Source organism: Vulpes lagopus, chromosome 8, assembly GCF_018345385.1.
Source record: "Vulpes lagopus strain Blue_001 chromosome 8, ASM1834538v1, whole genome shotgun sequence".
Taxonomy (NCBI): domain Eukaryota; kingdom Metazoa; phylum Chordata; class Mammalia; order Carnivora; family Canidae; genus Vulpes; species Vulpes lagopus.
The window spans coordinates 104,887,785-105,031,289 of NC_054831.1; the positions used below are offsets into that span (position 1 = coordinate 104,887,785).

General features: G+C 48.0%; 1 protein-coding gene across 3 annotated transcripts; it reads right to left on the minus strand.

Annotated features, from left to right (window-relative positions):
- Positions 1–13,611: 13,611 nt before the first annotated feature.
- On the minus strand, positions 13,612–83,431 carry ZNF366 (zinc finger protein 366). 3 transcript variants are annotated; one of them, XM_041766437.1, is made up of 5 exons: positions 83,280–83,429; positions 33,466–34,721; positions 30,132–30,323; positions 20,743–20,917; positions 13,612–17,646 (listed from the first exon to the last, which is right to left on the minus strand). In XM_041766437.1, the coding sequence occupies exons 2-5, from the start codon at positions 34,696–34,698 to the stop codon at positions 17,156–17,158; spliced, it is 2,091 nt and encodes a 696-aa protein (XP_041622371.1). In that variant the 5' UTR covers positions 34,699–34,721; positions 83,280–83,429; the 3' UTR covers positions 13,612–17,155. The 3 variants fall into 3 exon arrangements, with proteins under 3 accessions (XP_041622371.1, XP_041622372.1, XP_041622373.1); XM_041766438.1 differs by lacking the exon at positions 83,280–83,429 and adding an exon at positions 60,260–61,620; XM_041766439.1 differs by lacking the exon at positions 13,612–17,646 and adding an exon at positions 17,666–19,350 and having other exon boundaries at positions 83,280–83,431.
- Between the last annotated feature and the right edge of the window lie 60,074 nt (positions 83,432–143,505).

A 143,505-nucleotide genomic window follows, 5' to 3' on the forward strand; every position in this document is an offset into this window, starting at 1 on the left:
ATTGAGCCCCATTAGAAGTTTACACTGGGGGCCCCCGGGTGGCTCAGTCAATTAAGCATCTGGCTCAGGTCATGATCTCAGGGTCTTGAGATTGTGCCCCATGTTGGGCTCCTTGCTGAGTGTGAGGCCTGCTTAAGATTCTCTCTCTCCATGCCCTTCAGTCCCCCTCACTTGTGTGCACACTCTTTCTCTCTCTCTCTAAAAAAAAAAAAAGAGAGAGAGAGAGAGAGAACTTTACATTGGAACCTGTCATTGGGATGCCCTTTTAATTTCTGAGACATAGTAATCTGGAAATTTGAAACTTGCCTATGATTCAGTTTCCTTTCCTTTCAACTGTCTTTAATGAATTTATGAGATCTGACAGTGGCCAAGCAAGCAGCCACGGATAGCGCCCCGGCTCTGGCACTTACTAATAAGCAAAGTAGTTTTCTGTGGTACTTACACGCGAGGGAAGCTGAGGGCAAAATAACACCTGTTCTAAGAGAATGATAAGTGTCAAACACGGGAAGCCAAGGTCATGGTCCAAGGATTCAAGAACAACAGAAGAGGAGAAAAGGCGGGAAGAAGGAAAGACCATTTTGCCCTGAATAGGGCTGGGAGAACGGAGCATCGACTGAGTCTCTAGGATGTGGGTAGGGCAGCCTGGGTTGAAGGCACTGGACACACTGAATAAGAGCCACTGGTTTTAAAGAAACATCCTTTATTCTTTTAAACTAACAGCCAAGTAAAGATCTAGAGACTCCCTTCTAGAATGTTCCACTCAGTGAGTAGAAGATGAAAAGTCAAAGGGATAGTTTGTCTTACAATGTACCAAACCCAGCAGCCACTCCTGCATGTCTTTGTAGGATGGTCTTAGGAATGAAGACAATGTTGGTAGAAGGGGCTACGAGGCTTTACCTGAAGCTAGATTCAGTCAGATTGCGCATCTATTTTGGGGTAGCACTAAGGTTAATGGAGATGGGGGCTGATGGCCACACAAAGGCCAGAGTCTTCAAACAACTTCTTGGCATTACTTCCTTTCACAATTAAATTAGTTTACTCCACTGGTGACTATTGTGAAAGATGTAGAGAACTGAGGAAAGATGTTTGTAGGAGGCTGTGATGGTGGTGAGTGCAGGACACACAAAGGTACTGCCTGACTCCAATAATTTGACTTATAATGTTGCAGCGGAATACAGTTCAGATTTTCAGGCTATATTCCCATTTTCATCTATGCAAATAGGGCATTGATCTGGGCAATAGAATTTCCAGGAGGTCTCTGGGAGAAGAGAGGCGCTTATTCTGATAGGGCTTAGCGACAGCCCCTCGCCCTTACACTCTTCTCCCTGCCTCACACATGGTAGGCACAGCCGGGCTTCTCAACCGGACACACCCTGCACCAGACTCTGCCTGGCATGTTGACCGCAGCTGACATGTGGACCAAACTCATCAAGGACCATTAGCCAGACGACCCCAATCAGCTGCTCCTTGACCTAAAGGATAATAATGTTTGTTGTTTTAAGCCTTTTTATTTATTTATTCATGAGAGACACAGAGAGAGGCAAAGACCCAGGCAGAGGGAGAAGCAGGCTCCATGCAGGGAACCCAACATGGGACTCGATCCCCAGACTGGTGGGATCATGCCCTGGGCCGAAGGCAGATGCTCCACCGCTGAGCCACCCAGGCGTCCGGCCCTGTTTGTTGTTGTTTTAAGCCGCCAAGCTCTGGGGGCTAATTCATTACAGTAAACAACCAACGTAATCACTTGTGGAATGGAAGGGACGCAGCCAGGTTGGGGCAGAGGGAGCAGCTGAGCTGTGATGGCCTCCGCTGACCCTAAGAGAGGTTTCCAAAGCTCGTATGACCCTTTACAGTCACATGTGTTCTTTTCTTAAACTAGAGGGTTCTTATTCTTTCTGCCCATTGGAGATCATACGTAGCTTCCTTCAAGGTTTCCACAGCTACGTGGTACCTTACCATGTGGACGTAGGGGTCCGGTCTTACTGAGACAATCTCCTCTTGCTGGACATTCAGCTAGTGTTGGTATTTCACAGCCTGCTGGAAGGTACACGTGTACACATCTTTGTGGAAATGCACAAGTGGAAGCACAGAACTCACCCCTGGAGTTGGAATTGGGGGTCCTCAGGCTTCTCGCTCACTGTACAGCACCTATCCCCAGGAGCCGCCTGGCCCTACATGTGTCGTCTACCTCCCTTGTTCCCACCTAAGTGCTGGAAACCGCCTGGAGATCCCACCGCCCTCATCACATAAAGGGCAGGTTATGTGAACTCAGAGAAAATTCCTGGAAACGTTACGGGTGAGTTCTATCAAGACGTGAGCAGAGAACTGTCTCAACAAGTCCGCCACCGTGCCTGGCACCGACTTTTTAGGTTAAACCAATGTTCTCAACCCTCTGTTGTGATAGGACACTGTAAGAAAGTCAAAAGAAGTTAAAGACGTGCTCGTTACTCTCAGGAACTGAAAATCGAGTCTACCCCATTAGCTGAAACCCAGAGGAGCTGAATCCAATCAGCTAGTTTTTCTTCCTCACTGATAGGGCTCCAGTTACCAAGAGGGAGGAACTGCCCTGAGGTCACCGAAGATGGGAAGACATTCTTCAGTAGGCTTTCCCTCTCTCCCACTACTGCCCTTCCTTCTTCTGTCCTTTTCTTCCTCTCCCCTTCCCCCAACACATTTTTTTAAAGATTTATTTTTATTTATTTATGATAGACATAGAGAGAGAGAGAGAGGCAGAGACACAGGCAGAGGGAGAAGCAGGCTCCATGCAGGGAGCCCGACGTGGGACTCGATCCCGGGTCCCCAGGATCACACCCTTGGCTGAAGGCAGCGCTAAACCACTGAGCCACCCGGGCTGCCCTAGAATAGATATTTTCTATTGTAGTCTAGTCCTTTTTGTAGAAATGCTGGTCTTAACCCAATTGACTTCCTGAACCATTAATGGGTTGCAACCTATAGTTTGAAAAACACTGCTGTCTATGCCACACACCACAGGCCTGGGGTAAATTTTAGGTGTCCTTTGCTCCGTGTAATAAAAACCTTAAAAGCCAGTGCTGTCTGCTAGCTAAATTGTTCTTCCTTTAAAAGTTAAAAGTCATCCTCACTAAATGTACTGGAAGCAACATAAATCTGAGACTTTCTCAGAAGTTGGCATTAATGTGCTGTAATTTGGTGCCAGCGCTGGGAGTATCAGTGAGTGCACCTGGCTCCGTCATTCTGCTTGATTGTCTGTCACAGTTGGGGAGGTACTTTCCCTCCAGACTCCCTCTGATGCAGCCTCATGGAGAGAATGCAAATGCTGGCGAGCTCTGGCCAAGAATCCATCTCCCTGTAGCCGATTGGATTACTCTGCAGAGGCGTGTGTTTCTGTCACTGGGAAGAGGGAAGTGTTGTCGGGGAAGCCAGGGGATAGGCCTGCGAGGCCCAGGCAGGGAAAGGAGGACAGGTGTGAGGGACATCGCCCTGACCTTAGGCCATCAGAGCTGACATGCTACCAACGATCCCACACTGTGTTCACGTCCGTCCAGGAGGATGGGGGACAGAAGCTGACAGGGTCTGGAAGGGGCCTGTGTGTCAGGCCCTTGTCCGGGCACATTTCCACATGGTCACTGTAGTGAGGACGTAACACGGGTTGAGGACCTATTTTATTGCAGGCATTTATTTGCATTATCCCGTTTAAATCTCACAATTCTCTGAGGCAGATGCTATATGATTGTCAGTTTTGCAGATGAGAAAACCAAAGCTTAGGGAGGGAGGATAGATTCCTCCAGGTTACGTTGCCAGTGAAAGGGGGAGCCGGGATGGGAGCCCCGATTGCCTGAGCCCGGAGCTCGCGCTCATCTCCACCACCCACAGCATCTCTCTGGCAGGCAGGACACCGACTCAGAAGGGTCGTGCCCAAGGTCACGCAGCTAGCAGGCCGCAGGGCTGGGATTCCCACGGAGTCTGCACCGGAACCGCCCCGCGCTGCTGTGTCGCAAGCCCACGGCACCCTGGAATACTTTGGGGGGGAATGTGGTTCTCCCAGGAATACAAGCCTGGATGGGGTCGGGCAGCAAGACAAGCCCAGGGCCGCCCCGAGGAACACGTGCCCCGGTGTGACTCCCCGCAAGCCTGCCAGGAGCCGAGGGCCAGAGGATGCATGTCTCCGGGAGATCAGCCTGAATCTTCAGCAACGGCGCAAGCTTGCGGACATTGCGCAGTTGCGGAGGATCAGACCTAACTGGGAGGGCTTCGAGAACGTTGTAGCTCAGTAGGAAGACTCAACTCTTCAAATCCCTTCCTATACCGTGCGTCCTATGGAGGCCAAGAGGAAGGTCCCGCACTTCGCTGCTCAAACAGAAACAAATTCCGGGGGGGGGGCAGGAACCGTGCTGCGTGGGACTCAGACTAGTTGGCAGTCAAGTCTTTCTCCACTGTTACCCTCTAAAGCCCCAGAAAAGAAATTTCTAGTGCCAGGGAAAATATTGAAAACTTGGGGAGCAGGGAGGCAGCAGCCCCTACCAACACCACTGACGGCAGGTAAGCAGTGCCTGTTAGAGGTCAGGGTCCTGGTTCACGACAGAAGTAGACCCGGGGAATCATGCTCTCAACTGGGGAGTAATTATTCTGCTTAGAACTTGGACATTCTCTGTAGAGGTGATGTATTGTTGTCACTAAGGAGCTCACACCAAGGGCCTCTACTTACAACGGCCTCACGAGCTTACCTAGAACAGTGACTGTGTCTGTAACGCCCGCTCTGGCGTCCGCAGAGCCTCCCAGCACAGCGCCTGTCACACAGCAGGCGCCCGATACCTACTCCCTCCGTGAGCAGAGTTGTTGGTAGATGCCCCTGCTTGCAGCACCAATGGGAAAATAATGGGCAAGTCCTGCAGGCATATCTTTAACTTAAAAAGTGTCGGGATCCCTGGGGGGCTCAGCGGTTGAGCGTCTGCCTTTGGCTCAGAGTGTGATCCCCGGGGTCCTGGAATCCAGTCCCGCATTGGGCTCCCTGCATGGAGCCTGCTTCTCCCTCTGCCTGGGTCTCTGCCTCTCTCTCTAGGTCTCTCATGGATAAATAAATAAAATCTTTAAAAAAAAAAAAAAGTAAGTGCCAAGGTTTTGGTGAATGAATTCTGTTCCATAGTTTTAGGGGTTAAGTGGAGGTTTTCATCATGAAACAACTCATCTTAGTACAAAATTAGCCATGTTGGTTCTTTCTCTCCACGCAAACAAATGTCTCATAGAGGTTTTTTGTTTTGAGGGGTTTGTTTTTTTGGTGGGGTGGGGGGAGCTTGTACAGTTTTAAAATTTGCGACCTCAGAGAGGGAGACAGTTCCCGGAGGCTTGCATTGTGACCGAAGGTGAGTTGTACTACTAGTGCCACGTGCAGGTGTGTGTCTACCCTCCCACCGCCACCCCCACCCCCACCCCAAACAGAAGATGCATCTCTCCCTGCTGTTTACAGACACGTCCCAGGAAAGACTGCCCTCGATCTTTTTTTTTTTTGGTACAGGTTTTATAAGGGTGACCCAAGGGTACAGCCAGCTTGCTCTAGCTGTTAGGTTACTTGACAATTCAGGGTCAAGGGAAAATAGGGTCGGAGGCCCAAAAAATAAAACAGACTGGTTAGAGATAAAACAACTGGAATAAAGACTTCTTTTTAAAATCCAAGCAGAATCCTTGCCCTTCGAAGAACAGAAGGTACAAAACAATGGCAAGACAACAGGAATAAAAGCCACATAAATCACTGGGCTATTCAGTTTCTCTTTACAAGGAAGAAGCTCCAGTTCATCCTTTATTTTCTGTTTATATTCATGAGCAAAACACAAGGAGCTTATAAAACTAAATATGGATCTCAGCATTAACAGCCGAAGAGATGAAGGGATTTAAATGTGTTGATCTAAAAATTACGATCACAATGAGATGCCACTTCATACCCATTAGAATGGCTGTTACCCAAAAGATGGAAGATTGCAAGGGTTGGAGAGGATGTGGAGAAATTGGAACCTTCGTGCCTTGCTGGTAGGAATGTGAAATGGCGCAGCTCCTGTGGAAAGCAGCGTGGTGGTTCCTCAAAAACTTAGACACAGAGTTACCATAGGACCCAGCAATTCCAGTTTTAGGCACATACCCCAAAGAATTAAAAGTCAGGACTCAGAGACCTTCCTACACTCACGTTCCCGGCAGCATTGTTCACAGCAGCCAAAAGGCAGACACAACACAACTGTTCACCATAAGACAAGAGAGCGGATAAATGGAAGTGTGGTCTGTACATTCAATGGAATATTATTCAGTCTCAGAAAGGAAGGAAGTTTTGATGCCTACTACACTCAACACGGCTGGACCTCGAGAAGGTTATCGCTGGTAACTAAGCCAGGCACAAGGGGAAACCGTGTAATTCCACTTACACCACTTGTTATTTACAAGGAAAGAGCTGCGGTTCATCCTTTATTTGTTGTTTACATTCGTGAGAAAAACACGAGGAGCTGATAAACCTAAAGGCAGATCTCAGTGCTTACAGCTGAACGGATGAAGGTATCAAGAGTAGTCCCATTCATAGGGCCAGAAAGTGAAATACAGGTTACCAGGGGCTACAGGGGCAGGAGGAGATGGGGCGTTAGTGCTTAGTGGGTACAGAGGGTCTGGGGTGAAACAGTTCTGGAAATGCGCAGTGGTGATAGTTCTAGGATGGTATAAATGTACTTAATGCCACTGCATTGCACACCTCAAAATGGTTAAAATGGTCATTTTTATGTTATGTATATTTTATCACAATCAACAAGAATACACCGTACAACGTGTGAATACATTAATTACGTTCCCAGTGTTGGACAAACATCACCCCAGCCGCTACCGCCTCCCCCAGAGCCCAGAGGCAGGGGACACGGGAGGCGCTCTGCTGGCCTTGAATGGCTGGAGGACACGGGAGCTGCCCCTTGGCTTCCAAATCCCCGACACACGGAGGTAGGGAAAGGGGGTGGTACCCCTGCCTGGCCACCCACCCGGAGGCCTGCACGGAGCTGGGGAAACGGGACTTGCCATTTGGCCCTGGAGCTCACTGAGCTAGCCTTGCACGCCTTGCACGACGCGGATCTGGGTGGGTGGGCTGGGTGCAGCCGCGCCTTTCACTTCTACCGACTTTCTGTAGGTTTTGTTGGATAAATATTTCTTAAATTGTTGACCGAAAAGGTTCGGTCAACCTCCAGAGATTTTGTTTGATTGTCTTTGCGAGCTTTCCATAGTTTGATAGATGTCTCCCTGGAGTTGACGTTTCACTGGGATCCTCACTTGACCATCCTGGAAGCTCCTCCTTCTCCGTAGAGTATTACCGACCATAATGGGAAGATGCACGTTCCTGGACAGCAGCACCTTGTGCATGTCCCTCTGCAGGATGTGCCTTGTAAACCCATGCATCAACCCTACACCGCTCTTGCAGTATCCCAAGGAGAAGCGGAGGTCGTGGTCACATCAATCTCAGGTCTGTCGCAAACTTGGAGGTGACATTATGATGGGCAAGCCCTCTACTCAGAGTTAACAGTCTGAATAAGTCAAAGGATTTGATTAGATAAACCTGAGATCAAAAGTAAAGCGTCCCCACAGGAAGGGAAGGGGATTACCAGCCTGGAGGCCTGCAGAGCTTTTGGAAGGACAAGCCCTTTGAAATCCGAAAAATCATCTGTGGCTCAGATAGGGGTTTAGAGTGACTTCTGAGGGGATTAGACCCTGCCGGTGGTGCTACTTCCTAAGATGCATCATTATTCGCTGTGATGTTTACCGAGTGTCCCCCGAGAGGCTGCCATCGTCATTATCTCTTCCGAAGTCTCTGCATAACCTTGCTTTGATTTTTGTCTTTTTCTTTCTTTAAAGACTTGGCCATTGCTAGAGATTTCACGACTCTTTTATGTTCGGCTGGTTTTTAAGGAGAAGAGGCAGTTGACTCCATGCTCTGCGCACACGGTCTTCGCAAAACCACGGCTGAGGATTTTAAATATTAGACCGATTTGGATCACGTGCCACTCTAAGCGGAGCTGTCTTCTTCGCTAGGCTGGCTACTGGTTGGAAGGGAAGCCGTCCTTCAACGATGGCGAATGACACAGCTATTATCTCTGCAAGTCCAGAATGATTAATAGACTTCACCTCATCTGTCCCCTTCTCTGACTCAAGTTGGAGAACAGTTTCATTATTACTACTTTCTGGAAGAACAAACAAAATTATTTGCCAGGATGCTTGAAATGATGAATTGCTAAAAACGAGAGAAGTATCTTTACGATCCTTGTAGATGCCTCTTAACGTACCTCTTCATTTTCCTTCCAAAGGCCATTTGTTTATTAGGATCTTCCCAGCGAAGGCTCCCAATGCATATTTCAAACATCAGTTTAAGATGATTCTTCAGGTGTGATGCCAGAGACTTCAAGAGCGCCCTTCGCAGCACTCCTGTGTTCCCCGGCATGTCCTTCCAAGCTCCCTCCTGTCGCCCAAGTGCCTTCTGAATAACAAAGATTTCTGGCTGGACAATGCTTGGGTCCAGTTCAGAGAGTGTTCTCGTGTTTCTTTCATCATCTAATAAAGATGGGTGTGTGTGTGTGCTGTGGTCAGGAGCAGCACGTCTTAGGGAGGAAGGGTGAACTGAGATCCTTGGATTCAAAGACGGTGACCCCATCACTTTCTCTTACATAAAAATTGTATTCATCCCACACTTCCTACTGCAAATCACTCTGGTACGACGTGACAATGCAGCAGATACCCAAGGACTTTTCCCACATCATACTACAAACATAGCCACTCTCTCTGGGGAGCCTAAGAGAAACTTTGGGGCTTCCACTTCCCCTCCATTTGTTTGAAGGATCAAGAGAACACAGTTCCATTTTCAACAAAAATTAAAAAGGAAAATCATGAAAAGAACCAGCCTCCTCTTTTTTTTTTTTTTCTCTCTTAATATATTGTTGCATCCAGGGAAGAGGAAGCTGTGAGCGCCACTGATACTGGGTCCCCAGGGACCCTACAAGGGTCACTCCCCAGCTATCAAATGAGCATGTCTTCCTCCACCCGCACAGCAAGTTTGTAAGGGGACTGGAAGTTCCTTTTGGCTCCACTCTGCTGTGCAAAGATATGAAATGCCACAGTGCTGTAGGGACTCAGGCTGTGTTCACACCTGGGTTTTCACAGGGAAGACAGTTTTTGGTTTTAAGGCTTTGGAGATTTGAAAAACCATTAGCCATGATCCTGCCAGCCTCACGGGCCTTGCGAGGAACTGTGTGTTCCTCAAGGACAGGAGCAAATTCCTTCCACACGTTTTTGGTTTTCTTATTTCTCCATAAGGCGAAATAAGTGTCACGGGCCAATTCAATTCAGGACATAAAATGTGACAACATCTCATTTATTCTGCATTGTTATAAAACAAGGCGTGCACCAGACAAGAATTTCCAAATGACTGTACTGTCACCCTTTGAAGCTTAAAATGAAAATGGATTTGGAGTGCATCTGGCTAATAAACAGGCAGGTTCATTATTGCCAATGTGCATTATTTTACTGGCTGCATCAGAGATGTAGGGCCTAACTGGGTGACGGGCCCTGAGGAGGGCACGTGATGGGATGAGCCCTGGGTGTTACGCTGTATGTTGGAAAATTGAATTTAAATTTAAAAAATTACCTTTTTAAAAAAAAGGGAGATGTAGGGCCTACAGAGACCAAAGGGACTCTTTGCAGAGCCTCCTTTGTGGTGTCGGACTTCTAGCATCTTTCCTCAGCTTTCTGCTTCCTGACTGTGTACTCGGTTGTCCTTACTTCTGCCGTTCTTTCCCAGGATCTGTGTCTGAGAAGCTTCATTTTCTTCTCTGGTCCTGACTATTTACTTCATCAGCAACTGTAACTCAGAACAAAACTGAGAGAGACCGGATGGGCTTAATTCTATATACATTACCTGGTAAACATGCTCTTTTGCCAACTGAGTAAGGAGCATGGGTTTTATGATAGCTCTGAGATTCTAATTCATCCCTTCTGTCATTATGTGAGGGAATGGCCTTTGTATTAAGCGGCATTTTGTTTTGTACTTAGAAAAATATACACTTTTGTTATTGTGACAATTAGCGCGCAGCAGAACAAATCAACTGGACCCCAAACAGATTTTGAACCACCCGCTTCTAACCCTTCCTTGCTACCTCCTTAATCAAGGCCAATGTCATCATTCACAGACTTTTTTTTTTATTTTTAAATATATATTTTTAAAGATTTTATTTATCCATTCATAGAGATGCAGAGAGAGAGAGGCAGAGACACAGGCAGAGGGAGAAGCAGGCTCCATGCAGAGAGCCCAACGGGGGACTCGATCCAGGGTCTCCAGGATCACGCCCGGGGCTGCAGGCGGTGCTAAACTGCTGCGCCGCCGGGGCTGTCCCATTCATGGACTATTAAAACTGCTTTTTAATGGCCTCCTAATACCATCCTGGCTTTCTTCCAAACTGTCCTCCACACGATAGCCAGAAAGAGCGTTAGAATACGTAAATCTCATCTTTCACCACCACCCACCAAACCTTGCTCAGTGGTTTCCCGTATCAGCTTCACTGTACATCACTCTCCTGCTCCCGCCGAGTGCCGCCACACCGTCCCCGCTCCTGGGCCACGTTCCCTCTCCCACAGCCTTTGGCATATACTTTCTGCTCTGTCTGGCATGCTCTTCCCCTGGTTTTCTTCATGGATGGCTCCTTAGATCTTTAAGTTCTCAAATTAAATGTCACTTTTTTCAGAGAGACAATTCCTGACCACGCCAATTCACTATCATTCTCTGCTTAGGGTGGAAGGACATATGAGAGTGAACACAAGTATGGAAAATCTTTGTATCACATGTCAACATCCACCATGTAGCAGGCACCATGGAGAGTCGTTAAAAAATCAGGCAATGACCTTGCCAGTTGACTTCAGTCCTTTACCAATAGCCACCCTGGTGCTAAGACAAAAAACAAACAAACAAAACCATATGAATGAAGTAGCCATAGTGATACATATGGAGGCTACCCATGTGCCCAACAGCATAACGTACATCTACCAAGGCCGATCTAACTCCTGTCACTGCCGAATATCCAACACCCCAGCAGCCAAGGCTGATGCTGAGCTTCCAATATGGCACCGTTGCTCAGGAAGATCAATCAATCACTTGGCGAGAAGTTGACCATGTTGAATCCTTTTCATCTTGAAGAGCCAGTGTTTTTTTTTTTTTTCTTTTTGTCATAGGAACAGACCCACATTTGCCAGGATAGAGACTGGAGTGGCCCCACTTGTCAACACCCACAGTAACACACCGTTCTACTGCTCACTCCTGTAACTCTGAGTCCTACAGTGTTAGAAATTTTCCTCCTCAAAAAGGGATACGCTTTCACCTGGGGATATAGCAAGGGTACCACTGAATCATAAGCTACAGCTGCCATCTGGGCATCTTTTGTTCCTTGTCTCCAGGGACCAGCACAAGGGATGGGGTCACCATTTTGGCAGAGGGAATCCACTCAGTCATCAGGAGGGAAAAGGCTGCTGTTACAAAATGGGTCAGAGAGGAGTACACGTGGAACCCAGGTAACCCATTCGGGTTTCTTTTGGTATTTCCTTTCCCACTTGTGACTATAAATGAACAAGTATAGCAACCTCATTCTGAAAAGAGGATGTGTCTTAGTCTACGCGGGCTGCTATAACGAACCATCACAGACTGAGTAGCTTAAGCAATAAACATTTATTTCTCACAGTTTCGGAGCTTGGGAATTTCAAGATCAAGGTGTTGGCAGGTTCTGTATCCAGTGAGGGCCTGCCTCCTGGTTTGCCTTCTTGCCGTGTCCTCTGGTGGTAGAGAAAGAGAGAGCTCTGGTTTTCTCTTCTTCCTGTGAGGACACTAATCCCATCATGGAGGAAGCTCCATGTTCATGATTTCATCTAAACCTAATTACCTCCCAAAGGCCTTATGTCCAAATACCATCACACTAGGGGTAAGGGCTACTAATTTAGGGTGGGAGGACCCAAACTTGTAATCCTGAGCAACATGGTGGTCAAGACTCAGACCCCTTGGGGATGAGAACGTGGGTCACACTACCTGAAAAGCCACTAAGACCGGCAGAGGTAGTATCTGATGGAGACAGGGACCCAGACAGGTAATGGAGGAAGGAGAAGAGGAGTACTGGCTGCGTCTCCTAGACCAATTACAGCCGTGGGGGCTAAAGTTTATCCCACTCATCTTCCACTTCTAAGTTTTCTTTCAGAAAGATGGGCCCACTGGTATCTTGGGGGAGATGCTCCATGGGTGTACATGAATAGGTGGACCGGAGGAATGCAAGGGGGGGGGGCTGTAGTAGACACTGGGGAGAGTCAAGCCATGTCTCTTCAAGGAAGGATGTGTACGGAGCTGTCAATCAGTAGACAGCCTCTAGCCATTGGCTCCCTCGGGGTGTGTCCCTGTTTACAGAGTCACACCTTCTTGAGGTCATTCCCTTTCCAGGGCAGCCCATACCTGGTGACTGAGCAAGAGGGGTGTGCACAGGCCTGGGCATCTCTGCCCAACGTGGCACAACTCTGATGGGCAATCGTTGCCCAGAGCCACCTGCCATGCTGGGTGAGGCTCGGTCAGGCCTGCATCAGTTTGTCCCCTCTCTTTACTCGAACTTCTCTCCCCCCCTTTCTTTTCACTGGTGCTAATCCTTATTAAGCATCTTGCACCCAGATTTGTCTCATTGTCTACTTCCAAAGAAACCAACGTAGTACATGCTTTGGTGGCAAATAAGGAACTTGCTAGCTAGGTCGTTTGGAGCAAATTATTTCACTCTGAGGAACCTCCATTTCTTTGGCAGTAAAATGGAAATAACATTTACCTCTCAGGGTTGGGCTGTGTGAGGTGTGGAGAAAATCAGGTGTGTGTCACCTGGTCCAGCGTACAGCATAGAACAGTGTATGATGTTTGACAAGGAAGCCCTCTCAGAAATGATGACTTCCCATGCCGACCCGGCTTTGTGAGCTCTCTGCTGGGAAGGGAGAGCTGAGTGTTCTGTTTTCTGGCCGCTTTGTTCCTAATAATAACGGCGAGTTCTTGAACAGCATGCACCACCAACCAGGCACTTTGCAGGTGTCTTGCATATATTAACTCATTTAACCTGCAAACAACTTGGTGAGGAAGGTTCCTAATCCCATTTGACAGGTGAGGAAACAGAGGCACAGGGAGGTCCACAAACTGGCCACAGGTTCCAAAAATGGCAAGTAGGAGAGTTGGGCTTTGAACCCCGGAACCTGACACCAGAATGTGTGCTCATTCCCAGTATAAGTATATGGCCTCTTGGTTAAACTTTACCGTACAAAGAAGTTGACATGGAATAAGGCAGTCTTGCTGCTAACTTCCCACTTCTTCATGACACCCTTCCAGAACTAGTTTTTCTAAATGGGAAAGTGAAAAAGAGGCTGAGGAAGATGTCACCTGCCTGCGGATGGTGTGAGGTTCAGGAATCCTTCCCGAAGCCCTGAGGCAGGGAGAAGTCAACATCTGTACCTCCCTGGGGTCGAAGCCCCGGGGGAACCACTCTAGCAGAAGGTCTGAGGGCACGAGCTCGACGTTGGCAATGGTCGCTTCCTTGCAAAATTTCAGATATTTGCAAATAATTAACTCAGCATTTTCGACATGTCTTTATTTGCTTAAATTAACAAAATATAGGTTACATGCTATTTTCAGGTAAACTGCTTTTTCCACTGAAGCAGAAAGCAATATTCACAACTTGGGTGACTACACACTTGGAGTTTTAGTATTTAAATAGCAAGCCAGAATTCTGTACAAAATCAACATTTGGTGTAATGCTGTCCAAATATGCGAAGGTTTTTAAATGTTAGCTCTGTTACATTTTGTTCCAGCAAAGCAGACAGAGATCATGATTCAAAATTCGATGTTAATATTTTATTAAATTCCTTTAGGGCTTAATAAATACAGTATGCGTATTGGGCTTCCTCACGCAGCGACTCATATACAAATATACCAGTTACCCCTGCGGGGTTACGAAAGGTCAGCCTCAGTCTCATGGCCAGCGGGGATTCAATTTTTTAAAAAGAGAGGATGAAAGAGGAATTAGAAGGCAAAAAAGAGGGGCGTAATCATAGGCCTGAATAAAAAGGATAAAAGAAAAATATGCCACTTGGCTGATGAGTTGGCTGCTTCAGAGCGACAGTGGTCAAAAGCCTGGGAAGCACGTGGTAGTGACCTACTCTCAGAGTGCCACAAGAAGGTGGGTGCCACGCTGCCCTGACCCTTAGACTGCTGATAACCTTGGGTGCTTTTACCCCTTAATTCTCTTGGGGTGATCCCCATAAGTCTGTCCTTCAGGTTTGCGTTCTAGTTAATTAGCTCAATAGCAAGTTGGCCCACCCTTCCCCTAGCTCAGCACTCCTACAGAGGGTGTCCATATAATTTATTACCCAAACTGGGACTCTTTTGAGAGTTGACGTGATACTCTTAGTAATTATCCTGGGGCAGAGGTATAAACCAGGGTTGCTCCAGGCACACCAGGACGTTGGTCACTCATCAGCACATAAAACCAAGCTTTTAGCCTTAGTTCTCACAAAATCGGTATCTATTTACCATCAGGCTAGACTTGATTGAGTCTCTCATACCCAAAGTCAGGAACTAAAAACAGGCTTTATAATACACTTCCTAACACTTTTTAAATTACTTTCCTTAGACCTTTTTTTTTTCCTCCCTCAAAATGAAATTTTACTTGGAAGGCTCACATGAAAAACAGATGAAATGTGAGCCCCGTGGAGTGAAGTGGGCATGAGAGCTGAGTTTCTCCTTTTCCCCTCCCAGCTTTGTAGGGGCCTAAGAGGGACCTCTGGCTCCTTGCTCCACAACTTGGAAACCACCCTTCTAGACCGTACTCTCTCCATCTCAACATGAACTTGATCCTCAAACATTTCCACATGATTCATTGGTTGGAAGACACTAGAGGTTGCCATTCTGGATTCCCTGGCTGGATTCCCTGGCCCAGCGAGGCATACCCAGAACGAGCTGGAAGTCTGAAGCCCCGACAGCAGGTCTACAAGTGCTCTAGACTACTGAGAGAATGACCTTGTAAGAGAACCCAAGAGCTGGAGGGTCACAGAGCATGCCGCCGGCCTCCTTGTGATGTTATCAGGGGCACTAATGAGCTATATTCATAAGGAATGGAAGGCAAGTTGCCCCTTGGAGGACCTGGGATGGTTTCCTGGCACAGAGTTGTGCTTGTACCCACAACAACCCACTCTATTGCCGTCAGCATCCCCTTTGCAGGAGCTTGACCTCAGAACAGGGGTGGCAGTAGGAAACCCAAACAGCTTTGGCACTTTGCGGTGGTGGTGAGGCTGGAAAAGAAAAAAGAGCTTTAGGCGAGGTAGCAGGAGAAACGTGTCAGGGATCCACGAAGCCCGTGGGCAGATGATTAGAAGTAGATGCGACTCCGGGGGAAGAGAAAAAGCCGGCATCCAGCCGTCAGAGACGACGGGCCAGGCCCTCCAGAGAGATGTCCTGGCAACATTAGGAGGAGAGAAAGCCAAATCACAAACAGTACCTAGCTCTACAAATAAGAGTTGAAACTACCACCCAAGAGGCAGTTTTTACATAAACACAGACACAGTACCAGAGGGTTAGTCACAGGTGGGCGACCCCCGGGGAGGCGGCTCTACCCGGCGCCTGGCCTGGGGAACCCTGCCCGCCCGTTAGAGTCGTCACCACTCACTAGCATCATGATTCAAGAGTCTCGGAGGAAATAATTAGTCACTGCGGGCTGGCTGGGTGTGTTTTAAGTGTATTAAGTGACCATAAACATCACAGGCATCATCTTCTAGAACAAAAAGCGTGTGTTTATACAGTGTGTGTGCAGGTGTGCCTGTGAGTGCACACATGCGTGCGTGTTTGTGTCCTGATGAGGCTCTTACACGACAGATAAGAAGCCCCGAGTCAGCGGTATGACTTCAGAGTCTCCTACTCTATATTTTAATGAGTCTGAAGCCAGAAACATGTATTTACGGAGTTCCTGGGACGGGTCTTGGGAGCCACCATGTTAGCCCGCTCAGTCTTTCTCAATCCTGGCTGCACAGGAGAATCATCTGGAGCAACCTTTTAAAAAAAAAAAAAAAAGCACAGGAGTTGGCGCTCCACTCCAGACCAAATGAAATCAGAATCTCAAAGGCTGAGGCCTCAGCATTGGTTACTTTTTTTTTTTTAAGTTCCCCTAGATGATTCTAATGTGCAGGCAGCATTGAGAACGAGTCCTGAATCCCCCTTTATCAGTAAGTGGCTGATGGTTATTCTAATATTTTAGATAAGCAACACTTGGATGGCAGGAATCCCTCCCCGCACGCCCAGCTCCGGCCCTGGGGAGAAATCCAGGGCCTGCAAACTCTTGGTTGTGCAGCTGCTTGGTGGGCCGCAGGCCCCAGAGCAAGGCCTCCAGGAGGGAGCTCTGTTCAGGCCACGGAGGGTGAGCCTGCAGACGCTGAGCACTCTGGGGCCACCTGGGGAGAGGCTCCACGCGTCCCGCCTGAGGCAGGGAGCAGTCGCAGATCAAGACAGACAGGCAGGCATCTGAGTTCTGCTGGGTTTTCACCTCTTTACAGGCATTCACATTTTCTTGAAATTCTATCTTGTATCTGCAGCAACTATTGAGAGCATCCTCGTCAATACCTCACTCTCCTTGTCCTTTCTGGTATGTCAGATTATTTAATGACAGTGATTTATATATATATCTATGTATAGATATATACACACAACTACTAATGTTTTCACCTATCTGGAAAAATATTGTGAGTTCCACCCATTCAACTAAATCATCATTAATAAGGTAACGTGTCAAGCACCATATTTTTGCAACTAAAAAGAAATTTACCATGTATTGCGTATTAGTCAAAGGAAGACAGAATTTCTAAAAGCACCTCAGAGTCAGCATCCAGTTCGGCCCGGCGAGCACATACAACATACTGTCCGGCAGGAGCACGCGGTAGCACCGGGGAGGCCGGCGTGTGTGCCGGAAATCGGGGCCCTGGCGTGGCCTGCGAGGGAAGCATTTATGTGGCAGGGGACAGTCCCCGCTGGTGCGGCCCAAGGCCCTGGCTGCGGCAGGTGACAGCTCACGCAGAAGGCGCTCCTGGCACGGCCTCGCTCCCATTGTCCAGATGTGATTTGAAGACCGTGCACTTAGATCCCTAAAAGCACCGCTTGTTTTTCCATCTTCCTCTCCAGTAATTCCTTTAAACTCTCATCTCTGTGCTTGAAGTACAAGTAATCGGGGAAGGGGGGACCCCGCCGGGCACCGAGCAGAGCCCGCGGGCGGAGGCGCTCCTCTCCGCGGGCTCGGTCCCGGTCCCTCTCCCTCTCGGGGCCGCCCTCCGGCCCCGCGCTGTCCTGGCCCCGGGCCTTGGCCTCTGCGCCTGCCTCGTCCTCGGCCTGGCCCGCTGCGCAGGGGGGCTGCTGGGGGTGCTGCGGGCCCGGGCTGTGTCGCCAGGGCTCACGGTGGGGGTCGTCCTCCTCCTGCTGGGGGCGGCAGCTGGCCCGGGAGCCCTCCCCAGCGGGCTGCAGCTGGGGCACCCCGGGCCCACGCTTCTGGGACAGGTCGAAGGGCTCCTCCTGCTCCAGCCCCCCAAGGGCCGCGGCCGCCGGCGCCAGGGCGAGCCTCCCCCGGCCGAAACCTGCGGGAGCAGAGCGGAACTCAGGCTGGGGCGCAGGGAACCAGCCCGCCCGCACCAGGCCCCAGGACAGCTGGGTCTGCACCCCAGAAGCAAGCAAAGCCCCGGTTAAGCATCTGCTCCCCAACCCCAGCCCAGGTCTTAACCTCAGGGTGCTAAGCTCAAGTCCCGCAGGGAGCTCTGGGCTGGGTGTGCGGAGCCCAGCCAGAAAAAGTTAAATGAGGTTAAAATTAAAAGTAAAATATATATTGGCAAATTGAACTCCAATTAAAAAAAAAAAGCTGGTATTAAAAAAATAAAAATAAAATAAAATATGCTCCCAGTAAAGCTGTAGAGAGACGGGCCTTGTCACGGATGTCGTGGGCATCAGGAGGGCTCCTTTATGGTAAATTTGGCAACAGGCGCCAAAAGCTTATAATAAGCAGCTTCTGACTTAGCAGTTATACCGCTGAGAGCTTAAACTATGGAAATAGTCAAGTGCACAAAATGTGGAAGGACGCTCCTCTACCACATTTTTTTTTATAGTGAAACTGAAAGGATAGAGGTTTTAGATAAATGATACAATGAACACATGTAGATGTAGAGACCGACTAAGGGTCGTAAAAAGCTAGTCTATATATTTTAAGTAAAAAAAACCTATATTTATCATATATATTTATAGTGTAGGCCCCATCTTATCTGTCTTCATCAAAAAATATCTGGATGAATTTATGTCAAAATCTCACAAATTAGGTGATTCTGACATTTTTCTTTTCATTTTTTTAAAAAAGATTTTATGTATTTATTCATGAGACACAGACAGAGGCAGAGACACGGACAGAGGGAGAAGCAGGCTCCATGCAGGGAGCTCCATATGGGACTGGGTCCCAGGACCCCGGGGTCACGCCCTGGGCTGAAGGCAGACGCTCCACTGTGGAGCCACCCAGGGATCTCTCTTCTCACTTCTAAGATATTCCTTATTCTATTATTTTCAGTGAGCATTTTACCATAAGAAAAAAAAAGCATAGCAAAGGTATTATCATCTTGAAAAATACATGTGTCTACCACTTGGAGCCAAGAAGGCCACCCCATAACGGGGTCCCCGAGCACGGCGGAGGGAAGAGGGCCTGAAGAGACCCAGAGCCCCCGTGTGCACCCCAAGGATCCATGCTGCTGAACTCTGCGGTGCCAAAGGGCCTCCCTCTCAGCCTGGGGTTGAGGGCCCTCTGAGGGGGGGACCTTGCCAGAGCCCAGGGACACAGGCCTGTACCCCTCACCCCAGGTGTGATCCCAGGGAGCCAGCAGTCAGGGCCCAGGCGAAGGCGGGGGCGCCTACAGGAGCCGACGTCCAGCCCAGGCTGCCTTGTGATGTCAGGCAGCGAAGCCGCCTGCAGGTTTAATCATACAAGGCGCGTGGGGAGGATCTTTTTAATCCGATTCAGGATTTTTTGGGGCCGTTTCAAACACTGGATTGCAAAAGTGCTCACACCGTTTGTAGATGAAAACATTACAAATTGTTGAAAGTCTGTTAACTTTCAAAGCATCTCTCTGATACGTAGTGACACTCTTTATTTTTCCACAAGAATGACAGGCTCGTCAGGTGCCTTTTAGGATCCGAGCCCCCCGTACGGGGTAAGTCACGGTCACCAGGTTGGGCTTTCCAGCGGAGGGCCCTCTCCTCATTGCCTTCTGTTCCCAGCCCCAGCAACTGGACAAACTTCACCAATTCTGGAAAAACCCAGGTCTAGGTTAGAAGTTGGCTCAGGCAAGGAGAGATGCAGAGAATACTTCGGGAGAAAACCAGTCTCCGCAGGGTGGGGTGGGGGGGTGGGGTGGGGACTGCTTTTGTTTTTTAACTGGAATTTTTTCAGGGCTTTTGCATGAACTCTAGGCTTTGCTCTGTGATGCCCACAGCTCCCGTCACTCAGTTATCAGCTCCTGTCACTCAGTTATCAACACGGATGAAAACTGCCTTCATTCTGTTTCACACTGTGGGGGGAACATGTGTGTCCTATTTACGCATATGTGCGCCCACTGGCCACCCCCCCGGGGAGGGTGGGACAAGGGGCAAACGTGAGCCCGTCACCCCGCGAGCACTGGCTTAGTGCAGCAGGTCCTGATTGAGCCCCGGGTCCAGGGCCGCACAGTCCACGATGCCGCTGGGCCTCAGTACGGCCTAGGCTGTGGAGTGGGAATCACCCAGGCCAGTCTGGGGGGCGCTGGGCACCCCTGGGGCGTCTCCGGAGTACGGAGCACTGTGCAGGGAACAGCAGGGCACCGTGGGGTCTGCAGCCGCGAGCATTGTCCGCTGTCCCCGTGCACACACCCGCTGCTGTCGCCTCCCTGGTCCCCGGCAGCCGCACCTGCCGCCCATTCGTGGCACGACCGCCCAAGGGGGGCAGCCCGCCCAGTGGGTGCGCGAGCCACATAAGGCCACCTCGGCTCGGCCCGGGAGCGGAGCGGGAGGGAGAGGGGTCCCCGCACAGTCCAGGGAGGGCTCCGCGGGGACCTGAGCGCCGTGCCCTGCGCACGGGCCACTCAGCTGACCCAGCGGGGAAAGCATGCCTGGGCGCCCCGCTGTTTTGGAAAGGGGAGAAAGATCCCTCGCCCTTTAACGGCAGCGTGATGGAAAGGATCTACCCAAGGCGTTAGTTCAGGGTCAGGCAGCTCTGCGTTCGAGTCTTGGCCCTGCCGCTTTTCAGGGAGGTGGCTTTGGGCAAACCAGTATCCTGCGGCCTCAGTCACCCCATCTTACAAAGCTGGGGCTGGGAGACATTCCTCTAGCCTTGCGCTGTTGAAAGATTAAAGGGGACGGGACACCCAACGTGGCATCTGGAGCAGAACCTTGTCCCAGTCCTGGGTGACATCATCATGACACTGTGAGGCTTCCCTGTGACCCCTTTCATGCACCACCTTCCAACAGCAGCATTGCATGTGCTGTGGTAACGTCAAGAGCCTGCTCCTCCGCCCCTGCTGTGGCCTTGACAGTTGTGACCCCTTTTAACAAGAGGAATAACCCATCCCCCCCCACGGAAAGTAAAGCCCCCTAAGTGCAAGCTCAGCTCCCCGGTGGTACCCGCTGGCCTCAGCGGGCTGGGCACCTCCCAGAGGAATGCTTACCTTGAGAATGGAGGCCCCGCTCCATGACCCCATGCTTGACTTTCATGTGGCGTGTCAGGTTCCCCTTTAGGGTGAATTTGCTCGGACAGTAGAGACACTTGAAGGGTTTGCTGTCGGAGTGCAGGTGCATGTGGCCCATTAGGTTGTGCATCCGGTTGAACTCCTTCCCACACAGCTGTCGGGGGCGATGGGGAGGACGAGACAGGTTATTCACGGCGTGGGCTCCCCCCCCACCCAGACGAACCCGCACCCAGGCCTGCATGGGGCTGCATGCACTGCTGCTGTGTGGGGGTCTCGGCACGGTAAGCGGCCCCCAAGGGAGGTGTCCCCAGTGAAGCCGGGGATGGCCTGCACCGGGCCCAGGCTCTGACGCGGAGCCAGTAGGAATGGAGTCATGAGACCGTGGTCCTGCCACCCGGTGAATTTGAACACGAGGCAAAACCCTGCAAACCTACTACAGCTTCTTTTGCATGCAGGCCGCACAGAAACAGAAAAGCCGACCTGAAAAGTGATTGCTCAGAGTGGGCTCTGAGCAACGGCGCATACACGAGTACGGGCTTCCATTTGCACGGCGTTCGTAATGCGGAAGGTCCTGTGCTAAGCCTGCCATGGACTGTCACCTTTAGTTCCCCCACCAGTCCCAGGAGAAGGCTGCGGTTATCGCCCCCAGTTCACAGATGGACAAGCGGAGAGATTAAGGCACCCGGGCCAAGACACACAGCTAATGGGTGCCCGAGCTGCGACAGCAACCCCAGAGGCCATGTGGCCAACCACCACCCCGTCCTGCGCCCCCTCGACACCACTCTTCTGCTAGACTGTGTCATGCAACGCGTTTCTAATCTTCTTACTGCTCTTGGGGATGGACGGCAACACTAGAAGGGACAGAGAGACCTCAAGCAAGGCACGTGTCTTCTCTGCGGGCCGGGCTTTGAAAACACGATCTCAGCTTTACCAAAGGCAGACGTGTGCTGTTGTTCTTTCCTTTCTTTTTTGGTCGTGCTGTTGTCTCTGTTTCCCACAAAGTGCAGACGCACCATGGACCGCGACCGTGGTTCTCCCACTGCTTTTGAAAGAACAGAACCGCCTTTTCTGAAGGCAATCTATGCAGACGCCCAGGGTGCACAACAGAGCCCGCTGCTTTAGGGTGTTCCTTCTTCCCCTTGTTCCCCAAGCCCTGGCGCAGCAGGGTTCCAAGGATCCAGCCCTTCCTCGGCCGTGTGCGGAAGAACACGGAGGAGGGTTTTCTGTGCGTGTGAAGAAGGCCAGGGTGCTAAGGAAGGAGCACATTCCCTCCCCCCCAACCCCAAAGGCCCGTGTCACCCGGGCAGCCATATGGAGCGAGAGACGACACGGAGGGAGGACTCGGGCCACAGTGGCCCCTGAGGCTGACACCAGTTTTCCTCTCTCGCTGAGAGATATTTTCAGGGACAGTGTTGGGGATCCTGGGTTGAATGTTTATTAACCAAGGAACTGTTTTCCTCAAGCGGCCTTGGAGAGAAGAGTTAAGCTGGCCCTAGAAGAATGGGTCGGCGCAACAAACAGTGGCCTTGGGAGACCCGCCGGAAAGGATGCTGGGTGGCATGACAGGGGGCCGGCTGGGGGTGACGGCTCTGTCACAGAAAATCCATGCATGGATAATGAATAACGGGTTCTGTATTTTTTTGATGATTCATATTTGGGGATTTTAAGTCCTTTTTCTCTTCCCTCTTTACTTCCTTGCTGGCAAGGATGAATTTGGCACACCAGTGTCCCACGCTCGGGATTCCGAGCACCTGCACACCACGTTCCTTTGGAAACAGTGGCCCAGGAGGGAAAAGATTGAGAGTGCTGGTTGGTCTAATTTTAATGTCCTGGGGAGAAGCCCCGCGTGTGGGATGGGGACTTGCTTTCTTTTACTCTCAACAGGGGACTAGTTAGTGAGATGAATCAGTCTGTGACTCAGCTTTTCACATGTGCGGATGTTCTGGGAGACTTCTATTTATTACCTTCATCATCCAATTCTCCATCCTGGCTACAGGGGATAAAAAGCTTTGAATCTAGAGAGCCTTTGTTAGGTATTTCCACTCACGAGTCATTTTAGGGAGAAAAAAAAAAGTACATCTCATTTGGTTCGTGGGATGGTTCCTGATTATTTGGAGCGAGGCGGCCACCAAAGATCTGAAAACAGCACAAGCCCTGGGCTGTTAAGCACAAGATACATGGGAGCAGAGGAGCCGGAGGCTGCAAGATTATATACTACTGCACTAGTCCAAGCGCATACAGGTCTCAGGGTTGTTCAAGCCAGACAGAATGGAAGGCACGGTGCCTTCTGTACCCGGCTACTATGAAGGGGAGCTTCTACTTTATCATCTCTAATTGCTAAGGTATCAGCAGCCGGACTAGTCTGAAAAGGTTTTTATAAAGGGGATGGAATTTCAGCCTAACCTTGAAGAATGTATAGGGCGCCATTTGTTTTTGTTTTGCTGCAGAATAAAGTCTCTTCAAGTATTTTCAGGCACTTTATTCAACCTTGAACGGTGATTGCAGTGGTGCTAACGACCGCCTGTTTGTTGTTTCCCCAGCCGCTGCACCTTGGAGGTCAGAGGGACTATGCATTTCACCTGCTCCGTGGTCCCCTCTCCCTGTCCCTTTCCCCGCCCCACTCCCACCCCAACACACAGAGCTGTGCACACGTCACAACGGCTACTGGTAAGCACTTTCCACATTCTTCCTTAGCTCTAGACAAGCCATGGTGTATGATCCTGTAACACAGGATCATGTGTCTACTATAGCGTTATTCTGACTCAATCAGTTCACTCTTGAACATTGTGGGGGCATTTTTAGTGGCACGTGAGTATATCAGGACATTAAAATGATATGGTCCCCTGAAGTCAAAGAATGTGGCTTTGGGGAGGGTCCCCTGTAGGACATGACTGCTCAGCTACATTATCTGAGGGTGATTGACAGAGGAGACTTTTGTGCTGTTGGCAAAATTTATTTCGTGCATATCAGAGTTATCCTTCATGGTTGATGGTAGCCTATTGGGCCAACTGATGGAAAGCTTTTGCAGGGTTGGATTGAAGGTGTCTCAACTCTGAAAGAGGTCTGGGCACTACAAGGAGCCCTAGGTTATCTTCCAAAATGCAAGGGTGACCTTCCTTTCCTATGTGGCCAACCTCAGTATCAAGCACAGGGCTATGCACACAGTAACATTTAATAAATCTCTAAGTATTTAGTTGGGAGACCAAACAAGTCAGGAAAATATCCCTACCCTGTGCAAAAATTCCAAAAAGCAGCCATCACATCTCTTCCTTTCCCCTACTAAAATGTCTATAACCCCATACACACTAGTTTGGAAACCAAAATCCTTCACGGCAGGAGGACAGGGACAATTACTCAGGCCCCGAGGCACCTGGACACCAGTCACATCTCCGTAGTGGGCACGCTTAGCTTCTTCCTTTCAGCTCTTGACCCTTCCGCAAAACCCTTCGGTCCTTATTCGGAATACCCAGCCTCTTCATCTTTCGCAGAAGGCCATCCTCACATGACAACAGATGAGTGTAGAAGATACTTTACGTCTATGAGATCCAGAGAAAAAAGACCCCTCAGCCACTGTTAGTAAAGAGAAGCCAGAGAGAGTGAACTGGGTAAATCAAAGATGGCACCCTTGGGTGGGGTTTCAACATGTGAGCCCCAAGAAGAATCCTTATAGGAGCGAAGGGGAAGGAGACCAGAAGGAAGAAGGAGAGTGATCTGGGAGGGATCACCAAAATGCTAGTTTCTTCTCCTGGGGAAAGCAGTGTGTGTCAAGGCCCCCTGTAATCATGAGGTGTGAGGTCAAGAGCTTGCCCAAGTCAAGACTTGCTGAACCATCTCCTGCCAAGGTCTGCGTGAATTAAATCAGGGCGGCTGTTGTTGATACAGGGAGCTCCTGGAGTGGAGAAGTCCCAGATTTCATGGTGCAGGTGGTCATCTTTCAACCAGTCTCCCCTCCTGAACTCTCAGTTGCTCTAATGAGGGGTACGAGTGTGCCTCTGACTCAGCCTTTCCATCAATACCAACTCTAATGCTTACTTTTTAAACAGAGGGGGAAACCTCCACATTTAACAGAACGTTGGAACAACTGTTTTTGAACTGTGCTTTGCAAATGGGCTGCATGGATCATAGGGCTTTGAGATAGCAGCTCAGAGAGGTGATGGCGAGACCCTGGAAGGATGGAGAACTCGCTCCATTTTCTCTTCTGTAAAACGTCAGTGATAATAATAGTTTCTTATGAAGGTTGTTGTAAGGATCAAATGAGATAATTCATGTAAAGGGCTTGCCAAGTAGTAAGAGCTCAATAAATATTAGCTCTTATGATTATCATGTACATAGTAGACTCTTATACATTCCGGAAAGAGACAGATCTGTAAAGGTAAGAGTGCTTTTTAGGCCAAGTTATTTGGAGGAAGTATTACAGGGAGGCCAAAGCGAGGGATCCTTCGGGTAAATACTTGCCGGGTCGCTGGAGGCTGCAGAGGCAGTCGTGCCCGACCCAGCGCGGAGAAGTGTGGTCGGAAGGAGAAGCTGCACCCTGGCCCTGGGTTGCAGCCTTTGGGATAGCCCCTCATGTGGCTCCTGGATCCCCAGCCCTTTAAGCAGCCGGCAGATGCCGTTCCCTGAGGCAGATCCAGGCCTCCCCGGGCCCCTTCGCGCCGGTCCAGGGCCCGGAGGCACCTCAGGCCACTTGTCATGGGCCGCGGCGACAGCGTGGACAGCCAGTGACACTGTGTGCAGGGGCGGGGTGAGGGTGGCGGCGGCCCCGGGGGAGGCCCGCAGAGCCAGGAGGCCGGGGTGCACCCGGGGGCCTGGGGATGCAGGTCCCGGGAGAGCAGGTCGGGGCGCCGGAGCCTGTGGCCCAGGGGCAGGGCCCTGCTAAGCCGCCCTTGCCTAGGCCTCCTCTCGTGCTCTCTCTCTTTTAATAAGAAGGGTGTTCCTTTCCTCAAAGGGCGAGGGAGGGAGGGAGGGAGGGAGAGAGAGACTGTAAACTGTCCAAAAGGACCGTGAGAAAACAGGAAGCTCTGAGAAGTACAAGAGAAAGCAAGATGAAATCTGGTCGCAGGCGGCCCCCGGGGACTCGGAGGCATTGTTAGGCAGGCGGTCCGAGCAGCTATATCCTTCCTTCTCGAGGAGGGCTTGGCTGCCGAAAGGCTGCTATCTGGTCACTGCCTTAACCCCCTCCACGCCAGCCCCAGGGCCCTGGCCCAAAGGCCCGGCCCCCGAGCCCCCCCGCGGCGTGCCCCCCACGGGGCGCCAGGGCCCAGGCGGGGAGCGAAGCCGCGCGGCAAAGGCAGTGGGGCCCCGGCCAAGGAGGCCTCGGCCCTCGGCCCGCGCTGCCCTCTGCCCGCGGGCCCCCGCCCTCGCCGAGGCTGCGGATGACCTGGTGATTCATAACTCAGGCAGCTCCCGGCTTCACCCATCATCTCAAAGGAGAATTTGTCCCGGAAATTCTGGATGGCTGCTTTTCCTGGACAGGTTTCCCAAAGACGGCAGCTGGCTCTTCGCTATTATGGAGCGCGGCTGCCACAGGGATGGCATCCAAATCAACCCCTGCGCGCTTACGCAGAATCTGGGAAGCATATTTCTGAACCGTGGCTCAAGTCTACAGGCACGGGTCTCTGGAGGCACTCCAGCTGGCTCCAAGAAGCAGGGAGGCCAGAAGTGGAGCCAACAGCAAAGGAGTCCAGAAGGGCAGTAATGGGTTTTTTTTTTATACAAGAAAAATATATATAGAGAGAATGGAAACCTTTCCTCTCCTCTAATTTTCCATCCTATTGTGAATGCTTAATCTCACCGTGAGCGCATGTTGCTGCTCGCTGAGGACAGCTGTTGCCACTGAGCTCGGGGCCAGAGCGAGCCAGGTCACGCTGCAGCAGGGGGAGGGCTTTACGTCAGGAGGACTTTTAGCAGGGAGAAACCCAAGAGATTAGGCCCTGTTCCTTCAACACTCTCTCCCTTTCTACAAGCTTTTGGGCAAAGCGGACAGATCTAACTCCTGGGGTATGACTGTGGCAAGGTCTGCCTTTTTTTGTTTGTTTGTTTCCAGCCACGTCAATTCTGTGACGCGACTATCTCTTCCCTGTTACCCACGATAAAGCTTTTGGGTTTAGTTTTCTGGGCCTCTCCTCCAGCATCACTATGCAGTCAGCCAGCCACTCATCTGGGATTGGCTATGGTTTTCGTGGTGATGAGCAAATGGCCCTCCGTTCTGTACCCAATGCCCAAAGTTCCACGGACATCCACTGAGGGCCAGGTCTCCAAGAATCCACAGCAACACTGGTGGCGAGCAAAGCACATAGGACACCGTCTGGAGACAGCCTGTGCTGCAGGGGGATCAGGGGCCGGCTGACAAACATGGAGCCGGGGTACATACTCTGTAAACTCAGACATGCTCTGAAGCCCCTTTGAAGTGAAGAAGGGTGATGAGACCAGGAGGACACCAAGCAGGGGGGCACTTTGCAGGGACATGGGGACAGAGACAAAGACCTTGGCAGGGCTTCTGGCACTTCCCAGGAGGCAGAGGGCTCTTCGGTGAGGCAGCTGACACCTGCCCTCATTTCAGAAATGTCTAAGAATGGAGAAGGCCCGCCCATTTGACAAAAATACCCTTCAACACCCACTTATTTTTAATCCAATGACAGATACACTGTCCTAGGCAGCCTCCTGACCCGTAGTGTGGTCTCCTGGGAAAACCTCCCCACGAGGGAAAGGTGGCCTTTGCAGACGACGCAGCCAATTCCCCCACCAGGCCCATCTGCCACTGAAGAGTATAAACTGTGCATCATCTCAGAGCTGGATTTCAGTCCTCAAGCCTCTCTCATGGAATCTGGTGGTGTTAGGATACATCCCAAGCCTAATCCACCCTCAAAGAGAGATCAGAGTGAGTTTCTAAACCACAGAGTGGATCCTCAGGCACCCGCTGCACCATGTATGGTGCGCTATCATGGGGGTGGGTGGAAGAGGGGGGCAGGCATAAGGTATCAAGCAAGGTTGGCTCATTGAGCACTGGGCCCCGCTCACACCACGTCATGCAGTCTTCTATGCACTGGTACCCGAGAGAATCTTCTCAGTCCTCAGGTACCACCTGGTCCAAGAAATCCTCCAGACCCCTCTGTGTCCCCAGATCAAACCCAGCCTGCAAGCCCTTTTTCTGCATCGGCTCTGCTCCCTGACGAATCCTCTGTTTCAGAGATGCTCTCTGCCTGGTCTGACCACAGGTCCTGCTGCACCTGATGTGATGAAGGAGGTGGCAGTTGGCTGGACCGCACAGGTGTGGAAGGGACGGTAAGCAGGGCTCCCTTCACGTTTTAACAACGTACGTGTCCTGCCGCCGGCCGGTGAGATGCAAACACACAGTTCATGCTCGAAGCCCAAGAGTGAACCGAGCACAATGAAGGAAGAGTGGCCAGCAGCTCCCATTTGCACCTCCGCTGTAGGGGAAAGCAACCCCCCGGCCGCAGGACAGCTGTGCTGAAAGCAAAGGGCTCAAGTGGGAAGCGGAGAGGAAATCAAAGTGCCTAACGAGAGAGAGAGAGAAGGGGTGTTATACGGAGTCCCCAGGTTCCCGAGGCCACGGCTGGCTTCCTGGGCCTGTGTGCAATGCGGTCACAGAGGCCCCAACCCAGAAGGGTCCTCCTGAGTTGGTTCTAATGCTCTACTTTCACCGCCCTGAAATTCTTAATATAACGCCTAACGAGGGGCCTCACATTTTCATTTTGCACCAGGCACTAGGAATGGTGCAGCCTCATCTGCACGCAGCTTCCTCCCCCTTCGGCTCAAGATGACTCAAGACGCACAGGAGTCAACTTTCAAACCACCGGGAGCTTGAAGGAAAGGAGGGGAAACACGAGTGGGTGGCAGGAAAGGGCTGGAGGGAGAAGCCTCCCTCCCCCGCCTCCAGAGAATGCCCATTCGGGTCTAGGGAAGCTCTGGTTCCTGACCCCTCTCACCCTGTCCAGGAGTGGCCGACACAGGAAAGCTGCTGGCTTCACAGGGGGTTCCTTCAAGTGGGGAGGGGGTACGGGGACATGCTGCAGAGGGAGCAAGGCAGGAAGAGCCCCTCTGATGGGCAGCGCATGGCATCTGGGCCCCATCAGACACGCAGTAGCACAGAAGGCAAACGTCCACTGCAGACACAAAGGCTCCAACGGTAGCCAAAGGCGTGATTCCCCTCTGCTTCCCCCAGCCCTGTCTTCACCGTGGGCCACCGCGCGTCTGAACCCCCCGATCCCCAGCCGATTCCCTCTCACAGGGCGAGTGAAGAAGGGAAACGGCACCAGGGAGGGGTGGGAGGACGGGGAACAGCCTGGGAGGCCCAAGCGTCTCTAAGCAGTACCTGTCACTCCTGGAGTTTTACTAATCTCCAGCTCCTACGTGATCTCAGCTACACTATCCTTTTTTTTTTTTTTTTAAAGATTTTATTTATTTATTCATGATAGTCAGAGAGAGAGAGAGAGAGAGAGAGGCAGAGACACAGGCAGAGGGAGAAGCAGGCTCCATGCACCGGGAGCCTGACGTGGGATTCGATCCCGGGTCTCCAGGATCGCGCCCTGGGCCAAAGGCAGGCGCCAAACTGCTGCGCCACCCAGGGATCCCTCAGCTACACTATCCTTAAGCCTACCCCTAACCCTACCCCTACCCCTACCCCTACCCCTAACCCTACCCCTAAGCCTAAGCCTAAGCCTAAGCCTAACCAGCTGCTGAGATAAAAGTGAGATGAGGTAACACTCCAGCCAGCGAGGCAGATGCAGGCATTCCCACGGCAACGCTGCACGCCTGCTCTGTACGGGACTTGGGCACCGATGGGAACTGCTTCGGACGGCGGCACTCACGGCCAGGCCTCGACCCCAACAAGCACTTCTAAGGGTGCTGGAGGCCCCAACCTCTGCCTCCCTCCCACCTGGCCTGGGAGACCCGGCCTCACGTCACGCAGCTCCATCCTGGTGTCCGGAGGGTGGGGGAGTGGGGTGCCGCAGCCTCTCGGGCTCCCTTCCGAGGTCCACCCGTCAGCTTGTGGGGGGAAGAGGCCTAGAGGCTGTTGCTCCCTCCCGGGATGGGCCGCTCCACTTCGCCTTCATCCTTTAGCCACCTCATGCCCCCGGTGGGCCTTCCGCCCTCCTTCCTCCCCTGTGTGCTGATCCCACTGTACGACCCACAGGGCCAGCTTCCTAGGGACCAGCTAAGGGCTGGTGCAAGCACAGGTGTGGTGCGCAGAGGAACAGAGCCATGGACGGGCCTGGGGTTGGCCACAGCAGCCCCTCGGACGAAACACAGTAGGACGTTTCCTGGAGATCCTCCTCTACTGGCCATTGGCACAACCCTCTACATCCTTCAGGTGTGCACCGCCCCCCCACCCCGGGCCCGCTGCCCACCTTGCATTTGAAAGGCTTCACGTCGGAGTGGACGATCATGTGTGCTTTGAGGGTCTGTTTCTGCACAAAACTCTTGTAGCAGAGGTGACACTGGTAGGCGCGGATGTTGGTATGGATGAGCACGTGTCTCTTCATGTTGGCCAGCAGAGTGAACTCCCGCCCGCAGATCCCACATTTGTGCTCCTTCACACCCTGGAGAGAAGCAAGATTCAAAACACGCTGTGGTTAGCAGGTGACACGCATTCATCAGAATTAGAATCTTCACTTCTCTCTTTGCCTCGCGAGTCCACGAAGAGCCTGGTGACAGATGCTGAGTTCCAAAGGGCGTGGCTTTGGCCTTGCTAATTGCCGTTTTCCTGAAAAGTGTTAGTCACATAATCTTTTCTGTTTTCTGAAAACCATGAGCTAAGCCAAACCTTTAGGGAAAAAGAAAGCTACTGCTCCCATTGCTCCTGCTGCTACAGGGGTTAATTCTATAGTAACAGTTCTGGGGATTAATAGGATTTGGGAAAGAGCCCTGTGGAGTGATATGTAAAATGAGACTACAATCTATCTTTGGGGAAAACAAACAAACAAACAAACAAACAAAAAAACCCCAAAAACCAAAAAACCAAAACCTCCTCAAGTGATGATAGCATTTCTCAAACGAAGAACCATTGTTTTCTTGAGTTTTCCTTAATGGACTTGACAATCCCAGAAGAACAAGTGATATGCCCGCTTGAATAAACTGCAACTTGATAAGCACCCTCTTGAAATAGTCTCCCGGGCTCCCTCAGCTCATAGTGACCTCTGCGTGATTGGGCCGTGGAGCCTCTGCTCAGCTAGCTTCTGTCCTAGAGAGAAATCTGAAGGCAGCCAGCTTTCTGAATTAGAAAACAGGACAGAAAGAGACTTTGTACCTTCCCCACTATTCATGGAGAGGGGCTGAAGACGTAAGCATCGGTGCCCTCAGTCGAAGCCCCTTCCAGGGACTCACAGTGTGAGCAGAGTAGGAGCGACTGCTGCCTGACCAGTGCTTCCCTGAAAAGGCCTTTGCAAGCCATCCTAGCACAGAATGACTTTTCAGGAGGAACACTTAGAGACCCACGGCGTTAGAACTGAGGCTGGTACAGGATTAGAACGAGCTGCTTAGCTAACCCTTATAAAATACCTATTACCTGATACCCATAGCGACCTAGGGAGAGAGGAGGTCTAAGTGTAGCTCTGAGTCCTTTCTTCAAGGTGCGACATGATAAGGACGTACCGCTCCTCAGTTTTGGTGAGCCCACGGCCCCCAGGGGCGGGTCCAGGTCTCTGCCCAGCCATTTAGGGGCTGTGCAACTTCAGGCGAGTCTCATGTTGTTGGGTCCCTCCTCTCAAGATGCAGCCGTAGTTCATGAGAACCAGGGACTCTTTCCAGCTCAAATACCTCTTGAGTCTGGATGACTGTCGGTGAGTAGGAGTTCATGCTCACCAAGAGACGGGAACTGTAATGCCCTCCGGAGAGGGTGAATTTTAACAGTATGTTGTGTATTCAAGTAGGGAGTTTAAAATTCTGAAAGTCATGAAAGTTATATTCTTGATGGGTCTCAAGCATTACCTCAGCATCTTTCTTCTCAAGATCGCCTCCCCACTTGTCTAGGATTGTGCTGTCCTGCGACCGAGAGTGCCTACTTATCACTAAAGAGAATTCTGTGTCCTAAGTAAAATTCACATAGAGGCTGGCCTAGAACTCGTGAATGGAAGCCTGGACAAACTCTGGGAACCGAGGCAGCGACTGTGTCACTAATAGGATCAGTGAAATCACAGAGAGGGAGCCCATGTTAGGAGGGAGGGAGAGAGGGAGGGAGGGAGTAGAGAAGGGGAACACTTGACAATAGCGTTCAAGGGTTCAGGTGCCAGAGTCCGAGGGTCTGGGGGACAGCCCCCTGCCTCGGTGGTGTGCACATCTGCAGATCTGGAGTAGTGATACCTGCAGGGAGCTCTTAGAGTTGTTGAGGCCCTCTACAGGGCTCTTACCCAAATCCTAAATGAGAAGGAGAGCGCCTGGTCTGCAGCAAGTGTTCAACAAACACTACCTCTCACTGTTGGCTGACACTGGGAATTAAAACACATTTTGTTTCCTAATTCAAACGAGACATTTTGGGCACCAGGCTGTTTTGTCCATTTTTTTATTTCATTTTCTACTTTCTTAAGAGAATTTCTGTATGTTCTAAAATTCATCTTTGATTCCTTTTCCACATATGTAGAAGCCCCTGCAACCCGCATAGGGCTTTAAATCTCAGGCCAGCTTCTTTGTGGATGGTTCCTGCGCTTGGCAGGTGCCTCCTCCCTGGGTGGTATCCTCAGGTGCCTTTCATAGGGCAGGAGCTGTTTGGCTCTGCGTCTCCACTGCGGAGCCCCAAAATGCCCACATTGTGTCCTAACCTATCAAACGAAACCCCTTATGGCAGGGTAGAGAGGCTATCCTGGCTGGGCAAAGTCCTCCACTGGCCTTTCTAAAGAGTGTATTACAGACTCTGGCTTACTAGACGTCTCTCCTGCCAAGGAAACTACTTGAGGTCCAAAGCGTGAGGGCAGAGATCGTTGGGGCAAACCTCCCCTCTCAGAAGCTCACAGCAGCCCCAAGTTGGCTTAGCTGGCTAAGATTTCAGGGACACCAATAGGACCTCGCCTTTGTTCATCCCGAATGACTCCAGGGCTCTGGCTGCAAAGTAGGCTGGACTCGGGCCCTTGGGCCTGTATTTGTCCTTAAAGATCTGAGCCTAGGCAAGGTCAAACCAAACCCAACAGAAGGGTGTGCTCTCACTCCTCCCACCAAAGAAACCACAGGACACTGCACCCAGCTGGGCAGGGGCTCCACGACCCGGAGCGCAGGCCTGGCTGGACCCAGAGCCACATGTGCACGAGGCAGTTCTCACAGCTGCGTGAGAAAACCACCCAAAAGGCAGCCACTGCGTCAGCAGCAAAGGACCAAGGGAAGTGTCTAGAAGGCAGCTCTGGTTAGTAACTCCCAGGCACAGAGCTGGTCTTGGTTCCTGAGAGTGTCCTGAGACACACTCCTGCTGATGCCCCAGATGACGTTTTGGGAAACAGGGCTTCAGGGCTCAAAGGGGGCTTGGGAGCAACAGCACGAGGCCCAGGGGGCTCCCTCTGGCCTTGCTCACTCTGCTCTTTGCTCTGTGCACATTACTTACCCCGGGGCCCACCCGAGACCCGGGAAGGCTGGCTGGCAAGGGGCTGCAGGCCTGGTGGGCCTCCGGGCCAGGTCCGGGGTGGTGAGGCCGGGAGGGGAGGACCCGGCGAGGGTCCGCCCCCCCCCCCCCCGCCAGGTGCCCCCCCAAGGCCCTCCTACCTTGTGGGTGAGCGAGTGCTGCTTGAGGTGGTGCGGCTGCACGAACTCCATGCCGCACTCGGAGCAGATGTAGGGCCGGATGTCCTTGTGCTTCATCATGTGGTTCTGCAGCTGGCTCGGGTACTGGAAGGTCTTGTCGCACTCGGAGCAGCTGTACTGCACGGGGCCCCGGTGCGCCGTCAGGTGCCTCTTGAGCTGCGCCAGCGTGGGGAAGTCGAGGCCGCACTCCACGCAGATGTTCTCGCGGCCGCTCGCGTGCTTGGCCTCGTGGGCCTTGAGCTCGCTGGGGTAGGCGAAGCCGCGGCCGCACACGCGGCAGTTGTGCGGCTTCACGTCGCTGTGCTGCATCATGTGGCGCTTCAGGTGGCTGGTCTGCGTGAAGGCCTTGTGGCACACCTGGCACTTGTGCGGCCGCGTGCCCTGGTGCGTGAGCATGTGGGTGTGCAGGTGGCTGAGCTGCTTGAAGAGCTTCCCGCAGCGGCCGCACGCGTGGGGCTTGATGCCGCTGTGGCCCAGGATGTGCGTGACCAGGTTGTACTTGGACGTGTAGGACTTGTCGCAGCTGGGGCACTGCCAGCGCTTCTGCGCGCCGCCCACGTCCACCAGGTAGCTGTCGTCCACGCGCACGTTCACGTCCACGCGGTCGGCGCGCGGCGGGGCCTCGGGCCTGCGCGGGGGCGGGGGCGGCGGCGGGGGCGGCGGGGGCGGCAGGAAGCCGTGGCGGCCGAAGGGGAAGGCGGGCGCGGGCACGAAGAGCGGCAGCACCAGGCCGGGCGGCCCCTTGGGCAGGTAGGCGTAGGGCGCGGGCAGGAGCGCGGCGGGCCACGGCCGCTCGGGGGGCTCGGGGGGCTCGGGGGGCTCGGGGGGCCGGCCCGGCTGCAGCCCCACGTGGCAGTGGCTCAGGTCGATCATGCGCGAGGCGCACGCGGGGCGCGGCGGGGGCGGCGGGGGGCCCGGGGGCGCGTCCTCGGCGGGGGGCCGGCAGGGCACCTTGCTGGGCACGCTCTTGCGCCTCCGCGAGCCCCCGCCCTCGAAGGCCCCCGGGAACCCGTCCAGGTGGCCCGCGGGCGGCTCATACCGGAACTGCGAAAAGGGGCCCCGGAGGGCCTCCGGGAAGAGGTGTCCCTGCGGGGCCTTGCCTCGGGAGACCCCCGGCTGCAGGCAGTGCGGGAAGGACGGGGCTCGCTTCAGCCCCAGCTGCAAGGGCACGACCTCGTCCTTGATCGCCTTCATCTCCCTCGCGTCCTGGGCCGCGCCTTCAAAGAGAGAGAAATGCACTGTTTTTTACGAGAGAAAAAAGGGTTCCTCGGCCCCCACGGGCGGCGGCGGGCATCAGGGCCAACTCAGGGGGACTGACCCTCTCGGCCCAGGGCGGGTTCCCGTCGCTGCGGTGCAAAGCCCCGGCCTGCTGCACGGGGACCCCAGGGCGCCCACAGAACCAGAGCGGTGGGCCGGGTGTCAGGGTGCTTTGGGAAGACACCTGAGACCTCAGCCAGCTTCGGGGTCCCCCCTAGGATGAGGGTGGCGGTAGCAAAGATGCAACCCGTGAAATGACCTGCATAGTGGGGGAGTCAGAACTGGGGTGCAGGGGATCCCTGGATGGCTTGGCAGTTTGGGGCCTGCCTTTGGCCCAGGGCACAACCCCAGGGTCCTGGGATCAAGTCCTGCAGGAACCCTGCTTCTCCCTCTGCCTGTGTCTCTGCCTCTGTCTCTGTGTGTGTGTGTCTCATGAACAAATAAAATCTTTATAAAAAAAAAAAAGAACTGGGGTGCACTCTGACATGGGTTTTCAGCCTGAGATGGCCTTGTGTCTGCCAGTGGGACTTCCATGTGTATTCGGGGTCACTCCTGGTCTCAAGGAACCAACCTCCCTGCCCGTCCGGGTCTTGAGGGCCTTGGCTGCTGGAGGATGGGGAGCATTCAGGTCCACACAGGTGCAGAGATTTGCCTGCTGAACTCGGACGTCAGATTTCCCGAGTTACCCACTCCAAGCCAGGTGTGCTGCCGGGCGTACCGAGCGGATGGGGTCAATGTGATGAAGGAAAGCGGATCAGACAATGTCACCAAGTCATCTTGGTGGCAACTTAAGCCTTTTCATCTTCCCTGTGAAGCGTCCACAGGTGAAAAATACCAGGATTGTGAATCTCTGAAACCGCACTTGCATCTCCTCCTTCCCAGAGGTTTCGGGATAAAGCTCGGCCTTCGCTGACTCGACTCCCGAGGCAGGTGACCTTTCTTTCCTTGCTGGGCTTGCATCAGGCATGTGTGGGAGAGGGTGTGGGCTGGACTCTAAGCCAAGGGCTCTGCGTCCTTTCACGCGGCTCCCTGCCACGTTTCTGCGCCCCTCGTGTGGATGGTAGTAGAGAGAACCGGGTGGCCGACTCCACATTTCCAGGGGGGGGCCCTTTATGCCCTAACCCTCTGAGCTTGAAGGGGATCCTTAGGGCCCTGGGCTTGGGGATGGCTACGTGCTGAGCACTGTAGGGTGAGGCTCCTCAGTATGAGAGGCCCAACAGTTTCTGGTGGTTTTCTTCAGTCCTTGATGGAGCAAATGTAATTTTTGCAAGTACCTGGGTATTAACAAAACTGCTCGTGTGTCTTCATGAGAGGTTTGAGAACTGCAGCACCGTTAAAACGAAAATGGGCCTTTTTAGGTTGGATTACCAATTCCATGCACAGAGCATTCAACGGAGAGAAAAACTATGTGCCTTTATGATACGAATATTTGGTTGTTACTTAAAACCGTTACAGAAAATCATCAGAAAACTAAAGAATAATGTGTATTGATCTTTGCTTTGTATTTATGTGGTGGGGAGTTAGCTCTGGTTTGTCTTCTTTCCGTGGATTTGGGGTTTAGTAATTAAGAGCGAGAGCTTGTTTAGCAGAAGGAAAGCTCAGCCCTATCTATGTCCCATCCCCCTTCTCCTTCCTAAAATTGTTTACCAAAATGCCAGGTCTTCCCCCACTGCTAACCCGAGGACCAGGCACCTGGGGAAGATGAGGAGAGCGGCAGCAGAATGAGTACCTAGCCTGTGAGCTTGGGGACGGCCGCTGGGTGCTGGTAGGTAGGCCCCGGGCGGGGACGGAATGGTTTCCATGGTCACTGGGTCTGGCCTTGAGCGGCAGCAAGTCCTGGCCCCTGAATTCGCGTGCGGGTCTAGAGGGGCTGGTGGACCCTGATCTGGCACCCTGTTACTTCTATAAAAATATGTGGCTTCCAGACAAGGTCAGTGTGTCCTCTTGAAATAGAGGGAGGAGGAAACAATGGCAGCTCCTTTCTCTGGATTTTGTTTTGGCCACGGTTGGTTGTATTCCCTCGGTGGCGAGAAGGTTCTATTTGCAAAAAAAAGGCTTTTCACACTGGAAACAACTATGCCAGGCCACACATGACCATGGCAGACCACAGCGGAGCCCATCCAAGCGCACACTGGTCCTTTTTTATTCTGATTATCTGATTTAGAGAGCTTGATTGAAGAATTAGTTTAAAACAAAAACAAAAACAAAAACAGACCTACCAGAGCGTGGGCCAGAATTTATTAGTTCGTTGAATATTTTATTGCTAAGGTATTAGAAAACGCATGGCTAATGATGTTTGACGTCTTTATACCGTGTGTGATATCTTATTACTAGAAACCTACCTACGTGGAAACGAATGTTTTCGCTCATTTTTAAAACAAAAGGTGTTTCATTATTGTCTTTGTGCGGCGTGTCTGTTTCTAGTTGTGACACGGTCTACTAATTGGGTCCCTTTACTGCGTTAGGAGCGACGTTTTTAATACAATACTAATTTCAAAAGCATATTTACGTTCTGTGTTTGCGTCTTAATTTTGTCGCCGTCGACCTAGTCAGGTAAAGACCTATTATTGAACACAGATGACGTGATTTCTTTTAATATCAACGTCAGAATTGTGTCCCCCAAATGTAGAGATTTTCCGTATGTTCATGTTAATCTCCTCCCTGTGTTGACTTGATGACGATCTCCCCCAGTGTCTGACTCCACCCCTAAAAACAGTCATGTGCCTGTTCGAGAATAAAATCATCAATTCAGGAGCTTTAAAAAGGCATGGGGATCCCTGCATGGACGTTTTCCCAGAGCTTTCAAACGGCGGAGCCCTCTGCACACCTATCGGGGGCGCCCTCCCCCGCCCGGCAGGCCCGGAGGAGGCATGTGCCCCGGCCCTCCCAGGAGGAATGGCTGTCGCTGCTGCTGACCCCCAACAGCACAGGTGCCGAGGGGAAGGAGCCCAAGGAGTGTGTGGGGGGGGAGGATCCAGGAAGGGTGGCTCCCTCGGGGCATTAATCTTGGGGTCGGTGAACTTAGGAGGCTGAGCGACCTCTGCGACACACCAACGGCCCCGTGTGCCCCACGGCGGGTTCCCTCGGAGCAGGTCCCCCTGCGTGTGGCACATGGGGGTTCCCATCGGGGCCTGGCCGGAGCCTGTGGCCCCTCCTGGGACGCAACCCGTCGGAAGCCGGTTCCTCGCCAGGAGGAGCAGGACCTCGTGCACCACGGCACTGGCACTGTGAAAGCAGCCCCCTGCGCCGTGGTTGGAGCCCTGCGCTGCAGGCGGGATCTGGGTTTGACCTGTGTCAGCAGCTGTGAGACACTGAGCCTGGGGGCTCAGGCCATGGGCCTGGGGACCTGGACGAAGGCTTGCACTGGGCCCCTGCTTAGCGGGGAGCCTGCTTTGCCGGCTGCTCCCCCCCCCCCACGCCCGCCCTGGGTTCTCTCCCCACCCCTGCGGTCTTCTCCCTCTCTCTCTCTCTCTCACACAAAGAAATAAAATCTTAAAGAAAGAAAGAAAGAAAGAAGAAAAAAGAAAGAAGGAAAGGAAGGAACCTAAGCAAGTTAATTTGGGGGCTTGGCTTTCTTGTCCATGACCTGGGGGTTGGGGTATTGCCTGCGGGGTGTTGAAACCTTAGAGCACATAGGGAAAGCGTGTTAAGCCCTAGACGGTGTGGTGCCCTGGAGGAGTGGGGGTGCAGTGCCCTGGAGGGGGTGGGGGGTGCGGTGCCCTGAAGGGGGTTGGAGGTGCGGTGATGCCGGCTGACAAGGTCCCTTTCCCAAGCGAAGGCTCGTGGTCGGCATCTGGGTGTCTGCTCTGCTGCTCAAAACCAAGACTTTGCTCATTTGCTCTGAGTTGCTCTTGTTGCAACAGCAGATGTGACTCCCCACAAATGAGTATTCATTCAGTGTGGACATGGACCTCCGGGTTCGAGAATAGTCCCCACCCCTTGTCCATGGCTCGCTTTCCTATCCGGGCGTCTATTCTGAGGCTGCCTTAATCACCAGCGGCTTTGGTGAGTGGGAACTAGAGGGCTAGGTGGTCTGCTAAGCCATTTCAGCTGAAGGATTGTCCCCGTCTGGTGGCACCAGTCACCTTCCCAGAGAGAAGAGCACCTGTCAAAGCTCCAGTGTCAGATACTTAAGATGGTGCTGAGCCAGCAGAGGCTAAAAGACTCCTGGAATTCCCTCTAGGCCGCGGGGCCTGCTCGCAGCGGCACGTCCAGTGCCCACTTGGTGCTTGATGCCGAGCAAGGGCTCCGGAAGCTGCTGTGGGATGAGAGGAGGGATGGAAAGGTCTTGTTTTTAAAGTCTCCACGTGGAACTTTCATTTTATTTATTTATTTTTTTAAGATCTTATGTATTTGTTCATGAAAAAGGGAGAAAGGCAGGCTCCCTACAGGGAGCCTGATGCGGGACTCGATCCCAGGACCTGGGGATCACACCCTGAGCCAAAGGCAGACTCTCAGCTGCTGAGCCACCCAGGCGCCCCTCCATGTGGAACTTTTAAATGTATAACCTTGTCTTTATTTAGACCGCAGGTGGCTTTTGGAGACCTCCCTAATCAGATCATGAGCACACTCCAAAACCGTCGTCAGGTAGTTATTGCCCAAAGAACTTGCATGTCCTATTGCTCATCCCCCTCGGTTTCCAAGGCCTACATTCTCTGACCTGATCCTCAAACCAGGGTGCGCCCTACATCCTGGCTATTTCCAGGATGCAAAGGACACAGAAATTAACACTTTGAGGGGCCATCCTCAAAGTGCCACAAGGTTCTCAGTCGTGACAAGGCCAACGGGCAGTCGTGAGTAGAAGGGCAGACCCTTGGGGGCACCTGGAGGGCTTGGTCGGTTAAGCATCGGACTCTTGATCCCAGCTCAGGCCTCCATCTCAGCAGTGTGAGTTCAAGCCCTGCATGGAGCCTACTTTAAAAAGGTGGGGTGGGGAGGGGCCCTGAATTAAGAATGTGAAACACAGACCAAGATGAAGGAGTCACCCGGCACCCTTCCACCCCAAGGAGATGCTTGGAAAGCTAGTAGCGGTCCACCTTTTGTACTAGGAGGTAAGGGTGGAAGCTTAGAAGAATCATGTATTTTCTTTGCCGCCGTCAGAGAATGTCCCTGACTTTCTTCCCTATCTGCTCAGTCACCACAGCAAATAGGCTAAGTCAGGAAGCAGATAGTTTCAGGAGGAAAATATTGGGTGGATCTGTGTTAGAAGAATCTGGAACTCAAGATGTCTTCTTTCATAAGAAGTATGACCCTCAAGAGTTAGTGATAAGGAAATGGGGAGTGAAAGGATTTTAAAAGCAAAAATCTCCTTTTGAACCATAAGGACCAATTAAAAATGCAAGGCCTAAGATGAAACTATATTTAGTTTGGGGGAAAAATTTTTTCTTTTTTTTTTCCTCTTTTTTTTTCTAATAATGCCCTTTAATCAGGAATTCACCTACTGCACCAAAATGTAAATATCCCCCAGATAAAATTACTGGTATTTTGTGGTTCTCACATGAATCGAAGGTCATTCCAGTAAACGCTCTCAGAGGAGTCATGGTGAGTCAGCAATGCCAAGAGGCAGATTTACTTATCTTGACTCTGTAACACTGATTTTTGTTCATCCTGAAATTCATGAGAGAATATTCCATCACGTTTTTTTCATTCCTTGAAGATGTCCACATTGCACTGGAAAAGGGTACGTCTCGCTCTTGGAGACAGTGGCTTCTTCTCTTTTCATTGAAGAGAGTAGCACTTTTTTACGTGGTCTGCCCTGGAGCTCTGCCCTCAACGAAGATGAAAGCAGGGAGGAGGTGGGAGTTGGGGAGACGTTTAAGAATAAGGAACAGAGCTAAGAGGACCGAAGTAACAGGAGGGCAGCATGGGAGATACGTGGACTTATTACTAACCGCTCTGGCAAGAAGACCTTGTTTTAACGTTCCTCCAAAGTGGGATTTTATTGGGTCACCTGCTTCTTTGTGAAGTTTTGATAGCAAGAAGAGACTTTGAATCTGAGGCTTAAACATCGTGATGATTCCACATCATTGTCTTAACACGTCTGTCGCTGTATTGCTACAGTCACATATCATGATTGGCAGGAATGGAAGGATCTCTGTGTGCAGCTGGCAGATGGGCCAGTATGTTCCAGAGGAAGGCATGACCCTCCTTGTCACTCCCTGGGCTAGTGGTATACCTAAGACGGGGTCACTAGGCCCCAGGTAGGCCTTTCCGGATGCTCTTGTGGCCCTAACTTAATAAACCCAAATCCCTCCCATTTTGTTATAAAAAGTAACCTGTCAGCCCACAGCTTGGTGGTCAGAAGGTATTCATTGGTGATGAGACCTATTTACCTGTGAAATAGTCCATCGAACTCATATAATTTATTTTTTTTAAGTTCCTAAATATCACCAAGATACATACGGCATAGTTGAAGTAAAATTTAGTTTTTCATCGTTCAGTTGTCCACACACACACACACACACCCCATGTATGTATCATAGGCCTTACTAAAACAACAGCAAATTTGGTTACTAAGCTGCACAGATTAAATAGATGTGGGGAAAAAAATAAATAAATAGATGTGGGTTTCATTTAGGAAAGTGCTGGATGCCTAGGTCAAGTTTCTGGAAAGCAGGAGTGAATATAATTGCTTGAGCCCTGGAACAGCTGCTGGGGTGTTGGGGTTATCTCTACCCTCGTGACCCATTTAAAGGAAGGAAATGAATTGGAGATGTGACTTAGCAGTTTTCTTTCCCAACTCTCAGAGCTAATATATCTTTTGTGGATGGAGCTGTAACTGGAATGTTAGCACGTTTCTCCTACTTTCTTTTGGGGGAAAATGTCCTTAGGATATATATCAGGTTTTTTTCTTTTTTTCTTTGTTTTTTTTTTTTTTTTTGGTTTTATGCTCTTAGGTGAAGTAAACTTGATGTACCCCCTCCTAGCAAAGCAAATAGACACATGCATGTTAGAAAGTTTCATTTTGTCTATCTCTGGAAGTGATAGCATAAATTGTTAGGTAAGCCTTCGAATGGGTAGCTGATGCCAGAAAATATGACCCTCTGGCAAGCAAGAATGGTTAAGAACGAACACATAATAAATGAGGACGGCCATCTGTGGAAGGAACCTATCTTCAACATGTAACTCAAGGCGGTATTTTTGGGAGAGAGGTGTCGAGAACTGTTTTGTACTCAACGGGGGTGGTGGTCACACAACTTTGTCGAAACTCCTAGAATGCAAATGAATTTTACTGTACGTAAATTAAAAATAAGTCTGAAAATGTAAAAGAGACATACCCCAAAATTCTACTCTGTGCATTATTGTAAAGATAGTAACTGAGGATACTTGGGAAATAGTCAAGGTGAGCAGATTGTTAGAATGCTCCCAGTAATGATATATGAAGTCTTCTCTTTAGAAGGCACCTGTCCATATGGTATATGAAGAGGGGCTCTCAGTTACAAGTTTTTGATGATCTTAATTATTGGTCTTTCCAAAGGGGAGACTTTGAATATGGCAGATAGACCTGCTTTTTTGTTTGTTTTGTTTTGTATGTTTTCTATTCCGTGTAAATATTATGGGGACAGGGATGATGCCTTAAATTATCCTCCAAGGTCTAATTTTTGGCCCCGATTGCATATTCAGTAAATAATCTTCCATTATTTCTCCAACATTTTTGTGATGTACATCTAGCACCAGTGGACAAAATCCTTCTGGTCGTTAGGAAATCTGTTACTACCCCTTGTCAATCAGTAGGTTGGTATTGACATGCAGGTCAACAGATGACTCTTGTGAATACATCATTTCCTCTAAAAGTGGTTGACTGAGTACTTTTATGGAATGGAGCACATGAATGTCCAAACCCACAGCCTAAATCCAGAGTTGTGGCAGCTCCGGCAGGTGCTGCTGGCCCATGGAGTCCCCCTGAGCAGTCAGCACCTTCTTTCTCCGATACCTGTCACTGGATGTATTCACCAGTCCGTCCCCAGACTGTACCAGGCAGGAGGTAGAGAGAACCTCACCTGCTGGAGGCTTTTCTGGAGACACTCAGGTGAAACTTTCCTTTCTATCAGAGCTGGAACAAAACTGCCCACGTCTCTGATGCTTATCACATTTGCCTGTTGAACTCATTGACTGGCTGCTGTGCCGCTAGTCACCTCTCTGTGTGGGTAGGAATCTCGTATTTCTAACAATCTGGTTAGAAAGTCAGAAACTTGGCTGGTGACTGATCTATTCTTGGGACCCAACACCTGTGTGGGAATTTATTTAACAAGCCCATGTTCTAGCTTGCTCTTGCTCCCTGATCCCTACTCCGACCCGAAAGGAGGAGCTGCTGGTTGACTTGGCCTGTTCCAGTCCATCCAAGCCCAACTTCACATCGGTAAACCACCAAGAGCAACTCTGATGAGGCAGGTGATTTAGCTAAGGTGTGGAAAGACTAGGGTTTTGCTTTTCAGGAAGCATGGCCCCTTCTTCTTCATGCGGGTTTGGGTTCCTTAGCCAGTATATCCCATATTCCTTTGGCCTGAAAGGTGGAATTCAGTCCTGTTGCACTGAAATAATGTGAATGAATGTGAGCGGGCTCTGCAAATGCCCAGTGATCAAATGCCACTGAGCCTCTGAGGGAGTGTAGAACATGCCCATGTTCTAGCAAACAATATCCCAGGAAGGCAGGCCACCACAGTTTCTCTCAGTTTCTCCAGAGCTGCAAGTTCCCCCATGATCTGCTGGGCAAATGCCCATTAGTTTTGTAGAAGTGCCCATCCTAATGGGTAGATGGATCTGTGACCTGGATCTTTTTATTTTTATGTAGAAAAAAAAATTCCGGCTCTATTTCTGTCTTCTGATGCTTATCACTTTTCATCCTGGATACCAGTCCCCCCCACACACACTTTTTAGTTGAAGATTAACCTGCTTCCTGTTGATTTTTCTATGGGCTCTGCCACCAAAAAAAATCTGGGAAAATATCTATACATATAGATCTATTTATTTCCTCATGTACTTGTACCCCTTGCCTGTCTCTTGGAAGGAAGTATAAGAATCTGGTAATACTGGTTACCTCTAAGGAGGAAGACTGTATGGCTGGTGGAAGAAGGCTTGGGAGTCCCAAAGTTGAGTTACCGGTTCAGGATGGACCATTGCCATCATGGTCTTAAGGTCTCCTGTGACCATATATATAGGAAGATGCCCTGTGGGTGAAGAGTTCCCTGGGTGGAGAGGAAACTTTTAATTGTATAACCCCTTCAACTTAGTACTTTTGCACGCTCTGACTTAGCTATTCAGATACTTGCATTAAAAAAGTAAAAATTCATAATGGCTTTCAAACAGCAAACATTCAGATAAAATTAAACCTGGGATCCCCTTCCTTTTGAGTGCTGAATTCTCTTGAAGCATTTCTTTGGACTCCTCTCAAGTGTTCTTCTCCCCAAGGTCTTTTGATGCCCCTGGCAGAGTTAATCCTGGCTTATACTTTGGGCGTGCAGCCTTATGACCCAGGGAGCTAAATGTAAGCGACCACGAAGACTCAGGCATGGAGAAGCCTCCCCCAAGCATTCCCTCGGAAAACCACTCTCTGTGTGGGAGCAAGAGGACAATGGCTGATAAGCCAAATTCTAACTTCAAGGAACTCATTATCTGGGAGAAGAAACTGATGAACAGTTGTGGGGAAACTACTTGAGGATCTACGGGAGGGGATTCTTGACCTGGCAGGTTGATGTGCTGGATGGATATCAAAGAGCAAGAAGCAGAATGACGTTTCTTTGACTTAAAATATTTTCTTTCAATATATGCCTTTATCTCCTTTTTGTATCATTGAAACTTCGATTAGAATAACAAGAAACAGATGAAGGGGTATCAGTGGTTGTGAGAGAAGCCAGGAAAACTTCTCCTTTCCCCAACCAGTGCCCCAGCCTTCACTACCCACATTTCCTACACAACAGAGGAAGACTTTGGTGGCTTGAAAAGTGGGCTGACCTTTGCTTAAGTGCATTAAGAAAACCAGGGTGTATAAGACAAAAATAAATGACATTCAGCCTTGCAAGCGCAGGTTAACATGAGTCTGATGTGAAGATTCACAGTAAACAGAGAGTCACACGCTGCAGATATGACTAATGCAGTTTCTCCATCCTACCCATCCCTGAGCTTTTCCTTGGCTCCCTCCCCAGTGCTGGAAAGGGACTTTGGGATGCTAAGGATGACACCCTTGGATGTTGGGCAGTGTCAGTTTTTCCCCCAGAACCCCCTATAGTAATGCAGTTGCTTACAAGCTTCTTCCAGAGTAAAAGTCCAATCCTATTCCTGCCACTGCAGAATCATCAAACGTCACAGCCCAGGCACAGTCCAGCCCGCAGACAGAAGGAGTCCCCCGTTTCTCTTGGGTCCCCCAATGTGTGCCCACACCCGTCATGGAGACTCCTCCTGGCACACTTCCCCACACCACTGTGATCCCCTTGAGGTCCACCACTGTGATCCCCTTGAATGAAAAAAAATGCATTCCTAAATTTTTTCCAAGTCTTCACTGCCTTATGCAATGACTGATACTAATGTTTTTAAGCGATAGATACATTTCCAAATTGCAGTAATTTTCTAGTCATTAAACGATCTTGCTGTGTTCGTGAGTGCTAACCAGTAGATAAAACTACAAAAAGAGTCTGTGGAGTCTTGTATTCTTTCCTTCCAACAAATAGACCGTGCTTTGTGGTTGTCATTTAGGGTTAGTCATCAAAAGGAATGTAATTTGTCTTCAGATGTGGTTCATCTCGCTTATCAATCACAAACGTATTTTATATTCTAATCTGTTCTAATGACCTGCTATGTGCTGTGTGTAGACAATGGCCCTGAAAAGCAAAGCCCACATTCCCAACAATGGGCACATTCGTCTTAGAATCCGTTAACTTCCAATCTAACCCATCTCTCTTCCATACCTCAGGTGCTTATTACATTAAAATGTAATAATACTCTAAGATTTGTAACTGCCTCAACATGTCTCATTCTGGGATTTTTTTCTTTGTCAACTTCTCCCTTCATTAGGCCCCACATACTAACTTTGACAAATACCCACCATTTGTTTTGACGTGAATGGAACTGGAGGGTATTATGCTGAGTGAAGTAAGTCAATCGGAGAAGGACAAACATTATACGGTCTCATTCATTTGGGGAATATAAATAATAGTGAAAGGAAATAGAGGGGAAGGGAGAAGAAATGGGTAGGAAATATCAGAAAGGAAGACAGAATATGGAAGACTCCTAACTCTGGGAAACGAACTAGGGGTGGTGGAAGGGGAGGAGGGCGGGGTTGGGGGTGACTGGGTGGCAGGCACTGAGCAGGGCACTTGATGGGATGAGCACTGGGTGTTATTCTGTATGTTGGCAAATTGAACACCAATAAAAAATAAATTATTAAAAAAAAAACTTTGTCTAAAAAACAAAGAAAGAAGGAAGAAAGGGAGGGAGGGAGAGAACCAAGCAGTCAGCTTGCCAACACCTTCCTCATGGACCATGCGTCCATGCGTTGTTGGATGGTTGTTAGAAAATCTTGCTCACCGTTTCTTAGAAATGACTATTAGCTTCTCTCTTTGTTTCCACCCCCAGATCTAGGACGGTAGCCTGGGTGCCCGCTTCACTCCTCCAACACTATACCGTGTAGATATTGCTATATTCATAGTGCGTAGGGCTTGCTACTTGCAGCTCCAGTGTCCAGCCCTCCTCCTCCCTTTAGAAATGGAGCTGATTTTGCTTGTGGTGACGATATGCCCGGCCAGTGCCCTAGCTCTTCAGATGTACCTTCAGGTGGGGGTTGCCTTGAGCCATAGTTCTGGCCAGTGACGTGTAAGTAGCGGGGGGCTAGCGATTTCTGAGAAAGCTCTTGTAGTCATAACACAGAAACCACCCGCTTTATCTTTTCCCCTTTGAAATCTTTCTGCCTAGAATATGGATCTACGGTTGGGGGCAGAGCAGTCATGTTGCAGCCATGAAACAAGGTTAATGACAGCGTTCCCCCCAAGGTACAGTAGAGGGGAGGACAGAAATTGTCAGTATGAAACCCCTGGTACCTTCTTGGTGCTGGTCGCTTTGTCATTTGACAAAGCGAATCCTGTACTTTGTTAAGAAAATGTACTCGGTGCTGTATGGCTTATCACCACAGTCCCCAACTGATGCACAGGGCGATGTAAACTCCTCCCCCGGACGTTCACGTCCAACTGAAAACCTCTCAACCCCAGTGACACCAGGCTTCCACGATTCTCGCCAAATGGAACAAACTGAGTTCTATCTCCTGGCCTATGTTTACACCGGTCAGCCGTCCAAGAATATTCTTTCCATTGATCCATCCCATCGTTCCAGGCTTCCTCCTGGAAACCTTTCCACCTTACCCTTATGCCCAGTTATCTTTCCCTTCTTTCTTTCTTTCTTTCTTTCTTTCTTTCTTTCTTTCTTTCTTTCTTTCTTTTTCTTTTCTTTTCTTTTCTTTTCTTTTCTTTTTTCTTTTTTGATTTATTTATTTATTTTAGAGAGAGAGTGTGTGTTGGCAGGCATGGGGGAGGGGCAGAAAGAGAGAAGGAGAGAGAGAGAGAGAGAGAGAGAATCTCAAGCAGACTCCCGCTGAGCACCGAGCCCTACCAGGGACTTGATCTCTCGACCCTGAGATCATGACCTGAGCCAAGAGCTAGAGTCAGATACTTAGCCAGCTGAGCCACCTGGGCCCCTCCCTGCTTCCAAATCCTTGTACCAATCCCCCAAGCCCTGGGTTAAACACTTTTTTTTCCCTTACTGCTCTCTGGATCTTTCATGCTTAGGTGTTGTTTTCCCAAAAGCTCCTTTCAGCCTGGGACTCATACTCTCCTGTCTCCCATTGTGCGGTGCACAGTACTAGTTACCAAGTTGCTCAGCACAGAGCTGTTGCCTGGTTAGGATTCTCTTACTCTGCACCGCTATTAAAATGCATTTGTTTGTGGCCTTTAAAAGGACATGTGACTTTAGATTCTATTTCGGTCTAGTAAGTTAATATTACCATGTTGCCAGTTGAGGTTCAGTATGCATTTGCCAGGTGGAGAAGTTGGCAGGCAGCAAGCATTGTCATTGTGGGTTATTAGTTGCTATGAGCATGATGTTGAAGGGACACGTTGTCGATAGAGCATTAGCTGACGCTACACATTAACCTTAAATCTGGGTTTTCAGCCTCAAGAGAACATGAGATTATGACTCTTTGGAGCCTGTTTCTGTCTGTCTCTGAAGTACTACAAAGGCCAGTTAATCAACTTAGCTTGGGTGAAGGGCCACAGATATGATGTCAGGCTTCTGTGCCAAGCGGGACTGGGCTACCACAGTGGGTGGGACCGCTCAGTACTCTCCTCAAAGGGTGCCTTCCTCTTGTTTGGCTGAATGCAAGGAAAGCAAGGAGGGAGTAGAGGGGAAAACGCTACCTTTTATTAAACCTCTGGAGGTTTAGTTACTCTTCTATGAAATGGAGATAATCACTGGACTTACATGGTGGACAATTTTGTGTTCTTCCTTAGACATGTCAACTGTGAAAAACAAAAAGGACATCAGAGCAAGGAGGGGGTTCCAAATTCAGAAATGAAGGTTATTGTAATTTCCCAATTTTCTTTTTTTTCCTTAGAGATTGTATTTCTTTATTTTAGAGAGCATGGGGGTGGCGAGGGGCAGAGGGAGAGGCAGAGAGAGTCCCAAGCAGACTCCACATTGAGCTTGGAGCCCGATGTGGGGCTCCATCACACGACCCTGAGATCATGACCCAGGCTGAAACCAAGAGTCAGACATTCAAGAAACCAAGAGTCAGTCACTCAACTGGCTGTGCCACCTAGGTGCCCCTAATTTCTCAATTTTCTATGTTAATTTAGCTTCAAGGATATATATATACCACATTAATACCCTTGCTTTCTTCCTCTCTGCCTCAAACACACATATTTGCATGCGTACCCCCACAAGCCATGTAAAGCTATCTTTATCTAATTTGTTACATTATTTATGCCTGTTATATCAATAGATGTGGCCATTATGGAAAACAGTAGGAGGTTCCTCAAGAAATTAAAAATAGAACTACCATATGATTAGCAATCTTGCTTCTGGGTATATATCCAAAGGAAATGAAACTATTATTTGAAGAGATATCTGCCCTCCCATGATTACTGCTGCATTATTCACAACAGCCAAGAGGTAGAAACAACTCAGATGTCTGTCAAGGGATGAATGAATCAAAAAATATATATAATGGAATATTATTCAGCCTTAAAAAAGAAGGAATCCTGGCATTTGTGACAACATGAATGGACCTTGAGGGCATTGTGCTAAGTGAAATAAACCAGGCAGAGAAAGAGAAATACTGCATGCTATCACTTATATGTGGAATCTAAAAAAAGAAAAAAAAAAAGTGACCTCATTGAAACAGAGTGTAGAGAAGTAGTTGCCAGAGGCTTGGGTGTGGGGGAAATAGAGGGAGTCTGGTAAAATGGTATACAATTTTAGTTATAAAATGAAAAATCTCAGCTCTAATGTAAAACATGGTGTCTATGGTTGATAACATTGTACTCTTTATTTGAAATTTGCTAAAAGAGTAGAACTTAAATGTTCTCACAAAAAAATTTTTTAAAGGGTGAGAGATGTATCAATTAACTAGTTGGGGGAGATCCTTTCACAATGTGTATGTGTATCAAGTCATCACGGTGTTTAAATATCTTACAATTTAATTTGCCAATTATACCTTAATAAGCTGGGAAAAAAAGGGGGGAAGTCTCTTCATAGATATGTCCTTCTACTACCTTAAAATATCAGCCAAAATATCTTATTGAATAACATTCCCTAGTCTAAGAAATTGCAATGACTTTGTCATTTGGTATATTCATCTCTTTTTTAAAAAAAACAACAACAATATTTAATTAGCAAAGCAAACAAAAATGATGGGGAACATGAAAAATCATTTCTTTTGGGACAGGCCTTGGGGAAAATACCCACAGGATGCATTTATAAATGTCTGTGAGTTGCTTGGGGGCACTCTGGGGAGTCGGTGCTGCTTGGGAAAACCCCACCGGGCAGTCTTGACAGAAAAGAACAGAGTCCAAGCTTATGAGCAGCAACACTGAGGCTTGCAGGATTCAAAGGATTCCTTGGGGCCTCAAGGGCTCAAGAGTGATGCTGCCTCCACGAACTGACCTCTGATGCAGTTATTGCTCACCTCAGGCCAGTCACGTGGGGGTGAGGAGAGAAGGGATGCTCCTGCAAAGATGTGTAAGATGCATTGCCTTTCCTCAGGTAGCTTGCCAGCTCGTGGAGGAAACAAGCTAGAGATTGTAGGGTCACAGATTGTCGGAGTTGGAGGGGACCTACAAGGTCTAAAATATAAGCCACATTCTAAGTCTTTTAACCATTCAGGGTCTTGTTTTCCACATTTATGAAACAGAGCTGATAGTGCCTGCCCTAGTAGTGAAGTTCACTGAGATACTGTATCGTGTAGAGTGCCTGCGCGTAGTAAGTGTAGTTCAATCTGCCTTTAGTATCAGGTTATCACAAGTCAGCAAATTATGGTCATTAGTGATGCTGATGATAGAACATTGCTTTCACGTGGGGCAAGAGGGAGGGGCATGCTCTGTGGGGCCGATTCTGGTTTCAGTGATTGGCCTGGGCTTTCCAGGAGGGCTCTCCCATAGTGCTTCACTCTATAGAAACAGGGGACACAGCGACACTAATTGTCCTGAACAAGAAGCAGGCATCTAACCACAGCCCTGTCACTAGCCTTGGGCACTAACAGAGCTTTCTGCAAGCCAAGAAGCCAAGTGTGAGCCCACAGTGATGATGCCCTGACCTTTCGAAAGTTATATAATCTCCCATCCTCCAGCTCTTTCACAGCCCCAAGCTTTATTCTCCAGTGGCAGTCAGAAAAATATCTTTACTGCTCATTTATTCGTTCAAAAAAAATCTTTACCACTCATTTGTTTGTTCTGCCTTGACCTACTAGACCACAGTCTCCATGAGGCCAGGTCCTCACCTGTTCTATTCACCGTTGGACCACCTAGCAGAGTACCCTACCCACAGTAGGTTAGCGCATTGGAATCACTCGGGAACTTCTCAATGGACAATACCCACTCACTCCCACACCTAAAAACAATGCCAGGCCTAGACCCTTCCCCAGATCTAAATTATATCAGGAGCTCTGGGGATGGGGACCAGATACAGGTGTAATGTGAGAGTTCTGTAGGTGATTCTCACTGCAACCCAAGAACTACTTCGGGGGGCGTGTGATAAAGCTTTGTTGTGTATAAATGTTAGAACCTCTACAATAAGGGAAAGGGGAGTGGACCTAGGGTGGTAGAGGAAGGACTCTGATGGAAGAAGCCCTGTGACATGCAGTCATCCTTCCCTTTCTGCGACACAATCAGGCTACGAGGAATGCAGTGTAGGGGTGATAAAATTCTTCTCTATGACAAGGCTGAGTTGATGAGGCACAGCCCATGCCATGGCCATTTTGGGGGTACAGGTAAGCCACAAAGGAAGCATGCTGGGCAGGTCTTGCTGGACCTGGTGGTGATGGGGGTACCACGGGTGCATCATTTGAGTGCATAGGAGTCTCAGACTAGAGAAGCTTCCCCACCCCTTTTTCTCCTCCCAAGCACCAACCTATCTCCCAAGGCCCTGCCTAGCCACCTGCTGAGAAGCTGGGCTGCAGATCTGGTTCCCCATAGGGATGGCTCCTCTAACCTGCAGAGCTTGACAATGCGGAAGAGAGTACAAGAAGGTTTTCTCCTGGCATGACTGATACTTGTGAAAGGTTGAGCTGTGGGATTTTTTTTTCTCACTTCTCTCTTGGAAATCACCTCCATATGCTGATTGGACTGTAGGAAAAGACTTCTTCTTTACATTGAGAAAGCATTTCCCATTATATTTAGGAAGCGAAGTGGAGTTGCTGTTTTTTCAGCTTCCTTAGTGGCTTTTAATGCCATTTGTCAAGCTTGATTGTCTTTTGAAGAAAAAAAAATCTTTTCACTTTTGAACAATAAGTGACTAAAGGAAAAATCTTCTCTTGTACTTTGGTTGATAGTTCGCACCTTTTAGAATACGTTGCTCATATTTTTAGAAAGAAACGGCTGGTGCTATTGACATTTAATTCCATTACAATGCCTCATCCAATTCCTCCTCTCCCAGATAGGATATGCAGACTATTGGAAAATATTCAATGACACTAATCCAAATGTTCTATTAAGTGTGGAGGAAAGGTAGAGTGTGCTTTTAATATCCTGGAAGCTGAGCTAATGGCATTGAAATGGCTGATCTTAAGAAAGCCATTATGGCAGGAAGAGACGACTCTTAGGTGCTATTGATATCTGCAGTGAGTTAGAGGGCTTTGAAACTGGGGTTGAACGAACAGGTTTTCCTGGATCAGGATGAGTTTTATAAAAGGGACGTTGCTATAAATCAGTGTTGTTAGTAGTAACATAATAGCCGTCATTAAGCAAGGACTCACCACATGCAAGGCTTTTACATGGATTGTCTCATTCAATCACTACTATCACTATCCCTATTTTCCAGAAACGGAATTTCAGGCACAATAAGTATAAATTATTTGTCTAGGGTCACGTGGCCTGCAAGTAGCAGCTCTTAGCCAGGCATTGGTAAACTTCTACTTAAAGGGTCAAAGAGTAAATATTTTTGGCTTTGTGAGACCTACAGTCTCTGTTGGGACAATTCCTCCCTGTTGTAATGAAAGCAGCTGTAGTGGCCATGCAAACAAATGGGAGTGGCTGTGTTCCAACAAAGCCTTTTATACACAACCAGGTGGTGGGCTAGATCTGGCCTTGGGGCCGTAGTTTGTTGACTCCTGCTCTTAGCCATGACACTGAGCTCTCTCTTGAGGGCCTGTTGCTGGACTCTCTTTTTCATAACCCTCTTTCAAGATTTTTACATTTACCTACGGGCTATTGCAAACACTCATCAAGCCTATTTGTACAGTGGCCTACTGGGCAAACAATTCAGTTTTTTGATGAGTTGTAATCCTCAGTGCTAGCAGCACTCCAAATGTTGTGATAGGAAAGAGCTTTTAGATGAGGGGAGTCGTAACCACACAAGGACTCTTCAGAGGGAAGCATCTTAGCTCTCAGCAGTTTGTAGGCTGGCGCAGTGGAAGAGAAGTTAGGTGCTTGCGGCACCCACTCCTTGCCAGGCATTTGCAGGGGCTGTTCACGCTCTGCCTTCGTCAAGAGGGTCTTTGCGTACTACTCCTTCCAAGTTTCAAGGTGACACTTGAAAACATACACCACCACCAAGATAAAAGAACTGAAGAAGGTGGAGCATTATATAACTTACTCCTCATATCCACCCCGCAAGACCATTGTCCCACATTTTATAGATGAGAAATAGCAGCTCAGAGGGAGGTCATTTGCCTGAGGCCAAAGAGCAAATAACTGGCTGGCTGCGTTGGCCTTTCATCGCAGATACGCCCACTGTCTTGACCTGTACCCCTTCTGTCGGGCCACGCTGCCCCTTCGTAGTGGATGGCACACCTCACCTTGCTCCATAACTCAATCACAAACTCACCTGGGTTTGGAAAGCCAGTTAAATTTGATATTCTGTTTACTTCTAGTCTGTAGAAAGACTAGGAAACCTTGGTGAGCCCTACTTGCTTCACACAGCTGCTGTAATAATCAAACAAGGTAGAGCATCTAAAGGATACTTGGAAAGGGCGAAACCCTCTCTAGATGTGCGGTGGTGGCATCTGTCAGGGAACTGGTTGGAGCTGTGGTGAGGCAGGCCTCTTCACCTCTTCACCACCTTGCTGGCCACCGAAAGCATTCCCCTGCACCCAGAGGACCCTGGCCACTGAATCATTCAAATGGCCCAAGTCTGCGAAGGAATTGGCCCCTAAAAATCCCCTGAAATCAACCCAAAGCTTAGGAACTTGGAAAAGGTTACAAAACAGTCATCCAGCTCCTAGTCACAGAAGTGTCCTTTCTATCCCTCCTCTCACTGCATTCGTCCTACTTCTATTCCTCTAGTTTCAAGATGGCTTTTTCTTCTCCTCAGGATGAGTGTAAATCCAACCATATCTTCCAGACTGATCCCCTCCTCGTTCTTTCAACAACGTGCTAGGGAAAGATTATACCAGCTTCATTCAAAGACTGAAACTCCCAACTCATTGTGCGGAGAGGGCTTTCATGTGTCTTTGCTTAAAACTGTGACCTTTTAAAGCCCTTGGGGGGAGGGAGTTTGAATAGTTTGATTATATATAAGGAAGAAAAAATCCTGTGTATCAAAAATCGCATAAAATTAAAAAGGAAATGGCAGACTGGAAAAATAATTGCATAATTGCAGCATATGACAGAGAAACAGTATCATTTGATATCTAAGAGCTTCCACAAATCAGTCACAAATGTGACTACTTAACGTGGAAAATTGGGCAAAAACCATCTAAAGGGAACACACATGAACAGTTCTAAAGACAGATTTAAAAAAAAATTTTTTTTGACTAGTCTCAAGTAACACCAGACACCTAATTTTCATGGAATCACCAGTATTGGAAATGTTTTCACAAAACATAGAGGATCATATCTGCCACTCGTAAGTTCTGTGTCTGTACATGGGCGTGTGTAATCTCTGAATAAATTCACACCTGCGTGAGGCCATTCAGGTGACGGAAGAGAATGGTACCAGAGACAAGGATTAGACCGAGTTTCAGATTTAAAATCTATGAAGACACCGTATACCAATAGAGCCAAGATTTCAAGTTTGAGATTCTGGACAAAGGAAGAAAGAAATACATCGATATTTAGGGAGGAAGATGGAAGCAGCCTCCCAAACTCTTGTCCTGCAACAATATCTGGAATGAAAAGCACAAGGCCCCAGGTTCATCTAAGGCCACGATCACACGGGGAGAAAATCCATTCATGGAACTAAATCGTCCTAATGCAGATGACATTTCATGAGGCAAGACTACAACCAAAGTGTGAAGGACATCCTCCCAATCAGTGTAAAAGTGTGAGGAAATAGCTGGATCGAAGTTGAGTAAGAATTGTGCAACAAATGGATGAGGTGGTGAGGAAAAGCCAATTAACACTGACAGCCTTACTCTGAGAGTCTGAATCTGGAAGATTCTGGATAAAGACTATTTCTTCGGAAGGGCTAGCCAAGGGAAGAATTCTCAGTGGTGCTTCACCGTAGCTGATTGTCTGTTCCTTGGAGCTTTTTGACTCTGAGGGTTGGGAACAACTCGGTCTCAGTAGATCAGTCAGTCTGTCTCTCCCCGTCCCCCTCTCTCCGTGATCTCTGGTACCATTCTCTTCCGTCACCTGAATGGCCTCACGCAGGTGTGCTTATTAAAAAAAAAGAGGGCACATTTGATAGACAGCATCATTCAGTAGAGTTTTGGGGAAATAACCCTTTCAGGTTTTCATCTTCATTCGTGCTGACTGAAGAAATGCTGGAGCAAATTTAAGATGGAACTATCCGATTGAGCGAATAATGTGGTGAGTAAATAACAAAACACCTTGTACTCACCCTCTGGTAAGAGGTAACTCCTGTGAATTCCTAACTTGAAAACAAAATATGAACAAATTCAACCTAGAGTTTAGGGAATTGCCTATAATTTCTGAAACCTTTGTTTTTTCAGAGGAAAAGCCTACTCTGTAGGGATTAATGGGAAATTCGACATGAGTGGAGATGCCTCTGCCTGAGATTTTTTTTTTTTTTTTGCAACTTGAGAATCATCTCAGTGTAAGTTACCACAATATCACAAACTAGTTCTCTCCGTAAGCCTGGAATTATTTTTCATTTTAATAATGGGGGCTAGGGAGAGAGAGTACTGAGGAAGGGGAAAGGAAGCGGGAGAAAGAGAATCTCCGGCAGGCTCTACACCCAGCACGGAGCCCGACACAGGCTCGATCCTGCAACCCCAAGATAATGACCTGAGCTTACAGCAGGAGCCCGACGCTCCTCCAGCTGAGCCACCCAGGTGCCTCTCTGCCTGAGAACTTTTTTAGGGAGAATCAAGCAAGCCACACTTTAAGAGTGTCGCTTGGTAGATCTTATTCTAAAAGAAATGAGCCCTGGGCCAATTCATATCTCGTGAACCTCGTGTGAAGAAAGAGTATGTGGGATATTCAAGGAAAGAAAGAGCTTCCCGTGTGGACACTAAGACTGACAGGTGAACCCTGGGTGTTATCTAGGCTGCTGGCAGAGCACAGGCATGATGTAAAGCCCACAGAATGCTGTGGTTCACTGAAGAACAAGAAGAAAGGCATGGAAGTAGTTGAGATAAGCTGGCTGTTGGTCAAGATGAATTAAAGGACAGGATGAGTTAGTTCCAGAACTAGATGAAGGTGGGAAGCTCTACACAATTTATTTTTAAAGACCTTTAAGTAATATGAATTCATTACCCTCATAAAACTTAACACTGAAATGTTTAAAGAAGAAAATGGAAATAATACTATCACCACCACCACCACCCCCCAAGAGTAACTGTTAATATTTTGGTTTGTTTCTTTCAAATATGTTTGCTTTTCCGACACGGACTATTTACTATATGTCTCAATACAATACACAAATAGCACTGCAGTGGATGACTTTATACATAAATCTTGTATGAGTTGAGTCTCTGTCATTTCCTTAGATCAGATTCTCTAGAAATAGAATTACTGAGTCAAAGGATATGAATTTTCAGGTCTTAGTATGTGTTGTTAAATTGATTCCTGGGAAGATGGCTCAAATTCATACGTAAACCACTCACTCATTTCCTTCAGTGCATCTTTTTACCTCCTGTGGATCCTTTCATTTTCCACCTGAAATTAAATAAGTTCCTAAACTTGACCCAACATTTTTGTAATAGAAATGAAAAATAATTCCAGGCTTATAGTGAGAGCTAGTTTGTGATATTGTGGTAACTTACACTGAGATGACTCTCAAGTTGCAAAAAAACCCTCTTTCATACCCATCATTACATTTAGTTCCTATGAAAACCCCATGAGATGGAGAGATTTAATTGTAGAATGTTTGAAGCATGGGAGAGGATTTCAGGCGTCACCTTGTTCAGATTGTATTAGTGTTTCCATGTGACAGAGACAGAGGGCGGAGAGGAGATTTTCAAAGTCTAGAGGCCAAGTGTCTAGAATCTCAGTTCATGTATTACTTGGCTCCTATACGACTTTTATCATTCCCCACTTCCTCCTCTCCTGTACCTTATTACCAATCCATTGGGAATTATACCACTCAGCCTCTCCCTGTCGTAGGGATTTGCGAATAATTGGAAATTAAGACTCAGACTCCTAAGCAGAGACAAAGCAATCTGGAAACAAGCGTCTTATCTGTGACGTGTATGAACACTTAGAAAAAAAGAAGCAAAGGGATGAAAACGAGCCAGTGGCATTGAGGTAGTCAGGGCTGAGTTTGGAGTGAACTTGATAAACCAAAGTTCATCAAGGGCAGTTTATCAAAGTTTATCAAGTCAAGGGAAACTTAGTAAGAACAAGTCAAGGGCTCCGGGCTCAGCTCCAGGTTTCACTACCAGACGGTTCTGGCCACGAGGACCGCTGAATGCCAGTGTGTGCTGACACAGGGGGAGTCATTTCCATGGATAATTCTCACCTGCTTGTGTGACTTAGGTGGCACAGGTGAGTTCTGTCAACGGACAGGGGGAAGCTTCAGTGAACACTGTCAAGGCTTCTTCTGCCCCAAAGATTTGGACACTCTTTGTGTGTTATCATCTGGTTAATGCACTACAGGATCATAGTATATTGGGTAGATGTTAAAGCAGCAGTCTGCTGATGTTTGGCAGACCGGCGTCCACCATGGCCTCTGGTCAGCTGTTGCCTTTATTTAGAAGCATCTCAGTAGTATTTCCATTTTTGGAGGGGGTGTAATTTTAATTCAAAGAGACCATTTCTTAAAATGCTTGACATTTAAGATAATCTGGCACTGTATTGCCACCACCGAAGCCAAGTATCACATGTGTAGAGAGTGGCATGGCTTAGCGTATTGCGTGCGCCAAATTTTCCTTAAAATTAACATTCGTGCCATATGTTGGTACCCTAAACTCGATACTCCTTCGGCTGATGAAAATGCAAAGGGAAAACATTCTCCGACTAAGTCCCATCCTCTTTCTTTGTATATCCTTTCGTGTGTAGACACCAGCAGTGATATCCCTCGGGGAGTGAAAATGAGGACCTGCTCCTAAACCCTTGGTGAGAGGTCAGGCACCTGAAGGCTTGAAGGCAGGAAGACCCGGGCTTGGCAGGCAAGGAGCCTGAAGGCAGTGAATCTGCAAGGCAGCCCTATGTTCAGGGTTTATCGTTCGGCTCCTCACAATGTCTCAGGCAAGAACTTAGACTCCAGGCTCCTCACTCCCATCACAATGTTCCAGAGGGCTGAGTGGGCAGGAGGTAGCCACAAATCTCTCATGGAATTTAGAGAGAGCGTTACACCAGAACTTGACCAAATGCCCAGGAAATCTGAGGACACGTGACCTATACTCGTACACCCCCCTGGGTGGGTCTTAGGTACTAGATCTCCTGGCCTTGGAGGCTACGCCCCCTCTGAGTCACCTCCTCTGCTCCTACCTCTCCCTGTCACACACACGTGGCCTCCGTGGTGCAAGGAAGAGGTGATAGTCTTTATGCCTGTGGGCCAGCGGTCTGCGCCACTCTGGGTCTGCAGCGTACTCTGTCTATACCATTAATCACTCTACTCCCCAAACCCCTGGGTGCCTCAGGCCGAGTCTGCAGCTCTCCTTGGCGCAGGGGGCACAGGCTTTGCTTGTAAATATTGATCCTAAGCCTATAGCAAAGAGTAGGATGAACGAGTAAAGTCATGTTACCACTAAAAACACCAGAGATTTAAACTACGATGGGAATTTGGGGCCCATTAAATATATGGCTTTGTTCCACTGCAGTATTAAATAAGAATTGTGTGTTCTCGGTGCTTAGGTAGGCTTTGGCATCAGTACCATGAAGCATGCACAGTATTTAAGGGGCATTTTTGAAAATCCTACCTGTACTAGAACCTAAGAAAGCATGGAAATCTACCTTCAGGGGGAAAATAAAGGTTATTACATAAGTATTTAAACTATAAAAGTAGAGAGTATAATACAGTGAATCCCCATGTGAATCTCACACCTCGTTTCAATTATGGCAAATCTTATTTCTTCTAAACCCCATCATCCTAATCAGGATGATTTTGAAGTAGATCCACAACATCAGTTTATTCCATCTATAAATATATTTTAGGATGTATCTCTTAAACATAAAGATTTTTTTTTTCCTAAAACACAGCCAAAACATCATTAGTTTCCTTAATCATTAAATATCCAGTTAGGATTCCAACCTCCCAAGAAAATCCAGCTCTTTTTGGGCTCAGAATGAAGAACCAGAATGAAAACCATTGGGCTCAGAATGAAGAACCAGAATGAAAAGCATTATTGGAATTTTGTTCATTTGCTATTGAAGTAGCCACTTTCCCACCATCAGATCCCTTCAGATCATAGAAGAATTTAGAAGTTTGGAAGGAAAGATTTCTTTGGGAAATGATAATGAAAATAAAAAGGAGGAAAACCTATTTGGATTTCCTTAACCGGGAGGCAGTGATTGTTAAGACTGAAAAGGTTGACACGTATCACGCTCCCCGCTGCAGTTCCTCTCTGTGCACCGAGGCTTGGAAAAGACCAATTTCCTCGAATTCACCCACTTAGTCAATCACAAATTAGTCGATTTTGAAATTTAAGCTCTGCTTAAAGTATTATATACCTTTTTAAATTACTATAGAAGGACCTATATTGAAGTGTTTCGTACCTGGATTTATTGTGGCTGCTTTAATGGTTTAGAGCCACGTTGTCCAGCTCAGTACTCACTGCCATGTGTGGCTTTTGAGCGCACGGAAATATGGCTGATCCAAATTCAGGCATGCTGTACGTGTAGAAAGCACACTGGATTTTTAAAATTTAGTAAAAAAAAAAAAGTATAGTACCTCACTAATAATTATTCTTTTGATTACATGTTTCAATTTTTTTTGATTTGGGTTAAATAGAATAAGTTGTTCAAATTAATTTTATCTGTTTTTTTTTTTTTTTTTAAATATAGCTTCTGACCAGGGTAAAGTTACATTTGTGGCTTGCATCACATCATGTTTCTATGGGACAACTCTGGTTTAGAGATTGTGTTTTTGATGCAGGACTCCATCAAGTCGGGAGGTGGGGGGGGGGCTGGGGCCAGTCATCTGTCTCATCCTCTCTTTCTGGTAAGCCTGGGCATGAAACCGTCCTGTAGCAAATGTTATTTTTTTTAAATCTATTTATAGAAAAACTGATTTTCCAACTTACCCTGTGGCTTGATCTACTACAAGTAGGTGAGTTCTATAAATAGGAGAGTCTTACATCCACTGGTACAAGTATTTTAAACAAAGAACTGGGAATATACCTCGTGGCTCATCCAAACCTAGGTCTACTTTCTAAGTAGCTCCTAAATCTTGACCTTTCTTCTCATCATGACCTCCCAGCTCTCTCCGGGATCCACACCAGCACCGAGCACCGACTCACCTGAGCTGCTGCCTTTGTCTCATACTTGGCCTTCCACATCCCTCTTGCTCCACTCAGCAAGCATGGATACCATCATTCCCTTGCTTCAAGGCCTCCAGCTGCTCCCCAATGATTTCAGCGCGAGGTTCAAAATCTGAGCATGGCCAACAAGCCCAGCAGTCTGACCCTGTCCATTTCTCCAGCTGCATTTTGCTCACATTCCCCAAGCTCTCTGCATTTTACTCACATTGACCTTCTCTCAGTTCCTCATCCATACTGTGCTCCCCCTCCCTTCAGAACCTCTGTACGTGCAATTTCCATTGCCTAGGACACTCTTCCCCTGCCTCTGCCATCTTTGTCTGCTTGGCACTTATTTATTCAGGCGCAGCTCAAGGGTGCTTTCTTTAGCACCTCCTGACCAGGGCAGATACACCGATGTTGACGCTCAGCATTTGTCACAGTGGTCATTTTACATTTGTGGCTGTGATTATCCACTTAACACCTGACTCTCTTGGTAAACCATTTGCTCTATAAGGGCAGGCATCCTATTAGTTCACACGCACTGCTGCATCCCAACGAAATGCCTGGCACATAACAGTCCCTCAGTTAACATGAAGGAACAGGGATGAAAGGCAAGATGGTTGAACCAACAAGAATCCTGCCTCTTCTTCCATTACTGGAAGCGAAGACGGCATACCCCCCGTAACCATTCCTCCAGGGCTCAATAACAGAGTCCTAGGCAGGCCTCCTGAGCACTCAGGTATGGATTACCAATTCCCTAGGTTCTGTTTTTATTGTCCATGCAGAATCCAACCATTCCTCCCCACCTGCACTGCCCCTACCCTGGCCCCATGCCACAGTAGGCTTCTTCCAGGAACTTTGGCCTTTTTTTTTTTTTTCCTTTTTTGGTAAAGATTTATTTATTTGTTTTTAGAGAGAGAGGATAGGGGAAGGGGCAGAGGGAGAGAGAGAAAGAGAATCCCAAGCAGAATCTCCGTTGAGTTCAAGTCTGATGTAGGCAGGATCTAATGACTCTGAGATCAAGATCTATATCAAGAGTCAGACTCTTAACTGACTAAGCCACGCAGATACTCCAGGAACTTAGGCTTTTGCCCTAAAGTCACTTCCTAATGGCCTCCTAGTTCTTCTCCTCACTTCTAGCCTTTGGATCTCTTTAGCCGTACTTTCAACGCAGTAGTCAAATTGATTCTATTAAAATGTAAGTCAGATCTTGTCACTCCCCCACATAAAATTCTCCCACCATCTTTTATTATAGGGCCAAAGTAGGGATGCCTGGGTGGTTCAGTCAGTAAAGTGTCTGCCATCGGCACAGGTCAGGTCCTGGGATCGAGCCCCATGTCATGCTCCCTGCTCAGCAGGGAGTCTGCTTCTCCCTCTCCCTCTGTACTCCCTCTCTCTCTCTCTCAAATAAATAATTTTTTTTAAAGAATAAAAGCCAAAGTGCACCCAGTGGCCTCCAAGACTATCCATGATGCAGTTACCCCCCTCACCTCATACCCTACCATACACCCTCCGTTGCTTGCTCCGCTCCAACCCCACTGGCCTTTGGTTGTTTCCCATACACAGAAAGCAGTCTCTCACCTCTGGACCTTTGCATTTGCTTCTCTTTCTGCTTGGACAGCTCTTCCCCAAATACCCACATGGCTCTCTCTTTCACTTTCTTCAAGTTTTTGCTCATTACCACCTTTTCATTGAGGCCACCCTAACCCTGCCCCGCTCAACACTTATACACCCTATTTGCTCTCCTTTCCTCCTTTACCATTATCCGTACTTTCTAACGTAGCATTTATTTTATTCAGTGTCCATTTCCCTCCAGTAGAATGCAAGCTCCATAAGCACAGAGATGTTTGTCTTTCATTTCCTAATATACCCTCAGTGCCCCCAACAGGGCCTGCTAGAACAGGTTGTTGCCAGATAAATGTTTGTTGCATGAAAAACTGAGACTCAGCCCATGCACTAGAGAAATAGGCAGGCTTGAATTCAGCTCTCTAGTGTGAACATGCAGGCCTGGCCTTGTTGTCAGCGGGCTGATTGGCTCTACCTAGGAGCTGGTTCAGGAACCTTGGAGGCTCCCTAAGCCCAGATCAGCTGCCCAGTTTCCCAGCGTCATTCTGGTGACTGTCTATGAGGCCTAAGGAAATGGTTTGGTTCCAGAGAGCATCTAAATGTCTCCTCCCAACATCCTCTCCTCCTCCCCCTCCTTCATCACACACAAATATACCACACAACCCTCTCACTTTCCAAGGACACAATTCAGGCTATTTCCCAAACCGCGATTCTAATCCAAAACAGTAGCTTAGTGCATCTCCGTGTGCACAGGAAGACACAGAAGACCTCTGAGCAATTTCCTGGTCCTATATTTTTCCATTCCAGTAAATGAGGCCTCCTTTAGCTCAGGAATCTCTCTCTGAACCAAGCCAATGCCTTCACAGTGTCTGCCATTTGTCACTGCCTGGGGCTTGTTTCTTTGTTCTTTTATTTTCTATTTTAAGTGATCAGTGCCTAGGTCCCTTATGTCAAAGAATTTTTGATGTCCAGCTCTACCCAGTGTTGCCTACTAGTTAGGGCACATATAATGCTACTGGAGGGTTCCCTTCCTAAATAGGCATTTTGTTCAATAATACAGAATACTTCAGTTGCACTCTCTGTCTTCAAAGAGTTTTGCAGACTCCATACTCTGCTAGGCTGAGGAGCACTTTGCGTTCATGCTTTATGGCTCAGAAACCTTCAAGGTTAAATAATTTGCTTAGACTCTGGCTAGCTGTGCTTCAGACAAAGCACTTTGCTTTTTTAACAGATAAGGAAAATATAACCAACTGAAAATGTTATTCTTTAACAACTGTCTTAAAAAGCTTTCAGTTCTTTTCATGTGATTTTTTTAAACCGTATTTGTCACTTGCTGCCTCAGCTGTGCTGGCTTCTCCTTGTCTCTAGATATCATTTCATGGCCTCTTTGCCCTTCTCCCCTATCGCTCTTCTTCCAACTTTTTTGTTTTTTAAAAAATATTTATTAGAGAGAGAGAGTGTGAGGGGGGGAGGTGAAGGGGAAGAGGGGGAGGGGGAGGGGAGGGACAGAGGGAGAGGGATCCTGGCTGAGCAGGGAGCCCGACTTGGGGCTCAACATGGACCCTGAGATCGTGACCTGAGCTGAAGGCAGATGCTTAACCGACTGAGCCATCAGGCGCCTCCGTGCTCTCTCCTCCTTTTTCTCACTTCCATCCTCTCCTGGTTTCTGGGGTTACTCTAACTGCCAAGGGAAACCCCCATATCCCCAACCTAAAAGTCATCCTTATTCCTGTCCCTCTGGGGCCCATTTTCAGGTGCTAAGCAAATTGTTATTTATGGGTAGGGAAAGCTTGAGGAGAGGTCCCTAGCAAGTGGTGAAAATCAATAAGTTTTCCTGCCCTGTTAATTTTATGTAGTAGTGAGTGATTTAAAAACATTTTAAATGCAAATAAACGTGGGCACCCAGGACCCATTACAGTCTGAAGCAGCACCTGTGGCCCACCACTTAGGATTGCTTTTCTCTCCCCTTCGCGGTACCTGGATTAGAAAAGTCTGAGAAAACTAATGCAGCCTAGCATTTCCTCTGGAGTCCAGGGAAATGGAATACTGGGATTGATTTTCTAAGGGCTGATAGAATCAGTCTTGTTATTTTGTTTCTTTGAGCAAGATTTTTTTTTTTTTTTCCTGGAGGTTGTCTTGAAAGTAATAGTGGGAATCTGGGACAGCCTTTTCCCCAGACCTTGAACACCTACCAGGCAGCAGCCTTACCCAACTACGGGCAAAGTGGCCCTTTTCTCGTTATACAGCAAATAAAGGCAATAAGCAAGAAAACCTGTTGCCCTTGAAACTATGGTTAAAAAGAAAGATATGGCATGTGTTCAGAGATGAAACTTGTATTACATAATGACTTCACGCCAGGTGTGTTGAAGACCTTACAGAGAGGAGAAATTGGTCCAATAAAGTAAGGATCGAGCCACATTAGCTTTGATTTGACTGACCTGTTCCTCCCAGGTGCACGTGCGTACCTCCCTCTAAAGCCCCAAGGACACTTTATTTGGAGAGAAGGTACAGCAGCACGTACGTACCAACATGCTCACAGGACGCACCTGCTGTAGGAGGGCAGAGACCCCAAGAGACCAAGTCAGAGAACCCAGTGTTAAGTGCCAACTCCACCACCTACAGACTTTCCTAAGCATCCATATTCTCAGTTATCGTAATACTTTATTCATCAAATGTTCCTAGCTCTCCTTCTGTGCCTCTAGTTGGGTTGCATTTCTCTCTATTCCCTTTATTTGGAGGCATGGCCTTGAGACTTGCTTTGGCCAACAAAATGTGTCATTTCCTTGTGGAGTCTTTGAGACTCATGATTTTGCATAATTCTCTCTCCCCCTGCCACAGCAACCTGAAACATTTCCGGTAATAGCTGTTCCGTCAGCCTGGGGCCTAAAGTTAGGATGACCTGAAACAAAGCTAGAGTTGATCCATGTAATGGAAATAAGATAAAAATCCTTGTTTCCTTTCTTCCCTTTTTCCTTTTTTTTTTTTTTTCTTTTTTAAGTCATGACAGTTTGAAGGCTGTTACTAGAGCATAATATAGTAGATGCCCTGACTACTACGCTCCTTCATGGATCTGGGAAGAGATTAGAATGTGATATGTGATAGGTAGTATGCTAGCACATAGCAGGTGCTGAGTAGGTGTTAGTTCTATCCACCCTCACTATATTCCTGATGATCCTTCTCAGCCCTTCCTTATCAGCCCTGAGCTATTGTACTCTGCAGAGAGTGATTTTCAATTAACAAAGAATGAAAATGAACGTTAAGACTTTTTAAACAACTCCCCAATACCCTTTAAAAAGTGAGAGAGCCCGGGTGGAGCAGAGTGGGGAATTCCCAGGATGAGAAGAGAACCTCATCTTTGAAATTTATGAAAAAGAAAGGAGCTAACGGTCTTATCAAAGAAATCAGCCAGAAAGTAAAACCAAAGAACTTTGAAAATGTCCAGTCGCATATACTCTCCACCCTACAGCTCCTGCTACTATCCTGGAGCTGGAATTAGGGCACAGACATGTCATGGGATTCCAGTTCTGACTCCCCTTGAACAGGGTACCTGTCCTGGAGTGAAGTAGAGTCCTTGATCTACATGGTACCAGCTTTCCTGACATGTCCTTACAGTGAGATTAATGAAACTGGTCAGACCTCAAGCTTTCAGCATTTTCCTCGCTGGTTTCTTAAGGGACCTCTCCCTTCCTCCACCCAATCCAGACTTGTAGCTTCATGGGCCTGAGAGGGGAAGCCAGCGAGGGCCACGGATGCTGCCTGGGTCAAAACCACATCACTTAGAGTTAATCACTGCACAATCCATTCATTTAGGCTGCCAACCTAATACCTTTCTAGGGTGTTTAAGTCCACTTTAAAGGGAAAAAAATGTCTACCTAAAATTACTCTAGAAAGCCATGTCTTTGAGCTTTACTAAAAGGGTAATTCATAACTGATCAAGTTTAGAAGGCATTCATAAGGGCTGTGGGTCTCCAAATTGTTAAAAATTTTGAAAAAGAGGGGAAGGAAAGGGGATTGGAATATAGATGAGAGAGCTCTATAAGGCCTCCAGAAATTAGAATTAGAGGCAAGCTGAACAACTCTCAGAAAGTCTGGTAGGAGAAGCGAGATGCAGAAAATGGGAAGGGGAACAAAGTGGAACATTCATTCACAGGATTTGTATTAAGCATCTACAGAGGGACAGGCACTGTGCTGGGCATGGGATAGTGGCAAGAAGACAGTCATGGCCCTGGCCTTCTCGAAGGGAATGTACATTATTGCTGTTTTGCATGGATTTACTGCAGCCCTTTACCATCCCTGCACATCCCCAACCACTAGATGCCAAAGGTTGGCCCCTACTCATTCTGATAACCAGGAGTATCCTCCTTGTTTTCAGATGTCTCAGCAGGGGACTGGATTGCCTCCAATTGAGAATTTCTAGACTTGAGTAATGGTAGTTGCTGAAGGTGACAGGACCGAGCACTCAACGGTGCATAAGGGACCCCAGTGAGGGTAGAAGGAGAGGGAAGTCCATCCTGACCCCTTTCCTCTCCCTGCATGGCACTTGCTGTCAACATATTTCCCTAAGGAAGACAAAGGATGATAGGAGAAAAGGACACACATTTATTGAGCACCCAAGATGGCCAGGCAAAGTACAAAGAATGTTCAAGTGTGTTATGTCACAGAGAGGCTGAGTGATATATGGCAAGAAGCGTAAACTTGGAAGTCAGGGAGCCCAGGGTTTGAATCCTCGGTCTTCCATTTAACATCTGTGACAAGCTACTTAATCCCTGAGTCCCAGCTTCCTCAGTTGGAAAATGGTGATTAAAAAATAAATAGGGATGACTGGGTGGCTCAGTGGTGAGTGTCTGCCCTCGGCTCAGGTCGTGACCCCGGGGTCCCGGGATAGAGTCCCACGTTGGGCTCCCCGCAGGGAGCCTGCTTCTCCCTCTGCCTGTGTCTCTGCCTGTCTCTGTCTCTGTGTGTCTTATGAATGAATAAATAAAATCTTTGTAAATAAGTAAATAGCCCACCTCACAGGGTTATTATGAGATTTCATAAAACAAGAAATACAAACCACTTGATAACAAAGAAAAGGCATTCAGTAAATAGTAACTACCGTTTACTGGTACTTGAGCTTCCTAAGAATGCTGGTAGGAAGATATTCTCATAGTCGTAAAGAGGAAGGAAGAAGACCTAAAAGAAGATTAGAGCTGGGAGCTAGAAAAATAATAAGGCAAACAAGTAATTCTCATTTCAAGGTCCTTGCTTTTGCCTCCAGGATCCTTCATTTGGACCTTCTAGAAGAAAATCCCAGCAGTTGCTTTGGCCCTAAAATGGGCCTCCAGGAGCCCAGTGTGTTGGTCACTGAGCCAGACCACCGGCATGGGGGAAGGGGACATTCTGGGTCAAACATGATGGACGGGGACAAATTAGAGTTTGCTGAGGTGCACAACCTGCTGCTGGGGAGGCCTGGAGCTTCACCTCATTGAGGGGGCTGAAGGGACCTGCGGGATCTGAAGGAGGTGCATTGGAGGCCTGGGGGCTGACATTTACATACTTCAGAGAGCCAACCCTTGGAAGCCTGGATTTTTTCTGTGCGGCCCCAGTGGGCAGAAACAGGGCCAGTGCACGGGGGTGACAGGGAAGCACTCATCTCCATTCATTACAACCATTAATTTACTGGCAGCTTCTGAAAGGCTCCACCTGGATTTTATCTACTTTAGTGTCCATAGTACCAGCCCAGATCCTCACCCACACAGGGTGGCCATGGAGTCCTAGCTGCTAGGATTGCTACTGGCTGCTCTTTACGAAAAGCAGCCAGTTCTGAAAAGCTGATAGTCTCTTCACTGGCCCATCAGCCTGAGACTTGAACACTATGTCAGGGCACCTGATAGGCTCCGTCAGTTAAGCACCCAACTCTTGGTTTCGGCTCTGTTCATGATCTCAGGGTTGTGAGAGGGAGCCCCGCTTTGGGCTCCACTCTGGGCATGGGACTTGCTTAATATTCTCTCTTTCTCTTTCTTCCTCTGCCTCTCCCCACCTCCTCTACAAAAAAAAAAAAAAAAGGAAGAAAGAAAGAAAAGAAAAGAAAAAAAGCTATGTGTCAGGAGGACAGTCTGTCTTCCAAAGTCTAGCAACAGGTGCTTTATGCCTACCTTTAACACTTCACTTTGCAAACACCAACACAAAAACAAAACCCTCTTTCTGTTAGGCTCAGAGATTGTTTATGTAATAAAGCCAAGTAATTATCCATGGGATCATCTGGAAGTGAAATTTTAAGCTAGATAAACACTGAGCCCTGCTATGAGAGTTCATTCTAACTTCCTTTGACCCTCTTGTAACTGTGGTCCTCAGCATTTTGGTTTGTGGTAAGAAAGCATTGCTTCTCTCCTATCTGGGTCTCCTGGTCCTGTTTCCTCTTCCAGTTTTTAAAGAGGAATGTGGCCTGTACCTCAGTGCTCAGCCCGGCTCGTTTTGCACGGTCCCTTGCATACGTGTCTTGATGCCTCTGATGCATCAAGTCAAGAGACTCGTGAAGTCTGCAGAAGCAGCAGATGCAGGAGCACCCCCAGGCACCCTAGCTTGAGCTCAGCAGCAGGTGCAGAAGCACCCCCAGGGCACCCTAGCCTGAGCTCAGCAGAGGGAAAGCTCCCCAGCAGAGCGTCGGCACCGGATCCGTGCCCACCGCCCACCCACCTGTGACGAGGGAGATGCACACGAGGAGTCGCATATCCAGAATCACCGCTCCTTCGATTTCGCGTTTTCAGTTACTCATTGTTCATCCCAAAAATGTCTATCGGGTCCCAAAACAGTGGCAAGTGTTGCCTGCCACAACCCGAGCATTTGCTGAGTGTTTCCATGTGTCCAGAGTGCGTGAACAACATCACACGCGTTGACTCATGTGACTATTCCGGCATCGCATCAGGTGGGCACTGCCCGCCCCCCACCGTCGGGCCCGTGAGGAAACTAAGACACATATGGGTTGAGCAAATTGCCCGAAGTCACATGGATTAAAAAGAAAGGAACCAGGAACTTTTTAAAAAAGATGATTGTTAAGTGAAGAAATTAAACAGTAGTGATGCCCACTTCCTGACACTCGACTTCCAGCCACTGTGCACACTGACCCTCCGGTAGCAGGTTAAGCATGGGGAGGCTCACTGCCACCAAAGACCTCGATTATTCCAAGTACCTCCCTGCATTTTCTCAGTGAACCCTGGTTTGGCCTCCTGCAACGTCTCTTTCGCAGGCTTCTCAGCCTGAGGGCTCCCACTGCAAATCACAAAAATAAACCCATTTTCTGAATCCCCAGTAAATTATAAAAAATATAAAATAACCCACAGCTCTTTGAATTCAGTGACCTCTCCAAATCAATTTATATTTTATTGATTACCCGAGCGTACTTGGACTCCAAGAGCCGAGGGACACACACAGCCATCCGCGGCATCCTGCAGCCCGCATGCAAGTGTTAGGCGCTCAACGTGTAAGTGCAGGCCCTCCCTCGCCTCCTTCAGCTGGGCGCCCAGGCCACCTGACACCCACGGAGCTGTGTCACTTCAGCCAGTTGTCTCTTGCCTCTGAGCCTCGGTTTTCTCATCTCTAAAGTGGGAATAATACGAGCATGTGCATGGGAGCCCAGGGAGAATTAACGTGAGGCCAGCAGGGGTAGGACGGCGGGACAGGACAGCGGGACAGCTCGTGGTCCTGGGTGCCTGAAGGCTGCCGCCGCCGTGAGAGCAGAGCCCCCGAGAAAGTCAGAGCTGGGCCGCTCCCGAAAGCCCCCCGTGCCTCCCGTGACCCACTTCTGGACTGTGACCTGACAACTCGGGTCACCCCACGCGGGAAACCCCAAGCGCGGGAAAGCCGTCGCTCTGTGGCTGCCTCGGGGTCGGGCCGCACTCCCTCCGTGGCTGGGACGGGCGACATTGCGGGAACTCCAGGTCTAGGGGCTTAGAGACCTCTGTTGTGAAGCTGAGGTCGAGAGCATGCCGTGGGGATGGAGCTGTTTACTCCCGTTGGCCTCCAAGCTGCGACTCCATCCATGGACCGGCTGCCAGGGCCAGGGGGCTGCGCGGTGGCCCTGCTGGTAATATGTGCCGGTGGTTCTTGGTTCATTCCAGATGGAACTTAAGCACCTTTGTCAAGCAGACTCGAACTTGTTCTTCAGCCTAAGGGTCCCAGGCCTCCCCGCCCCCCAGCCCGACAGCACAATCCAGGATTTTGCACTCGCGTGCATCACATGCATCACGCAGTCAGGATACGACCGACGCCAAGGATGACATCTTAGATGTTTCCCTCAGTGACACTGGCCGAGGGAGCAGCAGAAATCACTCCACCGGCTCCATTGGGGTTGTTGGATTAAGGAAACAAGCCACTCTGTCCCCCACAGCCTCCCAGCTCATGGCATTAGCGGGGGCACAGCCTGGTACCCAGGAGAGAGGGTCCCGTGGGCAGTGGGTCCGGAGGAGTAATTGGGGGCTACGTCCGTGACCATGGCCTCGAGGTGGGCGGCGCACTTAGCAGGTGTGGGGGTGACCGTCCTAACGGCCCCGGAGGGTGATGCTGGCCTACACCTGCCGGTGGGAGGGCCGGATTGCGGGACATTGGTACAGCAGGACAGCAGGACGGCGGGGCCCTGGCTGCAGGCGGGATGGCGGGACAGTGGGACGGTGGGGCCCTGGCAGGACAGCCCACCTGGCAGGTGGGATGGCAGGACAGCAGGACAGCGGGACAGCAGGACAGTGGGATGGCGGGGCCCTGGCTGCAGACAGGATGGCAGGACAGCAGGACAGCGGGACGCCGGGGCCCTGGCTGCAGGGCGTCTTGCTGCTGTGCCCTGCATGCTGCCCGCCCCGTCGCCCCCACGTGACGGCTGGAGGTTCCCCGGTGCCCAGCCGGTGGGCACCTGGTACCCGGACAGGCCCCCGAGCCCGAGGGGCAAAGCCTTGGGTGGTGGCCTTGTGCGCGGTGCTTGGTGGCGCACTGGCAGGGGACGAGCGACCTGAGCGTAGGCACGTGCGAGATGCCCGGCACCCGGGGGATGCCCAGAGTCTGGGACCTGCAGGGACGGGCGTCCCGGGACAGCGACTGCCCAGCCCCTCGTCTGCCGCAGGTGGAGCGGCGGCCGGCGCCGGCCTGGAGCCTCGGGTCTGGGTGCAGGCCCCACGCTCCCTCCGCCGCAGCCGCCCCTCTTCCTACCCAGCCATCCCACTCCCAGGCCTGAAGGCTAATTCTTTTTTTTTTTTTTTAATTTAAATTCACTGATTGGTTTATTTAAATTCTATTTAATTAATATATGGTGTATCACTGGCTTCCGAGGTAGAGGCCACGGCTCATCAGCTGCAGGGAACACCCGGGGCTCAGTCGGTCCGTGCCCGTACCCTGCCCCACCACCCCCAGCCCCGCATGTCTCCCCTCCAGCGGCCCTCGGCTGGTTCCCTCGAGGTCGGGGTCCCTATGGTCCAGCCCCCTCTCCACTTTCCTCTCGTTTTGTTTTTCCTTCCCTTCCCCATGTTCATCTGTTTTGTTCCCAAAGGCAAATAAATTGTCTTAGCAGGTTTATTATACCCCTTTAGAGATAGTCCCTGTGTGCCCCAAACATACTTCTGTTCCTTTTCTTTCTTTTTCAAAGATTTTATTTATTCATGAGAAACACGGAGAGAGAGGCAGAGACCCAGGCAGAGGGAGAAGCGGGCTCCCCGCAGGAGCCCGATGTGGGACTTGATCCCGGGACCCCGGGGTCCCGACCTGAGCCGAAGGCAGACGCTCAACCGCGGAGCCACCGGGTGCCCCTGTTTTGTTCTGCTCTTTACACGAAAACGGTCGCTCATGGACACTGGCACAATCTTAGTTTTCTTAGCTATGCAGGTTGGAGGTTGCTCCACTGTCACAATGTACACAACTTCCTCACTTTTTTTTCCTTTCAAAATTTTAATAGCTTTATTGAGATACAATTTACATAATATAAAACCCATATACTTTTTAAGTGTCAATGTGATGAGTCTCAGAAAATTTATATAGTTGTACAATCATCACCAAAACCCGCTTTGGAATGATCCCGACTCCCCGGAAGTCCCAGGATGCTCACCCGCAGTCCTCTCCAGCTCCGGCTTCTGGCCCCAGACAACCCCCCGGCGACTTAGTATCTCGGGAGTTTATCCGGTTCTCGAGAAGTGAAATAATTCGGTATGTGTTACATCCCTGGCCCCTTAAATGACACGGGGTCTAGCCCCTTCGGCCTGGCGGGCTGCTCTTGAGATTCATGCGACACCGCCGCACAGAACAGCAGCTCCTTTCCATCGCTGGGTCCCCCGCTGGGCAGACGCACCACCTTCTCCCTCCTCACCACTTGATTGACCTTTGAGTGATTTCCACTTTGGGGCACTTACAAGGAACGATGCTGCGAACGTCTGCGTTCAAGTCTTTTATAGGGGACATCTGATTTCATTATTAGGGGGTAGCTACCCGGAGGTAGAAGTGCTATATATTTAACTATTTAAGAAACTGCCAAGCGGTTCTCCACAGCAGCAGTGCTCCAGAACATTCCCCACGGCAGTGCACGAGAGCTCTGGTTTCTGCGCATCCCCAGAAACATTTGGTGTGTTCAGACTTTTTTGGTTTGGGGGACTTTGCTGGATGTGCAGGTCTGTCTCATCATGGTTTTAATTTGCATCCTCATTATTGATATTGCATACCTTTTCATGTGCTTAGTTCCCGTTGGTATATCTTCTGTGGTTAAGTATCTATTTAGAACCTTTGACCAGCTTTTATTTTTATTTTTTATTATTTTTTTTCTTTTACAAGCTTTTAATTGGGTTGTTTGTCCTATCCTGGAGTTGTTAAGAGTTCTTTATGTATTCTGGGAACAGGTGCTTTCTCAGCTCTGTTTTGCAAAGATTTTCTCCTAATTTATGGCTTCTCTTTCTCTTTTTCTTTCTTTTATTCTTTAAGATTTTATTTATTTATTCATGAGAGACACAGAGAGAGAGACAGAGACACAGGCAGAGGGAGAAGCAGGCTCCATGCAGGGAACCCGACGCAGGACTCGATCCCAGGACCCCGGGGTCATGCCCTGGGCTGAAGGCAGGTGCTAGAGTGCTGAGCCACCCAGGGATCCCCTCTTTTTATTTTTCTAATGGTTTCCTATCTTTGAACAGTGAAAGTTTTTAATTTTGACAAAGTCCAATTTATCAATTTTTTTCACATATGATTTGTGCATTTTGTGTCATAACTAAGAAATCATTGGCTAACCATGGTTACAAAGATTCTCTCCTACATTTTCTTTTTAAAATTTTATAATTTTGGGGATCCCTGGGTGGCTCAGTGATTTGGCACCTGCCTTTGGCCCAGGGCGCGAACCTGGAGTCCCCGGGATCAAGTCCCACGTCGGGCTCCTGGCATGGAGCCTGCTTCTCCCTCTGCCTGTGTCTCTGCCCCCTTCTCTCTCTGTCTATCATGAATAAATAAATAAAATCTTTAAAAAAAATAAATAAAATAAAATTTTATAATTTTAACTCTTACATTTAAGTCTATGACCTACTCTAAGTTAATGTATGTATATGGTAAGAAGTAAGAGCCTAAGGTCATGTTTTCTTTTGCGTATAGATATTCAGTTATTCTAGTGCCATTTGTTTCAAAGATTGTCTTTCCCTCACTGTATTATCTTTACACCTTTGTCATAGTTGAGCATATACCTAGAATCTATTCTTGGACTTTATTCATTCTTTTTTAGGGCTGCATAATATTCGTATAGCTGTACTATGCTTAATCAATCCCTTACTGATGGACAGTTATTCTATTAATAAGCTTTTTTTTAATTTCAAATATTGTTGTGGCAATCTTGCTTTGTAGGAATGTTTTTTTGCATCTTATGTGTATATTGTAAGATTAACTCCAAGAGAAGTCAATTTTACATTTTCGTAGACACTAACAAATTCCTCCCTGCAGTAAGTTTTGCTAATTCACTATTTACCAGGTGCATGACAATACTCTCCTGATGCCCAGAAACAGGTATGCTAACAAATGCTTCACCTTTTGTTTCATCCAGTAAAAAAAATAGTATTTCATAGTTTTAATTATTATGAAGTAGGATGAGTGTCTTTCTTTATAAATTTTAAAGCCAACTATATGTCATTTTATGTGAAATAACACTTCATGTCATTTGCCCATTTCTTGTCATATTAGGTTCCTTGTGATATACATTACGTATATTTCCCCTAGTTTTGTGTTTGTCTTTTGACCTTCTTAATTGAGTTTTGGCCCTGTAAAAGCTTTTTATTGTAAGTGATAAAATGTATGATAAATGTTAAGGCTCCTGGGTAAAACCAGAAAGATTTTTCCCTACTCTGAGATTCAAAAAAATGAATCCCTCATTTTTTCTTATTTTTTAACATTCTTATGTTTAATATTTTAAACTTTTATTTATCTAGAATTTATTTTAATGTAAGAAATAAAGTAGGGATGTAAGTTTTTCTTCTTCAAATGGCTACCTAATGACCCTAACATCATTAATTATATAATCCAACATTCTGCTCTGATATGCAATGCTGCTTTTTGTCATATACTAAATTTCCATACGCATTCGCGTTTACTTATCTGCCATCTATTCATGTGTTAATCAGCACACTGAACCCTCTGTTCTCTGACTCCTTCTGTCCCGTATTTTCAAAATGACAGTGAATGAAAACCTTTATGAATTGCTTGTAACAACACTTAAGTCCTTTCTCACCTTCTATCCTGCTGTCACTAGCTAACAAAATTCAAAATGCTAACAAATTCTTTTTTAACATCCCCAAGGAAAATAGAATTAGGATAGTGAGTCTGGAATTACAGGCGAGTAATAATTGGGCACTATATTTTTGAGTCAACTAAGTAACTTGGTGCTAATCCATGCTTTCCTTTTTTTTTTTTAAAGATTTATTTACTTATTTATGATAGGCATAGAGAGACAGAGAGAGAGAGAGAGAGAGGCAGAGACACAGGCAGAGGGAGAAGCAGGCCCCATGCAGGGAGCCCGACACAGGACTCGATCCCAGGACTCCAGGATTGCGCCCTGGGCCAAAGGCAGGCACTAAACCGCTGAGCCACCCAGGGATTCCCTAATCCTTGCTTTCCTTCTAGAACAGCCAATGATTTGGGGTAGGCTGTGTCTCTGTGTGCGTGTGTGCATGTTTATACACATCTGTGCAATGCTCAGGTGCCATCAACAGCAGAAATAGCACTTTAGTAAGGAAACCAGATCCCCTTTCCCCCAAATCCATAGTGGTTGAAAGACAAATGAGTCTGGCACTTCATGTCCTAATCATTCTGGGTGGGATGTGCTCATGGTTCAAAGTCCTTCCCAGCTTCATGTGTTAAATATGTGATGCCAACATTCCTCACTTAGGAGGGTCGGAAGGAGCACAAAGGAGCCAGTGTAAGCCATTGGAAAGAGTGGGATGTCCGAGCACTTAGAGGTTGTGAAGACGCACTAAATAGGATTGCCTTCTTCAAAATGGTGTAGTATTGGGCTGTGTACCTTCTCTTCCTAAAACCGAGCTCTCCACTCCTTCTCCAACATACCTATTCAGACCTGGGGCCCAGGCTGCAGCCAGGGGATAAGAACTCTATCCCTGGGGACCTAGACAGAGCCAGAGGTGGGCCCCTGTGCTCAGGTGGGACTGGGTGGCAGGAGCGCTGTGGAGATGCTTCCTGAGTGCCAAGGAAGATGAGGCTCCTTACCCACCTCTCTAAAAAAACCTGGTAGGTGAAGGGATCCTGCATATATCTGTGAGTAACTGTGGAGCTTTCTGAACGTTCCCCACCCTAAAAGCTCAAGGTCTAGTGTTTCAGGAACCGCATCTTGATGGATTAAGTACAGTTCCCCTTAGCACCTTAAAAGTGTTCAACGTGTATATGAATATTTTTAGGAGAATGCTACAAGATCTCTCTTTGTCTTTCTTTTTTTGATTGGAAGAGACCTGTGTATAGGGTGTGGGATGGGTGGGGGGCCAGGGGAGGGAGGACCCGCTATTCTGAGGGGGAAGAAAGCTGCCTGAACTGGAAAAACAGCGAGAAACAAAGTGGTGGTGTGTCGCAGTGGGTGTTCCATAAAGCGGAGTTGAAAACGTGAAGTTCTTCGTCTCCCTGTACTTCCTGTGGAAGAAGGCCAGAGGGCCGTGATTAAGGGGGAGAAGCCACCATCTCCATCCAGGCAGAGGCCTGGATGAAGCAAACCAGAGGCGATTCCGGTCCTCTCCCTCGCTCTCTTCCGGCCCTGCTTCCTTTCCCCACCCCGCCAACAATACCCCCTCTTGATTTCTGTTCTAGGACAGAACGGTGAGTCCCGATGAAAAGGAAACTTTAAGGATTCTTTCCACGGAGTTTTCTAACTGGGAGGAGTGAGGCGTGTGTGCTGGCATCTGCTCCTTGGCAGTGATGCTGGAGACCCCCAAGGGCCCCCCCACCCCACCCTGAGGCCGACTCAAGGCAGGTAGCAGGGTCTCTTGTCCCCCATTCTCCAGCGTTCAAAGGAAGCAGCTGATAGAGTACCTCTTCTTCCTGGAAGGACTCTGAGGTTACTCTCTCTGGTGTGGTTGCCTTAAATTTTTTTCAAGCTGCTGAAAAGCTGAGTGCCTTCTGGGGCTGATGTCACCCTCAATACTTGTCACTCCCCCTGCTGGGACTTCCTTTCCCTGAAGCTAGCAGCTTGTGAAATAGGCAGATGCTAGGCCCCCTCCCCAGCTTCACTAGAAGGGCTAGGGATCTGCCCCCAGATGATTCTGATGTCTGGTGCTCAGAACACACTTGAAAGACAATACCCCAGACCTTTCCTCTCTGAGATTATCAGGTCCCTTGGTGCGAGTCCACCTGCTTGGTGAGATCACAGAAATCATGCGTAAAAAAAAAAAAAAAGAAAGAAAGAAATCATGCTTCATGTGGCTCAGAGCCCAATAAACTCCAGACTTGTCCGATAACCACCACAGTCACTCTCCAAGAGGGAGTTACACGGTCTTGGATAAGGTCAAGGTCAGCAAATGGCTTTGTAAGTCTTTTGAACAGGGATCGACATTCTGAATTCACTCTGTATACAGTAGGTCAAAACCCTAAGGTAGTGCTGCCCAAACTTGAATTTGTACCTTAATCACATGGAGATCACGTTGAGATACTGAGTCTGACTCAGGAGGTCTGGGGCGGGGGTGGGGGTGGGGGGTCTGGGGGCGGGGAGCTGGGAGTTCGCTTCCCTCACAAACTCCCAGGTGATGCTGTGCTGCTGACTCTTGGGCTACATGCAAGGAGCTTGAGGGATATTTAAGTCTTGAAAAATATTATTAGCTGCAGATAACATTTTCTCCTTCATGAGAAACCCAGCACAAGCAACATCAATTTAGTGACCTTACGTGAATCACGTACTTTGTCTAGTTAATCTGTTAAACGAGGTGGCTGTCTTTCTTCATTTCTGAAATGAGAGCAAGAAAGCGCTTACTTCCGCAAAGGGGAAGCTGGAGTGGAATGATGTACGGTTCTGAGCAGGCCCCAAACTTGGAAGCGGCTCCCCCATGAATGTTGCCGGTGGGGGGCGGTGCCCATTGTCCCATTCAGTGCCCATGGCCATCACAGAACAAGGTACAGGTGAGGCCACAGCAGAGCACAGAGAAATAGGAGGCTGGGTCAGAATTGCCTTTTGTGCTCTGGTGTGTGGCTTTATCAATGCACAGAAAGAGCTTTTTCATTTTCTTCTACAAATAACAGAAGCCTGAGACCCGTGGGCCCCTTGTTGTTATTATATTTATATTATATTTACCACCTTCAGTTGGCCGAATAAGTGCAGACCTGCCTCAAAGCATGTTTGTTCATTTGATTGTCACCACTGCCTACTTACATAAAGGAAAGGGTATTGTGCACACGAGGAGATCACATTTCCCTCCCTGAATTCACCCTGCTGTGTTTGTGTGAACTCAGCCCCAGTGGCATCCCTTGACGTGAATTTACAAGCCTGCCTATAAAAAACAGAGAGCACTGAGCACTGCCCTCAAGGCTGACTTTCGGCTCCCAGCTCCTTTAGGCAAGGAAAAGCAAATGACCTCTCCCCTTCTCTCCCTCCCCTGCTGTCACTCTCTGTCCCTCCCAGCTGCTCTCCTTCTCTCTCCCTCTCTACCCCACCCCCACCCCTGCCTCTCTCCAAAAAGAATTTGCTAACCCATCATCTGCCCAGAGAACAAACGGAAAATAAAATGCAACCAACAGCCTTCTTTGTGGATCTGATAAATGTTCATCTCCCACGAGCGAGTAGATGGGGTCCTTGCCAAGATGACACATTAATATACATAAATGCAGCAGCCCCACGCGCATGCTGGGGGAATAAGCCATAATCACAGGCAACCCAGGCAGCGAATAACTATGTCAGGCTGGCGGTTTGCCATTGTCTAGACCCTAAAAAAGTTTGACTCTTTTTACTTACTAATGACTGCATTTAGCTTTATATAAAGATGGCAATCTCACTCTATTGCCCCATTACGTATTATCTATTCAGCAAGTATTTATTGTGCGTCTACTATATGGCATGTGCTATTCTAGGCCCTGAGCACATGGCAGTGAACAAATGAGGGCCCTGTCCTCATGGCGCCTATTTTCTAGTGAACTCATCTGTTAACGCATATCTCCTGATGAAGACGTGTTCTTATCCTTTTATCTAAATGCCTTGGTTTTTATCTAAAAGTATTTGGTATTTGAATAGTCAAAAAAGAGCAGCCATTATTAGACTAGCTGTTTCCAGGAGCGCACATCAAAATACTTGTCTCTCTGTTCCTCTCGGATGGAGACCTGCATCCATTGCTGCTCTACTTAATTCAGTATAAACATATGAGAAGAAAATTCACTGATTTAGGTAGAAACAAACTCAGGGAAATCAGAACAACTTTTTCTTTAAGTTGCAGATTTTTCTTATAATTAAAGCAGATGGAACATGGCTCATTGAGTGCTGGTTTTTCAAACACCATTGTCAGTCTTTTGCCTTTCCATGTCACCATTAATTTAGGGACAAGGATCTAAATGTCTTTAGACATTTAGAGCCTATTTTAATAGGCTCAGCAAGCATACACTGTAGAAGTATAAAAACAAAAACCTTATGAGATTAGCAATAATTTTTAAAACTCGAATAGAAAAAGTTGGCATCTGTTTTTCTTTTTTTTTAAGATTTTATTTATTTACCTGAGAGAGAAAGAGGGCATGAACGAGGGGAAGGGCAGAGGGAGAAGCAGACTCCCCGCTGAGCAGAGAGCCCGATGGAGGGCTCGATTGCACAACCCTGAGATCATGACCCAAGCTGAAGGCAGACGCTTAACCGAACGAGCCACCCAGGTGCCCTAGTACCTGTTTTTCTTGACTAAATAAACAATGCATGCTCACTATAAGATAAAAAAATATAGAAATGCATAAAATCAAAAAGTGCTATGCATGCAGCATTACGGTATTGATGTGCCTAAGTAATTGCTCTTTTTATGATTTATGTATGGTTATAGAACACGGACGAGTATCATCAGATTGCTTGACTGGCTAGCGTATTTCTTACTTTAGAATACTAAGAGCTTCTAGAATAATGATTGATAAATTCAAAACTGATTTCTACAGAGAATATCCAACGCTGAATAGAAATTCCACTTAAAAGCATGGTCTTTACATTTTTATTTAATGTCAGTGCCATCCTGAGGGAAACAGAACAGGACGCTTACCCCTTGTTTTAGAGGATCATAGGATGTCAGTATCTGGATCTCATAGGTCATCCGGGGCAGAGGGGAGGGGAGGGTACACAAGCTCCCAGGTGAATTTTGATGCGCACCGAACACACAGAGACCACCCTGAGAATTACCAATTTGGTCTGACTCTCTATCCTTTTGTGGACAAGAAATCTGGAATCCAAGCAAGTGAAGAAACCTTTCAGGTCACGTGTGTAGGGGATGGAAGAGGTCAGACGAGAAGAGAGCACGGAGTCCTAGCCTGCTCTTTGTCCTACTGCACTAAAGCCACGTTAGAAGACACCTTTCACACATTAGTGTAGAACAACCCAACTTCAACGTGGTCTCCAAAGATTAGGTTGTTCTAACAAGCCTTTATTGTGTTAGAAACTCTGATTCCAACAAAAGAACCTCAGAGTCTCGCGTTATTAGTGACAGACTTCTGGTCGTTGTTGCGGTTGTACGTTTTCTTCGGGAAAGTAGAGAGGGAAGCTTAACCAAGATCTAGGCTGAAGTATCATTATTACTTGACGGATTAATCAGGACGTACATTGTAAAGTTTAGGGAGAGAAAAACAGCAGTTGGAGGAGCCACACCCCCACCCACCCACCTCCAGCCACACACACACCCCGGTGATAATGACGTTCTTATTATCCTTGTGAAGCCAAGTGGCTCTTTACGAAAATGTTCAGGGAGAGACATCACGGAGTACACTGCCCTCGGTAGGGAGACAGCGTGTCATTTCAAGCCCTTTCTGTGTGGCTGAGTCACGGAATTGCCACGATGGTCTCCAGAGAACGTGTCTCCGGCCCTCCACGGCCAGGGGAAAGGTCACCAACGACACAGAGCGCAACAGTTTGGGGAAGTAGGTGAGAGGGAGAGGGAAACATCTACAGTGGAATTGCAGCCTCTTCGAACACGGACCGAGGCTGAAAACTTTTATTCCAAGGCAACCTTTCCCCTGCGCTGAGCTCGGGGGACACAGCTGGCATTTTAATGAGGCTGAACCTGATGTTTCTGCCATAAGCGGAGATGAACGTCAAAACATTCAACTCTGCCTTCCTTGATTTTACAAGAATTTGGGGTTCAGGATACCTTCACTCAACGTGTGCCCGATTTTCAAGCCCCAAGGAACGGTTTTGCTCTGATAGACCATTGACACAGTATCGACCGAATATAATGACACGCATTGCGGAAGGTGTACTCTCTTCTGGACGATAAGTGCCCTTAAGTGACGTACGACTTAAAAAAAATTACAGCCGACACTGATTGACTCCTGCCCCTTGCCATGCATTGTCCGCATTGCCCGTAAGCGCCCTGGTTGGTGGCATTACATAACATAATCCTACTGAAGCCTCCCCGGTCTGTGACGTGGGTGCAGGTTTATGCTTGAGGAAGATGCGGCTTAGGAGGGTGAACAAGCCGTCCCAAGCCCCGTAGTCAGCAAGTGACAAAGCTGGAATCAAACCCAAATTCGTAGGACAACAAAGTCTACACATTCGATGCTCTGCTTACTCTCATTCGATTCGCATCCCAGCACAAAGACCTACAGGACACGTCCTAATATAATTTAACATTTACTCGACAAATTTGTGGATTAGACGCACAGTCTGGGCACGCATTAATGAAAACCTCTGCATCAAATTTTGAATCATTCCAAGCTGGAGTTCCCCTGATGATATCACAAAAGAGCCTCGGATGACCCCGAAGAAGAGTCACACAGTGGAAGTTTCCACAAATGCCAACTCCTTGGAGTTGAGTGGAGACAGATTGGTAGCAACTAGACTAAATGAATCAATGGCTTTTTTCTTTAGGTGGCTGAAGTGTTTCGCCTCGGCATCAAACAAATACTCTCATTGCAAATGCTTAACAACTCAAGGGGAAATAATATATATTTTTTTCTTTTAAAGAAGAGAACATATCCTAGGCTCCTTAATCTCAGACCACAGTGAACACGCGTGCTAGAAGTGTGGCTGGTTGCTGCACCATTGTCATCATACCCGCCTTTTGTCCTGCTCGTCTTTAGACCGTGTGACCCTGTTGTCATTTTTTGTCATACTGTATTGCATCTGACGATTTTGTTCAATAACCAAAACCACAAAGCATTCTATGCTGTTGCTTTAATCGAGCACAAAATCAAATATGTTGTCAAGAAAAAAATGAAACCGAAAGAAGCAAGTCAAGATCGCAACCCAGAGTTTTCTACCGTTGTCACAGTTGCTGATAAAAGATGCAAAATGCCTAAGTGGGTCAGTCCTGGCTACCTTTTGACCTGAAGATCCGTGAAACGAGGTGGCTAGGATAAGAGATGGGAGTGCTGGAGAGTACTTCCAAACCTTACTAGAATAATTTCATATCCTCAAGGAGGCAAATGCTTAATCACGTCTCTCTTACAATGCTCATTTTACAGTGCTCATTAGGAAAGCCTCTTGAAAAAAAGAAGACGAAAGAAGAAGTCTGACTAAAGAAACAAAACTGACATTACAACCTGCCTGTAGCATATTTTCTCAGTCTTATTAAGATGATGGCTCAGTTTTGAGTAAAGACTAATTACTTGATTGTGGTTAATAGGCAGTCTGGCCAAATTAATTTATAAAATAGAGACTGGTTGCTTGTTTTTTTTTGTTTGTTTGTTTGTTTGTTTGTTTTTATCATACTACTCACTTCCCAGGTTCCTTGTCTCCCTAAATGTCATAGAAATGAATACTTTAAAAGCTGCATGATCCGTGTCTTTCACCCATTCAACACCTCCCTGAATTAAGTGCTTGCTATTAGTAAATATACACACTCTTTCCGAGTGGCCTCGCTGGCCTAGCTTTGACAACATACCCTTGCTCCCTGGTGGCTTGCCACGATGGGTTCTTGGTAACATCATCCTTTCTGACAAATTCAACTAAAGCAAGTCCGACTTTTAAAAACTAGCTGTGTGTGTAAGCTTGACCAGTCTGCCGTGTTCTATTTGGTGCTTGGAAAACCAGGTGCCGGGTGCGCACTTCTCAATTGCGTCGGTAGCTTAGTTTCTCGCTCCTACTGTCAGAAGAGATCTGTTTTAATCCTATTCCAGTCACGTGTTCTTTCCCAAAACTAACGCTCTAAGCCCCCAAATCTTTGCCTTCTGTTTGTAGGGCAGATGACATCTTCCACTGACAGTGGGTACTACATCCACACTCCATCCACGTGTGGCCCCTGAACACAGAAGCACCCCCGTGCAGTACGATTCGCACTGACGTTCTTTTCCTTCTCCTCCAGCCTCAGTGATGCAGAATAAGTTATAAATCAACATTCTTTTTCTGGGGGTAGAGGTGGCCTTGAATGGAAAGAAAAGAACAAGAGAAGGCCACCCTCAATCTAGATAACACGTAACAAAAGCCCTAGAGCAAACCACAGTTCTTAGCAGACACCCTCCTAAGTTTCCCAGGACCCAGCACTGAGGAAGCCTGAGTCCTCCAGCAAGACGCATCGCACACTTCAGTGGCTTCTGGTCCACCCAGCCACGTTATCTGCACCAAAAAATCACATTTAACGACCTGTCCTCCTTAGCCCCCAGTGCAATTTTATTTCCAGTTCTCTCAGCATCAGCTCTGCAAAGCAACAGTATTCTCTTAAAAAAAAAAAAAAGTATAAGCTTAAATTCTGGGCCATCCATCAGTCCTCCCCTTTGATTAAGTATCACACCCGGCCAGGTGTTTTCTGCTGGAGGCGCCCACGGCGGTATCCATCCCAGGGACATTGAAATGGAAGGACAAACGATTGCATGGGTGACTTACCAGCTCCTGAGTTTGAATGGCTGCAGCCCCAGTGCTTTACCTGATCCCTGGCTCTCTGTCTCTCTCCCTCTCTCTCTCTCCCTCTTTCTCTCGTGTACAGATTGCAGGGAACTTAAAGAACTCGCGGGGACAATGTTTCAAATGACTTAAGAAGGAGAACAGGAACAATACTTCGTTCTCTTTTTCTCAGATGAGTACCTTCGGGAAGAAGGAAGGAAGGGAGGGGAGAGGGAGGAAGTCAACAACCCTTTGCTTTCCTGAAAAAAAATAAGGAAACAGAAGATAGACATCTCATTTTCTCTTAAACAAAATGTTGGAAGGGGCAAAGAAAAAAAAATCTTTGAAAAAAAGGAATTCCTCAAATATGCTCCCCCCCCCCCCCCCCCCCCCGCAAGAGGTTTACAGAGATGAAAAGCCCTACTGGCCCGGCCTGTCCAAACAAATGGTGAAATGGTGTTCCAGAAAGGCTGGCTCTCCTGAGCCTGCAGCCTCTGGTATCTGGTTTGCAGAACTGACTTGGCCAAAGGGGAACAAAGCATGTCATGCTGCCTGCGAGCCAAGGCCCCGTCGTCTGTCGTGCCAGGCGAAGTGGCCCTCCCTTGGGGGCCGTGCACTGCGGACCCGGGTCCCAGGGCTCTGCGGGGACACAGCTCCACACTGGCCACCCAGCCCCAGGCCCAGGGCTGCGCCGGCCTCCCACCTCTGCCGATGTTTCCAGAAAGGGGAGGAAAACCCGAACAGCCCCTGGCCACTCTGCCGTCGGGCCGGTCACCTCGGGCCGGACTTAGTCTCTCCTGGAGAAAGCGGACCAGCGATTTCTCCCTCGTTCTCAAAATGCTGGGAAGCAGCCGGGGTGGGCCAGGCCCACCAGCCTCTGGGGGGGGGGGGCGACGGGGGGCTCCACCCACGGCAGGTGCGGCCGCTGAGGGCGCCTGGCCTGCAGCCCCCCCCAAGCCCGGGCCTCGTGGCCTCCGTTCATCTGCCTAAGGCTGCGGTCACCGCAAACAGGAACCAGCAGTAGCACAGACCCTCGCGGCGGCCCAAGGAAAACCAGCCTGAAGGTGCTTCCTTCTTTCACTCGCGGAGGACGGACAGGGAGCAGGGAGCACCTGCCACCTCGGGGAGCAGGGAGCATCTGCCACTTCGACCAGCAGCAGCAGTGAAAGTAGTTCAGGGACAGCGACCTTGAGATTGGGTCTCCCTGACAGACTTCTGTTGGGCTCTCTGCTGAACAGCATTACTGTTTTATACGCCCCCCCCCCATTTATCTGTCCGTCCGTCCGTCCATCCGAGTGTGCGTGCCTCCAGCAGTGAGGCGGGACGGACGGTTATCACAGGCGGGCAAGAGCCGGGGCAGCCTCTTCCTTGCGTCCCTGTGGCACTGCCTCTGGCACAATATTTGGGTTTCTGGGGGGTCACCCAGCCCCATGTGCAGATGAGGAAATTCGCACCCAGGGACGAGTCTGTCCCACCTGCCCGGGTCACATGCCTCCCTGGGGAAACCCAACCTGCTGCCCTCTGCCCCCTGATGGCCTTTCCCTCTCCCCGGATCTGTGGGCCTGGGGAGGAGCACCCCAGCGGGAGTCTAAGGAGCAGGAGAAGGGTGGGAGAGAGTGGAGCCCAGGAGGAATAGGAATGAGGGTGTCCTGGGGAGCCGCAGTACCGGGGATCAGGGATGACGGTCGAGTGCTCCTGAGGGTCAGGACGCCCCCTGCGGGGATGTGCACCAGATGGTGGGGGTGGGGGTGAGTGGGGAGGAGGAGGGAGCGCGGAGGTGGGGGAGTAGGGTGGAGGAGGAGAGGCAGGGGGAGGGGGGCAAATGGGGAAGAGGGGGTGAGAGCAAGGAGGGGAGCATGGGGTGAGCTGGGAGGAGGGAGTGTGACTGGAGAGGAGGAGGGAGTGGGGAGGAGGAGGAGTGGTGAGGAGGGGGTGAGTGGGCAGGAGGGGTAGTGGGGAGGAGGGGGTGAGTGGGGAGGAGGGAGTGAGGGAGAGGAGGGGGCGTGGGGGGAGCGGGGAGGAGGGGAAGTGGGGAGGAGGAGGGCACGGGGAGGAGGGAGAGTGGGGAGGAGGGGGTGAGCAGGGAGGAGGGTGAGCAGGGAGGAGGGGGGCACAGGGAGGAGGGGGGAACAGGGAGGAGGGTGAGCGGGGAGGAGGGGGTGAGTGGGGAGGAGGGTGAGCAGGGAGGAGGGAGTGTGACTGGGGAGGAGGATGGAGCAGGGAGGAGGGGATTAGTGAGGAGGAGGGGGGTAGCGGGGAGGAGGGGAGCAGGGAGGAAGGGGAGCAGGGAGGAGGGGCAGGGGGCAGTGGCCAGAGCAGAGGGCCCTGGGCTGCAGGAGCGAGGGCGTCCATCCCCAAGGGCCCTGGGCCCCTCCAGCGCAGCTCCCAGCTCCGCGCCCCCCACAACCTCAGGGTCCCCGGGTCCCCGCCCGCCGCCCCCACCATGCTGCAGACTGCAGGGCTCACCGGAGCGGGAGAGGATGCCAGGACCCCGTGACGGGGCCGGAGGAGGAGGAGGCGGGAGACACGGGGGGCGACCCGGCCAGGGCTCCCCCCGCTTCCCGTGGCCCCGGCCTGGCGCTGTCCACTGACCCAGGACGGCCCTGCCCCAGCCGGCGGGTGAGGGCGCCCAGGGGGGCCTGGAGTATGACCCACAGTCAGTGCGGCCGTTCCCTCCCCGGGGTCACACGGGCCTCACACCTGCCCCTCGGTGTAGACGTGAGTGAACTGGCTTTGAACTTGAGGACCGATGTTGCGGGGCTGTGCTGTCCGTTTTGGGTTTCCTTGCCCCGAGGCTGGATGTGTGAGCCCCCTGCCCCCCGGGAGCGCAGGTGGGGGGTCCATCCACCTTGTTTCTCGAGAGTATTTTACCTTGTGACGATGCCCGTATCCACACACGGCCTTCTGACGGTGGGTGCGGGTCGCCTCTGGTCTGGGAGCATGGTCCGCGGCGGCCGGAGTCCCTGTCCCTGCCAGGTGTCTTCTACAAAGTCTGCCTAGGAATCCCCTCTCCAGGACGGTTGTCCATTAGTGGTTGACAACCTTTTTGCTTGATTTGTGTTTTGCTTTGCTTTTGGTGTCTTTGGCATCTGCATCCTCTCGCGTGGCATAGATTCTTTTTTTTTTCTTTAATTCAAGTGAATTCAGTTGGTGGACGTAATGCCATTGGAGAACCTGGGGGTGCTGGGGTGCTGCTCGGAGCCAGGCTCCATGGACTCCCCGTCTCCCTTTCCCATCCTGCAGAGAGCCACTCCGCTCCCCCCACTCCCGGCTTCTGGGGGACCTGCTATTTTGTCGTGTCTGTGCACGTGAAGGGGGGCCGGGTCCTGGGCCTGGGCCTGCTTCCACACCTCCCCACTCTCCATGCCCTCTTCTCTTCGTGTGGCCGAGCCCCAACCTCCTCCAAGTCTCCACTCTCAAAACATGAGAACATTCATTTCTTTCCTCCTTTTTAGGTTTTTTTTTCCAGCATGCAAAAGTGATATGAAGAATTTAAGTTATTAAAGTCTTTTTTTATGGATCTAGTTTCCTCACTTAACAAGGGGGAATAATAACATCATAACACAATACCCAGTTTTCATAGCTTTAGGAATACAGAAGAATAGTCCGTGTCTTTCACATCCTTCGCAGGCACCAGGCACCACCCTAAACATGCGACTCGGTCGTCGCAGTGTCCCAGGCAGTAGGGACTCCTATTGTGGTTTCCCTCCTTTTTTTTTTTTTTTTTTTTTTTTTTTTTTGTGCAGTTAAGGAAACAGACATGGAGAAGTTCTCCTGCTCCCCCAACATCACATTAGTGAAGAGCTTCAGACCCAGGGCATGCTGGCCTAGAACCTCCCATTCTCTCTGCCACCAAGCTAACCCACCCTGCCCTCTAAACAGACACTTCCTGTCACATGGTCAAAGCCCAGCGAAGGCCCCTTCCAATTGGAGAGTACCATGCTTTATAACAGAAAAGGTAAAAACGTGTGGCGCAGAGGCTCCTTCTGCGATCACGTCGTGAGCGTGTCCTTCCCTTCACAGGGAAGACCCTGTGCTAGATGCGCTCCGTGGGCATCTTAATTGGACTCATCCAACAGGCTGAGCGGATTGTACCTGTGTGTAGGTAACGACAGCTGGGGCAGCGCCCCGCAAAAGACATCTAGGAGTTAGGCGAGCCTACGGTCGGTGCTAGATCTGGACGAAAGGTCACGGGAAGCCCCCCTTGGAAAATGCGTAAAAGGCAGGCAGAGCCGGCGAGTGTCCAGCCAGGGTGGGGAGGTGGCAGCTTCTGCGGGGAGCAGCCTGGTAGGCCTGAGTTCAGATTCTCACCTTGATGCTGAGACGGTTGGGAAACCATGGAGGATTGCACAAAGGGGGATGATCTAAACAGATTTGCATTTCAGAAAGCGTAGTTTGGCCACTGTGCACAGAATGGATTTCAGAGGAGCAGGAGCAAAGTCTAGTCTATGCTTGATCACACCATAAAGAGCTTATTGGGAGATGCAGGTGGGCACGTTCATGCCGAGAGAGGCCCCGGGATGGTAACAAGCGAGAGCTGTGCTGATTTGTTGTGGGACAGGAGCGGGCTGGAAAATCAATATCGATGGTGCCTGGCACACAATCAGCTGGCTTATAGAAGGCTCATGTCTCTGAACAGCAGCACCTTCTATCACATCCCCACCCTCATGCTCAATCTGCGGGACCCCCAAAGCCGAGTCCCTACCTGCCTCGCTGCACCCCAGCCTCCTGGTGTGCCTGTCTTGCTGTCACCGTCCTGCCTCAGTTCCTTAACACTCACCCAGCACTTGGCCTCTAGCGCACACCCAGGGCTGTCGCTGAAAAGGCATCAGACCTGGCCCCGGAGTGGAGAGTTGGACGGATGGGAGTTCGAACTGGTGTTGGGGGAAAATGTGCTCTCGGTATTCCACCTTAGAGCCCAGGCTGAAGTTCTCTATGGAAGAATCTGTTATATGTGATAGATTGGCAGCATTGTGAGTTAGCTCCGGCGTGTAATGGGTCTTATGGACTGGCCTGTGGATTTAATCCCCACGGACCATGTGCTTTCTATGGGGAAGTGCGTTCTGGGCTCCAAAAATCTGATACAACGCAAATGGGCATTTTAATTTAAGGAATGGCAGTAGTTGTGTTAAATAGCAAGTGGGCTCCTTGTTTTGCTGGAGGTGGGCAAGCATTCTCCACCAGGACTCATTTCCACAATTCAGTAGAGCTCATCCTTTCAGTCTTCCTCCAGAAGGGTTACAAAGGCCTCCCCCTCACCCCCACCTACGTGTTCTCTCCTAAAATTGTATATGGCTGTGACACACAAGGGACAAGAAATAACTTTCTTTATAATTATAAATTGAATATGATAAAGCTGGCTTAACAGTTCTATATCATTTTTTGTGGCTCTCGGGCCCTTCCTTAGTTTGTAACTCTTAACAGTTCTAGGAAAAACACTGAGACTTGATATATGTGGGCTGATTCGTGGTCCCCTCAGTGGTGCTGGTCGTGCTCGTGGCTCAAGGTCCTCAGTGCCAAATTCTGCATGGGAACATCTGGCAAATATTCCAAGAGCACAGTGACTGATGCCCAAATCTCTGGTTATCCTTGTCGTCTCTACAGCCCTACAAAGGTAAGACCCAAGGTTGCTGCTCCTCTAAGAAAACCTACAACCTTTCTCATTTCCTGATCTTCTGGGGTCTGAATCACACTGGTGGCCAGGCTCTTCCCTCCCTTGACCCCGTTGCCACACATTTCAGCCTCCTTGAACCTAGGCCAATGATAAACCCAAATATTAAATGAACCGCAAACCAGTGCCCCCATGCGTTACACAAGAGGGTGTGGTGGGGAGCATGGCAAATTGAAGGGTCCGTATCTCATCTAAAGTGTTTTGTGACCATGTGAGAACATAGGCCTAACGTGACCAGGTCATCTTATTTTTTAAAACTTAGAAGTCTGAATTTTGATGTGCCAATCTCTTGATTTTAAGATTTTAGAACTCAAAAGATTGTTTTTAAAAGATATCAAGGAATTATTAATTTGGGGGAGAGGCAATAATAGTATGGCTGTTTTACCTTTTATAAACTTATAGGGAAGTATTAGCAGGTGACATGTGATTGGTTTTAAGATTCTACCAAAAAAAAAATAGATTTTATGGGAGAAAGGAACCTAAATTTGATGCATTCAAAATATGTCTACAAGGTCTTTGATATTCCTTGCTTTAAGAGAAGATGGGGCCCAATTTTCTATCCTTTGAGGTGTAATCACTTAGACTTAGTAATTTGTTTCTAAAAATAGAATAAGACAGATGTGCCAGGGAGGAACTTAGGAGACCAGTCACAAAGGCATTACGGTGTCCTCATTCACTCTCTCTTAGATTGCTTGCTCTGGAGGAAGCGGTGCAGCTTCCATGTCATAAGGACACTTAGGTAACCTGTGGAAAGGGCCACATGAAGAGAAACTGAGGCCTTCTCTAACAGCCCTGTGAGTGTACCATTGTCACAGTGCATCACCCAGCCCAGGCAAAGCTTCTGAGCCAAATTCTGGTGATAGTCTCTTGAGAGCTCCTGAGCCAAATTACCCAGCTAAGCTCTTCCTGAATGGCTGACCCATAGAATCTATGAAGTAATAAATATCCGTCCTTCCAAGCCGCTAGGTTTGGGGGAAATTTGTTACACCCTGAAAAATAATCAATACATTAGCACCGGAGAGGCTGCTGGTTTACTTTTGGCCTTAACTTTTCAAACCCAAAACCCCATGTGGGAATATTTGCTGGTGGCAGTCACAGTTTGAGTCAAAGTCAATAAGGCTACTAACTGCTAGACCCACATCCACCCCGCCACCAGACAAAGGGGGGCAACTTTAATGTAGTCACATACTGACTGCACTCGGCCTGGAATAGCTGAGAAGAGAATCTCCTAGTGACCCCTGGTGTGGACGTAACAGACTCCAAGAGCTCAGCTCACCATCTGTACTGTTGATTCATTTCCTTATTTCTCTCCTACATCTGTCACTGAGTGGAGATGATGCTGTCTGGGGCAAGTTCTCCTTTTAGGTGTCTTTTTTGGGGATTGATTTCAAATTGTCAGTAGTTGGAAGACCAGCAGCTAATTTGTCACATGTAGCAGCAAAATCTCCACTTGATGTTGCAAGTGTTTGATGAATATCAGTTGATGCTTTGAAACCTAGATACGGGAAATAGTTTTTTAAAGAAAAAAAAAGAATTAACCACTTTACTAAAAACAATCGTAACTCAGAGACTAGTACAAACAACAGATAACAAATTTCATGGGAACCCAGACTTTGTGAGTTCATTCTTACATCTCCAGCGTCTAGAATTTGCCTGGCACACAGAAATTGCTCAGTAGACATTAGTTCAATGAATGAATGGGTGAACGAATGAATGAGACCAAAGAAAAGCTCCATTGGAAGGGAGAGTGGCGTACCACCCATTAGGAGGCATTCTCCTTCGCCCTTCCTTCCCCTATCCCCTCTTGAGGGTCATCATCGCTGAGGTGCCTTCGAGGAGGCTAAGACTCCTTGAGAAACATGGTTTTAAATGCAAGGACCAAGAAGAACCCCTTGGGACGAGACATGAGGAGACCTGGCTCACCATCCTTCCACTTTCTGGCCACAAGGCCTGGCAAGTAGGCTTCACTGCTCTCCTTTGGTCCTCATTTCTTCTCTCTCTCTCTCTTTAAAGATTTTATTTATTTGAGAGAGAAACACAAACCAGGGTGAGGGACAGGAAGAGAGAGCATCTCTCAAGTGACTCCAACTCCGTACTGAGTGTACTGAGTGCGAAGCCCAGTGCGGGGCTCGATTCCATGACCCCAAGATCGTGACCAGAGCAGAAACCAAGAGTCCAATACTCAACTGACTGAGCCACCCAGGCACCGCAGTCCTAATTTCTTCTTCTGCAAAATGAGATAGAAGCTTCCAGCCTTAATTCCAGAGGTGTCACGAGGTTTTTCCAGGCTTCCCCTTCTTTTAACACTCACCCACGAAGGAGGCAAGTCACCCACTTGTGAGGCACTTTGAAGCTGACAACCCAGAGACCTCCGAGCGATTTGACCAGAGGCGCACAGCTTGGCAGATGACCTGATACGACTGATGTTCAAAGCAGCTGTCAGTGAATAGAAGGCAGCCTGCACAAAGGAGCCAGCCAAAAATAATGAGGGAGGTGAAAAGAAAAAAATAAAAGAAAGAAAGAAAACACAGGCAGGGCAGGGCTTGAGGTCACTGGTGTTTCCTCTGGTCTCACCTCCTCCCTGTCCTCCTCCACCCAGTCCTCAAACAACCCCCTTCTGCCTCCCCCAAAAGAAAAGTTAAAAGCTTTCTTTTGGAAAAAGGGTAGTTTGCTTAGACTGCTGCTGTTTACCTTTGGTAGGACAGCCATTGGTGGTGAGTTCAAACACAGGAAAAGGCCTCTGCTTACAGGAAGAGCTGCAGACAGGCCTGGAAGACTTGCTGCGATGCTGTGATGTTGCACCTTTCCCATCGGTGTGCAGCCCTGGCACCTGACCCTGGCCCGTTGCCTCCACACCGGGCAACCAAACTTCACTTGTTGCTTTGACTGCTCGACTCCTCCCTTCCCTCAGGAATATTGACCCTAAAGCATAAAGATGGTGAGGGAATGACGGGTGGGAGGGAAGGGAAGGGGAAACAAAAAGAGGAAAAGAGGTTTACATCACAAACAAACCATAACCTTATTTCAAGTCTACCATGGAAAACATAATTACAGGCAACAAAATCTGGGTTTACATTGAGGAGTTTTATTTATTTGTTTTCAGTCATTAAAATCTTCCTCTATGAACTTAAGAACTTTTCCCTGGAAAACTGATCTCTCTATAGCTACCTCTAAAACTCAGTGATGTACTGATGAAAGGGAAGGGAAAGGGCAATCTGCCTTCTTACTTTTCAAAGCACTTGCTCAGGAGACCTACCCACCCTGAGAAGGGCTAGACTACAGTGGAAGGGAAGAAAATCACACCGAGGAAACAAAGGCTGGTCAATAATCAAAAACTTCTGGGTCTTCCCTAATTCTAATTCTAATTAATTCTAATTCTAATTCTAAATCAAATTCCAATTCTAATTCTACTTCAGAAATTCTTTCCTCTAATTCTACTTCAGAAATTCCCCTGGCTCAAGAAGCTCTAGACTTTCTGGTCAGGCCGTTCTCAGGCTTACCATAAGGATCTCACTTCTCTCTTCCCTGATTTTAGAATTATTTATGTCAAAATCTCTCTTCCTTCAGTGAGCCTGTATCACCCAGTTCCCCCTGGGAGACTTACCCAACCAAAAGGGAAAAAAAGGGGCTATTGGTGTCCTCTCCAGCCACCCATCTCTATTTTATCTGACTCTCACTGTCAGTGAGCTCCTGACATACCTGATATGCTAAGTAGTGAAAAGCAGCAATGTCTCCAGTGAAAAATTTCTCCAGTACTCCAATTTCATTAAACTTTGGTTGCAATATTTTACTTGGTGTGAAATGAGTTTGTAAAAGTCCTTTGGTTCTTCCAAGATTTTCTCTTCAAATTTCATTTTTAGCAATTTGACACTGATAAACGTATGCTCGTGTGTGTGCATGTGCTTAAATCCATTCTGTGTGGGTTTGCTCTCCTTTCTAAATTTGTAAATTTGAATCTTTCTCCTAATTGGGAGATTCTTCATCTATTACTTTCAAATATTCTTTGCTGCCTTTTTTTTTCTTCTCTTTTCTCCTTCAATGACTCCAATTGCACATATATTAGACCTTTTGATATTGTCCACAGGTCTCTCTCATTTAAAAAAAATCTCTCTTCTCTCTGTTCTTCATTTCTACCATTTTTTGAACTATTTTAAAGTTCACTTATTTTTGTTCTGTTCTCTTTTATTTTACTGTTAAGCCCAACCAGTAAAGTCTTTTTTAATGTTGTAGTTTTCAGTTCTAGAATTTTCATTTGTTTTTTTTTTAAATCATCTTTTAGAATCTCTTCCTGAGCTAGTACTGCACTCATCTGTGAAAGAGTTATATGAAGAATGGTGGGATACTTTTCTTAATCCTATTTTATAACCAAGGAATTGAGAGGTTAAATAGATTTATCAAGATTAGAGAGGCAGCCACAAATAGAGTCAAGATATATAATATATTCTATATAAAATAGTGGAAGAAGATAGAGGAAAGAAAAAAAAACAGGGGAGATTAAGAAGTATGGGAATGAGGTAGAGTTTACAGTTTCAAATAGGATGTCTAAGGAAGGCCTCAGTGAGAAGAGGCACTTCTTGCCTCTCTGAAAGAGGTAAGGGAATGGGTAATACCTTTTATTCAGTGGGACAGTGGGAAGAGCAAGTGCCCTTAGTAGGATATATTAGGTATATATGTTATATATAATGGATCTTCCATTATATTTTTACAAGTTGATGGGGCATAAGTTTATCATACTAAAGTCCAAAGGCCAGAAGTAGTCATGGCTTAAAGATGTCTTATAAACTATTTTGTATCATACCAGATAGGGTTCTTTGAAAGGATGGATTTAATGAGTTCTCTACAATAAATTTTGGTTCTGTAGAATAAATTACATTCTTGGAATATGAAAAGTGCTTTATAGGGACTAACAAAGTGATAAACATAAAGTCAAAATAAAGAACAATGAAAATTTTCCTTTCCTCTGATGACTGAATTATAACTTGTACTCCCAGTAACTGATGGCTGGGAAATTTGGACCAACTCTCCCACTAAAAAAGCCTAAAGAATGAGATGACATATGAAAAACATCTTCTTAAAAGCCTCAAAATGTCTACAAGGTAGTGAGGAATTTAAAAACCAAAATCTAGAAGAGGAGAACACAGAGACTAGGATGGATATTCAAATCTGATTTTTCCCTCTGGGCATTTGTCAATCCTAAAGGAATAGCTGCAAAACTGAAATGTACTTCTGACAAATTCCTGGGGCCAAGGGCAAAAGGAAAGACCTGCAGTCTGCCACAGGTAGGGATTCTTGTCAATCACCTTCACTTTAAACTGAGATCCCAAAGAGTTGCAGGTAAGGTGAATCACGAGTAAGCCAATCCTTGCACACGGTTTCCTTCTGCCTTTCAGTGGAAAGGCAGAAGTGGATGATCCAGGCAACCTTTAACCTTGAACTTGGTTTGAGTTGGATCCAAACTGATAGCACCTCAGGAGTCTGGCTGAAACAAATGAAAATCCTTTTTTGGAAGAAGATATTATCTTGCTAAGCCTCAAATTATTCTCGCAAATAATTTTTAAAATACAGGGCCCAGGGATCCCTGTGTGGCTCAGCAGTTTAGCGCCTGCCTATGGCCCAGGGTTTGATCCTGGAGTCCTGGGATGGAGTCCCGCATCAGGCTTCCTGTGTGGAGCCTGCTTCTCCCTCTGCCTATGTCTCTGCCTCTCTGTGTATGTGTGTCTCTCATGAATAAATAAATAAATAAAAATCTAAACAAAAAAAATATAGGGCCCAACACACTGTCAAAAATTGTCAGTCATTATGGGGAAATAAAGCACATTGAGCAGGAACCAGCCGAAACAATGGACAACTCAAATAGGCCTGTAAAGACTGGAGATAATGTCTGTTGGCATTATCAGCCATAAACTATAAAACCACCTTGCATTGTCTAAAGAATAAACATGTGAAGACTCTCATATGAAGACTATGTTGAAGAAGACAGAGAGCAAAAGGTAGTATCTAAAGATATAATAGCTGAGAGTATTCAGAACTAATGAAAGACATCTTTCCATAGATTCAAGAAGCCTAATACTGTCCACCCAGTATGTTTACACAGCACTCTCACACACATTATAGTAAAACCATGCGATGCAAAAAAAAAAACCCCAAAACCAAAAACCAAAAAGCCCTGAATTGTCTATATGCCATGTATTTAAAGCAGCCATAGAAGAAAGGATGTATTGTCTTCCAAGTTAAATTAACAGCTGACTTCTAAAACCAATAATGGAAGTCAGAAGACAGCAAAATGATAGTCAACATGCTGAAAGAAAATGATTGCCTGCTTAGACTTCTATTCCCAGTGTTTTTACATACATAAAAAACATATATATATATATATGTGTGTGTGTGTGTGTGTGTGTGTATATATATATATATATATATATATATATATATATATATATATAAAACAAAGATGAATGAAGACTTACTTTAAATGAGAGTTTGGGAAATTCTAAAAAAAATGTATTCAGGATAAAGTAAAATGATCCAGATGGCAAACCTGAGATGCAAACAAAACAAAACAAAACAAAACAAAAAAACCCAAACCAATAGAAGTATCTTGTGGAATTTAAAAATTAGATGAAATTTAAAATATTGTCAACAGCAAGAGTTGGGATGTGGGTTAAAGTGGTCTTAGGTTTCTGAATTGTATAGGCCAATAATAAAGGTCAGCATTTATATTAGATTTGAATAAGTTCAACAATGCAAGGTTAAAGACATCATAAATAGCAAAAAAAAAAAAAATTTAAGCTAACCACTAAAAGAAGAGATAATTAATGTAAATAGTAAAAGGGAAAAAATTCCAAAATAGTAAAATGGAAAAATTAATCATAAACAAATCTTAGTCAATCCAAAAGAAATTAGAAAACAACAAAAAAGTATTGAAGAGGTAGGATATGTTTGAAATCATGAAATAAGAGGATAGCTTAAAACTCAACTATGTCAGTAATTACATCAAACGAGATGGACCAGAGTCACTATGGCTTAGCAAGTGCACGTGGGAAGGCTGTGAGGCTTGGGCGTGGGGTGGGCACTGGGCGGAGGGTGGAAGGCCCGGACTCAGGTGCCTGTTTAGCCATCCCCTACCCAGGGAGCCCTGAGCAGCTCTCTGGACCTGAGTGCCCGCAGGAAATGAAGATGTTCGGTTGGATAAAGAGCTTCATTCAGCCCTTATAGACCGAGGCACTGCTCTTACCACCTCCTTTCTGAGAGGTCCCAGTCCCGAGATAGCCTCCGGTTGCTAAGGGCTTGTCACATTCCTGGAAGGAAGCGACGCCCTCTGCTGAGATAAAACTGAATTCTTTCAAGCCTCTCTGTCAGCTGCCAGGCAAGATAGCTGAACCTGCACACGGGAAGGCCTATGTCACAGGTAGAGAGGCCTTAGTCGAAGGTGCCATACATGCCCCTTCAAGTGACTGTTCGTACCCTTGCCAGGAGCTACGCTGACAATTCAGGAATGGAGAATGCACCCCACTGTTCTCTAACAAGGAAGGCACAGAATTTCCAGAGCTATTTATATTCATCCTCCACATAAGAAATTTAGATATACCAACACTTGGTAGACCTCATGGCCCTGACACCCTCACTCAGTCCATATGCAGGATGGTCGCCACTCACCAACAGGGCCCAGGTTACCCTGGGGGAACCTGGGAAGTCCAGGCCGTGAGACGGGGGACCCTTACAATATCATTCCTTCGTTTGGATTTTGGTGTACTGCCACCAAACACAGCTTGTACGTTGCCAACTCATCATTTGGACATTTGGCTTAAAAGGATTCCTGCCCCCCCCAAAAATATATATATATATATTTTACAAACTGAGAGGAATATTAATAGTGCAAACTGAAGCAAAGAACAAGAAAACAGTGTAGCTGACATGTTCTCTATTCCTCCAACCATATTACAAAGCAAAAACAATGATAATGTAATCAGATCCTTCAAAGAAGCCTGCCAGAAATACTAAACACTATCAAGGCGGCTTTTTGAAATACAGATTTATACCCTGTGTCATTAGTGAAAACCACAAGCGATAGCAGCCCATAGCAGCTCATGATAGAAGGGGACCATCATAATTAGTAGGCAACCTTGACATAGGTTTTACTACATTTTTTCCATCCTTTTAAAATTTCTTTTGTGTACATTTTAGGATAAATGAATATTGTTTGTGTGTATAATTAGTAAACAGACATTTAGGATTATATGCTCAAATAGTGGGGCAGGGGTAGGGGAAGCAGGGGCAGGAGAGGAGACTATAGAGACGAAGAAATCTAGAGGCCGCAGCCCTCGTTAAAAACCAGATCCCTGGAATGGACCTTGAGAGAGACACGAATCCTAGGGCTCCTGGGAACCGAGCAGCCTTGGGTCATGGGCTGAGAGGGTTGAGCTGTGCAGTGCTGCGGCCCTGAAGGCAGACGGAGACCCCAGCTCCGGTCTGGGAACCCCATTGCCATTGCTGGGAGGTCCGACACAATGATTTCAGCCCCGGCCCCCGGGCTGGAGGTATTGTCCCAGCACCCTGCTTCACTCAAAGAACCTGGCCCACCGAGGAAGAGAGCTCAGGTGCCCCATTTCCACAGGGACTCTGACGGGACCTAGTTTCCGCAGGCCCCCTAGCTCCAACCTTCCAAACATTTGCCGTTTTTGATTTGAAGATGAGATTTTTCCTTTTGTTTCTGAATATATGTGATTTTGTTATTTACAATAAGAAATACGTATATTTGTTCTTCCTCTATTGTTCCTGACAGTTTCTAAAACCCCTGGAATTTTCTACGTGATGAGAGTTGGAAAGGTGTCCTTTGTTATGTTCACGAGGTGGCTTTGGGACAGCACCTAGGGACAGGAGACTCTGGAACTGACCCTAGGACTAGAGCCTTAGAACTTCCAGCCTCACTCCCACCCCCAGAGAGGAGAGAGGGGCTGGAGTTTGGATCAATAGCTGATGGCCAATGATTTAATTAACCATGAAAAGCCAGAAGGCTTCCAGGTTAGTGACCATGAGACTCAGGGAGAGCGACGCACCTGGAGAGGGCATGGTCGCTCTATCCCTTTGCCCTACGTGCTACCCTGGGCTGCCTTTCCACCTGGCTGTTCCCAAGCTGCATCCTTTTATACTAAATTGGTCACCCAGTGAGGGAACTAGTTTCTTGAGTTCTGTGAGCCACTGTAGGAAATTACCTGGACCTGAGGCTCCCCTGGGGAGTCCCAGGGACCTCTGATCTATAGCAGCTCGCTCAGAAGGATAGGTGACGAGCTGGACTTGTGACTGGTGTCTGACATGGAAAAGGGGTGGCGGTGGCAGGCGTGCCGGGCCCGGTCCTTACCCTCTGGGAACTATCTTCAGGTCAGAGCTGAGTTGAACGGAAGCACAACCTGCTAGCTGATATCCCAAGAATTGCTTGGGGGTATATTATGGAAACACCCCCCTATGCACACACAGTAACACACTGGAATTGGGTCTTGAACTCTTCAGTATGATATCTATTTTTTAATATTTTATATTCCATTTGTGTCACCATTTCTATGTGTTTGTATGAGAGTAGAGAGAGATACTCGTGTGATTGCTTTGCTGTCGCATCTCAAAATCTTTGCATGTTCATTTGAAAGACCGACCACCTGAAGCCCAGATGGGTTAGTGGAACTTACACAGGTGCCAGAGCAAGGTATTATTAACGCCAAGTCTCTTGGCTAAGATACAGTATTCTCTCCACTTCACCACGTCGAGCTGTGGGATTTTATTTGCTTTGTCTTTTGATGGAAAATGATTTATTAAGCTTCAGTAGCCTGGGGATGCACACAGAATAGCATCCCTCTTGTATTTCCGACTAAAGCAGCTTGGTCAGGGTAGTAAGTGTTCAGTGGCCCTGGGCCCTCTCCCTGATTGTCCAAGAATGTCGGGGTTGTTTGGTCCATAAGAGCCATTCCTGCGGGCCTGGTGCTGGCTCTTCTCTCCCCGGCAGATACTCGCTCCAGATCATTCCCAGCCATTCAGTATCCAGTTATGTAGCCAGTGAGTGGTTCAGCATGGACGTTGTGACCCAATTCTGGGCAGTTAAATATGAGAGGAAGGGGAGAGGTGGGATAGGAGAGACTTCTGGGAAAGATTTTCTCACTCCTAATAAGAAAGATAAGACAAGAGTCCTCCTCTTTGTTTCCTCTGGACATTGAAAAAGTCTGGATGGGACTTTTGGGACTTGCACAAATATACATTGATCTTAAACCGAGCCAGATGACAGTAGAGAGGGAAGGTGAGAAGAATGAACCCTGACGACGCCATTGAGCATCATTAGCAACCCTAGCACTTCCCCGCCTCTGTGTTATCTCTCCAAGATAATACATTTCTTTACTACTTATTCCACTTTGGGCTGAGGTTTCTGTTGCCTGAACACTAAGGCATCCTAACTGATAATACCTGCTTTCCAGTGGCTCCAGCAGTGAGAATGGGATCATCTAGACTGGTGTTGTCCAATAGAAATACAATGCAAGCCACAAATGTGGGCCACATATATCATTTAACAATTTTTAGTTGCTGCATTAAAAGGAAATTAATGTTAATAATGTATTTTTAACCTACTCGATGCAAGATACTATCATTTTGACAGGTAGCCAGCATAGAAATTGAGATGTTTTATAATATCCTAACAGAAAATATAACACAAACTGTAAGAGAAAAAGGTTTTAAATCAGACTTCATCAAAATTAAAATTTCAGGTTCTTTGGAACCATTAAAAAAATGAAAAGACAAGTCACAGTCTGGGAGAAAATATTCATGATACATATATCTGATGAAGGATCAGAATAGGGCAGCCCAGGTGGCTCAGTGGTTAAGCGCCTGCCTTCACCTTAGGGTGTGATCCTGGAGTCCTGGGATCGAGTCCCACTTCAGGCTCCCTATATGGAGCCCGCTTCTCCCTCTGCCTCTGTCTCTCGGGAATAAATAAACAAAATCTTTTTAAAAAAAAAAATAAAGAAAGTGAAGCCCACTGAGGTTATAACAAAGCTTAAAAAAAAAAAACCCAGAATATATAAAGAACTTCTACGACTCAATAATAAAACAAGCAATCAATTAAAAATAGTCAGATTTGAGCATTCACTTCACAAAAGAAGACCTATGAATGGCAAATAGCACATGAGAAGATTCTCAAAAATGCAAATTAAAACCATAATGAGATACAACCAGCCTCTAGAACGGCTAAAATGAAGAAGACTGAAAATACTACATATTGGTAAGATTATGGAGCAACCAAACTTCTCACCCATTGTCAGTGGGCATATTTTATTATATGTAACTTATACCCCAGGAAGGCCTTAAAAAAAAAAAAAAAAGAGTTAAGCCAATGAAGTTTCAAAGTAATGGCAAATGATTTATAAGAAAAGCAAAAAAAAAAAAAATTACAAATAAGTAATGGAGCCACTGATAATATTTCAAGAGGTGCTATTTAAATCTTTGCTATATTTATCTCTTGAAAAGAGCCCATGAGGTGGGTATAATTATCATAATTATCTCCATTTTAGAGATTGAAGCTTATAGAGGGCAAACCGGAGCTTCCAGGGATTTAGTGCTCAGGCTGCAGCTAATGACAGTACTAAACTCTTAAACATTAAGCCAAAGAAACTAAAATTAAAATGAAAACTAGATTAAACGTGGTAAAAGAAGATGGCAAGGATGTGGTTTGACAAAACCAGTACAACAGTGGCTTCCAAGTGTGGGTGACCATTCTGGTTTTGTCTCTATAGCTGCGGTGTATCTTCTTCATGTTTTTTCATTTGTAAAAGGAAATAAAATATGTCCTTACAGATTTATGGTCAGGACCAAATAAATTAACGTATGTAGAGTACCTAGCACACAGCATACACTAAGATAGATTTATTTTCTTCTTCTTCCTAACAGAAAGCAATATATTTCGTATTCTGAGAGAAAGTTAACCCTCAGGTCATACTGCAGTCTTGAGTGCAGAACAGACCAAATGGTTTGGATTTTGAGCGTGACTGTAGATGTTCCCATTCATGTTCGTGGCCTACTCCCAAACAAAACCCCATCTCCATGTAAATTGTTCCAAAAGTGAGAAATATTTATTCTAAGTAATCCCTGATGTTTGAGAATAATCAAAACATGCTCATCATTTCAGGGTCTAGGTACAAACATAGGAGGAATCTGGGTCCAGTTGACCCGACGACTCTCCCTTGGAGCGCAGAGGTTGGCGGAAGTTACAAAGAACAGAGCAGAAAGCAGGTTGATTGGATTCTGCAAAAATTCAGACCAAACCCAGGGCCCTTCCCTGGTGCACCTCTAGCTCCAGGAGCTCTGTGCCCTCTGATGGGCAATGCGTGTCCCCCCAGACCTGGCTATCGCGCCCTTCGTGCACCTGCGGAGGAGGGCAAAGCCTTTTTCCACTAAGAGGACTGGCGGCTGGTGCACATATGTGATGGCAAAAGAAAACCAGCCATCAGCTAGTGTCTCTATTTCTCCAAATTCTGAAAAATAAAATGGGGTGTGGAGTTACACCTGACAGCAAGGAGGTACTTAAGTGAGCCAGGAGGAAACTTTCTGATCCTGCCTCTAGGGGTGTGTGTGTGTGTGTGTGTGTGTGTGAGAGAGAGAGAGAGAGAGAGAGAGAGAGAGAGAGAAAGAGAGAGCAAGCATGAGGCCCGGAGAGACGGTTATCACAAGTGGGCAAGAGCTGGACAGCCTCTTCCTTGCGTCCCTGTGGCACCGCCTCTGGTACAACATTTGGGTTTCTGGGGGGTCATCCAGCCCCATGTGCAGATGAGGAAACTCACACCCAGGGACGAGTCTGTCCCACCTGCCCGGGTCACACGCCTCCCTGGGGAAACCCAACCTGCTGCCCTCTGCCCCCTGATGGCCTTCCCCTCTCCCCGGATCTGTGGGCCTGGGGAGGAGCACCCCAGCGGGAGTCTAAGGAGCAGGAGAAGGGTGGGAGAGAGTGGAGCCCAGGAGGAATAGGAATGAGGGTGTCCTGGGGAGCCGCAGTACCGGGGACCAGGGATGACCGTCAAGTGCTCCTGAGGGTCAGGACACTGCCTGTGGGGATGTGCACCAGACAGTGGGGGTGGGGGTGAGTGGGGAGGAGGGGGCTGAGTGGGGAGGAGGGAGCACGGAGGAGGGGGAGTGGGGTGGAGAAGGAGGGGCAGGGGAGCGGGGGTAAGTGGGGAGGAAGGGGGAGGGGAGGAGGGGGGAGCCGGGAGGAGAGGGGAGCAGGGAGGAGGGGGAGCAGGGAGGAGGGGGTGGAGAGGAGGGATGAGCGGGGAGGAGGCGGCAGAGAGGAGGGGAGCCCGCGGAGGAGGGGAACGGGGGCGGGGGAAGGGGAGGGGTGGCGGCTGGAACAGAGGGGCCAGGGGCCAAGGGAGCAAGGGCGTCCATTCTGAGGGCCCTGCACCACCACCCCCACCCCACCCCCCAACATTTGTTGTTTCCTGTCTTGTTAATGTTGCCCATTCTCACTGGTGTGAGGTGGGATCTCATTGTGGTTTTGATGTGTATTTCCCTGATTCCAGGTGATGCGGAGCATCTTCTCCTGTGCTTGTTGGCCATGTCTATGTCTTCCTCTGTGAGATTTCTGTTCATGTCTTTTGCCCATTTCATGATTGGGTTGTCTGCTTCTTTGCTGTTGAGTTTGATAAGTTCTTTATAGATCTTGGATACTGGCCCTTTATCTGATATGTCATTTTGTTTTGCTGAACCTTCTTAAAAAATAGAATTGCATGGGACATACTCTTTTACGTCATTTTTGTTACTCAAACTTGGGTTTGTGATAGCCAACCTGTGATAGCCAACCATGTTGTTGGTAGTTGTGGTTTGTTGACTTGCACTCATTCTTGTAAAGTATTCTGTTGCTTAAACATGCAGGATTTACATATTCCTTCTACCAAACAGGGCATTTGGGTGGTCCAGCCTGCGACCATGTGCATAGTGTTGCCATGAACATTCTAGCACATACCATATCATATTTTATTTTTTAAAATATTTTTGTTTATTTGAGAGAGAGAGAGAGAAAGAGAGAGAGAAAGAGAGCACAAGTGAAGGGAGGGGCAGAGTGAGAGGTAAAGGGTGAGAGGCAGACTCCCCACTGAGCATGGGGCCCAAGGTGAGGCTCAATCGCAGGACCCCAAGATCATGACCTGAGTCAAAGTCAGATGCTTAGCTAAGCCCCCAATTATATCATATTTTAAAATTTTGGTGCAGGACTGCCCACTGTTGCTCTGATCCTTATTATCAGGAAGGTGGTTTGAGTTACCCTATTTTTATTTCATTAGGCACCTACTTACTCCCAAAATGATTGTATGGCATAGATGTTTTTTAAATAAAATTAACCTGGTTTAAAGACACGGCAGTTGTCATCAGCATGTTCTCCCTTCTGTGCGCCCTTAGCAGCTTGTTCTGCACAAAGTAAATAATTACAACATTTATTCAATTGCAATGAATTGTTTGAGAACCACCTCCTCCATATACCCTCCACGATTTCTACCTCTCTTCATCTTCTCAAAACAAAACGCCATCACTCTCTTAACTATAACAACTGTATTCCTTTATTTTGCTTTGCTGCTCAGGGTAAAATATTTCTTGAAAACACATACATAGTCACACAGGCTGGCATCTAAAATCTTTATCATCAGTTTAAATAAATCAAAAAATGGAATTTCTGGAATATTTCTAATATTTTTAAAATATTATTTAAAAATTTTAAATTGTTTAATACTTTAAATTTTGTTTTAGACTTTGAAACTATAAGCTTAGCTCATAAAGTTTACGGAAAATGTCTACCACCTTACGTGTTTCACAAAGCTGTCCTCGTGAAAATCGATTAGCAAATTCAGACTTACTTTCATTCAGATGTGGCTTTCTGCTTCTTATTTCTATCATCTCAAATAAACCTGTTCATACTTATTCCCCGGCAAACATTACATCCAAATTTAAATGCTAAGCTACATGGATGGATGGGTGGGTGAGTGGGTGGTTGGAACCTCACCGTGACCTTTTTCCCTTGGATGAAACAAAGAGCCACACTTTGATATTTCCTCCCAGTACTTTCTTGGCTTTGCTTTAATGTGACTCCCAGAAGGGATGCATTCTTGGGTTGTTTCTTTGGTGCCCAGATGTCTTTTGCACTCCAGATTAATAGTGCTCCACGGTAAGACCCAGGCTGGGTGACAGGTCTGCTTTTCTACTTTGTTCAAGTGATAGAAGGGAAAGGGGAGATGGACAGCTATGCTGTGAGTTTGCTCCACACTTTCTTTCTAAAACCATATGGAGGAGAAAGTGGTGTGTTAAAGATGTTGGGTCACTTTATTTCCTCATGCTATTCAATAGGCCAACCAACCTGTGATGCTTAGCATCACCTTTATGTCAGGTATAAAAGACCCATGGGAATCTGGAAACTAGACAAAGGATAGGTTTTCCAGTCTCTCAAGAAAATGGACTTTACGAGATTTCCTGATAGAATATTTGCTTTTCTGGCATTTGGAATGTTTAAAATTCTCCTTCTGAATTATTCTATTTTGCTTGTTTAGACTGTGTTCAGGTGTTTTCTAGGTGGTTTTTAGAATCAGCACTATCATCAGTTCTTAATTATCTAACAATATGAATTCTGTTTATTACTTGAGGTCAGTTTTTAATTTGGGTTGAGTCTTTCCTGAAATTCAGCACAACAAACCTCTTGGGTCATTTGCCCCCCACAGCTCAACTAGTCTTTGAGCTCATGGAATGCAAACTAGTCTTAAAATAAGCAGGGGGACTCCAAAGGCAAGATTTTTGCTGCCAAATAATAATAATGATGATAATAATAATAATGCATTAAGAGCCAACTGATATTACTCTGACATCTGGCACCTCCTATTCTCCTCAACATATATAAACCTGAAAACATCCCCAGGAGCCTCTGGGAGTGAACACTCTGGAAAGATTCAAACCTTGAAGTTGCAGAAACACAAGGCAACCTGCTCTTCCCCCAGACACCAGAGCATGCCCAGGAGAGCAGGACCTCGAAAGGTCATAAAAGCCAGCCTCGGAGAATCAGGTGGGAGAAAAACAGGAGCAGAGAAAAGTGATGAAAAATAAGAAGCAAGTGGCAAAAAAAGAGAAGCCAGAGTGAAGCCTAAAAATGCAAATGATTCAGGAAGAAATAGACTCCCCACAGAAGAGCAAGAGGGACCTAAGGAAACCCAAAAGACAACCAAGGGAAAGTAGCAGCAGCCTGAAGAGCAGAGCAGATGGGAGGCTTCAGTGTCGGCGCCCCCAACCCCAAACACCTCAGTTTTCTGCGGGCCTCTACACAATATTCAGTAAGAGTCTCTGTTTCGCTTCTGTCTTTTGGGCTTTAAGGACCAAAGGCCCACTGAGGACCCTAGGGAAAAAAAGGAACTTCCTGAAAAAAATCTGTTATCAAAACACAATTTAGAACTGGAAAGCTATCGGGAAGATGCCTTAAGCAATTAGCTAGTCCCTCCTCTTTCTGGTCGCAGGATCCCCTAGACCCTGCTGCTCTCTGTTCCCCATCCCTCAGCCCTTTATCTGCTTCGTCACACTTGCTGCTTCCTCCTAGCCGTGCTTACTTACAGACCGTCGGGGGGTCTTCAGTTCCAGCTTTCATGGCCCTTAGCTTGCCAAGAATCAGCCATGTGTTTCCATAACCCTTTACAGCAGGGGTGCTTTTATCATCATTTTATAATTTAATTCATAGGTAAACTCAAAGCATATGAATAGAAAAAAGTTAATGTTTCCATAAAAGCTAATTTGGATGTTTTGGAAAGACTCATAAAGTTGAATTTCCACACATGCAGAAACCTCACTATCAAATTAGGTGTGATAAAGACCATTCTAAAAGACTCGGGGGGAAAACACCTGAAAAATCTGGAAATATTCGGCACCCAGCCCACTTACAAATTGTCTTTAAGATGTTGATTCACTTGAAAGAAATCAAAACTGGAAATGGTAGCGGATTCTCTACGAGTGTGATTTATTCCAGAAAGACTATACAGAACTTGAGGGAGCCAGTCCATGATCAAGGCAAAGGTCTTTGATTAGCCTTACACGAAAAGATGGCAAGCAAACTGATGCGTACACGTGTTTATATGAACTCGGGTTTACTTACTAATCTACATATATGTGTACAATTAAAATAAAACTTTTCAGGTGATAGTGTTTAAAAAAAATTTTTCCCTCAGTGACTACCAGGCATCAGTGCAGTCAGATTGGGTAGGAGGACTTCTGCGGCCGATTTCATCCATTCTGGCTCTCCCCACTCAGCACCTTGCCTGGCATGGGCTGCATAATAGGCATTAAGAGACCCTTGTTCCTGGACAATCTCAAAGGAGGTGAACGGGCCAAGCAGCGATAACCTAGACCCTACCCCCAAATTATCTTTCTGGCCCAATACTCCCCAAGCACTGAGCCAACTATAAGCAATAATGAACTAAACCCAGTTCCAGGAAATAAAATAATGTGATCTCTTGTTTTGAATTCATTGTTAAAGGACTTGGCATGCCTTTAACATCCCCCCATAGAGCAAGGAACCTGCCCTAAACCATGCCCTATCCCTGGAGGTGTGAGCAGGAAAATGGGAGCAATACAAAATAGAAATCATGTTTGTTTGGTTTTTTTGCAACATCAGCCTGTGCAGTGGGTAAAAGCACAGCTCTAGAGTCTGAAGTTCCTAGGTATTGATTTGCCAGCAAATCTGTTTTCTCTTTTGTAAAATAGGTTTTCATAAGAACTAGACGACGTAATGCATGAATAGCGAGATAAGGTTTTCTTTCCACTCCTCTTTCCTTCTCTTCCTCTACCCACTTATCCACCATAGGGTAGGGGAATGTGGCAAACACGGGGAAGAGAAGAAACACCAACCTTAATGAGGCCTAGAGCCATACACAGAGTGGTTAACAATAAGAGGAAAGAGGAATATTATTCTGGCTGCACTCTGAAAAATTACAAAAGACCTGAAACCTCCTCAGCACCTTGCTGTAAGGCCCACATAGGAGCACCTTGAAACTCTTCTCCATACAATCATTCATCCGTTCAATGAGTACTATTTAAGTAACAGGAATTGCTTCAGGCACAACAGTGACTAAGAACCAAGTTCTCTCTCTCGTGGAGGTTATATGGCATTCCACTTGAAGAGAAACCAGAGACTAAGAGGTTACCTATTAAAGCCATGCACAAAGCCTGTTACAAAGTAAGCACTCAGTAAACACGAGCAATGTTAATTTTTGTTATCAACCCAGCTGAAAAATCTAATTTAGGCTTTAAAAATGTGCTTCTTGACTTCACACCAAATAGAGGTTTTATATTCCCTAAAGCTGGACCCACCATCTGACACTAGCTTCCTCACAAACCAACCTCAGGACCCCAGCACCTGTGTCTATCTCAGCACAGAGCTCCTTGTATTTTATGATCTTTCCCCTCTCCTACCTTTCTACCTCTTTTCAGAAATAACAACCTTTTCCCAGCTCTTCAGAGGTTAGGCATGGAAGCTGGGGAAGTCAGAGCTATAATGTTCTATTAAAAAATGAGGAATTGGTATTTTGATAGGGATTGCATTGAATCTGTAGATTGCTTTGGATAATACAGACATTTTACATCTTCCAATCCATGAGCATGGTATATCTACATTTGTTTGTGTGATCTTCAGCTGTTTTCATCATTGTCTTATAATTATCAGAGTGTAAGTCTTTCATCTCCTTGGTTAAATTTATTTCTAGGTATTTTATCTTTTTCGGTGCCATTGTAAACAGGATTGTTTTCTTAATTTCTGTTCCCCCCAAACCCACTTTGTTGATGGTTTTATCACCAATAGATGTTGTATTTTGTCAAGTTCTTTTTCTGTATCTGTTGATCATATGGTTTTTACCTTTCCCCTTGTTAATATGCTATATCACATTACCTGATATGCATATATTGAACGACCCTTGCATCCTGGAATAAATCCCACTTGATCGTGATGAATCATTTTTTTAATGTATTGTTGTATGCTAATATTTTGTTTATGATTTACAAATACTTTATTTAGGATTTTGCTATTATTTTGTTGAGGATTTTGGCATCTGTGTTCATCATGGATATTGGCCTATGGTTTTCTCTTTTTGTAGTGCCTTTGTCTGGTTTTGGTATCAGGATAATGTTGGCCTATAGAATGAATTTGGAAATTTCCTTCCCCATGTATTTTTCAGAATAGTTTAAATAAAACAGGTATTAGATCTTCTTTAAATGTTTGGTATAATTCATCTGTGAAGGCATCTGGCCTTAGATTTTGTCTGTTGGGGGTTTATTGATTACTGATTCAATTTCAATTTTAGTAATTAGTCAAGATATTGAAGCTCAAAAGTCCATCAATAAAGAATTGATAAAGAAGATATGATATATAGATATAGATACATACACACACACACACACACACACACACCTAGAGAGTATTATGTGAGGTGAAATAAGTTAGAGAAAGATAAATACCATATGATTTCACTTCTATATGGAATCTAAGAAACAAATGAACAAACAAGAAAACCAAACTCTTTTTTTCTTTCTTCAAGTAATCTCCACACCCATCATGGGGCTCAAATCCATGACCCTGAGAGCAAGAGTTGCATGCTCTACTGACTGAGCCAGCCAAAAATCACACTCTTGAGTACAGAGAACAAACTGATGGTTGCTGGAGGAGAGGTAGGAGGAGGGGTGGGTGAAATAAATGAAGGGGACAAAGAAGTACATACTTGCAGCTATAAATTTTATAAATGTTTAAATATGAATAATTTATGGTCTACCTCACATCCTATTCTAGAAGTAAAAGCCTCTCTGCAAAGATCTCTAACTCTGTGCAAATCTGTGAGCGCAAAGAAGTGCTCCTGAGAGGCTGCCCTGGGTCGGAAGCACTGATCTGCATGTGGCCTAATTTCCACCTGGCAGATTTCCATTGTGGGTCCTCGGGGGTGCAGCCTGGAACCCACCACACTTTGATCAACCTCATCCACTTATCTACATGGTTATATCACCTTCTAACATGTGATTCCCTTATTAATGAGGTTCTTTATTTTCTCTTTCCTCCATGAGAATGCAGATTTTTAGGAGGGCAAATAGGTTTGTTCATTAGAACAATGCCTGGCACATATTAGTCACTCAGTAAGTATTTGTGGGGTGAATGAATGAATGAAAGCTTCAGAGGAAAAAGCTCTTTCAATCCCAGACCGGCCTTGGGGCCCTTTTGGGAGGCCACTGAAATGTGAAACCAAGCAAAACTTGGACAACTGAGACTGTATTTCTCTTGCAAACTGGAAAGCAAGGGGAGTGGAGGCGGCAGCTCCAGCCCTTTGGCCCCGCCCCAGCGAGGAGGAGGCCAAGGCACAGAGCCAGTAACCGCCCCTGCGGCCTCCACGTGCTGGTGGGGCCGGGCCTCCTCCTTCCCATCCCTCTACGGCTCTATTCTGGGGTGTGCCCTTGTGGCCTGTTCTCCCTACAGCATGGCTGCTGTGAATAACTACGTGGGGCAGAGATGAGTGCATGCCCGCTCCAGCTTCAATAGCAGGTCCTGGGGACCCGAGACATCGGAGACTGGGCCCGGGGAGCGCCACCTGCGGCTGCCAGGGGAGCGCCCAGGGGAGCCCCCAGGGAGCCCCAGGTACTGCGTGGGCCCAGGGGGGAAGGGGGAGGGGGAAAGAGAGGGGGAGGGGGTGGAGGGAGGGAGAGGGGTGCTGGGAGCCTGCTCGGCCGCCTTCCCTTCTTGGGATCTGCACCTTTCAGGTGCTGCAGTGCCTGGAACACGTCCCACCTTCATCTTGGGACCACGTCTCGGAGTCGCGTTGTGAGACCCGTGAGGAGCCACGGGCGCCCTCCCTGCAGCCTGCTCCTCTGCCGTGCTATGGGCTGCTGTAGCTGTCTTGGCCCTGGGCCCACGGCCAGAACCCCCCACCCCGCGGCGAGGACCCCCACCTAGGGCGAGGACCACCTGCATGGGCGTCGGCTCAGCCAGGCCAAGCGCGGGAGCACCCAGAGGCCGGCACGCGCAGCCCTAGTCGGTTGAATGGCTTCAGAAACACGTGGAGGTCATCGGGGCGCCGGGGGGGTGCTTAGCGGTGGGCTTCTGCCTCTGGCCCAGAGCATCACCCCGGGGGCCTGGGATCGAGTCCCGCATCTGGTCCCTGCAGGAAGCCTGCGTCTCCCTCTGCCTGGGTCTCTGCCGCTCTTTCTGGGTGTCTCATGAATACATAAATAGAATCTTTTTTTAAAAAGGCGTCAGCACATGTTAGGCCGCCGTGAGCCCGGGTCCTTTCCCACGGCTGAACCCTGCAGGAGGAGGAAGCCGAGTGGAAGATACTTCAAGGTCTCCCGGCCGCTCAGTCATCCAGGCGGCCGACTCTTGGTTTCAGCTCAAGTCATGACCCCAGGGTCGTGGGGTGGAGCCCCGGGCCCCCTCTGCCTCTTCCTCTGCCCCTGCTGCCTGCCCTCAAATAATAAATGAACAAATCTTTAAAAAGAAGAGTCGCAGACTCTCCCTGGGCAGCGCGGGGCCCTTCCCCAGGTGCATCCGGAGCACCGGGGCTCAGGGGCCGTGGGGGCAGGCGGACTTCAGTCGTGCCCTTTAATGGCCGGCCTGGGACAAGCTTCAGTCCTCTGATTCTCACTGTCAAACAGGAGGAAGACCTTGAGGTGGTTGAGGAGGAAACTGCGTGTGTCGTCCAGGCTGCGCCGGCCGTGCCCTTGCCCCTGTGCGCGGGCTGTTCACGACCGAGGAGGAGCGAGGGCGACCGCAGTGTCTAGGAAGGCTGCGCACAGGGCTTGGAAGCCGCCACCAGGGTGGCCGCCACCTGGGGAGGCCACTACCCAGGAAGACTGCCCAGGTTACAGTGGCAGATGCTCCCAGGAGGTCCTCCTGCCTCCGCAGCTGTCCCGGGGCCTGCACTGCCGCCCAGAGCAGCACCTCTCGGGGCGCCCCTTGCACGGCCGCATTGCCTCCCCAAGCTCAGCCTTGCACAGCCTCATGGATAGTTCCCTCTGTGGTCGTCTGGTGGAGGGGTCGCCCGGCAGCCCCCCAAAGCCCACCCTCTCTGACCCATTTTCCTCCTCTTGTTTGATTTATTTGACACAGTCGTAGGCCTGTGTCTTAGGCCGATTCTACCCCCGGGCGCAACTCAGCTTCCCAGGCCTTCTCCAGCAGGAGAGCAACACAGCCGTGGAGGGGACCCCAGCTCTCCCTGCAGCCTCCCGCTTCACCCCCTTGCGCCTCACCCCTTCCTGTCCTAAAGCCTTCCGCCGTCTTCGTACCTGGGTCATCCCTGTGTCTAGTCCGAGTCCAGTCCAGTCAGCAGCCGAGCCACCACTTGGATGTCCTTTGAGTCAATAGCCAAACGCCTCCAAGGCCTCAGCCAAGGTCTCTCAGCCCTGGATGCACGTCAGGACGCCGAGGGTGCGGGGGAGCTGGTCCTGGAAGAGCCAACCTACTTGGGTCGCAGTGAGCCCAGCTGTAGGCCTTTTTTTAACGGCTCCCCAGTCTACGGGGGAAGTGTCTTCCAGAATCCCCTCTGGGTTTGGCTTACAACACGGACAGCTGTAAGCAAGGGTACGAATTGAAAGCATCATATCAAACAACAGTGAAAGAGGGAAAAACATCCCCAATCTCTGATGACTGTTGGCCAATGGTAGTTGTTGCGTTACTGTTACGAGGAAGGGAGGCCAGCTGGGCCTCGGGGCCATGTCCACTTCTGGCCTGAAAGCCCTGCAGAGCCCCGAGCTCCCAGGGTGCCTACTAATGACGACTGCAGGGGAGGGAGGGCTCCTCAGGGAACGTGACACCACCACGCCTGGTGGCCTGTCTCCCTGGGCCGAGGGAGGAGCGGCAGGTTCTAGACTCTGCTTCTCCATCACAAGTTTGACTCGTTCAATGCCACGAGTCACCTGATGGCAAAGTGATTGAGGTCAAAATATGGGCAGCCGTGACAACGCCGCGGTGCATGATCCTGCTCCCCGATTGCACATGCCTCCCCTCGGTTTCCCCATCAAGGCACCCTTCCGGGCCGTCGGAGCGGAGAGAGGGGAGCAGCGGGGGAAACACAGGCCTTCCCCGGAGGAGTAGGTAAAATGCGATGGAGTGATGGCGAAGTGTGGAGGGACGGGCAGTGTGACTGCCATTGCGTGGCTGGGTCGCGAGCGTGGTGAGGGCGCGGTGAGCATCAGTACGAGAGCGCCGACATCGCCGCCACCGCCTCGGTGGAAAAAGCCGAGAAGACTCACCCCAAACTGCCCCTTGGGGTACGATCCTGCAGAAGCACAGGACTAAGGAAGGGACAGAAGGAACCCCCCGTCGTGGACACTCGTCTTTCCTTTTGGGCCAACTGTTCGGAGCCCCTGGAGTATGCGTGGGGACCACCCACCTCCTGCCGGAGAAGCTCAGCATGTCAGACACTCACTCGCTGCTGCCCTTGCACGGGATCCAGGCGAAGGCACGTGTGCGGGGGGGCCCCCAGTCACCTCCAGACCCAATCAGAGGCCCAGTGGCTGAGGCCCCAGCGCTGGAGGTGCCCGGTGAGCAGTGGAGGGGCATTGCAGAGCCACTTCTGCACTGGCCCTCAGGCCGCTCAGAGGTTTGATGAGCCGCCCGGTATCTATTGAACAAAAACGTTCCTTCCTCTCAGAGGACCTGCACCGCCGCAGCAGTCGTATGATTGCTGTCCGCCTGTGCCTTGTCCTACTCACCCCTACTGAGTCTGCTCTCAGGGAGGGAGCTAAGATGTGTTTCTGTGAAAATATCCATCACGGCGTAGGGTTTCTCAGCCCGGAACCCCCAGTGGTGTCCCTTCTCACTCAGAGTAAAGGCCAAGGGTGTCCAGCGGCCTGAAAGGCCCTCGGGGGCCCCCTAACCACACGGCCACCACCCTCCCTCCTCACTCAACCTGTGACAGCCACTCAGACACTCCTGCTTTGAGGACTGTTCAGCTGCTGAAATTCTCCCTGGAAAGTTCTTCCCCCAGAAACCCACATGATCCACTCCCTCACTTCCTTCAAGCCTTGGCTGAAATAGTCCCCTACTGGGGCAGTCTTCCCTGACAATGCCATTTAAAACTGCATCCCTTTGTCCCCGGGGACTCCTTACACCCCTTCCCTGAGTTAGTCTCCTCTCTAGAACTTCTCACGAATCTAACATGTTTTATACTTGACCTGCTTGGTTGTGTCAGCCCCTCGGCCACACTGGAGCATAAGCTCCAAAAGGGCAGGGACCTTTGCTGGGTTCGCTGCTGCCTCTCCACCGCCTGGAGAGTGAGCACCTGACCCAGAATAGGTTCTTAGTGAACATCTGCTGAAAGCACGGATGGAAGGATGGCTGGAGAGGATGCTAGTGACCGGTGGCAAGTATTAGCTCACCTGACCCGGGGACAGTGGCTGGAATGGGAAGGTGAGGCTTCGGGCCGCATGCCTCATGGCCTGGCTGCCCTTAGGGCTCCTAGCTGAAAAGTAGTGGGCTGTGAATGCCTCCTCGCAAGGGACAGTCAATAGCAATAAAGAGTCCTCTTTATTTGTTATTATTATTATTATTATTATTTTACTTTTTTTCTTTCTTTTTTTTTTAGGAAGATTTTTTTCTGATAGCTCAACTAAATCTCACAGAGGAATGCTCCAGGTATATCATTGTGTTGGGAGGAGGACACCCATCCGTTGCCCCGTCCTCTGGGGCACTGGAGGACTCTTTATTTTTATTTTATTTTATTTTATTTTATTTTAATTTTATTTTATTTTATTTTTAGGAATTAGGCTGAATTTTGTGAGTTGAGGAGGGCCATAAGGAAGCCAGAACTCAGTCTTGATTGTCAGAAATTCTGACCTGGGAAAGTTGTGCCAATTATCCTGAGCAAGAGTCGGGACAGAACGACAGCAGTGACAGCGATAGCAGCTACAGTTAGGGAGTGTTTACCAAGCACCAGGTACTTCTGTAGAGACTTTACATGGACTCTCTCGTGTTATGTCTGCAGCAGATTTATGAGGTAGGCACTGCTGGCTTTTCCATTTTGCAGATAAGAAAATGAGAGGCTAAACCATTCACTCAAGGCCATACAGCTAGGAAGATTTCATCTAATTGTTTGGTTATGTTTTGAGACGAGACAAGAAAAAAATGTTCAGAGCAATCTGGCTCTCCTGTGCCCCACAAATGACCCTGCCTCAGCGTGGAGGCCGAGTAGGATGGAATAGGATATGGTCAGGCAGGTAGGTGGATCCTGAACATTGGTTCTTCCACTTGATGTGCACGACGTTAGACAAGTTAGTCTCTCTGAGTTGATTCCCTCCTTTGTAAGTTGTGAAATCATGTGCTTCTCGCAGGGTTCTCAAGATGACGTAAAACCGCACATGCAAACACCGATAGATAAACCCGTAGAGATCACTCAATACTAGTTGTTGTTACTGTTTTGCCGCGTCTGCCCTCTTGGCTCCATACCGCGAGGGCCCACAGCTGTGATTTTCAATCATTAGTAGGTACCGTTTAGAATTAGACTGCAATCTGAAAATGCAAACTTCTGAGCTCCACCTCTCAAAATTCCAATTTAGTGTACATGATGGGGCCCAGGAGTCTCACTCGTGGACGGCAAATTGGCCTTCTCTTAAGGAACTCCAGAAAGAGAGAACCTCTCCGCCCTCACACACACTTTCTAAGGTGTCAGCCGAAATCCTTATATGCCCCGACCTCTCAGGCGGGTGTGGTCTGATGGTTAAGACACCAAGTCCTGGAGTCCCACAGCTGCGGGACCCTGGGTAAGCGTTTGCACCTCTGTGCCGGTCTGCATGTATCAAGCTGGGATAACAGTGATTCTTTCTTCTTAGAGACGAAGCAAGGCTTAACCCAAACATGTAGGGTGATTAGAAAGAGCCTGGCCCAGATTAGGTTCAATAAAGATTAACTATTATTGTTCGAATCTACTTCCAATCTTTGGACTTATATTGGTGGAAGGATTTAAAAAATAATAATAAAACAAACAAAAAAAGCAAGTGGATGGGAATCCCTAGGTGGCTCAGTGGTTTAGTGCCTGCCCTGGGTCCAGGGCGTGATCCTGGGGTCCTGGGATCGAGTCCCACGTCAGGCTCCCTGCATGGAGCCTGCTTCTCCCTCTGCCTGTGTCTCTGCCTCTCTCTCTCTCTCTCCCTCTCTCTCTCTGTGTCTTTCATGAATAAATAAATAAAATTTAAAAAAAAAAGCAAGTGGTGATTTTTCCAGTCCCAAACTCTGCAACTCGGTCTCCCTGGTTGGTCTTCACACTGAAGACCTTAGCACCTGTGCTAGGAGGTCAGGCCTGCCCAGGGCACCAGACTCACCCGAGGATCCCTTGGTGGTGCTTGATGTTTGTAAACTTAGTAAGATTTTTTTTTTTAATTTTTAGGATTTTTTTTTTTCCAATAGCTCAACTAAATCTCACAGAGGAACACTCCAGGTATATCAGTGTGTTGGGAGACAGACGTGCATCCGCCGCCCCGACCAGTGGAGTGGGGGGGGACTCCACTGATTCCTGCCATGAGTCTTTCTCACCTGCCGGAGGCCGCAGCTCTTTTCCTCCACCTGGGATCACATCCGCCCCCTTGCCCCAGCTGCATCCCCTTGCCACATGGCATATGCACGTGTACCTGTGCCAAGGGACCTTGTCTCTCAGCCCCTGGTCTGCTCACAGCTCTTATCAAAGACATCATTGCATAACCCATTTCCTGCTGTCCTGTTTCTGGGCTGTGCACCCCGCCCCCACGCACACGTGTCCACAGAAACGCAGGGGTCACGTCTATCTAGTCCCTCCTTTGTCACTGACATCTACCTCAACGCTAGTTCTCAGCACATCGCAGCCCTTAACAAATATTCAATAAACCCTGAATGAATCTAACATCTCGAATCTAAAGAGGCATTCGTTCTGGGCTCTTCTATCTGAAAGAACGGGCAAGCGGCTGGAGCCGAATAAATAGTAAAGGAAAAAAGCATTAGGCACAACCCTTGTAATTCCCCAGAGTGTGGCCATTAGCAAGCTTCATACCCACACTTTTAAAAACATTAAATGACAATTTCTGACCTTCGATGAGAAAACCAGTAGCTACACAGAGGCTGGGAAACTATTGAAGTCATTGGAAAGGATTACGAGTGAAATAAAAAGTTCAGTTCTCTCTCTCTCTCTCTCTCTTTTTTTTTCCCCCGAGAAAAGAGAAAAAAACTTTGATGAGATCTAAAATCTCCTGATCTTTCTGAGAGGAGAGAAGTCAGATCTTTTCTTCTCTTTTTGGACCATTTTTGTCGTTTTGGTTTTGAAACCTAAATTGTTCCCTCGGCTTCCAGTCGGACCACTGTCTGTACCCTGGGTATCCTCATCCCTTCCCCCTCACTATATGAATAAGGTTTGGAGTTGGAGGGACTTAAAAAACCCTGTTAAGTCCTTCCCTTTTGTTAAAGAGGCAGAAGTCCAGGCCCTACTGTGGGAGGGTCTCAGGACCCAGGACTCCTGACTCCCCAGCTAACCGCCCGCACATCCACGTGAAGGTCAGCTCGCTCTGACCTGTCCCCTCTGACACGAGACCCGGTCCACTTTCCAGCCCCAGTACAGAGGTTCAGGAGGCAGCTCATCATATCCCGCCTGCTGAAGATGAGAACAACCCCACAGATGTAAGCCAAGACCTTTCTTTTCCGGCAACACTGAATGAGCCTTCCTCCTCCGACCAGCAGCCCCAGCCAGAATATTGCCAGCCAGGGAGTGGCCCACCCCTGAAGATAGCTTCTTCTCTCCTGAATCTGGCTGGGTTTGCTCCATCAGCCCGGTTGGCAGTGGGAAAGGAAGCGGGACTACCGGATGTCCGTAGTGCACACCCTAATCCCCAGAGAGCCTTGCTTTTCCGCCCTCGAGGCCCCCCAAACCAGAGCATCTGCAGCCCTCTTTTGTCTTATTCCTCCTCCAGAAGGAAAGAGGTCTCCCCATAAACTTGGGTGAAGGAACTACAGGTGTGAGTCTTGACAGGCCGTGTGAGGGTTGAGGAAAGACGATGTCCTCCATCACAGGGTAGGGGCACTGCTCTGGACTCCAAAGGGGTGGGCGACAGAGCTGAGTCCTTTATTCTGCCTTCCCCACTCCTACCTACCTCTACTGCGGAAATAGCAATGTTCCAAGAAATCATTTGCTATGGTCCTTTTCTCCCCAGAAACTCTGTTCACTCAGCAGTAAATCCCATGGGCAGTTCATCTTTTCACATATTTGGTTTTTTTTTAATTTTATTTATTTATTTATTGGTTGGTTGGTTGGTTTTCCCCAAACTTTTTATTTAGCATTCTGTAGTTGCTTAACACACACTTGAATGGTCCTATTGGGGGAGAGGAAAGGGGAGGTTCCTGTAGATTCGCAGGGAAATGTCAGAAAGGTATATTTGGCCAGCATTATCCATTTGCTTTTTTGGATTTACGGGGTGCATGGCACTTTCCTTCCATAAGCATCTGATGTCAGGTTTTTCATTGCTGAGAACATGGAGGTTTCAGTCTGAAGACACTCTGAATGCAGGGCCGGGGGTGGGGAAGCAAGTAGGATTTTGATGATTTTACAACAAAGTGACTCACCTCCCTCTCAGAGAGGCCGGGGCTGGGCGGGGGCACTGGGAACCTGAAGGCAGGTTGATGATGCCCAAACCGCCCACCCAATGTCTTACCCAAAGGCTCCTAGGAGGTGAATGAAATGAAAAGTCCTACCAAATGAATAGAGGTGGCCCCTCTAAGATTCTTATTTCAATAAAATGAAATTGGGAGATGCGTGGGGAGGTAGACAGTGGTCAGTGGGGGTGAATGATGCTGAGCCCAAGAGCAGGCAAAAGGGCCCGTGACTCTAATCATGAGGAAGCCGACCCCGTGGATGGTGACACTGCCCGGCTTAGCGGGTGTGGGGATGCAGGTGAAGGAGGACAGGGAGCCCAGCGGAGCCAAGAGGCCACGGCCTGTAGACACCAAGCGGCCGGACGCCTCGCTGCTGCCTGTTAGCGGCCTTCTCCTGCCGGCCCCCTGCTTTGGGCCCGGCCCCCCACTTTGGGCACGTCTCTGGTGGGGACCACATCCCCTTCAGCTCCAGGTCCCAGGAGAGCGCCTGCCTTCAGGTTCCCAGCGCCCCCGCCCAGCCTCGGCCTCTCTTCCACCCAATGCGAGTCCTCCAAGTGACAGCAGCTTCCCCCTCTGCTAATCTTCGGGGGGAGGGGAGCCTCACTGTCCCTTGTTTAGCTTGTCTTTTTTTTTTTAAGGTTTTATTTATTTATTCACAAGAGACACAGAGAGAGGAGCAGAGATCCAGGCAGAGGGAGAAGCAGGCTCCATGCAGGGAGCCCAATGAGGGACTCGATCCCAGGACCCCGGGATCACGCCCTGGGCCGCAGGCAGGTGCTCACCCGCTGAGCCCCCCAGGCATCCCCCGTGTAGCTTTTCATCCCTTTAATTCCATTTGTAATGAGTTCGCTGTATCCCGTAGTCGTCCCCCCTCCCCCCCACCCAGCGGGCAGGGCCCTGCTGTTCTGCAGGGATCCAGGGATCCCGACTCGTGCAGCAGCGGCTGCATAGCTGAGTCAGACGTGAAAGTCAGTCTGATTCCGGCACCCACGCCCCTGAAGACCGCACTGTGTGGACAGTGGAAAAGCAGATTTCTCAGGTCTTCACCTGCAAACTGAGTGACGTTTCCCCCAGAGTGAGGCTCCCACTCCGCGTTCTCAGGGCTCCCTGTCATGAGGTAGCTTTGTATTGCCACCAAGCCGGAGACAAGGTCAAGCCAGGAGAGATCATTTCTAAGGCCTTCTCTGGCACCACTACGCTTTGCCCTGTTCTGACTCTGCTCCCTGAGCCCTCGGGGCCAATCTAGCCAGAGTGGATTTGCTACTAGCCGAGGGGGTCTCACAGCACTGAACACTCCCCAGTAAGGCAGTTTGAAATCTCAGGCTGCTCGTTAGGCCTGCCACTGCGTGAGAGCAGTACAGTCCCCTCCTAGTGCTCTTGATTCTGGCCCCTCCCTAGGCTTCAACCCTGGGAGACCCTATCCTTTCATGATAATGTATCCTACTTGCACTCTCACGTGCTTTGCTTGTGCCCCCGAACCCTGTCCCCAACTCCTGGATTTCTGACCATCTGACCTGCCAGGCTTGGAGATGCCCGGGAAGGTAAATCATATATAAATAGCCCTCTGTTGGCCAATCACCAAGATTCGGGTCACTCCTGATGAGGTCCTGTTACCTGTTTCATGTTGCACTACGTAGTCTGGCTTGCTGTGCTGTATTGCATTTAGAGAGGAGCCTAGAAACGGTTGAATGTAAGATTTCTCAAAACTAGATGCTCTGACGGAGTAAAACGTTCAGATCATCTTCCCTGAAAAATCAAAAAAAAGAAAGAAAAAAGATCAGAGAAAGAAGCCTCAACTTTCAGGTCTTTAAATAAACACATAATTGCTTCCCTAATTGTAAATGCCTCCTGCACCTGGTCTCAATCCCTTAAATACTAAGTTTAGTCCATTCATGGGTGAAGGTGGATAATTTCAGCAATTAACGAGTGTATGATGCGAAATAGGCTGAGCTCTTGAGGGTTGTACTACACAATATCCTGTAACTACTGACAAGTGACAGTCTATGGTTTACAGACCACAGTTGAACAATCTGTACAATCATGTGTAAAAATAACCCAAGTCCTGTTATAAAAATCGGTGTTATCTTTGGCATCTCCCTCCTCACTCCCTCCAGCCACCACCTCCCACATCCCAGCTGTCTCCTAATTCTGTGAGGGTTTTTGTCCCCCCCCCCAAAAAAAAGCTTTAGTGGCTTTTCAGTCCTTTCTTTTCTCTCTCTAAGGAAATCTCAGTGTTACCAAAGACTCAACTGAATGGCCATATGCCACAAAGCATGAAATATCTCTTCCCAGTCCCTATCCTTTGAGCCGACCCAGGCGCCTTTCCAGTAAGACAGAAGGACGAACGATGTGCCCCGAGGAAGGCTCCTCACCCCACCGGGAGGTGGCCAGCTCCTGTTCACCATTTAGATTTCAGCAAAAGAGTAACATCGTTGGGAAAATACTCTTCAACTCCCAGCCTAAGTCAAGGTCTTAAGACTAATTATCTCAATTTATAAATAGATCTTCATCTACATCATCTGGATAATAACTGTCTACCCCAGGAGTCTGCAAGCCCCATGCATGTTTCTGTCCCAAACTATATTTCATGAAAGCAGTGACGGGGATTGGAGGGTCACACTATGGCACATACTTTTGGGAAATGCCGGCTTCATCCAGATTAGGCAAATTTATTTACTGTAGGAATTCTTTAAAACACCGATGCATGTAATAGCCACTTTGCAAGCTCTATTAACCATGAAGTCTTCTCTCGTGGCATGTGTCAACGTTTGGAGGAACCGCGTCTGCTGTGGAATGTGGTTTGAGAAGGGCCAGTGTAAAATGAATTACTGTTTCTGCCTTGAACATGGCAGCAGAGTAGTAATTGTCACAAGCAGGCGGGTTTTAAGTGCCTTGGAAGCTGCAGCGGAAAGCTGACAAAAACTTGAAAATGAAATAATCACATAGAAAGAGATAGTTGGGATAAAGATGGGTTTGAGGAAGGCTACCCCTCAAAAAATGGGAGGGGACAAGGAAGATAGCTGGTTTGTAGAGCATGCAATGGTGGAGTTCCCGTTAACATACAATACATGCCAACCAGCTGGGGCAAAGCATAGCTGAGAAGAGTCTCCTCAGTACTTGGTACTGATGACTGAGAACCAGCGTGACACCTCCTGGCACATGAGACAGTACGGAAAGGGGTGGTGACCTGGGCTTTCCTGGCTGGCTTGTATATGTCACAGAGCCACATGGTCCGCTTGTCTGTGATGATGTGAAGTTCAAAACTGGTGGATTTCAACTCAAGTCCCACCTGATTACGTTATTCAGGAACATGGCAATATGCAAACGTGTACATAATGTATTCACGAGAGACGCAGAGAGCAAGGCCGAGACCCAGGCAGAGGGAGAAGCGGGCTCCCTGAGAGGAGCCCGATGTGGGACTCGATCCCAGGACCTCAGAGTCATGCCCTGGGCCAAAGGCAGACGCCCAACCACTAAGCCACCCAGGCGTCCCAAAAGGATACATAATCATACAAAATTAATAATATCATTATTTTTGGAAAATATAAACATAAAAAATAGAGCATTTCCTTTAGCTTTTGGTAAAATCATTTAAATGATTTTAAATAAAAACGTTTCAGTACTACCGTGTGAGCTACTTTTGTGTGTGTGAGGTGACGGTAGATATTTCTTGATATTCCAAAGGGCTGCCCCAGATCCTTTATGGAAATCAGGGTGTAGACTTCATGAATGAAAGTAGAGACAATTATTCCAAGTTGTGTGGCTAATCAAGTGACATCTAGGAGACGATGGATACAGATCACCATTTGGAGCTAATCCAGTGAGTACCGATTTTCTTTTTGGGTTTAATTTCTCAAGGCACGTGATCACACGTGAGCAATGGGAGCTCAGAGTGGAAACCATGTTTTGTAAATCAACTGACATTGGCTTTTCCAGTTTAGTCACTCAACTGAGATGACAGTTTCATGATTAAAATTCAGACCAGCACGGAGTAAAATTTGTCTTCGTGGAAAGAAAATAGAAGTTAGTTGTTTGAGACTCTGAAGGTTTTTAGCTATTTGCATTATTGCTGAAAACAAAATCCGTAATTTAATGTAGGCTACTTCTGCATGACACAAACAGGGGTATACATAGTACAGAGGCAAAAAGGGGAGAGATCTTCAGAAAATGCTAAAAAGTAAGGCTTCGGCTTTGCTGGGGATGTCTCTCATATAAACCCTGGAATCTATCTTCAATTTAAAAGTTTCATATTAAAACTGGGTTAATTCCAAAGAATGGCTCCTCTTTAAAAAGGTTCTGCATCGATTCATCGAGACCCAAGAAACAGCACTTGCACAGTCAGGATGTAAGACTCGGTTGTAATAATGTTCTAGGCCTCTGTGTTCCTGAGATCATGGCTATTTTACTAAGTTCTGAATTGAGGAATCTGGACTTCCCCGGGTGGGAAGTGAGAGAAGGAGTTAGCATGGAACGTGGACACGTCCCTGAGGAAAGGAACATTGGCTGAGTGTGATGACTGGGTCCAAGTCGGCTCTGCTCTTTCACGCCACAGCCCCACGTCCTCTCCTCCATCTCCCCAGACTTGGGGGATTCCCTTGGCGGGAACGTTTAGGTCGGGCCACTTCTACCTCACTGACTCCGAGTCTACCCTCTGTCCCCCCTTAACCTCCTCCCAGAGGGACGACTCATGTCACACTTCCTCAAGGGTCTTAACATGGAAGCTCCTTACATCCCCTCCCAGAGGGGTGTGTGTGTGTGTGTGTGTGTGTAAGGGGTGGTTGTATGAGGACTTCTCAGACTTCTGAGGAATGGTGGGGCTCCCTTTCCTGAGGGGGGTGTAGAGACGGGGAAGTCTCCTTCTGAACACCTCCCCCTACGGCATAAAGAACAAGAGCCCACCGTTGGGTCCCCAGCCTCTGGGCAGACCCCCCCACCCCACCCCGTGCACTTACTGGGGATTCTGGGAGTCTGCAAGGCCCAGCGCCCGGCCCACCTGCTGCTTCCTCCACCTTCGGCCCTCCCCAGCCGCTCCCATCCCCTCTGTAAGGGGGGGGGAGGCCTGCTGACTTCTTGGCTCCACCTTTGGGATCCCAGCTCTAACAGAGCCAGAAGCTCCAGGAGCCCCAGGAACCACAGCTGCCTTGCTTGGGATGTTGTAGCTCCTTCTAGCAGGAGCAGACCAGACGCCTTGCAACATACAGGCCCTGAGGCCCCTCCCTGAGCCCCGGGTCCTGTGATTTGTCCCAGGTGAGCAATAGCCTTGGGCCGACACCCACGGACCCCTACCAGGCTCCTCTGCTTTACTGGGAAGGCGCAGGGCTTCGCAGACTTGGCCGGGCTCGGGGTTCTCTGGCCTCGTCCACACCCACGGATGAGGAGGAGCTGTCCCGGCCATGGGGGCCGCAGGTGCCAGCACTCACATGTGTGAGAGGCAGAGCGGGGCCCTGGCGCCGGGGAAGCAGCACCAGCCCCGGGCTGCCCCCACGTGCTGTGCCTGCGATGGCAAGGCTGGACCTCAGGGTCCCAACCCTCTTCAGGTCTTCCCCATCCTTCAAGACTTCAAGCTCCAAGGCATATTGGGGGTGACTTTGGGAATCATATGCAGGCGTTGGGGCCGTCTGGAGTCGGAGCCCAGCCTGGGCCCCCCTGTTCTGTAGGAGGCCTCCCCGATTTGAGAGCCACAAAGACAACGTGACTTTGTCCCACTGTGTCCCCAGAGGCCCTACTGTGCACGAAAGGAAGAGGCCGGGTGAGGTCAGTGAGTGAATGAGTCCTCCAGAGTCCTGGAGGTTCTCTTACTTTTCCGCTTATGATAATCCTTAAGCTATCGTAATAAGTTTTCCCACATTTCAATTCATTTAATTTATCTTCTTAAGATAAGATGGAAAAGAGTCTTAAAATTACCTCCAGCATCAGCGGGATAAATGGGGAGGTCTGGGGGAGGCTAATACCTTGCAGCCTAATCTCTCTGCGGTAGCCCACTGGGCGGGTGTGACCTGTTGGGTATCAGCCCGGTGACTACAGGCCTCTGAGAAGGAGTTATCGACTAATTTCACACTAGAGATAAAAACCTGTGAAATATGCAAATGATTATTTATAATTAAATAATCTACTCAACAAATTTTGTTCGAATTTACTCTCCCCATTTAGAGCAAGCTCTTCCCGGTGCCCCGAGGAGAGATGGCAAGATGGGTGATGAGTAAGTCTTTAGTGATCAGATTTGGGGACGATCTGCTCAGAGACGGTGTGGTGACGGTCTGCAGGATTATTAAGAGAGGGCTTTAATGAATTTTTTTTTTTAAGTCGTGTTTTGGTTTCCGTCCCATTCCAGAAATCCTGTACAAAGTGTTGACTCTAGACCAGATGGAATAGTAGGAGGCTCCTGTAGCTCTCCCACTCTGGTCCAGGCTGTGGGGTTTTCAGCAGTTTTTGTGGCAGTCGGGATTTGGGGGACAATGCCGTGACAGCTTGCCTAGGTGAGGCTTCCAACTATACGGAAGAGTTCCAGCAAAAGAGGTCAAGCTGGAAAATAGTATTATAAAAAGGGTTCCACGGAGGGGCCATACCTCTTAGTCTGGGAGTTTGAACTGAGGCCAGTACAAATTTAATTACACTAAAAGATGAGATATTTTTCCTCTGATTTGGGGGGTCAAGTGTGTTCCAGTTCTTAAAAATATGGCCCAAGGGTGAGTCTGAAGAAAAAGGGGGGTTTGGCCCATAGGGGGAGAGACTGGCTGCCAGTTCCCAAAGGGACAACCCACCAAAGGGAACGGAGCTCCACAGAGCTCGTCATTGCAGTTTCAGTCAGGGCATCCCCCTGACCCGCGAACGGACTTGACCTTAGGTGGGGCGAGGGACCCTTGGGGCATCCCTCCAAGGACAGGGTCACAGCAAGGGCAACAGCAACCCCTGCTGGGGCATCCCTGCAAAAGAGAAAGCCAGACACTGGGTGGCCACCCGGGGTCAGGAAAGGGAGGGGAGGGGACTTACCACTCAGATGCCCATAGATCAGGGCAGATCTGGATCCACAGGAACAAAGGAAAAAGGGGACGGAGCCCAAAGCAGCAAGGTGCTGAGAGTCAGCCAGCATCAGGAAGAGCCCCAACCGAGTCCTCGGTATGTGCAGAATTGCCCTGGACAAGCTGCAGGTGGAGTGGGAGGTAGAGGAAGGGAGGCCTTCACCCTCATGGCCATGGCCGGTCCACCCCGTTGGTCCTCAGACCTTCAAACCGCACCAGGGAGCCAGGCCGGCCACAGATCTTCAGTCGTCTGAGGAGTTCCAGGGTTCAGGGCCCGAGAGAGAGAGAGAGAGAGAGAGAGAGAGAGAGAGAGAGAGAGAGGATCCTTCTGAAGGTGGAGAAGGGAAATCCTTCACCTTTTCTGGGGAAGGGGTGGTCTGGCTGGCTCCCCCTTCTGATCCCAATGGAGGAGTAACCCCAGCCCTCAGCCTCAGCCGAAGGTGGTCAGTTCCCTGAGTGCTGGAGTCGGCCCGCCAGGGAAAGGCCCCAGAAATTCCTGGAGAATCCGGGGAGAGTCTCAGAGCAACAGAGGGTCCCCATATAGGCCGCATGTGTGGGGTGTCCCCGCCGAACTGGGGACCGATGCCATGGGTGATGAAGGCCTTCACCCAAGGCCGGACAGACTTCAAGGAGCAGCGTACAGGACAGCAAAGGCGAGGCTGTGGCAGGCGGTGGTGAGAGCCACAGTGACAGAGTGCTCCCTGTTTTGGGGCCTACAGTCTGCTGTCTGGAGGGGAGTCCTTTAATGCGCCCGTTTGCGTTGCCTGCTTCTGCTCAGGGGGTGGTCGCTGTGAGCCCTGCGCCCTGCCCGACACACCTCTGCCCCTTCCCCAGCCCTTATCTTCCTGCCGTCTGTTCTCAGCACGGCAGCCGCCACGATTCTGTTAAACTGTGAGTCGGATCATGAAATTCCTCTGCTCAGAAGCCGCCAATGATTTTCCATCTCACCCCGAGTAAAAGCCGAGGCCTTCCTGGCGGCCGGGCCCGTCCTCGCCTGCCGCCCACCCTCAGCCACCTGGCCCCCTCTCACCGTCCCCAGCCACCCGCTCTGCGCGCTGCCTTCCTTCCTGCAGGGCCGCCTGAAAATGTTCACCTTGTTTTATTTTGTTTTTCCTCTTACCCCCGCCCCCTGGCCCACCCCAAAGCAGACCGTGAGCTTTGGGAAACCCCATCCTTCATCCACAGGGCCTAGGTCAGTGCCTGCCACACGATAGGCAGCCACTTAGTACTTGCTGGTGCTGGATGACATGGGGCCTGAGTCAGCCTTCGGAGGCCATGTGGAGGAGGAGTAAGCCCAGGAGGGTAAAGGAAAGAGAGCGCCCGAGGGGTGGGGAGGAGACCCCGAGAGAAAGGAGAGCGTGTGCCCCCTGAGAGGCCCAAAGAGGAGCCTCCGGTTTCAGCCTACAGAGCTCCCAGTGCTGACTCCCGCTGGGCCTCTGACGTGCGGTTTATTTCCTGCCTCTGGATGGTCCACACAGGTAGGTGGTATTACCTGCTTTATCTTTATAGCGATGCTCTTCAACTTGATCTGGCTTGAAAGGGAGCGTAGAGAGAGAAGAATGAGCAGCCCAGATCACCTGGGGCCTTACAGGGCGGTTGTAAATACTTTGGCTTCTGCTCTGTTGGAAATGGGAGGCCACCGCCACGTGGTTTTGATCAGAGGAGCAACATGCTGGTTTTTATTTCAAGGGGCTGCCCCTGAGTGCCCTCCGTGGATAACTGTTTGAGGAGGTGTATGAGGGTTCTCCAGGAAAACGGGATGAATAGGGTAAGAGAGGGAGGGAGATGTCATTTAAAGAATTGTCCCACACTATTGTTAGGCTTGGCGAGTTGAAAACCCGTATCGCTGGACGGCACCATTTCACGCCCATCAGGATGACCACTATCCAAAAACAAACCCCAGAAAACAACAAGTATTGGCGAGAGTGGGAGCCTTTGTACGTTGGTGCTGGGAACGTAAAATGGTGTAGCTACTGCGGAAAGCACTATAGTGATTCCTCAAACAATTAAAAATAGAACTGTTATACGGCCTAGAATTCTACTTCCAGGTCTATTCCTAAAAGAATAGAGAGCAGAGGCTCAAAGAGGTATTTGTTGTTGTTGTTTTTCTCACGGATTTTATTTATTCATGAGAGACACAGAGAGAGAGAGAGGCAGAGACTCAGGCAGAGGGAGAAGCAGGCTCCGTGCGGGGAGCCCGATGCGGGACTCGATCCTGGGACACTGGGGTCATGCCCTGGGCTGAAGGTGGACGCCCAACCACTGAGCCACCCAGGCATCCCTCAAAGAGGCATTTGTATACTCTTGTTCATAGTGTTATTCACAGTAGTTAAATGTGGAAACAACCCAAGTGTCCATCAGCCGGTGAACAGATAAGCAAGATGTGGTGTATCCGTACAATAGAATGTTATTCCCCCTTTACAAGGAAAGTTCTGACTATGCTGTAACATGGATGAACCTTGGGGGCATTATACCAAATGAAATAAGCCTGTCACAAAGGGACAAATACTGTATGATTCCTCTTACATGAGTTACTTAGAATAGTCAAAAAACAGAGAGATAGAAAGTGTAATGATGTTTTCCAGGGACCAGAGGAAGTGAGGAATGGGGAATTCTCATTTAATGGATTATAGCATTTCAATTTCACAAGAGGGAAAGATAGATGGGGATGTTATAGTGGCGATAACTGTGCAGCCTTGTGGATCTATTCAATACCACCAAACTGCACACTTAAAAATGGTTAAGATGGTGAATTTTATGTTATATGCTAAAAGAAATGGGGAGAAGAAGTCTTGAATCCAAAGGGTAAAATTTCTGCGTTATAGTCTGGAGGCAAAATTCTTCATACTTTAGGAAGCCTCTGTCTTTGCCCTTAAGACTTTCAACTGATTGAATAAGGCCCACTCACATTATGGAGGATAATCTGTTTTACTTAAAGTCTGCTGATTTAAATGTTAATCACATCTTTAAAAAAAATATGCCTTCACAGCAATATCCAGACTGGTATTTGATCAAACAATTGGGAACCATAGCCCAGCCGAGTTGACACATCAAAGTAACCATCACAGGAGGATAGGGTGGAGTCAGGGAGACCAATAAGGAGATAATAGGATGATCCAGATGGGCCAGAGTGCTAAGCAGTGGAGATGATGAGAAGTAGTAAATTCTGGATATATTTTGAAGGTCAAACTGATGGCATTTGCTAATAAATTGGATGTGGGATGTGAAAGAAAATAAAGAGTCCAGGATGGTTCTAAAGCTCACGGCCTGAGCAACCAGAAGGCGCTGTTCCCATCAACTAACATGGGGAGGCCGCAGAGGATGCAGTCTGCAGGGAGAATGAGGAGGAAAGCGGGAGTCTGTTTTCAGACCTCTTCTGTTGGGGTGCTCAGTAAACATCCAAGTAAAGATGCCAAACAGCCAGTTAGATAGATGTGCCTGGAGTTTAGAGGAAGGGTCTGGATGGGAGATGGAAATGCAGAAGTTTCAGAATGTCGACCTAATGGTAAGATCATGAGACTAGTGACCTCAACTGTAATGATTTTGGTGGAGTGAAGGGGTCCAAAGCTTGGCTGGAGGGGCTTCAAGAGAGAATAGAAGAGATGGTGATGAGTCTATAAACAATTCTTTTCGAGAGTTTCTCTGTAAAAAGAAAGAGAACAATCTGATAGTGGGGTTCACAATTTTTAAAAAAATTAAATATATACTGGCGTATTTATATGCTTTTGGAAGCGGTCTAGGAGAGAGGAAAAAGGGATTTTAATGACTGCTGTGTGCAGGAGCTGTGCTAAGTACAGATGCCTGGTCTCTCTTGATCATCACAGCAAGCCTATAAGGTTAGAGCTGTTATTGTCCCTACTTCACAGCTGAGAAGACTGAGGGACAGACTGTCAAAGCCACACAACTAGTAAGAGGCCGAGTGAGGGCCCAAGTCAGGAGCGTCGATCCCAGAGCTATGAAGCTTCACAGACCCTATGTTCTAGCCTCCCATTAATAAAATCTACTAAAGAGATAAAGAGATAGCTCAGACACTTTGTATAAAACTTTAGTGAATTTTTGTCTTTTTTTTTTTTTAATTTTATTTATTTATGATAGTCATACAGAGAGAAAGAGAGAGGCAGAGACACAGGCGGAGGGAGAAGCAGGCTCCATGCGCCGGGAGCCTGATGTGGGATTCGATCCCGGGTCTCCAGGATCGCGCCCTGGGCCAAAGGCAGGCGCCAAACCGCTGCGCCACCCAGGGATCCCCAACTTTAGTGAATTTTTGGAGAAAATTCTGTCGTATTAGGATGTTTGCTAGATTAAGGATTCTCAAAGGAAATGTCCCTCTTAAAAAAAAAAAAAAAAAAAGAAATGTCCCTCTTGGACATCAGAGGCTGATGTTTTGGGGTCTCCAGAACACAGACTGCTCTCTCTTACTTACTTACCTTCATCACCTTGCATGGTGGGTTCTGGGCTACCCCTCAATTCTTCCCGTTGGGTGAAATCCAGCCAAATTCAGTCCCTTTTTGAGGTTCTCCTTGGGCAGAGTGACGCTGTAGCATAATCTTCATGTTCGGACACTTATAGGCGAGGATCTAAACTCGGGCTGTGCGCTAGGGCCTGCCCCCTGAAAACATCTTTGTCAAATGATTAATTGACCCAGTTGGATAAGGTTGACAATCCCTTGTTCTTATATTATATCCCCATGCCTGGGGATGTCTGGCAGTGTCTCCAGAATTTTTTGGTTATCACAACTGAGATTGAAGGGTTATAAGTGGTGTCAACTGAGTAGAAGCCAGACATACTCTTAAACAGCCTACAGTGCAGAGAAGTTCACCACAACAAAGAACTATGTAGCCCAAATAACTCAGAACTCAGTTTCTCAAGCTCTTTCATCTCTGTCATAGATTAAAACAGAAAATGGAGTTCTGAGATACATATCAACAAGCATTTTTCCTACTTTTTCTTTTTTCTCATTCTGATTATTCCTAGGCTAGGGTGAGATGCTTATTTCATCAGATCATGGGTTCCTTCTCCAGCAGCTGCAGCCTAGACATCTTGTCCCAAAACTGAGCTAGTTCCCTAAAGCAAAGAGGCATTCCCCCATTACCCTTAGAATCAGATGACAACTCCCCAAATCAAGTGCTGAAAACAGTCCTTAATTTCTTGTCTTTCCACCTTTCCAGATTGTCTTAGGGATTTTCAGAATATTTAACAATAAATACATCAACACTAAATCCATAGCCATTCTGGAATACAATGAGGCCACTCCCGCTGATAATCTATGCACCAATTCCCTCTAAAGCCACCAGATTCTAAAAAAATCTATAGACAGATGCTTTTCCCAGACTTGCTCCCATCTCCAAGTACAGAAATGGGAACCATTTGGATTCAGCTCCCTCCCCAGCAAAAACACAGAAACAACAGTAAGTGTTTTAACAATATATGTCAAGTTTTGAAACCAAGAGAGAGGTCTAGGTGCCAAAAAATGCAAAGGGGCTCCTTGGTGCTGATGAGAATTGGGATTTTGTGACCCACAGGAGTAAGCAAATTCGACATCGGGTTTTATTACGGTTTAGGGATTGGGGTGTGCAGGAGAGGGGGACAGGAGCTGAGTCCATAGGTCTTGCACAGGTGGGGAAATTGAATTGACTTCCTGGACAAAGCTGGGAGTTGGGAAAATCTTTGTCTGCAGTTCGAGGGCTTGTTGTGGACCCAAGTGCCAACCCCTCTTATTGGAAAAAGAGTCATTCTTGAAAAATCAGAACCTCCAGGCTGCTCTGCATGAAGCAATGTGGCCAGACTTTTGCCCTGCATAGAGAGACAGACAGACACAGAGCAACACAGGGTTGAGAAATTGGTAGGCCTCTTAGCACCCTGTCAGAGGTGATCTCAAAACTGAGCTGAAGGTCTGTCTCCACAACTCAGAAGTGCATAGGATACTTGAAGAAGGTAATTTCCACTGCAGAGGAGCTGAAAGCAAATAAAGGGATGCGGTTTGTTCAGAGATAATCAACTGGTGCAAAAATAGGAGAAATTAAACTCAAAGAACTGGGTTAATCTGAAAACGATTTCAAAATAAATGTTTAAAATGTTCGTCAGGTTGGGGAAAGAAATAGAGCTCATTAGGCAAGATGGGGCATTTTGAAAGAAAAGAGGAGAGAGACAGGAAAGACAAACAACTAATGAAAAAATACTTTTAAAAAGAGGATCTTGCAATGGTGGAGAAAGCAGCAGATAGAGTTTAAAAGCCACTAAAACAATAAACTACCAATTATTCGTATAACCAGGTTACTGAGGAGTGGTCTCAGCTCACTGGGTTATAAACATTTGAAATTTTAAAATTTTCCTAATTACTTCTAAATAGGCTCCCTTGACACCCTCCTTTCCCAGGGGGTAGCTGGCCCATCACTCCCTGTTCTACAACACTCTTATCAGGTTCTATAGGTTCTAGAACACTCTTATCACTTATGATTGTTGGGACCCTCTCATTTTGATATTTAAGATGAATCTTACTTTAAAACTTCATTCTGGTCTCATCTCTTCTCCTGCCCTCAGCTGTGGGACAAGAGTAAATTCTCTTCATACCGTTTTTTTCTGTCCTTGAGCTTTCTCCTGCCCCACTCTTCAGACAGTGGGACAGAGTTTTGCCTGCTTCTGGTGGCCCCTGCCGACGGTATCCTCCTGACAGATGTGGTGTCCGGCTTCACTCCCGCTCCTCTGCTGTTGAACCCTCCCTCCCGAGGGCCAGCGACATCCACCATGGACCTCACGCGTACCCAAGGTTCTTGTGCTGGGTCGGTATCCCACAGGGTAACCCATGGGCTGCTTGGCAGCCGCACAGCTCCTAACTCGCCACCACCCTCCCAGCTCCTTTAGGTTCACACGGATCCACTCCCACATCCTTTCAAGTCCGTGGATGGGGTGGGGTGTCCCTCCCCTCTTTTCCTCCCAAGCATGCTGGCTGTCCACGGAGTGGAGGGTGCCCAGTGCCTGCGGTGCTCACTTTTGGGTTAGCCGCGTTTCTGGGACAGAGGAACAGTCCCCCTCAGCATCTGGAGCTTCCGAACTATGCCACGTCTGCACTGACTGAAACACCAGAGCTCAGGGAGGTTAAATAACTTGCCCAACCAGTCATCTGAGGAGCTTGGATACAAATATAAATTGTTTTGACACCAACGCTTCCCACCATGCTTTGTTATAAATGGAGATATCCTAAGTTTAGAGAAGATTTGGAGGAAAGTTGACAACTTCTTACCCCCGGAGAGTCAGCACAAAACTGCAGCAGGAGAAGAGCAGCGGTGGGGAAAGCAGAGGGCTTGCAAGCCGTGGTCACCGTGGGGCCCAGCTTCGTGCTTGGGAGCCCTCTGACCTAAGGAATGTGGGGCAGCATAGTGATCGGAGGCAGGGGCACTGGGCCTCTTGAGGGATCAGGAGCAAGAGGAGAGAGGAAAGGTCTGTCTTCTGTGCTCTGGAAGGTAGGCCACAGAGGAGGGGAAGCAGAGAACTCTGTCTTCCTGTTGTCTGTAGGAGTAAAGAAGCCTCTGGATTTTCTCCAGGCTGTCCACAGAGCTCAGAGTACCAGGATTTGGGAGGAGGAAAGGCAACTGGGATAGTAGCTCTTTCCCGGGGTCAACACTATATCGTTAACTGGCATTTCCTTTAAACTCTCCTCTAGGAAGTATGGATCGAGTGGGCATTTGTATCCACAATTTTCAGATGAGGAAATCCAGGCCCAGAGAATAGGCATGGCTTGAGTCGGGGCTTAACCCAGGGTGCAGACTCTAGTGCTTCCCTCAGTCTTGGGCCTGGTCTCCTATTCTGCCGGGCCTTCCTTCTTGTGTCCCTTCTGGGCTCTGTTTCCTAGCAAAGGAGAGACAAGGATGTAAGAAACACAAGTGACACTTAAAGAAAACATCTGTAAAAGCACCTTTAAGACTATAAAGCTATCTAGATGCGAGGAAGACTATTAAGTGTGGAAATGTTTTATGACATTTTTCTTCCTCATGATGACTAGTAATTTTAATTTCTCATCTTCCCTGAGAATCGAACACTAGGTTAGGGCAAACAGGACTTAGACGAGATGAGGGAATGCCTAAATTGTAATGTTATAAAGAAAGATTGCAGAGACTTTCTGGCAAAGAAATTGGGGAAGGAGCCCATCTCTCTCTAGGGGACTTCGCCTAAAAGCAGAAGAGACACGTGAAAACCAGCTTGGTAGACATCCGACCATTCAAAGAGGAGCTATCAGAAATTATTTTTCATGAAAGCAACTGATTTTTTTAAGTGGTCTGGTTGGGGGTACCATGTATCTAGCTAAGGAGGATAGGAAAAATATGAAAGCTTTGGGAAAAATTTACGTGCCTGAGAGTGAATGGCTGGCCTCATTTGGGGTTGTATGTGAGAGAAAGAAAGTATCATGAGCAAAAAGGGAGATTTCTGAGTCCTAGGAGCCTATGTTTATCAGTCCCCCCACCCCAAATCCTTAGCTGGCCAGAAGGGGAAGCAACGCAATCCCCTTTAAAGACCTTTTTTAGTGAGAGACGAGGCCAGTCATCATCAGCTGCTGCGTGCCATCTACTGAGGGAAATGGGACACGTTTACCAGTCTCCGACAGATGTGTTTATGAGTGATAATCTAAATGCGACCCCTCATGTCCAGCTTGCATGGCACTCACAAGGGAAAATCCAGGTCATGTGATGGGCTAGAAAGCACAGAAGCATGAAATGGTGGAGCTGGAGGCAGTAGAGAGCATCCAATCCAGTTTCCTATTTTATAAGTGAGTGATAAGGGCCCCGGAGTGATTAAGGGACTTGCTCAGCGTCACATAGATAGTGCAGAGCGGCACGAACCCAGATCTTCGAATCCCCGGGCCCCTGCTGTTTCTTGACACCATTTCCCATAACATGCCGCGGGTCTTACGTAGTTGGCTCGAAGACCCATCTGTGCAAGATCACGAAAACCGCGGCTCTATCTGCTGTGGGCCGAGTTAGTGTAAAGAGGATAGTGACACCATTTACTTGACCGGAAGCAGAGCTGATCAGGACCCGAATCTTAAATCATCCATGTTAAGAATCGTTAAAAAGCTTTAAAACTCTTTCCATGTTTTCCCCGTCACGCACCACACGTTTCTGTGAGAGGTCACACCATTTCTCCTCAGCTCCAGGTTCACGGGGGGAGGACTGGCACCCCAGACCCGGACGACTGACCCCCGAAGCTTGGCCGCCTCCTCCCCACCAGCCCCGAGATCGGGGTCACTCCTCTCGAATTCTTCTGACGGCTCTTTTACCTTCCTGTGTTCTCAAGCTCCCATTCTGCTTGGTCCTCTTGGTCCAGAGAGTGCTCTTGCCCCAATTTTACTGAAAAACAAAGTCATTCAACGCGACATAACAGAACTTACCTTTTCTTGACTCAAAAGTGTCTCTTGATCTTCTGACCTTTTTCAAAAGAAGAAAGATTCCTTTTCTCTTCAAAGTCTAATCCTCTGTCTGTGCTTGGGAATCCCTCCTAGGACATTGCTCCATCAATGACCAACATTTTTTTCTTCAGTTCTATTTTCTCTCTTTGCTTTCTGAGTCCTTTCTTGCCTAGAAAAACACTCACATTTTAATTAAATTTGGAAAGAACCTTTTGGCCGGTTCCTCTCCAGGTAAACCTCATCTTTACCCTTCCTTTTATTGCCAAACCTGATCCACTCTCCCTACCTCCTTAACACCTTGTAGTCTCGATTTTATTCCAATTGTCTCCTGAAATCATTTCGTGGGAAATGAAAATAACTGAAATTGAATCATTAGTCTCAATGGCCTATTCCTACTTTTCAGTCTTTCTCAAGCTTGATGCAGGGTTTTGTTTGCTCAGGAGATGTTTGCTAAACACCTACATTGGCAAGGGCCTGAGCACAGACCTGTGGGGATTAAAGATGAGTGATGTCCTGCCAGGAGCTTATAAACTAGTAGAAGAAATAAATACAGAAATGCATCAAGTGAGTGCTTTTTCCTTTCCCAGCGATTTGGTTCTATAACTAATGATATTTTTCACATTATTTGTGTATGTGTCTGATCACCCAAGTTCTAGTCTAAGTTCCTTGAGGACTAGGATTCTTTTCTTCTGTCCCCACTTGTGCCCTGCACACACCCTTGGCCTTTGTAAGTGTGTGGCAGTCAGTCTCTGAGATGGCCACAATGATCCTCATCCTTCGGTGTTCGTGTCCTTTCTATATTGAATAGGGCTGACTTATACAGTAGGGTTTTGAAGAAATTACAGCTTGTGACCTTTGAGGCTAGTTCATTACAGCTTTGTCCTTGCTCTCTCTTGGATCACTCGCTTTAGCGAAGACTGTCATGAGTCTGTTATGAGTCTTGACTGTCATGACACTCAAGCAGTCCTATGACTGAGGACACTGCCAATGGCCACATGAGCCATCTTGGAAGTGGATCCTCTGGCCTCAGTCAAGCCTTCCAGTGATGGGAGCCCCGGACGACATCTTGACTGCAGTATCAGGAGAGAATGAGCCAGAACCTCCCAACTAAGCCATTACCAAATTCCTAGCCCACAGAAGCTGTGTGTGATAATGAATGTTTCCACTGTTAAGATGTTGCATTTTTTGAGTAATTTTTTATATAAGAGGAGTTAATTCAGATTTGGGTGCCTGAAAACAACAGTGCTACTATAATACAAATCTAAAACATGGAAATGGCTTTTGAGCTTGGGAAGCAGGAAGAAGTTGGAAGGACATAGAAGACATTGGGAAAGAAGGCTGAGAGCCTTGAAGGACCTGATAGTAGAAGTTGGATAGCCTTTGAGGAGGTGGCAAGGGAGGCTTAAAGGAAATAAGGAAAAAGTCATTGGAAATGAGAAGAAAATGGATTCTTCTTATGAATTGGCAAAATGATTAGCAACAAAGTGGAAAGTAGAAAATAGAGCTGGTGAACTGGTTGATCTGTCTAAGGAGATTTCTTTCTTTCTTTTTTTTTTTTTTTGTCTGAGGATATTTCCAGTCAGAGTGTTGGTGCCACCTGGTTTCTTGCTGCTTATAATAAAATTTAAGAGGGGAAAAAAGCTAAAGGAAGGACTGATAAACAAAAATGACCCCAGAAGTATTATATTTAAAGTTTCCCAGTTTTCCCTTCTAGCAAACTCTTCTGAGCACTCTCAGAAAAACATGATCTAAAGATGGAACCAAAGAATTGACTATAAAATCCTTAATGTCCCAGAAAGATCCCAGGTTGTGCTTCAAGCATGATTCGTTCAAATAGTAGGGCTTCAAAGATGTGTAAGGATGGTGTCCCTTAGAAGGCCCAGAGAAGCTCAGGAAGAGGGGGGCTTACCTTGAAGCAATTTATGGATATGAGTTTTACCTAATAGGGTGAACCCCAATAAGAGTACAGATTCTTGAAGTTTTGTGAGGCCTGTACATTGTATTGTCCTAAATATGGCCAACCTGTGTTATAAAGGGCAGAGATAACAGAAAAGGAAAAGTTACCTCTAGATCTCCAAACTTCTGCAGGAAGAAACAAGCTGAGAAAGCTATGTGACTGCCCACACAGGTTACCTATGATGGAAAAGGAAAGATGACTCTGAGGGTGGAGCCAAGAGCCATTGTGAATCATTCTAGAAAGGGTTAGTGCTAACTCATGAGCAGAACAATCTGTGAAGAACTAAGACCTCTTAGCAATAGCTGGGTAAGTGAGCAGTACTGGAGGTGGATCCTCCAGCCTCAGTCCAGCCTTCAGATGACTGCAGCCAACCCTGCTGATAACCTTGATCCCAGCCAGAATCACCAGGCTAAATGGCTCCCAAATTCTTGGCTCTCAAACACTGTGTAAAATAATAAATTATTATTTTTGCTTTAGGCCACCACGTTTGGGAGCACTGTGTTACATAGAAATAGATAACTAGTATTGTGTCTAATAAATATTTGTCAACAAAATAAAATAAATCCTATTTCAAGAAGGAATACAATTGGGCAGCCCTGGTGGTGCAGCGGTTTAGCGCTGCTTGCAGCCCAGGATGTGATCCTGGAGACCCAGGATCGAGTCCCGCATCGGGCTCCCTGCATGGAGCCTGCTTCTCCCTCTGCCTGTGACTCTGCCTCTCTCTCTCTCTCTCTGAATAAATAAATAAAATCTTTAAAAAAAGAAGGAATACAACTAAATCCCCATAATTAAGTACATATGCCCCATAATTAAGTACAAGAAATCTTGAAATGTATACAACTAGGCCATTGGCAGGGAGAAAAGTTGACTCTTCATCATGGCTCTTCTCTGTAGAAACATAATACAAAGAGGAAGCATGTGGAGGTATTACAATCCACTTCGCGACCTGACCACTGTTGGACTCTTACTTGAGTGCTTGCGGAGCATCCTGAGTAGATGTGGAATGGCATGGCAAACCAACTGTGACCTAGAAGATCGTATTCCACAGGAGTTACGGTTCATCATTCTCCCGTTTGCCCTTTGCTCCTCTTGTTTAGGTCTGAATTTATCTTTGTTGTCATTGCTTCATTTGCCAGGAATATATGAGAGAACCAAAATATGGAAGGTAAAAGCAATATAACCAGGAACCTCCATCTTATTTTTATACTCGTCCAAGGATTCCTCAGAACAGGAAGGGTTTAAATACTCGATCCCCAAAGAGCAAACACAGATGAACCATTTCAAGAAGCCAATAAGGAAGGTATGATCCTGCTCTTTAAATAGGTCCTTGGGGAGAGAATTGCCGGTCCTCGGTCTCAAGAAGAGAATTGTCACAGATTGGGAGGTTGGAGGGCCCGACGGGCACAGCTTTTATACTGGGTCTGTATGCATGGGTCTTGTGCTGAGTTCTTCAAAGATGTCTATGTCACTGTCTGAAAATTCCTGACGTAAATGGTTACCACGAAGGATACAAGACTGTTGTTGTTTTACGTCTCCTAAACCCAACAGCACTGCTGAGGAATTATCTGAGCTGAAAAATCCTAGAATTAGCCTTATATTTTGTTGCAAACAATAGAAACCCTGCTGAAAATAGCTTAAACAGATGGGGGTTCTTCTCTCAAGAGAGAAGGCCCCCGAGGAGTAGACACCCAAGCCCCCTTCGGCTCCCTGTCCCACTGTCCTTCAAACGTAGCTGCTGCACCTCCAGGGGGGCATCTTGGTCTCATTCCACGCAGGAAGAAGGGAGGAGGATGAGGAGGCAAAAGGCAGATGGTCATGCCGGTCACAACGACCCCTTTGGGAAAGCTTCCCCAGCACCTGTATCCGGTGAGTCCCATTCACATCCCGGTGGCCAGGATGGTCACTTGACCTGGGAGGGAGTCTAAAATGGTGAGGTTCTTAGTTCTCTTGCCTCTTCCACAGAGGAGAGCAGGGCGAGGGGAACTGTGAGGGCCATGCTGGGGGATGTAAGAGAGCTTGGGTGATTCTGCTAATCCGCCCTCTGCCTCAAATTCTAATTCTCTGTGTAAGACTACGTAGTGAATATTGGAATAAAGAAAGAGATCTCTTGCCCCACTCTGCCGTTTGCAGCAGAACAAAACAACAAGATTTATCTTTTAGAAAACAGATGCCTTGGGAGTCACATCACTGGGGGTCAGACCTGTCCTCTCAGCAGCACAGGTGATTATTTTTCTTAATTACCATTGCCTCACATCTTGTTATGTGAGCTGTCAGTGCCTTAATTTAGCTAAAGACTTTCCACAATCATATTAGATTTATTTGGTACCTAATTTACTTAACATAGCTTTTGCTGTGAAAGTTAATCAGAGGCCCCAAAACTCTTAATAAGCTCAATATTTTACGGTGAGCACTACCCTAAGGAATGCTTTATGAAAACGATGACAAGGCACAGGGTCTGTAGCTTTCAGAATCAATAAGTGACCAACTAATGAATTAAGAAGGTCTTGAACTTAGACTTCGCTCCCGCCTTCATGTAGCAGATGCACAAATGAGCTTTTGTAAACACAGCTGGTTCTTAGCAGAAAATTTCTCTTAACCCTGGAGCTGGGTGTAGGAGAATCCCTGTAGTCTTATAAACGATGACCAACGAACATTTACCATTCGATGATTTAAATGGTCTTGTTTTTGTCACTATTTAACTATTTATTGTATGATAAACCTTTGTGTTTTTTTTCTATGTTTTGACAAGTGCAGACTTTTTTTTAAAGATCTATTTATTTATTTTAGAGAGAGAAAGAGGCAGTGGGGGAGGGGTAGAAGGAGAGGGAGAGAGAATCCCCAAGCAGACTCAGCACTGAGCGCAAAGCCCTACGTGGAGCTCAGTCCCAGGACCCTGAGACAAGGACCCCAGCAGCCAGGAGGAGTCAGCCATCCAACCACCTGCACCACCTAGGCACCCCTGACTTTTGGTATCAGAGGAGATCTCTGAGACAGTAAAAACGCCCCGTTGAGCTATCTCTCTCCATATATCAACAAGGGATGTGTTCCAAATATAGGGACCCGACCTTGTCTAATTTATAACCTAAGACCGAAGATACGAATGTAGAAGAATGCAGGACTTCTGGGCAGATGTACTGCCTAAAAATACAAATAGCTGTCTCCAACCGTAAGTACCTCGTGTGTACCTGCCACCCTCCCCACTAAAGATCTGAATGGTGCCCTGCAAAATGTAGCAGCTCAAGGAATATTTGCTGAGTAAATTATTTTTATAGTGATGGAGAGTGGAAGGAAGGGAAGAAGGACGAAAATAGAACATCTGGCCTGGAGTAGATGGCAATTGATGCTTGGGGAAAGGCTGGGATTTTTCTTTTTCTCCCAGATAAAGAATCACCTAGAAAACCTCAGATTAAAAGGAAGAACAAGGGATGCCTGGGTGGCCCAGCGGTTTAGGGCCTGCCTTTAGCCCAGGGCGTGATCCTGGAGTCTGGGCATTGAGTCCCATGTTGGGCAACCTGCATAGAGCCTGCTTCTCCCTCTGCCTGTGTCTCTGCCTGTCTCTCCCTCTCTCTCTCTCTCTCTCTCTCTCTCTCTCTCTCTGTCTCGAATGAATAAATAAATAAAATCTTTTAAATAAATAAATAAATAAATAAATAAATAAATAAATAAATAAATAAAAGGAAGAACAAGAGAGGACACTCGTGTTTATGGCCAGGTGGGAAGACCAACCCAAGTATCTAGACTCTGACCTGGAAAGCACGGAAAAACAGACACGTGACCTTTGGGGAAACAAAGAAGCTGGGAAGTTGGGAGGGGACAAAAGAAGTGAAGTGCTCCTGGATGCTGAACCAGGGATTCAGTTCCCTCACCCCTTAAGTAAAAATAACCCTCGCTCTGCCTATGTCAGAGGTATTGTGAGGATTGAATGAAATGGTGTCGTGAAAGTACTTCCAAAACTTGAAGATACTGTGTTGATACAATTGGTCCTTTTACAACCTAATTTTGGCAATGGAACAAGTGAGCAGGTGCTCACATTTTGGTAAACTCTGCACCGAGGCGAGTCACGAAGGATTACTGGCCCTGGGTATAAATAGCCCAGGGGAGCTTTAAAAGGTTGCAGTACGAATCTCAGATACCCTCCGTTTTTTAGGGCCCCAAACTTCCTGATGTATTTTCATTTTAAAAATGTGTTTATTGCCGGCAGGGCTTTATAAGGAGCCTGAGACTCCAGAAGCTAAGAGCTTTAGCAGGCACAGGCCGGCGGCTAGCAGCGGGGCCGGGCCTAGGGCTCAAGCTTCCTGGCTCCTGGTCTAAAGCTCGGGCCGCTCCAGAGAAACCCTCCAGCAGGATATAAATCCTTTAGCGCCGGTTTCCTTTGTCTCAAGCCCATACAAGTTAATGAGCAAGAACAAGAAGAGACGCATTGAGTCCCATGGCAGTATCCTTTCCAGGGCCTCCGATACCTCACCTATGAACAGTTTTCACAGGGAAAGTAATGGGCGCCATGTTTCATCTAAATTGGTTTCCTTTCTGCAGAGCCAAATCCATCTATTTTCAGGAGAGAAGAGCTGGGTGCTTACGGCCTCCCTGTGGAGTTCTGCGTGGGGGTTGGACAAGATGGGAGCTTCAGAGTGGGCCAGCCTGCCCGGGCTTCGTGATGAGACGGCCAGACCACTATTAGCCTGCGGAGGGGACCCCTCTGTTTTTGAGGTTCTCTGTTTTGAGCTCGATTTCTTTATTTCGAAGCGGGCCAGCAGGTGAATTTAGGTTGCTATGTGAAAGAGTTTGTCTTAATCACTTCAGGGTGCTACAACAAAAATACCATATACTGGTGGGGGGGGGGGCTTAACCGACAACCACCTATTCCCCACAGTCCTGGAGACCGAGAAGTCCAGGGTCAAGGCGCCAGTAGATCTCTTCTCTCCTGAGGACCTGGCTCTTGGCTTGTAGATGTGTTACCTTCTCCTTTATACCCATGTGGCTCAGAGAGAGATGCTCCCTTCTTACAAGGGCACTAATCCCATAAGTGTGGGCTCCACCCTCATGACCTAATCACTCCACCTCCAGATACCATCACATTGGGGCTTCAACATGTGAATTTGGGGGGGAAACAAGCATGCCGTCCAGAGCCTGGTGATGAGCAGTTTTCTTCCTCACCTTGCCTGTCGGACCTGATGTTGACTCTGTCTGATTTACATCCTTCTAAGAGGTGTAAGCAATAGCCCGTTTTTGGTTTCAATTACACAGACCATTTTCCTTCCTGCTGAAATGAGAATAGGATGAATATTGCAATAAAATAAGCAGTTTTGTGAAGTTAGCACTCAAACTAATGAGGGCTTGCTGCCTAACAGAGGTGACCTCCTTCCCCTTTCACAGTTTAAGTAACTAGTGTTACCAAGCCGAATTTGCATTATAAACTTTCAACCAGGGAAGCACGCATGCATAATTTATGTGTGTGCACACATATTGGTAGATATTTCTGAACCTTAGAAAACCTGGAAATACACTGCTTTTGGAGTCTATACCACCCAATGAAGCACTTATTTGTGCAGTAATTCTTTTCATGTGTCAGTTTTGAAAGCCCTTAGAAGTTGAAGATCGTGTGCTACTAAACTTCCTTTACATCCTCCACCAGACCTAGCACAGTCGTAAGTCCAGTGGACAAAGACCTACAAGGACCATGTCAAAGAAGATGTGATAACATTTGCAGCTTAGGAAGGTGACTCTGATGCCCCCATGGAGGATGGGAGAGAAGGGGAGAGAAGGGGAGAAAAGGTAGCAGACAATGACAGCAAGGAGGTCTTTTGGAAGTTGTTGAATGGCCCAGGTAGGAAAATGTCTAAATGATGGCAATGATGGGACATGGAAAAGATAAGACAGTTGCAAGATATAGGTAGTAAATACAATCAGTTGGATCTCACTGGAGTGGGAAAGGGCATCTCCAATGACCCCCTAAGTTTCAGGCTTGGATAGTTGTGTCAATTCCCCAAATAGGAGGTGCAGCATTGGGAGTGGGAAGAGATAAAGAATTTTGGACCTTTTGAGTTTGGGGACCAACCAAAAATCTAGATTAAAAATTAGCAAGTTAGGAATTGTGAATGTGTGGGCCCACTTCTTGGAGAAGAGGTAAGTTGGAAGCACAGGTTTAGATTTGGGGGTTGTCAGAGCATGGATGGTAGTGGAAGGCAGGGGGTCAGTGAGAGGAGAGTGGGGAGAGGAGTATGTGCAGCTTTAGGGCAGACCCAGGAAGGAACTTAAGAGGGAGCTACTGGCAGCATGGGGACGGGGTGTGCCCTGAGGCCGTGTGGGAGTGGGCACACAAGAGGTGATGGCAGTCAGGAAAAACAAAGGCCCAAGGCCTCTGAGAGATGGAACAGCTGGAGCAAGGCGACTGGTGATTAGGACTCCGGGAAAGCAAATGTCCAATGAAGGCAGTGTGTGGGACGCAGCTGGAGGAGACGCTCGTGTGGGTGCAGTCCTGACACCTCATCCCTTCACCAGACTCTTAAACTTCCCCTTTTTCCTTGTATTCACACCTCCCTCCACTCCCCAGAGCTCACAGATCAACCGTAGTCTCACTCTCACATGCAATCTCTGTCCGTCCCTGACATAGTTCTGTTGTTTGTTTTGAAGCTATGCCAGTGGAGCTGTATTTGCTGGACCAAAAAAAAAAAAAAAAAAGACAAAAGTGGGTTTCTGTAGATGTAGAAGAAACCGGTGAGCAATTAGGAGGGAAATTCTGGCTAGATATAGAAAGACCTGTCTAACTGACAAAGCTACATAACAATGAGAACGCCAGCCCAGTTAGGTGCTGAGTCACCCATGCCCAGAAACATCCAGGAATAGAGGTGGTAATAATATCTCTTATTCATACACACTTTATGATTTCCAAGGTGTGATACGGGGAGATTGCCCTTCTTGGTTTTGTATTTGATGACCTTAGTGATTCTTCTGCATCTACTCTGGTCAAGGACTTCAAACTGAAAGCAGATATCATGATCTGCCCACCGCTAACCCCTGTCGGTGACATTTGAGTCGGTTTCAGAAAGTCCCCAATGGGTTTTGACAACTGAGCAGCATTTCCTGAAATATATTTGTGCACACGTGTTACTCATTCATTCATTCACCTGTTTACCCAACTAACATTTACTGAGCGTCTGTGAAGTGCCAGGCACTGTCCAGGTGCCAGGGGTGCAGCAGGAGGAAGCCACCTGCAGCAGAGGATGTTCATGCCCCAGTTATAGTCACAACCCTCTGTAAGGCCACCTAGTATCCCCCAGTCAGGCACAGTGTGTGTCAAGAGGATCCGTGTGAGCTTTAGGGTCTGCTCCTCATTGCATTTCCGTTAACTTTAAGGATGTCTACAGACTATTGGAAAAGCTTCAAGACCAGTCATATCATAAGCTGATTTGCAGGAGGACTTTTCTCGTTATAGGGAGGGGGCCGTGAGCTCTGCTTTCTGGGGCCAAGAAAGCAGACATGAGAGGTGTGTTCCCCACCAGGCCCCAAGAGATGGGTCCTTCAGGCCGGGTGGAGAGGACTTGAGCGAGAGGCAGAAGGA

Excerpts from the sequence above, each read along its gene's own strand:
- ZNF366 (XM_041766437.1), bottom strand. The coding sequence starts at position 34,698 with ATGAAGGCGATCAAGGACGAGGTCGTGCCCTTGCAGCTGGGGCTGAAG. Across the intron at positions 30,324-33,465 it reads AGCACTCGCTCACCCACAAG|GGTGTGAAGGAGCACAAATG; the intron begins GTAGGAGGGCCT and ends GCTTCTCTCCAG. Across the intron at positions 20,918-30,131 it reads TGAAGCCTTTCAAATGCAAG|CTGTGTGGGAAGGAGTTCAA; the intron begins GTGGGCAGCGGG and ends CGCCCCCGACAG.